Source organism: Pinus tabuliformis, chromosome 5_2, assembly GCF_031772625.1.
Source record: "Pinus tabuliformis cultivar Carrire ecotype Pingquan chromosome 5_2, CPIR1, whole genome shotgun sequence".
In the NCBI taxonomy this organism is placed as follows: domain Eukaryota; kingdom Viridiplantae; phylum Streptophyta; class Pinopsida; order Pinales; family Pinaceae; genus Pinus; species Pinus tabuliformis.
In genome coordinates this window covers 42,969,860-43,114,038 of record NC_142306.1, presented here as the reverse complement: position 1 = coordinate 43,114,038, position 144,179 = coordinate 42,969,860, and positions in this window count along the sequence as shown.

The following is a 144,179-nucleotide window of genomic DNA, read 5'->3' as shown; positions in this document are numbered from 1 at the left end:
ATCCCCTGCAGACATCCTGTAGGAGGCCACTCACTCGGTTGCTGAGCTTCTGGATGTGAGGAACCTCTGTGGATGGATGCTAAGGATCCCTAGGGACCTCTCCTAGCCTCCCCAACTTGTCCCACGCTTTCCTTCCTTCTCCATCCCATCTGCACAACCAAACCCTAATTAGCACAAAATCACAATCATTCCATACACTTAAAGGAAAAATACAAAAACATGTCTTTTATGATGCAAGTAGCGTAGATCCATGCATTTCCACTTATTAGAGGTAACAGCAGCATTGGTAGAGGTTTCATTCACATTCTTTGCATTATAGAGGTTAGACTAGTTAAATTAGGGTTTCCTAGGTTTACATGCTTTGATTTGCTTTCAGTCCATTTTGTCTAGTAGAGTAGCTTTCCTTTGAGAATAGCTTTCGTCCATCAATTAGCAAGCTTCTTCTGAGAGCCTATAGAAGTTGGCTTGAGCCCTAGCGGACTTGTGCCAGCTGACCAAGTGACAGCTGCGACAAGAGCTAGTACTTGTGCATATAGCACCGTCGCTTCCAAGTTTGTACGAACTACCGGGTTGATAAAATTAAGAGACAGGAAGCCCCAGGAGTTGTAGCATTATTGCTACAATACTGGAGCTCACCATCTTTTTGGCGCCGTTGCCGGGGAAGCGTCAGAGTATTAGTAATTGTTGCTTTTCTTCTACTTTCTTACTCTTACTTCTGCTCAGTAGTTTATTTCATTTCCATTCTGCAAAAGTAGCTTAGCATTTCCTGCTTTCATAGATTAGCATTTCCTGCTTTCATAGATTAGCATTTCCTGCTTTCATAGATTAGTATTTCTTGCTTTCCTAGATTAACATTTCTTGCTTTCCTAGATTAGCTTTCCAATTCCGCAATTTCATTTGAGCAAGATAGTTAGTTGTAGATCACTCTGTTTCAGTTTTGCAGGTACCAAAGAAAAAAACAAAAGCAATCAAAAAAGAAAAGTCCTTTCCATTTCATGCCTCGTAGGAACCGAGATAAATCAGGCAAATTCCTACCCAACACCCCCACCACATCACTAAGTCACCCTTCTCTCTTCTTTGGTGACAGTGACCCAGAGGAACCCATAGGTGAACATCCTGAGATATACCAAGACCCTATAGAAGAAGAAGAGTTAGAGACCACTCCATCTGAAGCCATGGCTGATAGTAGAAGAGAAGATGAGAGAATAGAAGGAGCTTTCCCCATCCGAGAGACCAATGGAGAGATGAAAATGAAGAACATTAGCCCCTCCGCCTTGCCTCACTTCCATGGACTGACCACTGAGGATCCTGATACCTTCTTGTTTGAGTTTGCTGTACTTTGTAGAACCTATGACTATACTGAAGATGAGCAAAAGCTGAAGCTTTTCCCTTCAACTCTTAAGGATACAACACTACGCTGGTTCATGGGATTACCTGGGAATAGCATCGCTACTTGGGCTCAGATGCAGCAAGCCTTCAATACCAAGTATCGGGATTACTGTAGGTCTAAGGAAACCAAGGGAGAGATATTTCGGATGACCATGGGGAATGATGAGTCTTTAGAGGATTATGAGGAGAGGTTCCAACTTAGCTATAAGCGGGCCAGGTGCACACTTGACCCTGAATCCCTCAAGTTGGTTCTACTCCGAGGAGTCCCTGAAGATCTCTTAGACACCCTTCACATGTTAGCTGGGGGGGACATTTACCAACTGCCTTATGAGGACATCAAGACTGTGTTTAGAAATCATTCCAGGGCAGCTAGGAAACGAGGTAGAGGAAATCTCCTCTCCACTGGTGTCCCTTTCTCCAAACATGAGTTTACAAACCAATTAGAAGATCTTAAGAGTGAGGTGAGACAGACCATTGCCATGCAGCTGGACACATTCAGGATCCAGCAGAAGAAAGAAGAAGATGAGAGAGCCTTGGCTGTCTTCTGTCCTAGGTGCACCAGAAGACACCCTAAGAACGAATGCCCATTGCATTCGGTTGAAGTGTGTTTCGTTTGTGAGGAGGACCACCCAACAAATCAGTGTCCAACCTTACCTGGGTTTAAAGCCATGTACCAAGGAACCGAAGCCCCCACTGAACCTCTCTACTTCATCAACCAAAGGAGGCCACAAGGATCTAGACCTTATCAGCAGGGAATGCAAGGGGCACCACAAGCTTATTATAACCCCAACCAATCGACTCCCATGCCTTCTTGGGGTCCCCCTGCTCATCATTCTTGGTCCATGCCTCCTCCATGGTCCTATCCACCTCAGTACCCTACTCAACCTACTTCTCATCCATATCATTCACATGCCCAGTCACAGCCTCAATGGAGTGCTCCTCAGTCGGGGTGGAGGCCCCAATACAACACTCCTCCTGCCATTTTGCCTCCACCACCAGTTCAACCTCAACCTTTACCTCTTGCTCCTCCATGGCAACCTCAAATGCCTGCTCAACCGAACCCGAACCCCAACAATAGACAGGCTCAGCAGGTATACACTGGGGAAACATCATGTCCTACCTATGCTGTGGAGATCCAGGAGATCAATCTTCGATCTGGGAAGATCCTTCCAGATCGCCAACCTCCTCCCCCAGAGGATGAGGAAGATCTACAGGAAAGTGAACCAAAAGCTATTCCACCCTTTTCTGAGAGACTAAATGCCACCACACAACTCAACCCTGAGGAAGATGAGCTTCTGGGTGAGCTCAAGCAGTTGTGTGTAAAAATACCACTTCTCCAAGCCATCAAGGATGTGCCCATATACAACAAACTGGTTAAGGAAAAGTGCTTTAAACACCCAGGCAGGAGAAAGAAAGATGCCTCAACTATTAATGTCATAGGACAACTGTCTGACCTTATGCTAGGACAAGTCATCTGCCCAAAGTACCTAGATCCTGGAAGTCCTGTAGTAGATGTTCACATCAATGGCACCATTATCCCCCACACCTTGATTGATCTGGGGGCGGCCATCAATGTGATGACCAGGGATACCATGCTTAAACTCAATCTTCAGGGTTCCTTGAGGAAGACCTCGACAGTACTGCAATTAGCAGATCGCTCCACCGTGACTCCCGAAGGGATTGTGGAGGATGTCATGGTCTCCATTGACTCTTGGGAATACCCTGCAGACTTCTTGGTTCTGCAACCAAAGGCAAAGCTTACTGGATATCCTCTCATTTTGGGAAGGCCTTGGTTAGCTACTGCAGATGCTTACATAAGTTGTCGTGCAGGAAATATGACCATCAAAAATGGTCCCATGTCCAAGCAGTTAGTCCTATACCCTCCTGCCCAACCTTCTTTAGAGCATGATTTACCACTCTGGTTGGAAGAAGGAGAAGAAGATGAGGTGTACTCAGCACCTCTGTGCACCCTAGATACCACTAGAAAAGACCCTCCTACCGAGGATGACTTGATTGAGACTCTGATCCAGAATCCACCTTCCAATGCACTATCCTTAGAGAAGTTGGTGGAGGATGCCCAAGCTAGCACCTTAGTGGACCTTTGTACAGCCAACCCTGTCACTCCCAGAGTCAAAAATGTGGAGTTCGGCCCTGAGAGAGCATTAAAGATCAGCTCCTCCCTATCTCCTTCCCAGGAGAAGGAGTTGTGTAGCCTGTTGGCCAGCCACCTAGATGCTTTTGCTTGGAGCTATAAGGAGATGAAAGGAGTCCATCCCTCGGTCTGTACCCATCATATATACATCAAAGAGGATTGTAAACCGGTTAGACAACCCCAGAGGAGGATGAATCCAGCCCTTAAGGACATTGTCAAGGAAGAATTGCAGAAACTGTTGGATGCCGGATTCATCTACCCCATCTCAGATAGTGAATGGGTGTCCCCTCTGGTCTTGGTTCCCAAGAAAAATGGGAAATGGAGAATCTGTGTGGACTACCGAGAGCTGAACAAAGCTACCAAGAAAGACCGTTTCCCTCTGCCTTTCATAGATCAAGTGTTGGATGGACTGGCAGGAAAGAAGTTCTTCTCTTTCCTGGATGGGTTTAGCCGGTACAACCAGATTCAAATCAGCCCGGAAGACCAAGATAAGACCACCTTCACTTGTCCTTAGGGTACCTTTGCCTACCGTGTCCTTCCCTTTGGGCTATGCAATGCTCCTGCTACCTTCCAGAGAACTGTCTTGAGCATCTTCTCGGAGTTGGTCCATGATGCAGTAGAAATCTATATGGATGACTTTACTCCTTATGGGGCTAACTTCCAGGAAGCATTGTCCAACTTGGAAAAAGTCCTAACCAAGTGCATCGAGATGAACTTGTCCCTTAGCCCTGAAAAATGTGAATTCCTAATGACTGAAGGGACAGTGCTAGGCCATACCATCTCTCGCCAAGGATTGCAGGTGGATCCTAACAAAATTGCTCTCATCAAGAGGGTTCCACCTCCACAAAAGGTAAGGGATGTTAGGAGTTTCTTGGGATTAGCAGGATATTACCGAAGATTCATTAAAGATTTCAGCAAGCTAGCCTCGCCATTGTTTGGTCTGTTGGCAAAAGATGTGGAATTTAATTGGACTGACGATTGTCAGAAGAGTTTGAATGAATTAAAAGACAAGTTAGTGTCGGCTCCAATCCTGAGAGGTCCAAACTGGGCCCTACCTTTCCACATCCACACTGATGCCTCGAACAAAGCCATAGGTGCAGCCTTAGGACAAGTTGAGCAAAAGCTTCCATATGCCATTTACTTCGTTAGCAAAAACTTGTCCAAAGCAGAGCTGAATTACACTGTAACCGAGAAAGAATTCTTAGCTGTGGTCCATGCATTGAACAAGTTCCGACATTACATCACTGGCTATCAAACATTTGTACATACTGACCATGCTGCAATCCGATATTTGATGAATAAACCAGATGTGAATGCTCGTATTATTAGATGGTTACTTTTATTGCAGCAGTTTGATCTAACCATTGTTGACAAACCAGGTAGAGAAAATGTTGTTGCTGACTTTTTATCTAGATTGGATTTATCTGCAGGTGAGGATGGAACAGTGGATGACCAGATGCCCGATGAACATCTGTTTGCTATCTCAGTACTCTCTCCATGGTTTGCTGATATAGAAAACTACCTTGTTTCAGCACAGTTCCCTCCGCATCTCTCTTCGAGAGAAAAGAGCAGAATCATCAGAAAGAGTGCCTCATTTACATGGATCGGGGGCAATCTGTTCAAGCTTGGCCCCGATCAGATCTTAAGGCGTTGTGTAAGGGAAGAGGAAGTCTTTGACATCCTCCTCACCTGTCATGATGGGCCTTGTGGAGGACATTTTGCAGCAAAGAGAACTGCCTTCAAGATCCTGCAGGCAGGCTACTATTGGCCCACACTTCATCAAGATGTCAGAAGATATGTCAGCCAGTGTGACCAATGCCAAAGAATGGGGAAACCGACCCAAAGGGATGAGATGCCTCTCCAACCTCAAGTGACTCTTGAGCCATTTGAGAAGTGGGGTATGGACTTTGTGGGCCCAATCAACCCTCCTTCAAGGCAAAGGTCTTACATCATTGTGTGCACTGACTACCTGACGAAGTGGGCAGAGACCAAAGCCATCAAAGCAGCAACAGAAGAGAAAGTGGCCGAGTTCCTAAGAGAAAACATCTTCTATAAGTTTGGCTATCCAAGAGAGCTGGTCACCGATCAAGGGAGCCAGTTCACCTCCAACATGGTCGAAGATCTACTAGCTCATCACAAGATCAAGCATAAGACTTCCACCCCCTATCATCCTCAAGCAAATGGGCAGGTGGAAGTCACTAATAGAGCATTAGAAGGGATCTTGACCAAGGTGGTGAGCAGCAGCAGAAAGGACTGGGCAGATCGCCTGGTTGAAGCCACATGGGCTTACAACACCACTTGGAAGACCACCACCGGCTTCACACCTTATGAGATGGTCTATGGGAAGAAGGCTTTGCTGTCCATTGAGTTCGAATACAACACCTTGAGGATGGCAGCTCAGCTGGATCTAGATCTCAGCCATGCACAACAAGAAAGGCTATTGCAGCTGAATGGACTGGATGAGCACCGCATGCAGGCCCTCCTTCACTCAGAAGTGGTCCAACTTCAGAGAAAGGTGTGGCATGACCAACATCTCCATGACAAGCAATTTCAGCCGGGAGATTGGGCTTTGTTGTATGATTCCAGATACAAAGACTTCAAGGGGAAGCTGAGAACCAGATGGCTAGGGCCATATTCAGTGGAAAAATGTCATGACAATGGATCTGTTCTCATTCGGACCATTGATGAGGAAGCCATCCCCATGCTTGTCAATGGGCATCGATTGAAGATCTACAGGAAGCCTCCCTCCAGACAAGAGTTCATCAAAACTATGGAGAAGGCAGTATTGGTCATAGAGAAGGGTTCTGCCCCTGCTTTGGGCACACCCTGAAGAATCTAAAAAAAAAAATAAAAAAAAAAAAAAAAAAAATAAATAATAAAGATCCTTGGGTGAAAACCTTTCTGAGGCGCCCAAGGCAGGTGGTAGGGGTGAAAACCTCATTTGAGGCGCCCCTGCTATCTTTCAAAAAAAAAAAAAAAAAAAAGAAGAAAAAAGAGATAAAGATCCTTGAGTGAAAACCTCTCTGAGGCGCTTAAGGCAGGTGGTAGGGGTGAAAACCTCATTGAGGCGCCCCTGCTATCTTTCAAAAAAAAAGAAGAAAAAAAGAGAAAAAAAACAAAAGGAAAAAAACAAGATCCATAAGTTATTTGCATGCAGATTGCAGGTGTTCTATGGAGGAGAGGAAGCCTCTCAACTCAAGGTCAAAGGTCCTTATCATGCAGCCAGGACACCTCACCAGCACCTCCTCCAAGAATGCTTATGTTCTTCAAGGTATATGCACTTTCATTATAGATTGAGTCTCCTACAGGAAGACACAGATTTTCTACAGGAAGGTGCGATTTTCTACAGGAAGGTGCCAGTTTCTACAGGAAGGTGCCAGTTTCTACAGGAAGGTGCCAGTTTCTACAGAAAGAGCTGCCTGTCTACAGGAAGCTCTGTATTTCTACAGGAAACTTCCTGTAGAAGCTCAGAACGGGCCAGAATGCATTTCATGAGCAGATCTGATGACTACGGGTTGGTGTGGACGCATGCAAGCCTCTTTTGGGCCCATGCCCGACGCTGTTACCTTGCTCCACCATCCTCGTCAACATGCATCCAAGTCCCCTGCACCAGCAAAACAGATCAATGAGTTCTCGCGGAAAAATTCATTTTCAAAGATAAACAAGCGCGGAGATCTTATACCACAGGCATCAGAAGCTCCGGAAGCGGGATTGAAAGACCAGATCCTCCGCCGTGCAGCATACACCCAAGGAAGAAGAACTGGTACGAGAAACCCGCGGGAATCCTGTAACAGTTCAACCTGCTGGAGTGGATACCGCCATCTCCAAGGTAATGCGAGCGCATGCAACCACAACATTCCCTCCATCGTCAGCAACCTGTAACCATGAGCCTCCGGGTCTGTGTGGGTGCGCATGCAGCAGGTATATCCGCTCACCATCATCGAAAAACTAGAAAAATCGTGTGCAGCCACGCAGGTAAGCGTCTAACCCCTTCCTTCCATCAAATCGCATGAATATTACTTTGATTTGTTTGCATGGCGTAAAGGTGAATGGTTGAGCAGCCGTATGGCCAAGTAGACTGGCCACGTCGGCTAGTTATGGTATAGTTGAATGTTCGGGTGGCGGCCACGAAAAAAATCAGCAGCACGCATGTGAGAATCTGTGGGAATGAGTTCAGCAGAAAAAGGCGGCGGCAGATCTGTGGGAATGAATGCGGCAGCAAGTGAATACGCCGGTGAGTGGTTGATGACGTCGCTCAATGGTCCGGCGGGGGATGAGCTGTCCCCCGCGCCACGGATCGCGTCGATTCAAAATCTAATCGGTTAGATTTTGACATGCATTCAATCAACCACCACTTCGAACTCGAGTGGCTATTCCGATCGTCTCTGCACCTTGATACGCCAAGCTGTTGGCTACCAGAACACCGGTGAAGCGCACCTCAACCGCGGTCCAATTGCAGTCCTCCCGGAAATTTGCGCACTGCTCCTACAGGAACACAGTTCTACAGGAACGCAGTCTACAGGAACGCAGTCTTCTACAAGAACGCGGGTGTTCACGTAAAAAAAGGTGGCCGAGTAACGAGGTAACCCTGGACTTCTCATGAAAATGGTCATGTAAGGTGGTAGAATTGTCAGTTACTGTCTGGGTATAGAGAAAGTGGTGAAATTGCTGTCTGTAGGCCTATACTGTCATTCTACAGGATTGTTGAAGTAGTTAGACTGTGTTGTAAAATTTTGTGGATTATACGCATTGTTCTGCACTCTGTCACCGAAACTTCACACTCCTCCACCATCACCACCTCCGGTTAAGAAAATATTGCATCATGCCGGGTGGATTTATCAGGCGAGAACCCACAGATTCAGAAAAATTGAGGAGAAATCAGGCCGTGGTAGAGCTTTTTACACGAGCATAGTGGATGTATTTTTGTGATAAGTTGCAAGGGTACGATGAGGAAGTGGCCGAGGAATTCTTGCAGGCCCTGAGGCCAAAATCCAAGGTGCTGGCCACAGTCAATTTCAGAGGCCTAAGCTTCAAGATCACCTCGGAGTCTATCAGCAGAATCACTGAGCTTCCTATGGGTCTCCCGTGGGATAAAGAAGAACGAAAGCTAAGCCAGCAAGCCAAGAAAGAGTTCTTCCCACCTGAAGAATCATTCACAGAGGACAAAAATGGGGTGAGAAGGACAAGCCTGTTGCCACCATGGAACGAAGTCAGTTTGCAAATCATGAAATATATCACCTGTGAGGGTCGTTACAGCATCGTATATGCATATCACTTCCGGCTGCTCAGTGAACTAAGACACCGGATTGATCTTCCTGCAGAACAGAGACTGAGCATTCCTTACTTTTTACTACAGTCCTTGATGGAGTGCGCTACAAAGCTTAAGGACGGCATTCCGGATCAGATAGCCCACCATGGGTTAATCAAGCTTTTGGTGGAGGATGCTCTCCACTCATATAAGGTCCCCCTCGCATGGGAATCATTTAGGAATTTAACAAGAGAAGGGGACATAAAGATGTTGCTTGAAGAAACGGGGTCCTCTAGCGGTGAGGAAGAAGAGCCAGTAGCCAAGAGTAAGAAAGGGAAAAGCCAAAAGATCCCGACTCCAACACAGAAGAAAGAACGAAAGGAGAAGGAGGAGGGAAAGGATGACAGAGCAAAAGAGGACACCCCCATCCTTTCAGCAAGAGAAAAGAGGTTGAAAAGTAGGATGGTCAAAACTGAGGTGGTCCCTGCCAGCCCAAGCACCTCGTCAGCTCCTGCAGTCAAAGCCAAAAGCAAAATCCATGCAGCCAAGCAAGAAAAGGTGGTGAGAGTTGCATCTGCAGGAACGCAAAAACAGGCTTCTACAGGAAGCCCGGAAGCAGCCTCTACAGGAAAACAAACGCAGGCTTCTACAGGAAGCCCAAGAACTACGCCTACAGGAAAGCAGACGAAGGATTCTACAGGAAGCCCAAAAACAGAGAAGGGGTCTTCTACAGGAAGCCCACAGCTCGTAAAGAAAGGGTCTTCTACAGGAGGGCCGAAAGTGGATAAAGAGGGGTCTTCTACAGGAAGCCCGAAAATAGAAAGGGAAGGGCCTTCCACAAGGAGCACCGGGAAAGTAAAAAGCAAGGGAGAGAAGGTTGATCCTCTCGAGAAGGAGGCGGCAGCTGCGCTGGCTACCCTCAGCACACCTGCGAAACCAACAGAAAAGAGGGAGAGGGAGATCCCTCTACCTTCCGAAACCAAGAGGAGTCAGAGGATGAAAATAGACATGTCGCGGCCTCCTCCCAGCAGCCAAACCACTTTAGGGAGTGTTCCTACTTCACCCAGTGAGAAAACTCCCTCTAAGACACCGGCCACCCCCGAGAAAGGAAGCCCGAAGGTCACCTCCTGGACACGAAAGATAGGCCAATCGCCTTCCGAAGCCCGGCTCAAAGAAACAGGAAAGAGGGAAGAAGTTCCAACCTCGTCACCACCAGGGGCAGAGAAGGCAGGGCCATCAAAAGCGGAAAAGAAAGAGCCTGTTCCGGTCCCGAGTCCTCGGCCAAGGACAAGGAGCAGGAGCAAGGTTGCTCAAGGATGAGCAAATGGTTCAGCTGGGGGGTGATGATGAGCCCCAATTTTGGTACAATTTGGGCTCATTTTGGCCTATTCTACTTGCTCAAACCATTAATATTTTATTGCTTATGCATGCATTTCTTAGTTTGTTCGTGTTGTTTGTAGGAAGAAGGGTAGACATATTATCTACGTGACTAATGCATGATGCTTTCAGGTTTTTTGCATTTAAAGGGAGAAAAGACACGAAAAAAGGAGACAAGGAGACAATGAGGTGGCACTGCTGGTTTTTAGGAGAGGATGTCCACAGTCTTGGGACCTTCCTCGTGATTCCCACCGTAGCTTCGAGCTCCAACCAATCTCCCCACCGAGCATAGAGCACCGAGCATAGAGGCAGCCAACTGTTCTACAGGAACAACAGTCATAACTGTTCTACAGGATCACCAAGTTAAACTTCAGTTGGACAGCCGAGTTCCTAAAATCAAGGAGACCTGTTGGATGATCGTTTTTGCATAAGTATAGAGGCCGTAGCCTTTGATAGGTTGTTGAAACTTTCGCATTACTATTGTAATTTTTGAGCACAGCTCGGTGTTAGTTCTTGTTGTAAGCCAGTTTTGGCATAACATCAGATTATGAATAAAGAAGGCAGATTCTGATCTAGTTCTGAGTTTTCTTAGCTCTATAGCTCTCAGGTTAGGGCCCAACCTGAGAGCCATAGATCCCCTCTGCTGTAGTGTTTTTTGCATTTCGTTTCAGCACTTTGAGTTTTCATTTTCACATGCAATTTGAATTACAGGTTGTTGAATTAGTCTTTTTCATGAGTTTAGATAGGATTTGCTTATGGTAAATTTGTTTCCAGTTGCTTAGGTTAGCAGAGGATAGATATAATCTATTGGAGCTCCAGCAAAAAGGTTGTTAAGGCTCACTGCCATCTCATTTGGGATTGGGGTGCAGTCCATAACTAACCACCAAAAATACGCATTTCTTTACTTGATGATTGCTGTAACACAGTCACGGTTATGTTAGATGCTTCCATGTCATTCACACCTGCACCACACACCTCCATCACCGCTTCATACACATTTCTCTTCACGTTTTGGATTGTTGTTCATTGAATTTACAAGCACAGGTAGTCTAGGTTAATGCATTTTCGGTTTGGTGACAGTCACAAGCATTTGTTTCATTTACACTGCTCTCTCTCGTTCCATTACCTTCTCCTCCATCTTGATCACGCATGAAACTTCATCCTTAACCTCTGCTCCGCTCTGTTATCTCCCAAAGTCTTTCACTCCTCACATAGCTTCATTCTTTAGCCCTTTCGTTGACCTAGCCCTCTATCTTCCAACCTACTCCCTACACTCACTCCCTATCCTATTCCTCCACTTCTGAGCCATCACCAGCCTTATTCCTACCTTACACATCTCCCCCTACCATTCCATCACTCCTCCATCACTTCAAACACCCACGGTAGGTCATCCTGTAGCAGTTTGTAGACATCCTGTAGAAACCTCTGGGTTTCCTGTAGGATCCCCTGTAGACATCCTGTAGGAGGCCACTCACTCGGTTGCTGAGCTTCTGGATGTGAGGAACCTCTGTGGATGAATGCTAAGGATCCCTAGGGACCTCTCCTAGCCTCCCCAACCTGTCCCACGCTTTCCTTCCTTCTCCATCCCATCTGCACAACCAAACCCTAATTAGCACAAAATCACAATCATTCCATACACTTAAAGGAAAAATACAAAAACATGTCTTTTATGATGCAAGTAGCGTAGATCCATGCATTTCCACTTATTAGAGGTAACAGCAGCATTGGTAGAGGTTTCATTCACATTCTTTGCATTATAGAGGTTAGACTAGTTAAATTAGGGTTTCCTAGGTTTACATGCTTTGATTTGCTTTTAGTCCATTTTGTCAAGTAGAGTAGCTTTCCTTTGAGAATAGCTTTCGTCCATCAATTAGCAAGCTTCTTCTGAGAGCCTATAGAAGTTGGCTTGAGCCCTAGCGGACTTGTGCCAGTTGACCAAGTGACAGCTGCGACAAGAGCTAGTACTTGTGCATATAGCACCGTCGCTTCCAAGTTTGTACGAACTACCGGGTTGATAAAATTAAGAGACAGGAAGCCCCAGGAGTTGTAGCATTATTGCTACAATACTGGAGCTCACCAAAGAGTTCATTTCGAAGCAAACACAAACCAAGACAAGCAAATGCAAGCACTAAGACACAATGCATCAATACACTTATCCAACAACTACGAATGAAAGATTTAGACTTTTGCTTCCCAATTTCTCAATCATGAAAATTCAGTAATGCAAATGTGCTTTCACTTTCGTATGCTGTATGAATGCAACATTTTTTTTTTTGGAATTTTAATGACAAACAAGCAAGTGTAAACCTGACTAATCCAAACAAATGTAATCTATGTTTGATAGTGTGGAAATCAAATCAATGTAAGGAACTAGTTCAATTACCAAACACTAAAGACCAATCAAAAAGAAAACAAGCAGTAAAATAGCCTCAAGCAAATCAATCAGAGGGTTGTGGATGAAACTTGGACAAACGGGTAACTCAACAAACGACTTCTTGACGAAACCTTTAACAGAGTTGGGTCACACGGTCTAAAAACATAGGACTCACTCAATGAAACTAAAGAGAAAGTACCTCAACCAAACATAGCCAAAACAAGTTGATGAGAGACAAGAAACAGCAGGGGGCTGACAGTACTGGTTGACTCAGGAGGTAAAGTTGTAAAAAACAACTTGTAAAGGAATCGTCGTGGGGCTATAACTAGCAACTTGGGACAAAAAGCCAATTGTCACAAGCACAGAGCTAGCAACTGGGCAACGTCGTCGCAGGTGTACACCTGTCTTCTGCGACGGTCCGATTTCAGGAATCGTCGCAACTGTACAACGGGATATTTGCGACGTGCAGGTTTACTAAAGAGGACAAGTGCGATGTCGTCGCAGCTGTTAAGCTATAAACAACGACGATCTCAATTAAGAGAAAAAGCAAAGTAAGAACACCTAAAGGACACCAGACTGATCTTTCAGACAGTAAGAGGGACTCCTAGATTGACCCAGGTAACCCAGAATATTGATGGTTCAGCCCCAAAATCAAGAGACACTATATCAAAAATAAATCAAGAGCAAACAAGAGAAAACATACAAAGGACTCCCCAGTATGGTCACCAACTTGTGATGTAGGAAATGTTCCCTTTATGGACAAAGGCAACCCCTCTAGCCCTAGAGTGGGTCTAGTCACAACAGAACAAAAAAACAACTAATTTCCTTAAACAATCATTGTTGAAAGAGCCTACCTCAAACTGGTGTTCAATGGAGCTTTCGTTGCGCCGCTTCAGCTATCGTTTCCTTCTCCTCAATGAGCAATCAACCTGAAACAACACAAGAGAACAACATAACACATAACCGAGAACAACAATGATCTATTTACTTACAGAGTCAAGGAACCATAAGCTATCAAGTATATTTTACACAAGACATAGGAAATCATCATTGATTGTATTAAAATGAATCAAAAGCAAAGCTTACAACCAAGCCTTGATGTCGCAAGCCTTCTCGAAGGGTCTAGCCGGTATGTTTCTTCAAGCATTCACTCTCAAAAGGGTCTCCCAAATGGATGATGACTCTCTCTCTCACTCACAAGCTCTATTACAAGGCTAAGGCAATCCACAACCAATTGCTAAACTATTAGCAATTCACACTACAAACTATCAAACTCACACCAAAGCTAGCTAATCTGCTCAAATCCAAAAACTAAGAACTAGATGATCATAGTAATGGGGAGTGCTTTTATAGGAGGAGGAGCCTCCATAAAATGAGGGAGAGGGATCTTATCCTCAAGGGAGGTTTCTCAAAGGGTGGAACCACCATCCTAGAGGAGGAAAGGTGAACCAACTTGACCCAACAACAAGTTGTAGAATCACCCAGAAGGCCAACTGTTTGAACTAATTCGTCATATCTAGATCATCGCAAGTCATACACTAAGGCTCAACGACGACGTCGCAAGGAAGCAATGTATGCAGAGCAATCGTCGCAAGAAATATTTTGAGGACTTGCGTCGAGCTCTAAATTTCGACTGTCACAGGAAACACGTGTACCCTTGCGACAACGTCGCGACGGTATAGTTCAACACAGAGAATCATCGCAGGCGGGATGGGGTTCACTTACGACGATGCAGAAACATAGGTAAAAAGGGTCAATCCTCAGTATTAGAGAGCATTTGTTTAATCTTACTGAATGAGTGGGAAGATATGGACATATTTATTTGATGTATGACACAACGGAGATGTTGCTCAGACTCTGACTTTATCCGAAATCAGGGGATATGAGGCCAGTGACAAATTATTGTGTAACAGGTAGTACTTAGTTGGAGTTGGGTGCCTTGTAGCTTGAAAAGTTCTTGCCAAAATTTGCTCGTGAAAGTCGGGTCACAATCAGGCACAATGGAAGTTGGCATGCCATGCAGTTTAAAGATCTGGTCCACGAAAGCTTGAGCCACCAAAGTGGGGGTAAATGGGTGGGTTAGAGTGCAAAAATGAGAATATTTAGAAAGTATGTCCACAACCACCATGATGACGGATTTGTTGCCCTTCTTTAGGAGACCAATAATGAAATTCATGGAAACATCCATCCAGACAGGGGCAAGAGTGGCAATGGCTGTAAGGTTCCTGGTAACCTGACTATTTCTCCTTTGTGGCGTTGACACACATCACATTCAACAACAAAAATAAGAATGTCATTTTTCATGCCAGTCCAAAAGAAATAACGACGAGTGTGAGCATAATTCTTCTGAAAGCCTAAATGCCCTGCAGTGGGAGATGAGTGCAACTCTTCCAAAATGTGGGTTTTGAGGGAGGATGTCGATCATATAACTACTTGATCCTTGTAGTGAAGAATATCATCCTTCCAAGAGTAGTCGACTGAGGAATTAGGATCTTCTCTCAAGTTATTAATAAGTTGGGAGAGAGAGGGGTGTGAAAACCATTATGTGTGGGCTTCTTCAATCCAATCTGGTATTGGAAGAGAGATTGATAGCAGGGTGCTTTCATCCTCAAATTGGCACGATAAAGCATCAATTACTACATTTTCACTCCCTTTCTTGTAAATTATCTCATAATCATATCCCAACATTTTGGCCAGGCATTTATTTTGTTGTGGCGAGGATAGATGTTGCTCCAAAAAATATTTGAGGCTTTGATGGTCTACGCGGATTTGGAAACTTCTCCCCAATAAGTATGGTCGCCAGGTATCTACTACATGTATGATGGCCATCATCCCTTTCTCATAGGTAGATTGACCCAAATGTTTCCCACTTAGTTGTTGGCTGGTGAAAGCCAAGGGTCTACCTTCCTGCATTAATACAACACCAATACCAGTACCAAAAGCATCACATTCAATCACAAAAGATTTGGTGAAGTATGGTGGTGCCAATACTGGAGTGGAACACATGGCCTGTTTGAGAGCCAAAAACGCCTGTTGTGCTGCATCATTCTGTTGAAGCCTCCAAAATCACTGCATCAACATTGGGGAAAACCACCAGGTCCGGACCTTAAAAGCAACTCCTTTTCCAGTTTGGTGTGGTGGCTCTGACTGGATATAATGGGACCAATTTCCCAATGATTTATAAATGGGATGGATAAGTAATTGATTTTCTAATATCTAATGGGAATGATGGATGATTTATTCTAATATGCAACAATATAAATAACTAATCTATCTCGGGAAGTCTTTCTCTTAGTGCAATTTTTGATGGTTCTTATTGACAAGTAGGCATATAGATGACTCTACTTATAAACAAAAATATTCATTCATATGATAATTACTTTGTTCAAGTAGTTGAACAAAGTAATAATTAAATTATTATCACACTAATATTTATATATCATTGACATACATACGTATGAAAAATAACAACTCTTAAACATTCAATAATGATAAGTCAAAGAATTGTTGTGAAAACATATACATATATCAATAATAGCAAAATGAATAAATGATAATTCACATAAAAGCATGAAGCAAAAACATAGATAGTAGTACCATATGTATTTGAGTTTTCTCCAATATGAATTGCATTCAAATCCTACCTTTCAACTTGGAAATTCTTTTACAGGAAGTAATAGTGCATATCACATAAAAGTATTCTTCATCAAAACTCAGAATTCAGGTCCAGTTTTTATAAAAATAAATATATCGGAAGTACAGTAGTGCAACTTCCGATCCAAGTCTTAATACAAAAATTTGAGGACCCTTTCTAAAAACATGAAAGGGTCTATAAATACTATTTAAACTAACAAACTATGAAATAAAAATGCTATGTGCTGGTATAACCAAATCACAAAAATTGTGACAATCTTCTCAAAATAAGCATGTTGCAGTCGGTCAGGATGGTTCACTGTATTGGCTTATTATTTTGTGACTTGAGCTGGAAAATGGCAAGCATCACTTGCAGTTTTGGCGGATGACTCATGTGTGAATGTAACTGGGAAATGTATGTGGTATCAGTAATTTCGGGAATCATATAACTGATTGCATCGGTGAGGCATTTCATCATTGTTCTCTGACTATGTGGTTTAACAAGGAAGAACCAAAAGGTTTCCCATGTTAAAGTTTGAATGCCTGCAATTAATCTTTCCCTCTGCTCCAGCTCCTGTTTCCATGTCTGTTCTAATGCTTTCACCGATGGAAGTTTCCCTGGAGAACACTCTGAGATTAAATTTGATAAATAAAGAGTATCATTAATCAATTCAACCAGATTACTTGTTGCCGATTTGCATCTTGATGTCGCCCTTTCTGCTTTCATTAGTTGAGATTGACATTCAAGGAATATGATTTCTTTATGCGATTCCAGAATTTGGGGTAGATTTGCAGCTTTTCCTTCTTTGGTTTCTTGCTAAGAAGGAAACTCTATTAATCTTTCATCTTTTTGCTCCAATTTCTGTCTCGCATCAACTGACTTATCAATCATAGATGACGAAATTTCACATAGGGGAAGAACGAGAGAGATATTATGACATAATAAGCTCAACTGATTAGACAATGCTTTGGTAATTTGGAGAGCTTCCGATCTGAATTCTCCCACTTGGGGATATTCTTTGAACCTTTGTATTTGCAGTGATAGTTGAGCGATCCGTTCTACTTTTGATTTGCTCAACTGTTCATTTAATGATCGCAGCTTGCTTAATGCTTGGGATAGCTCTTGTTGCTTTTGAATTGCATATTGATCAATTCTTTGTTTTTCTTTGAGCAATTGCTCGTTCAATTGATCATTTGACTATTTCTGGGCTGCTAATTGCGGTTCCAACTACTCTATCTTCTGCTGCTTCTCTTGTACCTGCGCTTCCAGTAAAATGATTGCTTGGTCCTTTTCCTTGAGCAAGTTACTTACCTCCGATGCTTTGTCCATTGTAGCTGTTGTGTATGCTCTAACATGCTGAGAGAGTTTAGTGAGATTTTCAGAAGGGTTGACCTCCTCTCTCCATACCACGTTTTTATCTCCATTTGTGAAGTTAAAAGAGGAGATTGATCAATTTTCCTCTTTTTCCTTTGTCTCTTGATTACAACCCTATGCTTAGGGCTGTAGAAGACATCCAAGGGTGGTATTTCTTCTACATGTAACACAATTTCATCGGATGGATTCTCGGGGATTATTTCTACATCCTTTTGAGTTATGGGTGGGCCGCTAGTTCCCTCAGTCAGAACTGTATTGATTGTTGATTTCTGACCAGTTGTCACCTCAGGTGTGCTGAATCCTTGTAGACTTTCAGTATTACTGATGATAGAATCAAATTGTTTCCATTCTTTGAGCAGTTTGGGATCAACATAAATGTTTGAATCAATGAGTTCACTACTTTTTCCTTGTCCTTGCTCCTGCTCTGGCAAATTTTCTTTTTCGGGGATCTTCTCCACTACAGGAGTCTTGTCGGCTGCTTTCTGTTCAATTTGACTTGATGGTTGAACTGTAGGGGTTGTAGCTAATAGGTCCAAAGGCAGAGTTTGCAACCTCTGGGCTCTGAGCCTATTGAACGTTTCTAACCCTTCTTCTTCATACCTTATTCTAGCCAATCCTTTAACCTGAAAAAATGTATTGGCCGAAGCAAATAAATCATTAAAGTCATCCGCTTCATGATCGAATTTCGCAAGTTTAGCTTGAGCGGTGACATTATGAACAACCTTGTTTGGGTCATATTGCCTGTTAGGAATGGTGGCAAGATTCAACATCTAAATCTTTTCTGCCTCTTTTTCTACATGCTTGTAGTCATGTAAGGTGAAAATGCCACATCGTAGGGGGAATATAGGCCACATCTGTTTCTTAGAATCCCTAAGGGTTCTTGATGTCCCTTCAATAGTTATCTGATATGCCAATTCCCGTGCTAACAATTTATCAGGCACATACAGAGGGAGAACATGGGGTTTAGTGAGACTACCAAAAAGCCTCACATAGGTAAATTTATCCTCTCCGAACCAGCTGCCTACTGTTGTCAGGTCAATTTCTGCTTCCTGGGATATCTTGGGAGCAGGCTTATTGAAAATAGAATAATATACAAGTAAAACAAAACCATTGCAAATTCTATACAGGTGATTTTTATAGTGTGCCTTCCACAACTGCTTATGATAAATATGAATCGGGTTCGGATCTTGGGAAGTCCACTTCCATCTGAGTACCAGGTATTCAGAATTAAAACAAATAATATCCAGAATATATGCACTGTAGTAGAAAGGAGGAATGGTTCGGGAAGTTGTATATGCATTCCTTTTATATGCTAATATCTTTATGGCTAGTCTATCAGACAAAATATTTGCCTAATCCATAACATAACCATTAATTGCTGCTTCCATTAACGAGACTCTCTCTATAGTGAATTTGGCAGAATCATGTTGTCCCCACAATCTACAAATCATAGCTCCAGCATAGCAGTAAGGAGAAGCTAATGAGTCAACAAAGTACTTACCCGATGACTCGTGCTTGTGTTTCTCCATAAAATGCCTCCATTCTTGATCGGGTCTGACTCTAAGTCGTTTTCCTTTGCAAATGCTTCCAGGAATGCCTTGTTGTAGTGCTTCTCTAGCTCCGGTAGATGGTACATTTTCCTGAGATATTCAGGTTTGAATGACCCGAATATCCTTTCATTTACTGTGGAAAATGTTCTATCTGAAGTTGGGATTTTCTCAACCACCCATCTAACCACATCAGTGTATGGTAAAACTTTGGCCCGCGCTACTATCCTGTGAAGATAAGAACAAGCCAATTCTTTGAGAGTTCCTTCTGACTTGTTGGTCGAATCAGCCGTGGCTTCCTCTGATAATTCTTTGGGCTCCTCTGTTTCTGTCAGATTATAATTGCTTTCCTAGCTAGTATTTCCTAGACCGAGGCATGTTGTATCTGATATTAGTCCTTTCTTGCTCGGTCCTGTTTCTTTGGCTGCAGGAGTTGCTGTGGGCTTCTTTGATTTCTTCCCCATTTTCTCTGGATTTATGGGTTCAAAGAGACTCTGCACAGATATTTGCAAACCGTAACACAGAGATTTCGCCGCTGCAAGCCAATATGACAATGAGCAGAATTACTGTGATTGACATACGATAAATCAAATGCAGTTAAGAATTAGCACGAATAAAATCTTTTAAAGGACTTATTCTTAACTGTCAAATTTAATAACCGTTCAAACTGCCAATCATGGTGAATTAAGACCATAAATACCCATATCGTCGATCGTATACCGAATGATTATTTCAAGCATGTTTCGGATTTCCTCGATCGGGGATCGGCGATAAATCGCAAATCGCAAATCGCAATTGGGAGTTTCAAAGGGAGAGGGTTAGTGACTTGCTATGAATGTCTCCAATTTCCGAAAAGTAATATTATAATGGAGCGGAGTATTATGCATGCAAGTTGTTTTAACGTATGTTTCCCTCTTTGAGATGCACGCCCAATTGATCGATCGCAATCGGGGTTTGGCTTGAGCTTTTATTCCTTTGTTAACGAACATCTCTGAATTTCGATTGCGATTTCCTTTATCGGATCAGAGTATTTGTTGGGGCCTTGTGTGAGTACCTTTGTGATATGATATTGCCAATTGCCGATTGCGATCGGATCGGAGGATTTGAGGATGGTTTGTTTTGTGTATGTTCCTTTGTCATTGCGATATGCGATCTCCAATTTCTTTATCGCAATGTAGGATTGTTATAATATTTTAAAGGAACACTTTGTTTTTTTATCAAAAGGCTTTATAAAATGATTTATTTATTTCGAGCCTTTTAATAAAGATTTTTCTTTTAATGAGATCAATACCAGTTTTATTCATCAACTCACAATTGTAACTAAGTTTATTTAAAAAGGGACCCATCTCTTGTTGAAAGTTTTGTGTAAAATTTTATAGAAATGGGGGGGGTTGTTGTACAGCACAACACATTCCAGAGAAAGGAATTTTTCTTGAGAAGGTTAGTGAGGGGTCTAGCAATGCAACCATAATTGCGGATAAATTTGCAATAGTAGCCAGTGAGACCCAAGAATCCCCTCAAACTCTTCAAGGTTTTTGGTTGGGGCCAATGTTGCATTCCCTGTATCTTTTTGGGATCAACCATGATACCTTCACGACCCACAATGTGTCCCAAATACTCGACTTCTTCCACGCCAAAAGAGAACTTAGACAATTTGACAAATAATTTGTGATTCCGAAGCAGTTGCAAGATCAAGTCTACATGCTGAAGATGTTTTTCCTAGGTTAGGCTGTAGATGAGAATGTCATCAAAGAAGACGAGGACAAATTTTTGGAGATATGGTTTCAACAGGTGATTCATGAGGCTTTGAAAAGTAGATGGAGCATTACAGAGACCAAATGGCATGACTAAGAATTCATAATGGCCTTCATGAGTTCAAAAAGTAGTCTTGGGAATGTCTACTTCTTTCATGCGTATTTGGTGATAGCTAGAGTGAAGATCTAGCTTGGTAAAGAATTGAGCACCATGTAGTTCATCAAGCAGATCATCAACAACCGAAATAGGGAATTTGTCTTTGACAGTGAGCTTGTTGAGGGTCTGAAATTCTGGACACATGCGCCATTCTCCATCTTTCTTTAGCACCATGACCATTGGTGATGAATAAGGATTGATGTTAGGACGAATAACACTGGCTTCAAGGAGTTCCTTGATGATTTTTTCAATTTCATTCTTTTGGGCGAAAGGATATCGATATGGGCGCACATTAGGCGGTTGGGCCCTTGGGACCAAAGGGATGCTATGATCATGTTCACCTCTAGAGGGTGGAAGCTCTTTAGGTTTGTCAAATACCTGCTGGTGGCGGTCTAAGACCTGTTGCATCTCAGGATGAATATGAAGAGTAGTGGATTCAATGGCCTGGATGGCATTAAACTGGGCGATGACTCCATGATGGCCCCTTTTCAACAACTTTTCCATTTTATGCGAGCTAAGTAGGGGCACCTGCCTGGAGTTTACGTAGTGTATGAATGTGGTCATTCTGCTTAAAGATCATATATAACTCCTGGAAATCCATTGTGATTGGGCCTAGTGTGCGAAGCCATTCAACACCCAAGACAATGTCACAACCACCCATATTAATCACAAACATGTGGGTCTTTAGGTGGTAGTCTCCCATCTGAAGTTTAATATTTTCACAACGGCCTTCACATTTCATTGTCCCCCCATCAGCAATAAGGACTTGGAAATTAGATATTGCCCAGACAAAACAATGAACAACTTTTGCAACTCATTTATGGATAAAGTTATGAGTGTTGCCACTATCAATCAATACCACTACCAGGCGATGTTTAAGAAAGCCTCTGATTTTGAGAGTTTGGGGCATAGAAATGCCCGCCAAAGCATGTAGCAAGATAACTGGTTCATCTGGCGTAGCTGTGAGATCATTGTCATGTTGGGTTTCCTCAACTTCTTTGATCTAGGTGGATATTGGTGGCCACATTCCAATTCCACTTGGACCCCCATCATTGTTTCTTTTAGTTTTTCAGTTTCCTTAATTGTAGCACAGTTTACTATTTTTAGCAGTTTTTTGGGTCCTGAACTTTTGGAGTCGTTTTGAGGCCCTAAATGACATTTTTTGGGAAATATGGGAGCAATATGCATACATGGACCAATGTTTCTCATCTTAAAGTTCTAGTTCTCAGATAGATCTTTCTAACAAGGTATTTTGCACGTCAAACGGAGATCGTATGTGAAAGTTACAACCCTGGGAAGTTGATGTACCAATTTACCCAAAACGGGGCCCATAGTTTGGCGCTTCATCTCCTAGGGTTAGGTTTTTAGATGTTTAGGGTTTTCCATTATTTCTCAACAATAAATAGGCCTTTGAGCCTCATTGTAAGACAATTCATAGGCATGTAGCCGCCACATCTCTTCTCAGAGATAAGCTACCATCGCCTTAGCTAGTTTATTTCCATTTCTGTTTGTAAGCATATTTTAGTATTTTACAGTAATGAAATGAAGTACTATTTCTACTGCATCTTTATATGTATGGTTATATCTATAATTTGTTGCGTTCCTATTTAAATCCAGATCATTCTTCCTCTAGCCCCCTAAGGGGTGGGGCTTCCTCAGATGAGTTGTTATCAGTAACATCAATTTGAAAGAATTTTGGTTCCTTGCATTTATGCCCCAGGGAGTATTTGTCATCACAAGAGTAGCACAATCCTTGTTTTCTTCGTTCAACCATTTCTACAGGAGACACCTTTTGAACCTTAGGTGTTTGGGTAGGGCCCTGAGCCTGGGTGGGACGCCCCTTGGCTATGAATTTTATACGAGTAGACTGGGCAGCTAAGGTAAGTTCTACCTCAACTGTTGGAAAAATTATATATGACAGAGAAATGAAAGACATATAATATGCGGAAAAACACAAACACGTAAAACCAGAGAGACACAGATATACGTGGTTCACCCAGTTTGGGCTACGTCCACCCCGAATAGCCAGTCCTTCCTTTCTATTATCCAGCAAAATGAAGAGACACAACCTACAGCAGATCCGCTGTAATATCCTCTGTTTTCTCTCACAGTCTCACCTCTCTGTTTCTCGCTCTGAGAATACACACATGTTCCACAACCTCAATAAAATACCCTCATACAAAGAGAGGGGTTGCCTTCTAGGGCAAAAACCCTAAACTAAACATAAATTCTATTGTCAGATCATCCGCCTAACGAACGGCCCAGATTGACTAGAAAAGTTACTATACTATTACAAGGCAATTTTACATCTGCTTTTAGCTTCGGGGGCCGCTTGGAGGGGTGTACAATCTTCCTGGGGTATACATCCGGCTGAAACAAAGACCTTTAAATAATCATGCTCCACATCCAACATCGACAGCCTTTTTGCAAGCATCCATCCATGTAGGTGGGTGGTGCATCATGACATGTGCTTGGATGGCTTATTTGAGACCACTGATGAAACACTCCAAGTAGAAGTCATCTCCTAGACCTTCCATTCTGATGGCCAATGTCTCAAAGGCTACAATGTAGTCTTTTACTGTGCTTGTCTGTCGGAGCTTAGTGAGACGAGCCAAAAAATTAGATTCCCTGTCAAAGCGGTCAAAAAGGGATTTTGAGAACATGTGCCAAGTTATGTTCCCGGGATAAGATTTCAGATGCCACTACCACCATTGCCTTCTCTCTTTGTCCAAGTAAAGGGATCTCACACGTAATTTAGTTTGATCTTCGCAGATATCATTAAGGGTGAAATATTGTTCCATTTGTGCTACCCATACTGTCAGATTAGAGCCATCAAATTTATACATGTCCAGCTTGGGTGGCTGAGGGTGGGAATGCTGGTGATTTCCATGGAAGTGAATATGATGGCTAGAATCTCCTTCGAGGTGTTCATCAATACTATGCTCCTCCTGATGAGACCCTGACATCCTATTGGTGAATTGTGAAAGAACTTTTGCAATTTTGTCTAGTTGGTCCTTGAACTTATCCAACCTTGTTTCAAGGTGCTTGATCTTCTCATTGGCCATGACTTGAGCTTTGGTTTCTACCATACATAGATCTCAGTCACTTGAAGTCACTCCGAAAATTTTTGGGATCGCTAGAAAATTGAGGCTGACAAGTGAATGGTACCACTGTGATCAGCTCGTCGTCCTGAATCTTATGGACTAAGTATTATTCTTTTTTGTTCGATGAAAGGAGTTTTACTCCCCGCTGATCAATATTACAGTGGCCGAATTCTAGAAAACTTTATCCTGCCCAATCTCCTGTGAAAATCGGGCCTGGACTATAGCAACAGCAAGCCTCATTGCGCAGAGAGTTGGATCTGCGTGCGAAGCCCCAATTGCTAAATGTGAGTTGCACTGTGGCGACAAAACCCCAACTATGGGCTCTGATTGGTGCGGCAACGGCAAAACCCCAACTGCTAGATCTGAATTGTACTGCGGCGGTATAACCCCAACTACGGGATCTGGTCTGGAAGATAAGATAATGGGTGATCTTCAAAGAGCAGAGGGAACTATGGTCACAAAGGAGTGTCAGGTGCTACATATCGCAATATATACATAAGGGTCCAATAATAGTACTAGACCCAATCTTTTAGGGCGCTAACTAATGAGGATCAACTATAACCTTAGTCGTACTACCCAACTACCCTATCGTACATGTGAGTGATCTCCCCGAGTGTTGTTCTCAGTGTACTATAGCAACAAGATGGCCGACGACTTATCTAAGGCAAGGTTTCAGGTGCTCCTAGGGGGATTCCGATATACCTAAAGGCTATGTGGAAGTAAAGTCCGTGCACGGCTCTATCTAATGCGCTACTACTCAAAGGGGTACCGATAGGGGTTACAAAGGATTCCAACAAGTGTGACCACCTCTTGTATTTCCTGCGTGCATGCCTCCCCAAATCCGCAGGTTTATGTGCTCAACAGCACATCCCGGGGTTTAGAGACGTCAGAACACGTCTCTAGCCTAAAAAAAAATCTGCAAAAATTGGAGGTACAGCCGGCCCTAGAAAGTGTTATGATACCACTTGTTATGCTCTTAATCTGCGAGGAATTCCAGAATACCATATATGCAAAGAAATACAACCCTGAACACAAAATAAAATGAGAAAAAACAACAAGTATTTTATTATTCAGAGATAGGTGCAATGTTCACTTGTCTCTTCGAGGGGGCAACCTCCAGTAGAGCATAGCTCGATTACAAATAAGACTCGTTGATCTTTCCCTTCTAACTACGACTATTTATAGCTAAATGACCTCTAACAACCTAACGACTAGTGGTCCTTTGCATAACATGGGTTAACCACTTCAATAATTTATTATGGTCATTTTGAAACTAACCGTGGTCCCTTTCTAAAATGCGGGTCAACTACTTACAATTATTAATTGGGCTTTATTGACTCTTTAACTAAATATGACTATGACTCAGCCCCATTGGGTTTATTACATAAATAAAGGGGTTAGGGTTGGACCCTTACAACTCTTCCCTCTGTGTTGTCTCTCGAATGCCTTGTGTCACCTCCTCCTCAGTCACTGACAGCTGATGATGCCATCCTCTTCCTCCACCTTGCAACTCTCCCTTTGAAATTGAACTCCTCCTTGAGAATCGATTTCCCTCGGGGTACTGAGTATTTGCCCGATGTATCTCCAACTGACTCTCAAGTATTCTCTTATACTTTTCATGTTGATGAATCAATGGTCGAAATTAAGTCTCTAATCAACGGCTAAGATTAAAACATACTTGATCCTCGTCTCTTAGAAGCTTCTCACCCATATCTTTATTAATACCCATTTTTATTTTCCTAAGTTTAGACTTAGGAACCCATTAAAAATAATAATTATTTTAATAACTCGTCATCTTGGTGGAATTTCTCCAAACGATTTCTGGGTCTTGGAGAGCTCATGTGTTCTAGCCCCTCCACAAAATTTAGGAGCTAGAGCACATTCAATGCTACCCAAAATCAACAAAGATGAGGGTAAGGGAAAATTGTAGTGTTGGATATGTGGCAAGGAGCATCTCAAGAAGGATTGTTCATCGTATCTGGGTGGTAGGCCTTAGATATACATTACACAAGAAGCGCAGATAGTCGGGGATGTTAGACAAAGCATTCCTCGGATCTATACAACATTGAATAATAAGTAGGCAGATCACGAAACATTTATTATCGAGATGGAGGGTAAGCTTTGTGTCAAGTTGTTTTTATTTTGATTCACCCTGAATCTAATTATAGTTATGTTAACCTTGACATGGTGGATAAGTGTGGTTTGAGAAAAGAAGTTCATGCAGTTTCTTAGTTAGTGTAGTTGGCTACAGGTACTAAGAAAAGAGTTCATCACTGGGGGAGAACTTGTGCATTTGAGTTGAATGGTATGCCTACATCAACACATCTAAATGTACTTCCATTGGGATCATACAATATGTTTCTGGGTATGTATTGGTTGTATCTTCACAGGACCAAAGTAGATTTTTATGACAAGGCTATTGAGTGCCTGAATGAAAATGGAGAACACTGGGAATCTTGGGGGCCCAACCCAGGTTCAACATTAATTAGCCAAACAAATCCCTACACTACTATCCCTTTCGGCATCAGCCCGTGGAGCGCAGACCGAAGTCTCACCCGAAGCAGTATGGGGGGAATGCTGGAACCAAGCTTCCGCACCCTTGAGATGGTTGCTATGTCATTTGATCTGTCCTATCCCTGCCTTCGCGCAAGTGATCTCACTCTAGGGCTTGTAAGACAAACCTTTTGTTCCAGCCTTTAATACCTTTGCGAAAGTATACGATCAACCTTCGCGCAGCTATGGCAGCGTGTCATGCAGATCCCTCAATTATCCTAAGTGTTTTGCTTATCTTGTCAAATACTTAAAGTTATCACCGCGTAAGCAGATATTCGTGATCGCGTGCAATTATTCAAGGTAACTGCATTCAATTATTCAATGTAATTGCATTCATTCGCACACCATAGATGCACAATAAAGGATCTTCATACACAAAAATATCCAAACCCATAAACAGAATAAATGCACATAAATTGTAGAATAACTCCTTTTATTAATATCTTTCAAGTATTACAGACTCGGTTCACACTGTGCACACAGCTGCAGGGGTCTGCGAACTTAGCCGCGGACTTCTACCCTAGGCCTCTGCACACTCAGCTGCAAAGCCTCTACCTACGCTACAACCCAAGACTTGTCCTTCTTTCTCTAAAGCTATGACTCTGTTCCTCGTGTTATTCCTCTAACTACTTAGAGCTTAGCTCTTTTTATACAATCCCATGGTCCGATCTCTTACAGTCGAATTTACTTTAGAAAACTAAGGGCGAACTACCCTTTGTGACACATAATACCTTCGCGCTCCACGACCACAAAATGCGGATTATTTACAATAATATTACAAAATCTTGACTTAAGCATGGGCTTTTAGCCCCAAAACTGCCCTTGGGGATCCCGCTCCCAACAGGCCCCCAAGACAAACATCGTGACTCGTCCTCGAGTCACTCGGTAGGAGCGGAGATCTTTGCGCGAAGCTCATCCAGCTCGAACCTGATGACCGCAACTTCGGTTGTGCACTGAGCTGCTGCCTGCTTCGCATCTTCGACTGTCTTCTCAGTTACTTCCCCTGTGCTGTCAGCCTGAAGCTGTTGTTGCATGGCTTGCAAAGTCACAAGCTTATCTTCAATCCTTCCTATAACTTCATAAGCTTCCTCCAGCCAAGGCCTGAGTCGCGCCTTCAGCACTGCTTCCTTGTACAGCGTTGTGTCCACCTATTCCTTCTGCTGCTGGGCTTCCTGCAACTTGGCTAACCTCTGGGTCAACGCGACAGTTCGCGTTGTGCCCTTCACTTCGTCATAGTGTTGTTTAAGTTCGCGTGCTTCCATCTCGAGCCTTTGGAGGTTTGGGTCCTCTTGCAAGCTGGTCATGACCTCAAATGATTGTTCAAACAACTGGGTGCAGTCTGCTACTGCACTCTCCACTGCCGCGATTGCTTCTGAGACAGCGACCACTCGCTGTTCCTAGACCTCTGGTGGTGTTGAAGGCTGAGCCCTCAGCTGAAGCTTTGTAATATGCAAGTTCGGCTCCAATTGAACCTGCGCCATCTCTGTCTAAGTGTTGCACACCGCTGTGGCCAATTTACGGATGCGGACCTCGGTTGGCTCCTCCTCCGTAATGGCCAATTCTGGGACCATTCTGTAGGCCTCCTGCATGACCTGTATGATCTTCTTATTCTGGCTGTTCGCCTCAGCTTCGGCGGTGATGGCAGCATCCCTCTGTAAGGCCATCTTCTCATTGTTTATTCTCTACTCGCTGATCACTTGAAGGGCACGGTGCTTGCGGGACCTTAGATCTGCAATTACTCCATCCTGTAAGGAGTGGAGTGCTTCACATGGGAGTGCTACCAGGTTCAATCCTACTCCCTTCAAGGTGCTGACAGTGGGCCTGTCAGCCTCATTCCTTGTTTTCAGTGCTCCATTCGGTAGCACTAGCGCACTGGAAGACTTCGTGCACAATATATCGACAACCTTTGATGTGTCGATAGTGAAGTTGGTAGACGCCATACCAACTGGTGACACGTGGGCCTGAAACTCCTGCAGTCCAGTCTGGATGGGCCCTAGGACGATCTGCTGCTGCTTTTCAAATTGCTGCAGGGCCTCTGCAGTGTCGTCTTTGACTGTGTCACTGATGTCGTATAAGTCTCCCTCCGATAGTGTGATGGGGTCTAGCGAGGTCTTGGTCGCCTTGGACTTCTTTTTGGACCCTCCCTTTTTTGGCTCTCTTGGGTGCTTAATACGGCTGGACATCTCCTAGGGGTCCGCGCCATGCTACTCTGTGTCCTCTTCTTCAGTTGCAAGTGAAGGCGATCGCACCCCTTTGTCAGAGCCCCACTATATGCCTCCTATTTATTTTCTTGTCTGCTCTACCTTGGCCTTCTTAGCAGCCTCCTTCTTCCTCTTCTTGACCAGCTGCGCCATCTTCATCTTGGCCTCATCCTTCTTCTTTTGTGTGGCAGACTTGCTTCTACCCACCGCCAAGTCCATGGAGGTGTGCCACTCCGTCGACCATTTATCCAATACCACATCGATGGCATCATCTGTGGCCAGGTACAGTAAATCATACCACTTCTTCGCAGGGTCCTTCCACGCCTTGATTGAGATATGATGGAAATCGGCTTTGAATTCGGCATAGCTCTGCAGGTTAGCATATACCGTGGGATACTAGCGTGGCTTGCAATTGATAGCCATTGTGATATTCATTTCCATCGGGATCCAGAAGATTTTGTTGTCTAGAACGCGCTCTGCATCCTTGGTTGCCCACAACGAAGCGTACTTCGCTGCTTCAGGGAGGTCCGGCGCGATCGAAGGGATTTGGCTCTCTTTTGTTTGCTCCCACACTACAAGAACAATTGAGAGCAAGAACCACGCGTAGTGGAACGTCTTGCTCAGCTCCTGCGCTTCGCAGCAGCTTTCCAGGAACTTGCTGCGAATGTAGTCTAACCAGTTAAACTGGACTCCTTCCGTGCACTACTGTGCGAACGCAACGACAGGCACCAACACCTTGTCAGCACGGAATTTCCGCAAGACCTTCCTTGCAATGACCTGCGTTGCCACCTTCACAGTGGCATCACAGATGCTGGAGATTGCGTACCCGCGCGACTTCTTTACCAATTTAAACTTCTCTTTCATCGATTCTGCGAGCGCTAGCTCACCACCCTTGCCACCAAAAATCATCGTAGGATTTTCGCCTGTATACGGCAGGCGTGTGATGTGGTGAATCAACATATCGGTGATGGGTATCGGCTCCTCCAACCATAGACACCTATCATGCACTAAGCACAACAACTGCTTGATGAGTAAAACCGTCACAAGGGTGAGGTTATAGTGCGGCACCCAGAGCAGGTTGAGTAATCTTGCCTTCTCTACTCCTCTGAGCCACTTTCGTGGCTCTAGTGTAGTCATCCACATATTTGTGTCTATGATCTGATGCATCAACTATTCAGTTCCTAGGTGCTGGAACTTCTCGTGGTTCGCTAAGTCCCGATATTCAAGCTTCAAAATCGGCATCCGTGCCAAACGCGGACCGTCAAAAGTGATCTCATTTGGTAGAAATGGGGTTTACGGGGGAGTCTTACTTTCATCAATGTCCTTTGGGATACCAAATGTAGGTTTTAACCCTGTACAGAAATTACCTGCATATGAATTCTAAAACATAGAAACTAAACAATGCGAGAGCATAACACATAAAACACATATACACAGAGATTTTCCCCTGGATCCCAAAACTAGGACTACCAGCTTGATTTTTCATTATGTTCCTTTCAATGTTATAATACATATTTATACATGCTGAAGCATCCAATACCATGGACCGAAAACCTTTGCGTCTAATACCATGGATCGAAAACCATTGTGTCCAAAAAACATGTGCGAAAATCATGCACAAAACCATAGGTGGGTCCGCCTAACCTAACATAGGGTCCAAAACCAAATTTTTTCGAGGTGTTGCCCTGGACCCCATAAAGTGGGGTTACGGGTATGCCTCAAACCCCCTTTGACCCCCCCTCCCCCGCTACACAGTCGACGCAATGAAGGGTGGCTCCGCTCCCCCTCTAACCCCCCGGTTAACTACGTGGGCTTGTCGTGGAAAGAATATAACACAACCCAACATTCTCCCACCTGTTGTTTTCTTTCCACAAGGGGCCACAAGAGAGCTTAGTCATTTTTCTAGCCCTGAAATGCCCATCGTCTCTATACACTAAGAGAACTTCTCAGAGCTCACAGATTTTGTCAATGCATCTGCAGTATTTTTCAAAGTGTCCACCTTTACCAACAACACCTTTTTGTCTTCTATCATATCCCTCACAAAGTGATACTGAACATCAATGTGCTTTGTCTTTGAATGATATGCAAGGTTCTTTGCGAAGAAAATTGCACTTTGGCTGTCACAGTCTATCCTTATGGCTTCCTGTACTAACCCCATACTTGAACACAGTCTCTGCAACCAAACTGTTTCCTTGCTTGCATGAGTGGCTACCATGTATTCTGCCTCTGTAGTTGATAGTGCCACTACAGATTGTTTCTTACCCATCCAACTGACTACACCTCCAAATAGGTTAAACACATACCCACTTCTAGATCTTCTTTGATCCAAATCTCCAGCCCAGTCAGCATCAACAAAGCCACGAATATCCAACACTCTGTCCAATCCTGGTCTTCCTTGGTAGCACAAACCATAATCACTAGTGCCACGCAAATACCTAAAAACCTGCTTCACTGCTATCCAATTCTCCTTCCTCGGTTTTGACATAAACCTGCTCAATACTCCCACTGCATGTGCAATGTCTGGTCTAGTACAGACCATCGCATACATCAGGCTATCGACTGCACTTGCATATGGAACACGGGACATGTCCTCTTCCTCTTCTTGTGTCTTGGGACACTGTTCAATAGATAACCTCACACCTATAGGAATAGGAACCTTCACCAGTTTACTATCCTGCATATTAAATCTCTACAGTATTATCTCGACATACTTCCTCTGGTTTAACCAGAGCTTCCTCTTTGCCCGATCTCTTTTAATTTCCATGCCAAAATATAGTTTGTAGCACCAAGATCTTTTACGTCGAATTTGGAGGACAATTGGGCCTTCAAATCTTGGCTAATTTCTTTGTCATTTCCAACAAACAACATATCATCCACATACAAGACTAGATAAATAACACGGTCACCAATTAATTTAAAATACACACAGTGATCTGCTTTGCTTCTGGTGAAGCCAAGTCCCTGTATAAATGTATCAAATTTTTTATACCACATCCTTGGTGACTATTTTAACCCATACAGAGACTTCTTTAACTTGCATACCAGTTCTTTCTTACCCTTCACTGCAAAGCCTTCAGATTGCTTCATGTATATTTCCTCTTCCAGATCCCCGTGAAGAAATGTTGTCTTCACATCCATATATTCTACCTCAAAATCAAAAGTAGCAGCAAAAGATAAAAGTAATCTAATAGAAGTTACCTTGGCAACAGGAGAAAAAATATCACCAAGATCAATTCCCGGCACCTGGGAATAACCTTTTGCTACCAACCGAGCTTGGTATTTCTCCACTTTTCCTTATGCATTTGTCTTCTTTTTGAACACCCATTTGCTGCTAATGGGTTTCCTTCGAGCCGGCAACTCCACCATATCCCAAGCCTCATTTTTGTGCAAAGATGCCATTTCATCAACCATGGCCTCTTTCCAGAGTTTTCTATCGTCTGAATCCACTGCTTCCTTCACAATTCTGGGATCATCATCAGTAATGGACAAAGAAAAATTTGAACAGAAAGCAAATGGACTATACCTTTCTAGCTGCCTTCTTTCTCGAACTGATCTTCTCACAGCCGGAGTTTGTGGCTCTTCATCTTCTGATTCCTCCTCTGCTGTAGAGTCTGATTCTTCCTCCTTTAGCTCAAACTCTATCTTCTCAGGTTCCTTTGGTTGGACTTCATGTTTAATAACATCTTTTACCTCTTTGAACACCACATCTCGATTGTACACAACCTTCCGTGTGACTGGGTTCCAAAGCTTATAACCCTTTAAACCATCCTTATACCCAATAAAGATGCACTTTTCAAATTTAGTATCCAACTCGGTTCATTTCTCCTTTGGAACATGTACATATGCATCACATCCAAATACCCTTAGATGTGAAAGAGAGGGTTTCTTACCAGTCCATACCTCTTGTGGAGTCTTATCCTCCAACGCTGATGAAGGTGACCTATTGACCATGTAACATGCAATATCCACCACCTCTACCCAGAATTCCTGTCCTAAACCGACACCACTGAGCATGCTTCTTGCCCTTTCCATCAATGTCTTATTCATTCTTTCTGCAACTCCATTTTGCTGAGGTGTATATGGAGTAGTCTTTTGTCGTGATATACCACACTTCTTACAGAATTCTTCAAATTCCTTACTGCAAAACTCTCCACCATTATCTGTCCTCATCACCTTTATCTTCTTCTCTATATGATTTTCCACGAGAGCCTTAAATTCTTTAAACCTGTCAAAGGCTTCAGATTTTTCCTTAAGGAAATATATCCATGTATTCCTTGAGAAGTCATCTAAAAATGATACATAGTACACAGACTTACCCAGTGATTGAACCTTCACAGGTCCAAACACATCATTGTGCACAAGTTCTAATATCTGTTTCACCCTCTTACTACCAAAGGGGAAACTCACTCGATTTTGCTTTCCATATACACAATTTTCACAGAACTCAAAATCTAGAGAACTATTACTCATACCTTCTACCCTACCTTTACCATGAAGTATTCGAAGGCCCTTCTCTCCAATATGTCCAAGCCTTTGATGCCACAACATGGTCTTCTCTCCAGAGACCACTAGATTTTCTCCTCCACTTTCAGGAACCATAGAACTGTTGCATCCATCAACAACAGTGTTGCCTTGTAGCTTGTACAGAGTTCCAATCAAAACTCCACGCATCAATACCAATGCTCCTCGAACCATCTTGCAGGAATATGTAGAACACCCAAAAGTGTTCTAACACTTCCACCTTGCAACTTCAACTTTACATTTCCGCAACCAACAATTCTAGCCTTCCTATCATCCCCTAAGAAGACATCACCACCATCGATTTCTCATACTCGCAGAACCACTCTCTATGGGGAGTGAAGTTAAAGGATGCACCTGAGTCAATCAACCATGCCTCATATTCTACATGTGTACTTGAAGAAGCCAAGTACACATCCCCACCTTCATCTGAGGTGGTTTTCACCTCTGCAGAAGGAGCATCATCAGATCCCTTTCCTTTATCAGGAGCTTTAGATTTACATTCCCTTTTGTAGTGCCCTTCCTTTCCGTATTTCTAGCAAACCACCTTTACAGGTTTTCCTGGAGATTTAGATCTCCCACTCGATGACTTATTTTTGTTTCTGTTCTGGGACTGTCCTCGTACAGACAAGGCATCACCATTCTGGCTCTCCATATTTTTCCGTCTCATCTCCTCTGTCAGCAAGGATGAGACTATTTCATCAAACTGCAAGGTAGTTGCATTGCTACCTATTGTAATAACCAAACTATCCCACGAATCTGGTAGAGAACACAACAAAATGATGCACTTATCTTCATCTGAAATTTTAATATCAACCGACGCTAACTGACTTGCCACAGTATTAAATGCGTTCAGATGCTCTGTTACCGAGTCTCCATCTTTCATCCTCAGGTTATACAACTTTTTCTGCAGGAAGAGTTTATTCACCAAAGACTTAGATTGGTACAAAGTCCGTAACTTGTCCCACAAAGCCTTCGCCGTAGCTTCCCCTGATACATTCAGCAGTACTGAATCTGAGACACACAATCATATTGTGCTCTTTGCCTTCTGGTGGGCTCCAGTATTGTAGCAATAATGCTACAACTCCTGGAACTCCCTTCTTTAGTTTTATCAACCCGGTAGTTCGTAACAAACTTGGAAGCGACGGTGCTGTATGCACAAGTACTAGCTCTTGCCGTAACTGTCACTTGGTCAGCTGGCACAAGTCCACTAGGGGCTTAGGCCAACTTCTATGAGCTCTTAGAAGAAGCTTTCTAACTGATGGATGAAAGCTAACTCAAAGGAAGCTAATCTACTTGCGGAAAGAAACTGAAAGCCAAAATGAAACGCAAACCCTAATTTTACCAGCTAGTCCTACTGACGCAAAGGAGAGCATGCAAACTACTGAAAGAGATGCCATTACTTATATGAAGGTAAAATACATGTGTCTAGACTACCTCTATCTGAAGAAAACATCTTTTTGTATTTTTGAATAAGTTATTAGAATTATCATGCATGTGCTTTTAACTGGCTTTTTACTGTGCAGAGGTGGATCAAGGAGGAGAAATGCTTGGAAGAGGTCAGGAAGGTTCAGAGAGGGTCTAAGGAGTCCCTAACACCCTTCCAGAGAGTTTCACAAAGTTTGGTTGCCAAGAAACCGCGTTTATGAGCTTCTACAGGAAGTCTGCAGGGGTTCTACAGGATGTTTAGGATTTCTACAGGATGTTCTGTGATTTTTCTACAGGATGTTCAGAAATGGGGTTTTGAAGCATGGATGGAGGAAAAAAGGTGGAGGAATGAGTATGGAGGTGAAGTAGGGGTGTAGGGGAGTTCAAGACTTGGAGGATGGAGTCGAGGAGTGGCGTAGATGGTGAGATCTGTTCAAGGAGGGATGAAACGATGTTGCACAAGAATATGAGAATCATGGCAAAGTAAGTGGATGAGGAAAATGTAAGGTAAGGGTTCTAAGTGAAGGGTGAAGCAGGTAGGTTGGATGGAGTATGGGCAGGTAAGGAAGGATAACAGGTACTCTGCAAGTGGTTTTTCAAACTGACCAAACAAACACTTATAAAACCTATGACCTAGTTACTTTACTCTAATCTGACCTAACAGCAAAAGGAAATGAACAGAAGTTTATTCGAAATGAAATACGTGAAATGACTATGCAACTAAGCAATCATAAACTGAAGCATGCAATCAAAACTGATATCAAGTTCGACAACTAAGAATCCAACACTATTAATTGCATGGTGAAGCAAAGAATGTGTTTTTGTGGGCAGCAAGGTTACATTGGTCCCAGCTCATGATTCCACTGAAGGGGAGGTGAGATCCAAAGTACTTGGTAGCCTTTTTCTGAATATATTCCCTGTGATTAACCTATCAAGTAAATCTGAACATGAAGAACCTTTTTAATCATCAAAAGCAACCTAAATAACAACACAATATTTAAATCTAAATAGCAGATTTTATTCTAAGAATGCAGCAAAGACACATGAAAGTAAACAAAGGAGGTACTGGGCGCTTGAGATGGGCCCAACCCCAAGAGCTACAGCCTCCTAAGAGAGATTTAGAGCTGGTGCAAAGCTGGATTCATCTTTATTGAGCAAGAAAAGAAGAGTTACATCAAAACTGTCCACAAGGGAAACTTGAAAATGAGCTGAAAGCAAAGCTAATCTATTGCCTAAAAATCGAACTACAAAATGACAAACTACTGGCTAACTACTAGCTAACCAAAATGAGGCCCTAAGCCTTCTTATTTATACAAATTGAGGATCCAACAGTCCTCCTAAACTTTAGGGACTCGGCTGCCCAAAACTTGTAGTTAACAGCAGTCCTACTTGACTTGCTTGGCTGCCCTTGTGCTAATTGATTTGGTGGCCTTTGAACTCCGAGCTGATGGTGGAGAATTCGAGGTAAGTGCCCATAAATGAAGGGAACACCTTCCTAAAAATACTCTCCACGAATTTGGCTGCCAAGTGCTCATTTCAACCATTGACTTTGTCTCTAAATTGACCAAAAAGGCTACACAAAGCACACATTAGACTTATTGGCATAATGACTAACCCAATTCACTCTATTAGCATAAATATAATAAAAAACATGCAATAAACTAATGAGAATGGTGGATTAAGTCGAATTAGGAGGTTGAATGAGCCCAAATAATTATCCATTTTTGGGGCTCATCACCTTCCGATCCAACTTCTTCCATTCTTTATCGGACACTCCCGTTGGTTTAGTACCTGGATCTACCGCAATCCATTGATCTTTATCCACAATTAGATCCTCCATCTTGAGTTTCCACAACTCAAAACTCTGACCATTAAATTTCTCGATCTCTATCTTTCCATTGCTCTCCATCTTATTTCACCACCAAAATCGATCTCGCAAATCTCCCACTGAACAGGGTCTACCACAGGCCCAAGCAAAACCCCTTAGCAATAAAGTCGTCCCCTTGAAGCCAAAACTGCTCTGATACCAAATGTAGGTTTTAACCTCGTACAAAAATTACCTGCATACGAATTCTATAACACAAAAAATAAACAATGCGAGAGCATAACACATAAAACACATATACACAGATATTTTCCCCTGGATCCCACAACCGGGATTACCAGCTTGATTTTTCATTATGTTCCTTTCAATGTTATAATACATATTTATACATGCCAAAGCATCCAATAGCATGGACCAAAAATCATCACGTCTAATACCATGGACCGAAAACCATCGCGTCCAAAAAACATGTGCGAAAATCATGCACAAAACCATAGGTGGGTCCGCCCAACCTAACATAGGGTCCAAAACCAAAATTTTACTCCTCAAACCCCCTGTGACCCCCCCCGCTACACAGTCGGTGCAACGAAGGGGGCGCTCCGCCCCCCCCTCTAACCCCCCAATTAACTACGTGGGCTAGTCGTGGAAAGAATATAACACAACCCAACAAACTATTCGGTCCCTAGGTGCGGGAACTTCTCATGGTTCGCCAAGTCCCAATATTCGAGCTACAAAATCGGCACCTGTGCTAAACACGGACCGTCAAAAGTGATCTCGTCTGGTAGCAATGGGGTTTACGGGGGAGTCTTACTTTCATCAATGTCCTTTGGGACCTTGGACTTAGGTTTCCACGGAGGGACATACTCCGGCAACTGTGTAATAGGGTCCGCACCCTGGGCTTCAACCTCCTCTATTTCCATTCCCACATCTTCATCATCCATGGGGATGTCTTCGATATCCTCCACTTCTGCCTCTAGGTTTATAGCCTTTCCTTTCTCCTGGGCAATGGGCTTTGTTGGGTTTCATCTTGGCGACGTGCGCACCAGGATGGCAGGTTGCTTTCCCTTCTTATCTTTCATGGTCTCCTTGGTTGGGGTTAGCTTTGGTCTCGGCGTTCTCAAAGGTTTAGGGACCTCTGCCAGTACTTCGACTACTTCAGTGCTAGCATCTTCGGCCTGTTTCTCCATTTCTTGTGCTGGCTCTTCTACCACTTGCTGTGTATTTATAACTTATGGGGGTGATGACATAACACTCTCTATCAGTACTCGCGACATCTCATTCAAGTTCACAAATGGAGGGGTATGTTTGAGGGCTTTGAAAAACTCGAGGTCCATAGGCATCTAAGAGATCAACAACTGTATACTAAAAATGCCAAGTGTTTCTTGCTGCAAAACCACTTGTATTTTATAGGGCAATTTGAATTCAAATCTGACCGTTCCCCTCGAAATCGGTTCATTAATGCTGGATTAACGACATATTTTCAAGGATCTAAGCCATAAATTTCGTCTTAAATTCCGGCCGCCCACTCCATTTGACCTTACTTCTGCTGTCTTTTCATGAACAGTGACTTTAATGGTCACTTTCCAGCCGACCTGCACGATTTCTTCCTGGGTAGCACAACTCCCTCTGCACTGTCACGGACCCAGTGACACGTCCTTGCTTCGCACCTTCTTCCAATCGCGCAGCTCCCCAACTTGGAAAATGTAGCTTATAGTCCCATGCCTCCTTTCAGCCCCCTGGAGCGCTAACATTGTGCTACTTTCATTTAGTCACATGGCTGGACCGCCAGTGTATGGCTTCAAGCGACTGCCATTCAACTTTCTTAGGAAGGGTCCTTCATTTAACTTAACCAGTTGTACCGCTCCTTTGTTAGTAATCTCCTTAATAACATAAGGCCCTAACCAATGCATCCTGAATTTTCCGGGCAATTTATCAAACTTACTATCATACAACAAAACCAGATCATTTACCTTAAATGTGCGCAGCTTAATGTGTCGATCATGCCATCCCTTCTCAAGCTACTTTTGGACCTATTGGTGAAACCCAACCAGAAATCTTTCCCCTTCGAGCTCATCCAGTTGTGTGAGCCTCTCTTCCAGGGCTCCGCAATCTATCATACTTGTGAGCACTGCTATGCGTAGACTAGGCACGATGTATTTCATAGGCATTACAGCTTCCACACCATAGACAAGCCTAAAAGGGGTTTGTCCTGTTAGCTTCTTGCATGTTGTTCGATAAGCCCACAATACTATAGGTATGCGTAGGTCCTAATCACTTCGCTGAGCATTGCAAACCTTGGTGAGTGCGTTTTCAAGCACTATGTTGAACGCCTCCACCGTCTCGTTAGCCTATGGGTGATAAAGTGTGCTCTTCTGGTGATATACCTGAAATTCCTCCGTTAGTGCGCTGATCGTCTCATTCAAGAAGTGCGTACCATGATCACTCATCAAGATCCCTGGACATCCAAATCACATCAATACATGCTCAAATAGGAACTCCGCAGTCGTTGCGCCCGTGCAATCCTTCACCGGCTGCGCTTCTGCCCAACGAGTCAAATACTCCGTCATAGTGATAATGTACCTCGCCCCTGTCTTCCCTTGTGGCTGAATGGGTCCTACAAAATCTATTGCCCACTTCTCAAAAGGTTGCAACATCATTTGTGGATTCAAAGGCATTTCATCCCTTCACGATGGCCTACCTGTTCTTTGACATACATCACACGCCTTACAATATGCTTTTGAATCCTGATGAAGGGTTGGCCACCACAACCCTGTACATAGAATCTTTTGCACGGTTGCTCTCCCTGCATAATGTCCTCCTGCGACACCCCCATGAGCATCCACAGTATACTGCTTCGTTCGGACTCATGTACATACCGTCACAATATCTCATCAGTCCCCATCTTGTATAGATGCCTAGCAATGACAGAGAAACCTGCCGCGCACACCACTAGTTCCTTCTTTTGTTGGACAGAGTATCCCTCCAGTGCAATTCCTGTTGTTAGGAAGTGTATTATATCTTCAAAATGGCCATCCGTGACATGTACTCCAAATAGTTACGCGTTAGGCATCCTTCTTCCATGTTAGTATGTTCCTCCCTTGTTTTAATGCGTGACAGATGGTCTGGTCCCGCGTTCAATCGTCCAGGCTTCATAACAACTTCAAAATCGTACTCTTGGAGCAATAAGAGCCATCTGCAGATTCGCCCCCCCAACACAGGCTTATTGACCAGGTACTTCAGTGCGGAGTGATCCGTATACATTTTAAAATGGCCTCCTAGCAAGTAGTGCCGGTACTTCTGGAGTGCATACACCATAGCTATCCCCTCGCGTTTAGTGGTAGAATAGTTCTTCTTTGCCTTGGATAATCGGCGGCTTGCGAACACGATAGGATGGTCCAATCCTTCGCCTCCATCCCGTGTTAGTACTGCCCCTAGCGCTATACATGATGAGTCAACATGTACATGAAACTCTTTCTCCCAGTCCGGGAAGATTAGAATTGGCGCGGTAACCATCTTTTCTTTCAATATATCCAAGATTTTCTCACAGTCATCGTTCCAGTAGAACATGACATCCTTTTTCAACAATTTTTCCATCGACGTGGTGATCTAGGCATAACCTTTGATAAACTTTCTGTAATATCCCGTATGTCCCAGAGTAGCGTGCAATTGTTTCACACTCCTCGGTGCTTCCAAGTTCAGTATCACCGTGATCTTCATGGGGTCTACCATCAGTCCTTGTCTACAAACCACATGCCCCAATAGGTTCCCAAAAGGAACGCAAAATAGACACTTCTTGAGATTGAGCGTGATCTGGTATCTTCGACAGGTATCCAACATCAAGCGCAAGCTTGCTACGTGGCGCTTAACCAGCCCAAATATAGTCCAGTCATCAAAATATACCTCCAAGAACTTATGAATAAATTCCTTGAATGTCACAACAACCACGTGCGAAAATATGGCAGGCGCATTCTTCAATCCAAACGGCATTACAGTGTATTGAAAACAACCCCACTCAGTTGCGAAGGTTGTCTTGCTCCTATCCTCCAGTGCGATTTTGATTTGGTGGTACCCAGAGAACCCATCAGTGAAGGAATATGCTTCCTGGCCACCTACATTGTCCAACACTTCATCCGTGAATGGAGTCGAGAAAGGATCATGCACACAAGTGTCATTCAGTTTTCTAAGATCCACACATATCCTTATCTCATCCTTCTGCTTTTTCTCTTGCACCACCATAGGGCTTACCGAATCAGATTCTTCCACAGGATCAATGATGCTTGTTACTAGCATCTTGTCTAGCTCTAAGCGGACCTTCTCCTTGTTGTTATAGACAATTTTGTGCCTTGCAGTATCAGGCATGAATTGTCAATAATCCAAGGGATCCAAAGTCCCTAAACATGATGTTCCTACCCCTAGAGGAACAAGGTCAGCAAACCAACAGCTCTCAGATCAGTTCTCCACCTGAAAACACTAAAAAACAAGCAATCCTGAAATCAAAGCAGGTGCTCCACTAGGCTTCTGCGCTAAAACTCAACTCCTCCATGGTGTACCTGCGTTGCAAAGCAGGTAGGAAAAAGGCCACCTGCGCTGAGTGAGATGGGACAAGTGGCACACTGAGTCATTGCTCTGGAATCTTCCAAAAATGACACTTGGATCAGGGATTTCGCCTTGTGATGAGTCAGAGGCTCTGTTTCTCCAAGTGGAAGCAAGGTTCTCCAAGTGGACTCAAGAACTGAAGATCAACTGAAGAGAGAGAGGACACAAGGCAGCTACACATCAGTTGCAAGCTGACTCATCCTTTCTCAATTCATCTATATATTGAGCTCTCTCCTATGAGCTCAGCAGGCTGGAATTTTATGCAAAGTAATGATATGCTGTTGGTTTCACTATAGAACTATTGGGTGATTGCTTGAAGGAGGTGAAGAGGAGAAATTCTTTCTGCTGGGAGGTGTTGTTGGATTGGGGCCTTCAATGGTTGTAACACTCTCAGAACTTTACTTCTTCTATTAATAAAAGCTATTGAGGTTCTTCTATATGCACTTGTTTCAATGATATGTTGTGATGATTGTATATTTGATTTATGCTAATCCTTGAATCAGTTATGATTGCATGCTTCTTGTAGTTTCCTTCTTTGTTATTTTGTAGGATCTCATTGTAGCTGGGCCAGCAAAAGAGCAAGGAGCTGGGAGCAAGCAAGCAAAGAGAAGAGTTTGGATTCGACATTAAGCGCAAGGCAACGGTTAGTGCACTTCTTCATTCTCTCTTGCTTTCATAAAGAAGTAAACCTTAAGTAGTTTTCTTTACAGTTGTTGCTAAGGTACTATCACCCTTAGAGTGGGATAGGGTCATCCGAGTCGGATACTTTTCCCTACAACAAACTGGCGACTCCGCTGGGGATCGTATCTGTTTGATTGTTTGTAGTATTTTGATATTCATTTCCTGAACAAAAGAGTACCAAATCGAAAAGCTTTTGACTATATCAAAAGCGAAGTAGAGGGCAGCTACTCTAGCTCATTTCTGAGCATGTTCATGATTTGAAGAGCTGATCTACAAGGATCCTTGTAAGCTCTTAGTGATAGCTTTTCACCTTCCTTGTCATCCCTTAGTGTGTGCTTGACTGATAGCTTCTGATTTGAGCAAAAACTGTGAATTTTTGAGAAAATTGTGACCCGGAAACTGTGAAAACGAAACTTTCGTTTTCCAAAGCAGGTAGTACACAAGCTACCTGCTTTGCAACGCAGGTCCCGAAGGGGCTACCTGCGCTGAGAGCCAGATTGGCTGTGCAGCACCTGCGTTGGCCCAATTTTGCCTTGTGCAGTTGGGGTTTCCTCCCTTTTTCCTACCTGTTTTCACTATAGTTTTGCAGTCAGTTTTCAGTCTTAGTACCTATCTGAAACCAACCTTACTTGCCATCATTCCGCCTCTGTTATATAACGAAATTGTACTTGTTCTTTTGTATTTCTTACGTCATTTACAATTTCCCATAACGAAAGTGAACTAGTCTTGCTTTGGCCTCTTAGATCTGAACCTGTGTTAGGCATTTTGCTGGTCTAAAGAGTTAGCTTGTTTGCTGTCCATAGCTGATTAGTCTTTTTACTTTCGTCATTATGGTTTGATTTCCTGTATTTCCAGTGATTAAACAAGTAAATCTTAAGGTGTCTTTTGATTTTGGACTAGCTTGTTTACTTTCGCTTTAAATCGAAATCAAGGTTATATAACAACTTTCTTTTTGTAATACATCAACATTAAGAAAGGGGAAAAGAAAATACATGCATTGTGCATTTTGCATTTGACTGCTTGCATGACGATTTAGGAAATTTTGCATTAGTGTGTGCTCTATGATCTGTGTGAAAAGATTTGCCTTTCTTCTCCCTCAGTAGTTAAGATTTTCAAAGTTGAAAGATTGAAAAGTTTGCTTCTCATCTTAGACTACATTCAGGAATTTGTTACATACATCTCGTGGTGATCCTAAAAGGCAAACTGTTAAGCAAGATCAACATTAAAATAAATTCAATTTACATAACAACGCTTTGTAACATAACGCAAACACATAGAGGTCTAGGTAGAGACGTGTTCCGGCGTCGTTAAACTTAGTGACTGTCGATCTCTACGAAGGTGGGTGATTCCTCCTGAGAGTCGGTGGCACTAATACGGACTTGTGCTCCCACGTACCGTCGCGTATATATTGGGAGACCCCTATAGGAACAAAGCCTTTATCCATAGGAAGCCGTGTCGGCCGCCCTACTGATCGCAATGCAGTGAACACAGCATTCACGAAGATTGACCACACGTACCGTAAAACGTATTCCGTGGTTTTGCGAAAAGTTTGGCACACCCTCTGCCTAGAACTCCAGAGCAGTTTCTTTTGGCCTTTTTCAAACTCTATAACTGAAAAAGTCCAACCGAGCATTTGTCACTTCGGGCTCGTTAAAACATCGAAGGAGACTAGAGTCATCTTTAGCTTTTTCTCAACTCTTAAAACATGAAAAAGCAAAGTTGTGTCTAAAGCGTCGTTAATAAAATTTATTTTAATCGGAACATAATCACTTGTTATTCCCACGTTGATCTTTCAATTGAAAAGTATGGAGCCCACCAACCAAGGAAATCACCTTGGCGGAAGTCCCAATCCCTTCTCCTCTTGGGGAGATGTTGGTGCGCCTCATATGGCCACATTGTCACTTCCAGGATTGACAATTGGCCTACCTGTATGGCTCTTTTCAACTAATGTAGTTCAAATCGCCACTAATCCTGAGCAGTCGAATCAACAGTCAGACCAGTCTAGAGCTACCCACCAGCCTTCCACCTCTTACAATTCTTCCTCTGATCCTTCATCTTCGCAGGGTAGAGCCGGCAAAAGTCAGCCTCCCAAGGAGAAGAAGGAAAAGAAGAAGAAAGAAAAGAAGCAGAAGGGGCCTATGGCGAAGGCGACTGGGGGCAAGCAAAAGACATCTGACAAAAATCCACACACTGCACCGACCGGGCCTAAATCGCCATGTGTCATTTGCAAAGGGACCCATTTCCATCGTGATTGTCCTTGTATTCCCCGGATACTAAGGGACTGGTCCCCCAGGTTGCACAATTCGGTAGCATCAACCTCTGGTAGTCATGTTGATTGCAGTCCGTCAACTAGCGAGAGTGAAGGACGAAAAGGGAGACCAAGATCACCCTGTATGCTGTGTGAAGGCGATCACGCCATCCACTGATGTCCATTCTTAGATGAGGCGAAGAGAGTTTTGGAAGATCGTCCGGTATCACCGTTACGACTTCCTCCTGGATACCAAAAACTCGTGCCTAATCCCTCGATAGTTGAAAATCCAGCTGGCCCACTCAAGTGGTCAGCTGAAGTGTCGGTCATTGAGAATGAACCAACTGAATTTAGACCAGACGAAAGTCTAAAGGTCGATACGGCAGTTGACCCAGTTCTTCCTTCAGAGGTTTCATCCTCAAATGACTCCGTCGTTGAAGATCCATCTTCAAATGACACCCTCACTGAAGAGGATAAGGATGACACCGTCCATATTCTTTTCATCAACACAGACTCTGATGAGCATCAGGGCAATGCGCCCATTCCTTTATCGCAGGAAGGAACATCGTCAGGGCCGTATCCAGCCGTGTATTCGGTCCCGCCACCAAGCAACCTAGTTGTATCCTTTGATTGGAATCAACTAGGCAGACCCCGGTTACCAGCCAGTATACCATTCAGAATCATTGTCCAGATCTATAGAATGGTAATGGCTGGAACTATCATTGATGAAGGGGCGTCTGTGAGTATCCTTTCCTCTATTGCTTGGAAAGCACTGGGTTCCCCGACGCTTTTACCTGAGATGAGAAATCTATCAGGTTTTGATAAAGGAACCAGTCGCCCGTTAGGGATTCTCCCCAATGTTCCCATTACATTGAAGGGGAAGACAGTTCATATGAACGTCATGGTCGTCCAGGGACCCTTGGTTTATAACTTACTCCTTGGACGAGACTATATATATTGCATGGAGGCAATAGTGTCCTCACTCTTCAGAGTTATGTGTTTTCCGCACGAAGGAAGAATGGTCAAGCTCGTAGACCAACTTTCATTTCCAGGATCACGCATCGCAAATAGTCAAATACCATCCCTTAACGGTTTATTCACTCAAGGAATGCCTCCACCCCCGGTTCTACTTCCCGATGAATGCGAGTGATTCGAAAGAAAGAACTGGGACCCAGGGGTCATGCACCCTGGCCTGCCTTGGGCAGAGGAAACCTTGGGTATAAAGTTGATTTCCGCAGAAGAATATGACTAGTCCGTACCCCGTCCGAAAGAAGGAAGAGAGGGTTGTTCTAGAATAAGATTCTTTTGTCAAAGTTATGTGAGTGAGATAATCAGCTTCTCGCTCCCCTTGTCTAGATAATCAGGATACCGAGGAAGGGGACCATTTGCGGTAGCAAGTAGTAACCATCTTTGAAGACAAGCCTCACCCATTAAAACATATGTTTTGAAGGATAAGTAGGGGCAACCTCCAAAGAAAGAGATTCTATTGCTGCAACAAGTGGTCGCCATCTTTAGTAACCTAATGTTAGACATCGCCGGGAAAAAGAGTTTAGTTTGCGGCAGCAAATAAAACCATTTTTCGGATAATAAGTAAGAGGCAAACCTCCCTCCGTAACGCCAATGTTTTATCTCTTGCGATCTTGCGAAAATATAAAAGTGAACTGACGAGAAGACAAGTACCGTCGGCACCGAAAAATAACGAGAAGACAAGTATCGTTAAAAATATAGCAAGACGACAAGTAGAAAAACAGAGGTGGGACAGAGGAGGGGTAGCCTTGAAATTATACTTTATACCTGGGGGCATGCGAACCTTTTGGAGTGCAAGCACGGGACGACTATTTATTTTTTTAAATTTTTAGGTCCTCCCTTTAAACCTGTAGGTCTAACCCTTTAAACTCGTAGGATTAGCCGTTTCCAGCTTGCACAAAGAAAGGATGTGGGGCAAAAGTCAAAACTTGCCAAATAGGAGCATAGCTTCGTGAGATAAAGCTCCTTAAAAAATAGCTATCTCACTTGAGGCGTTTCTTGTATTATGACTGGTATAATCGAGCAGTTTTAGCAATGTTCATGCTCGTTAAAAAATAAACGCAAGATCCGAGCAGTTTTAGCACATAGTTCATGCTCGTTAAAAAATAAACATAAGTTGTGAGCAATCTTCCCCTAGAGTTCAAGCTCACCCAGAAAAAATGAACCGGTAAATAACCTTGGTAAATGTAACCTTTGACTGCCATATTAAAAAGCCCTTGGTCGTGTTTATATGCCATCACCTCCATCCGTTCATTTGGCCAATCGTTCATCTCCATATGATTGTTTACCTTCTTTTGAGGAACAACTGCGAAGAGTGATTTCACTAAGCCATCCTTGTGACACTGCCGTGATTGGAATATTCCAACCTGTACCTGGAATCTGCTGCTATCCCTGTTTATCACTCGTTCCTCAAAAGACGAGTCTTCTTTGAGCTCTTTTCACTGACTCGTAAAATATGAAAAGTTTGCCGAGTTTTGGCCTTCCAGCTCGTTAAAGCGACCGGAAAGCTATCCCTCCTCTAGATTTTAATCTTTTTGGACCTGAGGGATTATTGCATAAAAAGATCGAGCGCTTGTTTTGTTCGGCTCGTTAAAAGTACCGAAAACTCATCCCTTCTGTATTGTTTTATACTTTTTCGGACTTAAGGGATTAGATGACGAAAAAGGAATTTTGGAGTTGACTTTATGTACCTTTTCAGACTCTCTAAAAATGAAAAGGACCGAGTTATCCTTGTCGTTAGACTAGTTAAATTCATTAAAAAGCGACAAACTTGTCTTTAGACGAGAACGAGTTTCCCTATCGCTAGGCTCGTTAAAACATAGCGATGGGCTTGCCCGAAGGGCAGGTTATAGAACAAGCATATGTTATCCTCCTCAAGCTTGACAAAAATAAAGAGGTACTGGTCAGTAATGACTGGGGAAAAATTGGGAGAACCTCACAGCTTTAATGGTAGCAAGTCACTCTTGAACATGACACTTTGTCCTCCGTATCACATCGGGTTGGGTTGTTTCATTCACCGGTCTCATCACCATGGTCCTCGCCACACCATCCACAGTTGGGGTAATGCTACCGATCCATCACATCAGTGTCGTTATATGTTCAAGAGATGTTGTTCTGCAAAGAGTCAACCGTGTCCCATCCACTACCATACATTGTCCTTCATCCATTTCATGACCGCCACCCTGAATCATACATCACAATTTGTTTTCACCTCATCACAATCACTAGCTCCGTTCCATGTCACTGATGTGGGATTCATTAAGGCCCTCCTTTGACGGATCGCTCCTTGTCGACATCAGCTCATTATCCAAGGAGTTGATCTAGGAACAACCCCTTCAGTACTTTGAAGCTTGCATGCCTCAATGGCAAGTTTCTCACTTCCGGCGACAGGTATACATCAATGACCTTCGACCAGAAGATTTTGCATGGTGGTCGACGCCAAGTCCTTTATTCCCACCATGTGAATTGTACTGCTGTACCTTGAGGGTCATCATCCTTATCGGTGATTCCTCTCGCGCTTGTTAACGGTTTACATCATTGACCGGTAATCAAGTGATGTCTTTCCATGTTCGACTTCAAGAAATTCTCACATGGATCGACTTGTACATCGAGTGAAGATCGGAAGAGATTGAAGACCCCGGATCTAGTTTCATCCATCCGGGCTGCGATATATATTCAGGATATAAAGACATTTGATGTGTACATCATTGCAGCAGATGGTCATCCTTCTCAAAGGATGATAATTTCAGCAGAGAATTATCAGTCTAACATCAGACGATCGTCTGTTCTATGTACCAAAATGAATTTATAAAGCTGAGCATGGGAATGCCCGCCTCAGCTAGATCATGAAAAAATATGAAAAATAATGTATTGTATTGTATCTTATTACAGGACACTTCTCAGCAGATTGAATGAACTTCGGATCCTCCTAATAAAGCATTTCACCCGATAAACGACCTCATACTTTAGGGGGCATCTGTTATAGACAATTTTGTGCCTTGCAGTATCAGGCATGAATTGTCAATAATCCAAGGGATCCAAAGTCCCTAAACATGATGTTCCTACCCCTAGAGGAACAAGGTCAGCAAACCAACAGCTCTCAGATCAGTTCTCCACCTGAAAACACTCAAAAACAAGCAATCCTGAAATCAAAGCAAGTGCTCCACTAGGCTTCTGCGCTGAAACTCAACTCCTCCATGGTGTACCTGCGTTGCAAAGCAGGTAGGACAAAGGCCACCTGCGCTAAGCGAGATGGGACAAGTGGCACACTGAGTCATTGCTCTGGAATCTTCCAAAAATGACACTTGGATCAGGGATTTTGCCTTGTGATGAGTCAGAGGCTCTGTTTCTCCAAGTGGAAGCAAGGTTCTCCAAGTGGACTCAAGAACTGAAGATCAACTGAAGAGAGAGAGGACACAAGGCAGCTACACATCAGTTGCAAGCTGACTCATCCTTTCTCAATTCATCTATATATTGAGCTCTCTCCTATGAGCTCAGCAGGCTGGAATTTTGTGCAAAGTAATGATATGCTGTTGGTTTCACTATAGAACTATTGGGTGATTGCTTGAAGGAGGTGAAGAGGAGAAATTCTTTCTGCTGGGAGGTGTTGCTGGATTGGGGCCTTCAATGGTTGTAACACTCTCAGAACTTTACTTCTTCTATTAATAAAAGCTATTGAGGTTCTTCTATATGCACTTGTTTCAATGATATGTTGTGATGATTGTATATTTGATTTATGCTAATCCTTGAATCAGTTATGATTGCATGCTTCTTGTAGTTTCCTTCTTTGTTATTTTGCAGGATCTCATTGTAGCTGGTCCAACAAAAGAGCAAGGAGCTGGGAGCAAGCAAGCAAAGAGAAGAGTTTGGATTCGACATTAAGCGCAAGGCAACGGTTAGTGCACTTCTTCATTCTCTCTTGCTTTCATAAAGAAGTAAACCTTAAGTAGTTTTCTTTACAGTTGTTGCTGAGGTACTATCACCCTTAGAGTGGGATAGGGTCATCCGAGTCGGATACTTTTCCCTACAACACTTGTATTTCGGATTGAGGCGGTAAGACCTCTGCTTAACTGGCTTCGCGTTGGGCTTTAACGTGATCTTCATCACTCCTAGGTCTTCGATTATTCCTTTTAGATCCGTAAACTTGGTAGGGAATAAGTCTTGGTATTTACGGAGCAATTCAGCGACCTTATCCACCGTCATGTCATCCCAGTAGTCTCCAATATTCACGAATTTGGGTTCTGCCTCCGTACCAATGTTCACTTGTTTTGTTTTCATCGGCATGGTTATATCAGGGTTCTCAATTTGCGGTCCTTGAACCTCACGGTGGCCTTCTGTTTCTGGAATGTTAATCTTCCACGGATCCTCATCCTCATCTTCAACAATTACATTATAACATTCAAGCGCGTGACACAGTTGAGTAGCTCATTCAGGCTGAATTAGGTCTAAAGGATCCTGTGGTATCTTAAAGATGGTTGCTTTCACTTCTTGTAGTGCCTCATCAATATTGTCAAACCCGTCTTCAAAACTGAATGTCATCATGAATCCTTCGTGTAGGATATCCCAATCACCTATCCCATGGAGGAGCTTTGTTTCTATATACCATTGGGATAACATCTAGGGTATGACAGAACAGGTGCACCCACTCAGGTTGGGGCTTTTCTCCATAAGCCTGCGTCCATTTGGCCAGATGTGCACATGGATCTTTCTACCCATTGTACTTGTCTCTCAATCTCATCTTAGGCTTCCCAAATCATGTTATCATCATCCTCCTACATTCGTGCCAATCATCAAAACTTCCCTTGTGCGTACCCCGCCATCTTGCAGGCATAGCGCGCAGTGCCAAGTCCAAGGCCTAGAAGGGCTGCTTTTCTGGTACAAGAAGATGAGATGCCATTTCTTCTTGTACCGCTGCAACCTAGTGACCGTCTGAAATCATTTTCAAGTGTAAGAATACTTCCAATGGAGCCATGTGCACATCGAGATTAGAGACAAGATGATGTGAAGGCTCAAAATGCATGCTTTGACAGGTACCCGGATTTCAGAGACCAAATGATCTGACTTTGAAGGGATCAAACATAGCTGAAGAAGATAGTACCGCTGCAACTTAGTGACTGTCTGAAACCATATCTCAATATAGCTCTGATATCCTTGGTCCTTTTGCTGATCTGGATCATTCTTCATGTCACCTTCTATCATGACCTTCTCATCTTCCTCTTTTTGCTGATCTTTCTCTTGAGTACATGGAGGATTTGATGGTAACCATGAGGGAACTCTCTCGATCTCTAATTCTGATCTCTTCTCTTCATCAAGTGCAGCCCATGGTTCTTTGATCTCCTCTTTTGAATCTTCTTTTGCCGGATGTGGTCCTTCAATGCTTTCAATATAGTCTCCGCTTTGCAACACTCTACCTGAGCTATGGTGAAGATCGTTGAGCTCAAGAGGAGTCATTTAGACATGTTGTGCCTCAGCATTGTAATGGAGTTGAGCTACTCTAATGTGTGGATTTGGAAATGGTGGTATGGGTAGCTGAGTGGGGGTGTATATTTGAGATGGATGTGGATGGGGTTGTGGTTGGGTAGGCATTTGGGGTTGCCTTGGTGGAGGAGGAGGTGATGGTTGCAGTTGAGCAGGTGGTGGAGGAAAAGAAGTGGGAGGAGTGTTGTACTGGGGCCTCCACCCCTGATGAGGTGCATTCCACTGAGGCTGTGGCTGAGCATAAGAGTGAAACGAATGAGCAGCTGGTTGGGCATAATATGGATCTATGAAGGAACAAGGAGGAGGTGTGAACCAAGAAGGATGAGCAGGGGGACCCCAAGAAGGCATGAAAGTGGCTTGATAGGGGTCATAATAGGTCTCAGATGTCCCTTGCAGTTCCTGCTGATAAGATCTAGGTTCATGTGGCCTCCTTTGGTTCATATAATAGAGTGATTCAGTGGCTCCTTTGGCTCTCTGATATGCAGCTTTGATTCTGGGTAAGGAAGGGCACTGATCTGTAGGATGGTATTCTTCACATACAAAACACACTTCTATGGAGTACAATGGACATTCGTTCCTAGGATGCTTTCTAGTGCACCTAGGACAAAAAATGGCCAAAGCCCTCTTGGCTTCTTCTTGCTTCTTTTGGATCCGCAAGGTATCCAGTTGCATGGCAAGAAACTGCCTCATATCACTCTTGAAATCTTCGATCTGATTTTCAAATTCGTCTTTGGACAAGGTGCTGCTCCCAACATTTCTGCTTGTAGCCATTTGCTCCAGAGGAATGGTTTCTTCTTCTTCTTCCCTTGAGGTTCTTCAAATATGTCTTGTTGTCCACCTAAGGGTTCTTTAACCACAGCCATCGAAGAAGAGAGAATGTTGGCTGTGTGAAGCAGTGGGGGTGTTGTGCAATCATTTTTCTAACTTATCTCTACTCCTACAAGGCATGAAATGAAATCTTTTTGGTTGATTTTTGTATTTTTCTTCTTGTACCTGCAAAAACTAAAATAGATTGAACTGCAACTAACTATCTTGCTGAAATGAAAATGCGGAATTGAAATGAAAGCAGGAAAGGACTAATCTATTTTGCTCAAATGAAATTACAAGAATGAAATGCTAATCTACGCTTGCAGAATTGAAATGCTAATCTACGCTTGCAGAAATGAAATTGCGGAATTGAAATGCTAATCTATGAAAGCGGGAAATGCTAATCTACTTTTGCATAAACGAAATTGCATAATGGAAATGAAATAAACTACTTAGCAGAAGATTGTAGTGGAAAATAGAAGAAAAGCGACAATCACCAATACTATGACGCTTCCCCGGCAACGCCGCCAAAAAGATGGTGGGCTCCAGTATTGTAGCAATAATGCTACAACTCCTGGAACTCCCTTCTTTAATTTTATCAACCCGGTAGTTCGTAACAAACTTGGAAGCGACGGTGCTGTATGCACAAGTACTAGCTCTTGCCGCAGCTGTCACTTTGTCAGCTGGCACAAGTCCACTAGGGGCTTAGGCCAACTTCTATGAGCTCTTAGAAGAAGCTTTCTAACTGATGGATGAAAGCTAACTCAAAGGAAGCTAATCTACTTGCGGAAAGAAACTGAAAGCCAAAAAGAAACGCAAACCCTAGCAAACCCTAATTTTACCAGCTAGTCCTACTGATGCAAAGGAGAGCATGCAAACTACTGAAAGAGATGCCATTACTTATATGAAGGTAAAATACATGTGTCTAGACTACCTCTATCTGAAGAAAACATCTTTTTGTATTTTTGAATAAGTTATTAGAATTATCATGCATGTGCTTTTAACTGGCTTTTTACTGTGCAGAGGTGGATCAAGGAGGAGAAATGCTTGGAATAGGTCGGGAAGGTTCATAGAGGGTCTAAGGAGTCCCTAACACCCTTCCAGAGAGTTTCACAAAGTTTGGTTGCCAAGAAACCGCGTTTATGAGCTTCTACAGGAAGTCTGCAGGGGTTCTACAGGATGTTTAGGATTTCTACAGGTTGTTCTGTGATTTTTCTACAGGATGTTCAAAAATGGGGTTTTGAAGCATGGATGGAGGAAAAAAGGTGGAGGAATGAGTATGGAGGTGAAGTAGGGGTGTAGGGGAGTTCAAGACTTGGAGGATGGAGTCGAGGAGTGGCGTAGATGGTGAGATCTGTTCAAGGAGGGACGAAACGATGTTGCACAAGAATATGAGAATCATGGCAAAGTAAGCGGATGAGGAAAATGTAAGGTAAGGGTTCTAAGTGAAGGGTGAAGCAGGTAGGTTGGATGGAGTATGGGCAGGTAAGGAAGGATAACAGGTACTCTGCAAGTGGTTTTTCAAACTGACCAAACAAACACTTATAAAACCTATGACCTAGTTACTTTACTCTAATATGACCTAACAGCGAAAGGAAATGAACAGAAGTTTATTCGAAATGAAATACGTGAAATGACTATGCAACTAAGCAATCATAAACTGAAGCATGCAATCAAAACTGATATCAAGTTCGACAACTAAGAATCCAACACTATTAATTGCATGGTGAAGCAAAGAATGTGTTTTTGTGGGCAGCAAGGTTACATTGGTCCCAACTCATGATTTCACTGAAGGGGAGGTGAGATCCAAAGTACTTGGTAGCCTTTTTTTGAATATATTCCCTGTGATTAACCTATCAAGTAAATTTGAACATGAAGAACCTTTTTAATCATCAAAATCAACCTAAATAACAACACAATATTTAAATCTAAATAGCAGATTTTATTCTAAGAATGCAACAAAGACACATGAAAGTAAACAAAGGAGGTACTGGGCGCTTGAGATGGGCCCAACCCCAAGAGCTACAGCCTCCTAAGAGAGATTTAGAGCTGGGGCAAAGCTGGATTCATCTTTATTGAGCAAGAAAAGAAGAGTTACATCAAAACTGTCCACAAGGGAAACTTGAAAATGAGCTGAAAGCAAAGCTAATCTATTGCCTAAAAATCGAACTACAAAATGACTAACTACTGGCTAACTACTAGCTAACCAAAATGAGGCCCTAAGCCTTCTTATTTATACAAATTGAGGACCCAACAATCCTCCTAAACTTTAGGGACTCGGCTGCCCAAAACTTGTAGTTAACAGCAGTCCTACTTGACTTGCTTGGCTGCCCTTGTGCTAATTGATTTGGTGGCCTTTGAACTCCGAGCTGATGGTGGAGAATTCGAGGTAAGGGCCCATAAATGAAGGGAACACCTTCCTAAAAATACTCTCCACGAATTTGGCTGCCAAGTGCTCATTTCAACCATTGACTTTGTCTCCAAATTGACCAAAAAAGCTACACAAAGCACACATTAGACTTATTGGCATAATGACTAACCCAATTCACTCTATTAACATAAATATAATCAAAAACATGCAATAAACTAATGAGAATGGTGGATTAAGTCGAATTAGGAGGTTGAATGAGCCCAAATAATTATCCATTTTTGGGGCTCATCACCTTCCGATCCAACTTCTTCCATTCTTTATCGGACACTCCCGTTGGTTTAGTACCCGGATCTACCGCGATACATTGATCTTTATCCACCAACAGATCCTCCATCTTGAGTTTCCACAACTCAAAACTCTGACCATTAAATTTCTCGATCTCTATCTTTCCACTGCTCACCATCTTCTTTCAGCACCAAAATCGATCTCGCAGATCTCCCACTGAACAAGGCCTACCACAGGCCCAAGAAAAACCCCTCAGCAATAAAGTCATCCCCTTGAAGCCAAAACTGCTCTGATACCAAATGTAGGTTTTAACATCATACAGAATTTACCTGCATACGAATTCTATAACACAAAAAATAAACAATGCAAGAGCATAACACATAAAACACATATACACAGAGATTTTCCCCTGGATCCCACAACCGGGATTACTAGCTTGATTTTTCATTATGTTCCTTTCAATGTTATAATACATATTTATACATGCCAAAGCATACAATAGCATGGACCAAAAATCATCACGTCTAATACCATGGACCAAAAACCATCGCGTCCAAAATACATGTGCGAAAATCATGCACAAAACCATAGGTGGGTCCGCCCAACCTAACATAGGGTCCAAAACCAAAATTTTACTCCTCAAACCCCCTGTGACCCCCCCCCCCCCGCTACACAGTCGGTGCAACGAAGGGGGCGCTTCGCCCCCCCCTCTAACCCCCGAATTAACTATGTGGGCTAGTCGTGGAAAGAATATAACACAACCCAACAAACTATTCGGTCCCCAGGTGCGGGAACTTCTCATGGTTCGCCAAGTCCCAATATTCGAGCTACAAAATCGGCACTTGTGCTAAACACGGACCGTCAAAAGTGATCTCATCTGGTAGCAATGGGGTTTACGGGGGAGTCTTACTTTCATCAATGTCCTTTGGGACCTTGGACATAGGTTTCCACGGAGGGACATACTCCGGCAACTGTGTAATAGGGTCCGCACCCTGGGCTTCAACCTCCTCTATTTCCATTCCCACAGCTTCATCATCCATGGGGATGTCTTCGATATCCTCCACTTCTGCCTCTAGGTTTATAGCCTTTCCTTTCTCCTGGGCAATGGGCTTTGTTGGGTTTCATCTTGGCGACGTGTGCACTAGGATGGCAGGTTGCTTTCCCTTCTTATCTTTCATGGTCTACTTGGTTGGGGTTAGCTTTGGTCTCGGCGTTCTCAAAGGTTTAGGGACCTCTGCCAGTACTTCGACTACTTCAGTGCTAGCATCTTCGGCCTGTTTCTCCATTTCTTGTGCTGGCTCTTCTACCACTTGCTGTGTATTTATAACTTATGGGGGTGATGACATAACACTCTCTATCAGTACTCGCGACGTCTCAGGCAAGTTCGCAAATGGAGGGGTATGTTTGAGGGCTTTGAAAAACTCGGGGTCCATAGGCATCTAAGAGCTCAACAACTGTATACTAAAAATGCCAAGTGTTTCTTGCTGGAAAACCACTTGTATTTTATAGGGCAATTTGAATTCAAATTTGACCGTTCCCCCCGAAATCGGTTCATTAATGCTGGATTGACGACATATTTTCAAGGATCTAAGCCATAAATTTCGTCTTAAATTCCGGCCGCCCACTCCATTTGGCCTTACTTCTGCTGTCTTTTCATGAACAGTGACTTTAATGGTCACTTTCCAGCCGACCTGCACGATTTCTTCCTGGGTAGCACAACTCCCTCCGCACTGTCACAGACCCAGTGACACGTCCTTGCTTTGCACCTTCTTCCAATCGCGCAGCTCCCCAACTCGGCAAATGTAGCTTATAGTCGCATGCCTCCTTTCAGCCCCCTGGAGCGCTAAACTGTGCTACTTTCATTTAGTCACATGGCTGGACCGCCAGTGTATGGCTTCAAGCGACTGCCATTCAACTTTCTTAGGAAGGGTCCTTCATTTAACTTAACCAGTTGTACCGCTCCTTCGTTAGTAATCTCCTTAATAACATAAGGCCCTAACCAATGCATCCTGAATTTTCCGGGGAATTTATCAAACTTACTATCATACAACAAAACCAGATCATTTACCTTAAATGTGCGCAGCTTAATGTGTCGATCATGCCATCCCTTCTCACGCTGCTTTTGGACCTATTGGTGAAACCCAACCAGAAATATTTCCTCTTCGAGCTCATCCAGTTGTGTGAGCCTCTCTTCCAGGGCTCCGCAATCTATCATACTTGTGAGCACTGCTATGCGTAGACTAGGCACGATGTATTTCATAGGCATTACAGCTTCCACACCATAGACAAGCCTAAAAGGGGTTTGTCCTGTTAGCTTCTTGCATGTTGTTCGATAAGCCCAAAATAGTATAGGTATGTGTAGGTCCCAATCACTTCGTTGAGCATTGCAAACCTTGGTGAGTGCATTTTCAAGCACTATGTTGAACGCCTCCACCGTCTCGTTAGCCTATGGGTGATAAAGTGTGCTCTTCTAGTGATATACCTGAAATTCCTCCGTTAGTGCGTTGATCGTCTCATTCAAGAAGTGAGTACCATGATCACTCATCAAGATCCTTGGACATCCAAATCACATCAATGCATGCTCAAATAGGAACTCCGCAGTCGTTGCGCCCGTGCAATCCTTCACTGGCTGCGCTTCTGCCCAACGAGTCAAATACTCCGTCGCAGTGATAATGTACCTCGCCCCTGTCTTCCCTTGTGGCTTAATGGGTCCTACAAAATCTATTGCCCACTTCTCAAAAGGTTGCAACATCATTTGTGGTTTCAAAGGCATTTCATCCCTTCACGATGGCCTACCTGTTCTTTGACATACATCACACGCCTTACAATATGCTTTTGAATCCTGATGAAGGGTTGGCCACCACAACCCTGCGCATAGAATCTTTTGCACGGTTGCTCTCCCTGCATAATGTCCTCCTGCGACACCCCCATGAGCATCCACAGGATACTGCTTCGTTCGAACTCATGTACATACCGTCACAATATCTCATCAGTCCCCATCTTGTATAGATGCCTAGCAATGACAGAGAAACCTGCCACGCACACCACTAGTTCCTTCTTTTGTTGGACAGAGTATCCCTCCAGTGCAGTTCCTGTTGTTAGGAAGTGTATTATATCCTCAAAATGACCATCCGTGACATGTACTCCAAATAGTTACGCGTTAGGCATCCTTCTTCCATGTTAGTATGTTCCTCCCTTGTTTTAATGCGTGACAGATGGTCTGGTCCCGCGTTCAATCGTCCAGGCTTCATAACAACTTCAAAATCGTACTCTTTGAGCAATAAGAGCCATCTGCAGATTCGCCCCCCCAACACAGGCTTATTGACCAGGTACTTCAGTGCGGAGTGATCCGTATACATTTTAAAATGGCCTCCTAGCAAGTAGTGCTGGTACTTCTGGAGTGCATACACCATAGCTAGCCCCTTGCGTTTAGTGGTAGAATAATTCTTCTTTGCCTTGGATAATCGGTGGCTTGCGAACGCGATAGGATGGTCCAATCCTTCTCCTCCATCCCGTGTTAGTACTGCCCCTAGCGCTATACATGATGAGTCAACATGTACATGAAACTCTTTCTCCCAGTCCGAGAATATTAGAATTGGTGCGGTAACCATCTTTTCTTTCAATATATCCAAGATTTTCTCACAGTCATCGTTCCAGTAGAACATGACATCCTTTTTCAACAATTTTTCCATCAACGTGGTGATCTAGGCATAACCTTTGATAAACTTTTTGTAATGTCCCGTATGTCCCAGAGTAGCGTGTAATTGTTTCACACTCCTCGGTGCTTCCAAGTTCAGTATCACCGTGATCTTCATGGGGTCTACCATCAGTCCTTGTCTACAAACCACATGCCCCAATAGGTTCCCAAAAGGAACTCAAATCAGACACTTCTTGAGATTGAGCGTGATCTGGTATCTTCGACAGGTATCCAACATCAAGCGCAAGCTTGCTACGTGGCGCTTAACCAGCCCAAATATAGTCCAGTCTTCAAAATATACCTCCAAGAACTTATGAATAAATTCCTTGAATGTCGCAACAACCACGTGCGAAAATATGGCAGGCGCATTCTTCAATCCAAACGGCATTACAGTGTATTGAGAACAACCCCACTCAGTTGCGAAGGTTGTCTTGCTCTTATCCTCCAGTGCGATTTTGATTTGGTGGTACCTAGAGAACCGATCAGTGAAGGAATATGCTTCCTGGCCACCTACATTGTCCAACACTTCATCCGTGAATGGAGTCGAGAAAGGATCATGCACACGAGCGTCATTCAGTTTTCTAAGATCCACACATATCCTTATCTCATCCTTCTGCTTTTTCTCTTGCACCACCATAGGGCTTACCGAATCAGATTCTTCCACAGGATCAATGATGCTTGTTACTAGCATCTTGTCTAGCTCTAAGCGGACCTTCTCCTTGTATTTTGGATTGAGGTGGTAAGGCCTCTGCTTAACTGGCTTCGCGTTGGGCTTTAACGTGATCTTCATCACTCCTAGGTCTTCGATTATTCCTTTTAGATCCGTAAACTTGGTAGGGAATAAGTCTTGGTATTTACGGAGCAATTCAGCGACCTTATCCACCGTCATGTCATCCCAGTAGTCTCCAATCTTCGCGAATTTGGGTTCTACCTCCGTACCAATGTTCACTTGTTTTGTTTTCATCGGCATGGTTATATCAGGGTTCTCAATTTGCGGTCCTTGAACCTCACGGTGGCCTTCTGTTTCTGGAATGTTAATCTTCCACAGATCCTCATCCTCATCTTCAGCAATTACATTATAACATTCAAGCGCGTGACACAGTTGAGTAGCTCATTCAGGCTGAATTAGGTCTAAAGGATCCTGTGGTATCTTAAAGATGTTTGCTTTCACTTTTTGTAGTGCCTCATCAATATTGTCAAACCCGTCTTCAAAACTGAATGTCATCATGAATTCTTCGTGTAGGATATCCCAATCACCTATCCCATGGAGGAGCTTTGTTTCTATATACCAATTCATTGGGATAACATCTAGGGTATGACAGAACAGGTGCACCCACTCAGGTTGGGGCTTTTCTCCATAGGCCTGCGTCCATTTGGCCAGATGTGCACGTGGATATTTCTACATATTGTACTTGTCTCTCAATCTCATCTTAGGCTTCCCAAATCATGTTATCATCATCCTCCTACATTCGCGCCAATCATCAAAACTTCCCTTGTGCGTACCCCACCATCTTGCAGGCATAGTGCGCAGTGCCAAGTCCAAGGCCTAGAAGGGCTGCTTTTCTGGTAGCTCCCTTTCAAATGCATCCAAAAAGATATCTACCTCATTTATACCATCATAAATAGGCATATTTCTTGCCTCTAACGACAAAACATAGTGACCGGGTCATCATATTGCGATTCAACATAGTTACTTCATGTAACTGATTCTGCCAACATTCTATTTTTTCGCCGGAGTCCGAAACGCCGGAACTCTCACGATCCCATGTAATCCATCCATTTGCGGTGGGATTCACCTAGTCTTGGTCTCGCGTTGTTATCTTATAGATGCAATCCAGATCATCATCACTCTCATAATCGCGGACTGGTTCTATATAGCGCGATCCTTCAGCAGGATCCAAGGGTATTATTACGCGCAGTGATTTCTTCTCAAAGATCATCTTTCGCTTCTTCAGATTGATTACCCCATTCATATCAGTAGCCCAGTCAATTCCCAGGAGTGCAGGGTAGGGATTGCTATCATCCACTATCTCTATTACTTCAAAATCCGTCAGTGCATCCCCCTACATCTGCCCCATGGGGATGATTTTTTGTTGATTCGCCATCCTTAGCTAAATCAGAGACCATTGTAGCATAGGTCTTCCCATTCGCTCCCAAGTTTGCTTTAGCAGGACATTCGCATCTGACCCTAAGTCCAAAATGACCTGATCCATTTCATACTCTCCTATTTGTGCGGTCAGTCTCATCTCCCGTCCCGTCCTTGTTTTATGCTTGCCAATCTTTCGTACTATGTGTGGCTCACCTGGCGCGGTTCCAGCGCATCTATTGATGAGTTCTTGTAGCCCTTTCACAGCCTTACTGTCACGCAGTAACTTCATATAGGTTTCAAGGAAAGTTGTGAGCATAGAGGGGTCCATCTCCAGCTCAGGCTTATCCTTGCTTCCTGAGGTGGAGGCCTCAGCGAGGCTGTTCTTAGCTTCCATGAAGGCTTCACAAGCGTGCTCCAAATTGAACTCAACCTCTTTTGTCGGGGCTTTGTGAACCCACGTATTGTCTTCTAGTTGTTTCCCCTTGTCATCTCCCATCGTGAATCCACTTCTGAGTACTATATTTACGTTTGGATCTTCCTCGCGTGGATTAGATCTCATCATCTGCAGGTTTTGAGTCGGTGGAGGTGGTAGCGCCCCTTTGTCACATATCCTAGCTATTAGCGTAGGACAATCTTCCATTTCATGATCAAACAACATGCAATACTTACGTGACAGACGTGTTGGAAATCGTGGGCATAGTGTCTTGGTCCTCTGCAATTGTAGCAAATAAACTGTCCTCAACCTCTACTAGGTCCTCCTCGGCCTCAGCCTCATTCGCACCCTTGAAATCTCGTCTGCGTTGTTCCTGCATTCTGGTCAAGGGGCCACGTCTCGGCCTGAACCCTGTAGGCGAGAGTTCTATATATCATCAATTCATAGCTCCTGTAAGTACGCTCATCATGTCCTACTGACTTACAAAAATTGCAGAACAGCTGTTGCGGTGCTTGTACATACTTCTGTAGCAGGTGACAGTTATCTGTGGCATGTTTTTTGGCTACCTGACAGATAACGCACCATAATGCAGGCCCCATGCTAGGTCCTGTTTGAGCTTCTGGCCTTGAAGGCATCGGTCCTCCTCCTGTAATGTAATTTGCAAAGACCGGGCAATGGTCTTTGTCCTGACCCTGACTCTTGCATTTCAAGCACCATACCTCATCGCGTACCTCTGGCCAAATTGTCCTGTCCTGCTTTAGGCTTTGCATCTCAAGGCACAGATTCTTTAGCTGCGCATGAATCTGTTGAAATCTTAGGTTAGGATCCTGCATTGGAGTCTCATGTAGTCTCATGGCAATTTGCAAGGCCTCTGCCTGAGTTGTTATCTTCTGTTGCGACAACGCACTCCTTAAGTGTGGTAGTAGCGAAGCCACAAACCACTCACGATGTTGTCCATCTGCCAAATTCATGTTGGCTTCATGGATTGTACATTTCAACCTTTAATCTAGTTCCCAAGGTGTTTCGTCTAGTCGCATCATGATCTCTTTGAATACCACAATCGACTCCACCTCAGATTTAGGCCTGCTAAATTCCCTATTTAGTGTTGCCTGGATGTCTGCTACTCTAGCATTTCGGTTATCGTTAGAGTACTTAATATACCAGGTTAGTGCGCAATCTTGCAGAGACTAACCAGTGTCGCCTTGTTTATGTGATCATCTGTAACACCTTGAGATTCCCATACAGCCCTCACAATGAACCAGAATTGGTTCGAGTCCTCATTTCCCAAGCCTTTTGAACAAAGGCAACTTCACTGTATTTGCGATACTGAACCATGGTGGAGGTGGAGGTGGTACGGGTGAAGTTGGAGGTGATGGTGGTGAAGTCGGAGGTGGTATTCGTGGGAATCCTTGTCTTATTAATTGAATAGTGCTTCATGGAGAAACCTTTACTATCCCTTCTTCATCCCTTCGCGGAGGTGAAATCAAGGGGCTATACTCTGGACCCTTATTTCCTTCGTTTTTGTAAATTTTTCCACTTCGCGTAGTCCCGAACATCAAGGTAGCTGCATAACCTGTTTTTCACACAACAACATTTTAATCCAAGTATTCAAAGATTTTACATACTTACCTTGCGGTCCTTTGAAAAAGTGTCGCTCTGCCTCGCTATAGCTGACTGAGGTGTCGACCGCGAATTCAGTCACAAATCCTCCTATGACACAATTGGGCTAGTGATCGACAACGCGAGGGATCTTATCCTTCGATGCTTCCAACCTTCACACTAGCTCTGGGGTCCACACAATAGGACTGCCAAGTTCCTACCTTCCTTGGCTATCTGCTAGCTTCGCGATCCACTCGTATATCTCAATAGGGAAAGAGTAGAAAAAGATCTCGTGGATCCTGTATACAGGTACCGGTCAAACCATTGTTCCTTTGTCAGTCGTGGGTTTCTGTTCTCGTGTGTCGCGAATTCGTGGATTTTCCTATCCAACCAGTTTCCAATCTCCTTCTTAGTTGGATTCCAGTGATACGACATCACACATCTCTCATGCAGATTCTGGTCCTGACAACGGATCCATTTGTTGGCTTGAGGGGGCATAACCCAGGTTCAACTTAATTAGCCAAACAAATCCCTACACTATTGGCCCCTTCGGCATCAGCCCGCGGAGCGCGGACCGAAGTCTCAGCCGAAGCAATATGGGAGGATACTGGAACCAAGTTTCTACACCCTTGAGATGGTTGTGATGTCGTTTGATCTCTCTTATCCCTGTCTTCACGCAAGTGATCTCACTCTAGGGCTTGTAAGACAAACCCTTTGTTTCAGCCTTCAATACCTTCGCGAAAGTATCCGATCAACCTTCGCACAACCCTAACCTGGGGCTGAGGTACTTTTGTGCAGCTATGGCAGCGTGTCATGTAGATCCCTCAATTATCCTAAGTGTTTTGCTTATCTTGTCAAATACTTAAAGTTATCACCGCGTAAGCAGATATTCAATATTGCATTCAATTATTCAATGTAATTGCATTCATTTGCGCACCATATAAGCATAATAAAGGAACTTCATACACAAAAATATCCAAACCCATCAACAGAATAAATGCACAGAAATTGCAGAATAACTCCTTTTATTAATATCTTTCAAGTATTACACACTCGGTTCACCTTGCGCACACAACTACAGGGGTCCGCGCACTCAGCTATGGACTTCTACCCTAGGCCTCTGCGCACTCAGTTGTAGAGCCTCTACCTACGCTACAACCCAAGACTTAGAATTTTTCTCTAAAGCTATGACTCTCTTCCTCGTGTTATTCCTCTAACTACTTAGAGCTTAGCTCTTTTTATACAATCCCATGGTCCATGGACCATGGGTAGATCTCTTACAATCGACTTTACTTTACAAAACTAAGGGTGGACTACCCTTTGTGACACATAATACCTTCGCACTCCGCGACCACAAAATGCGGAGTCTTTACAATAATATTACAAAAACTTGACTTAAACATGGGCTTTTAGCCCCAAAACTGCCCTTGGGGGATCCCGCTCCCAACACAAGGTAAGAAGAAGGATACATCAGTTAGAATGGTTACAACTATGCAGGTGAAGCGTAGTCATGGGAAAGGGTGTGTGCTATTTGCAATGCATATTTCTAGTGATAAGGTTAAGGATGTTGAGAATGCAAGAGTCTTGAATAGGTACCCAATTTTACAGCAGTTTCAGGATGTATTTCTAGCAAAGATTTCAAAGTTGTCGCCTCACAAGGAAGTGGACTTTTCTATTGAGTTGGTACCAAGGGAAGCACCAACATCAAATGAACCTTACAAGACGAGCACACTATAGTTAGTGGAATTGAAGTTGCAGTTGAAGGAAATGCTTGATAAGGGATTCATAAGGCCAAGAGTATCTCCTTGGGGTGCACCAGTGTTGTTTGTGAAGAAGAAGGATGGTACTCTTAGGTTGTGCATTGATTACAGGTAGTTGAACAAGGTAACCATCAAGAATATGTATCCATTGTCGAGGATTGATGACTTGTTTCACCAGTTGAAGGGAGAAATAGTGTTCTTGAAGATATATTTTGAGATCAGGATACGATCAGCTACGCATTAAAGAAGAGGACATCTATAAGACTGTTTTCTGAACCATGTATGGGAACTATGAGTTTATTATAGTTCCTTCTAGTTTGACTAAAGCTCCAACTATTTTCATGTGTTTGATAAATAGTGCGTTGCGTCCTTATCTGGACAAGTTTGTGATTGTTTTCATTAATGGCATATTGATATATTTTAAGAATGAGGAAGAGCATGTCGAGATTGAGATTTCTAAGAGAGCATCACAATATTGAGATTTCTAAGAGAGCATCAGTTGTATGCAAAGTTTAGTAAATGCAGTTTCTTTCAGATAGAAGTACATTACTTGGGGCATGTTGTTTCCAAGGAAGGCATGACAGTAGATCCAAAAAGATTAGATCTATCATGGAATGGGAAACTCCTAGGCATACGTATGAGGTCATATCATTCATAGGGTTAGCAGGTTACTAAAGGAGGTTCATCAGGAACTTCTCATGGATTTCCTATCCTATCACATCATTCTAAATGAAAGGAAATAAATTTGAATGGAAAATGGAATGCGCAACAAGTTTTGAGTAGTTGAAGAAGTTGTTGACAAATGCTCTAGTTATGAAGATTGCAGATCCAGATAAAGAGTTGATGGTGTGTACAAATGTTTGCAAGGGAGGACTTGGTGGAGTCTTAATGCAGGAGGGACAGGTGGTATGCTACGAGTCAAGGAAATGGAATGGGCATGAGCAGAACTATCTGACGCATGATCTTGAGTTGGAAATGATCATCCATGCATTGAAGATGTGGAGGCATTATTTGCTTGGGAAGAGGTTTGCATTGATGAGTGATCACAGTGGGTTGAGATATTTATTTGACCAACCTAATCTAAATTCCATACAAGCTACATGGTTGGCCATAATCAGTGAGTTTGACTTCAAGATCAAGTACATTAAAGAAAAAGAGAACAAGGTTGTAGATGCTCTTAGCAGACGAGTACAAGAAAATCACATAACAACTATGAGTTCGTATGGGACAGATTTACAGGATCAGATCTTACAGGCAAGACGACATGATGACATGTATAGGGAGCTTAGGCATAGGTTACAACAATAGGGGTACATGTGATCATGATGTGGACTTTCATCTCACAGTGGATGGTTTGGTTATATTTAGGCACAAGATCTATGTGTCGGATAACAGTGAGCTCAAGAAGCTTATTTTATGGAAATTTCATGTTTAGTCATATTCAGGTCATCTGGGATATCATAAGACATTGACATCAGTGAAGAGTTTCTACTACTAGTTGAATCTGAAGAAGGAAGTGACAAATTTTGTGGCTAGATGTTTGGATTGTCAAAAAAGTAAAGACAGAGTGCAAGCATCCAAGTGGTTTACTATAACCAATATTGGTTCCATAATGGAAATGGGAGTTCATTTCTATCAATTTCATTACAATTTTTCCAAGGACATCTATAAAACATGATTATATTATGGTTGTAGTTCACAGGTTGACAATGGTAGCACACTTCATTCTAGTGAAGTCTACTTATTCAGCTAATGATGTAGCACGGGTCTTCATCAGGGAGATAGTGAGGTTGCATGGTGTTTCAAAGAAGATTGTGTCAAACAGAGATGCTAAGTTCACTTATAGGTTTTGGAAGGAGTTGTTTGCATGTTTTGGTACAAAGTTGGCCTTCAGTTCAACTTATCATCCGTAGAAAAATGGACGGACAGAGAGGGTCAATAGGATTTTGGAGGACATGTTGAGAATGTATGTTATGCATCAGCAGTGAAAGTGGGAAGAGTATTTTCCACTGGTAGAGTTTACTTACAACATTGGGTATTAGGAGTCACTGAGGATGAGTCTATTTGAGGTACTTTACGGGTGGAGTAGTAATACTCCTATCAGCTAGAGTGATCTTGTGAACAAGGTTTTGATAGGAACGGATTGGCAGATATGGAACAGGAAATGCAGGTAATCAAGAAGAATCTAAAGGCAAAATAGGATAGATAAAAGAGTTATGCATATCAACACAATTTGTTTAAGGAATTTTAGGTTGGGGAACATGTGTACTTGTGCATCAAGCCCAAGAAGAGCTCCTTGAGGATTGGGTCATGTGAAAAGTTGGCACCTCAGTATTGTGGGCCTTTCGAGATCCATGGGAGGATTGGACCAGTGGTCTACAGACTTGCATTGCCTCCTACAATGAAAGTCATGATTTTTTCCATGTTTCATTACTTAAGAGATATGTAATATATGTTGATCATGTGATTGATTGGTCTCTATTGCAGGTGGAACCAGAAGGAGAATTCTAGCTAGAACCTCAGTGCATTTTGCAGCGGAAATAACTCATGCTCCATAACTGAGAAAACGAGCAAGTTAAAGTGCAGAAGAAGCAGTTTGGGCCCAATGAAGCTACATGGGAGATGGTTGATCAGGTGTAGGTTGTGTATCCTTCCTTATTTGCTGGTGAAGGAAAATGATTTTTGGTATATATACATATTTATGTATGGTTGTTATTGTAAATACCATAACGAGTTGTGTTATAAAGCTCCAATAAGCGGTATGACTATCATGTATTCATGTTTTTGATGTTGGTTTTCTTTTAGCACTGCATCGAGCTAAGTTATAAAGCTCCATAAGCAATATGTTTTGTTTTTTTAGTGATATTGTTCGTTATAGCTATCATTGAACACCGAGGATGGCATTCCCCTATGGGGCAGGGGTCTGTAACAACCTCAGGTTAAAAGTTCATGTAATAAAGTTAATAAAGGAAAAATAAGACCAAGGTCATGGGACATGTATTCAAAGCTAAATGTTGGGTGAAACATCCTAGTGGGTGTTCATTTGGTGTATTATGGCTAATGAAATTAACAAAGGCAATGGAAAAGGCAAAGAGACATTAATTGGCATTTATTTATGAAAATAATGGAAAATAGGAGAAAAGGAAGGTGAAAGATCATAGTTTGCATGTGAGGAGGAAATTGAAGGAAAATAATGGAAATTGAAGAAAAAAGAGGCCTCATTGATAAAAAGGCTTCTAAGAATTAGTTCACAACTTTTGTGAGTGTTAGCTTTTGTCAGTTCAGTTTGGAGCTCTCTCTCTATTCTCTCTCTCTCATACTCTTACACACTTAGAGCATTCTTAGAGCACTCTGGCATTGGAGAAAGGAAGGCAAAGGAAGGACAAGGAAGCAAAGGGAAGCAAAGATCAAGCAAGGAAGAGTTGTATCAAGCGGCTACAGTGGGATTACTTGTAAGTATCGAGTTGCATGTATGATTTCCTTACCAGTTTTGGCATGCATGTGTGTATTTGGTTCTCTTGCTGTCATTGGCATGGGTTTTCCAAGTGTGACAATGGTTTTAGCCTTGCATTGTCATTTCCAGATAACCATGGTGTGATGGGATTCTTTCATTTGGTTGAGCTAGATTATCTGATGGTTTTGTAACCATGTGAGGTGTTGTTGACAGTGCTGGACCTGCCAACATTTCGGGGATCTCCCCGGTATGAAGTCCCAACTAGACTTTGTTATAGACATTTTTGTGCCTTACAGCATTGAGCATGAAATGTCCATAATCTAAGGGATCCAAAGTCCCTAAACATGTTGTTCTTACCCCTAGAGGAACAAGGCTAACTAACCACAGCAATTCACAGAAGTTCTCCACCTGAAACCACTAAAAAACAAGCCAATTGTGGATCATGTCAACTGCTCCACTGAGCATCTGCGCTGAATGTCAACTGCTCCACTGTCTACATGCGTTGAATGTCAACTCCAACAAAGGCTACCTGCGCTGAGCGGGTTTGGACAAGTGGCAGAGTCATTCCTCAAGGTGTCAATGCCCAGGAAGCTTCCAAAATGACACTTGGATCAGGGAATTCGACTGGTGATGAGTAAGAGGTTCCAAATCTCCAAGTGGAAGCAAGAACCTCCAAGTGGACTCAAGAACTGAGAGAGGGAGAGGACACTAGTCAGTTTCATACCAGCCTCAAGCTGACTCATCCTCTCTCCAAAAGATCTATATATAGATCTCTCCTCCATGGGAAGAGGAGGCTGGAATTTTGTGAATGCAAAGAATTGCTGTTGGTTTGAGACTGGATCATTGGGTGCTTAATGCTTTGAAGGGAGCTGAAGAAGGAATTCCATTCTGCTGGGAAGGAGATGCTGGATTGGAGCCCTATGGGTTGTATCTCTTCCTGAACCCTGTTACTTATCAATAAAGCTATCTTGATTCTTTCCTATATGCTGGTGTATTTTGTATGATTGCATTAGTGTATTTGATTTACTTCTAATCCTGAATCATTTATGAATATGTATATTTGCCTTTGCATTGTGTCCTTCTCTTGTCGCAAGTAGCTATTCTCTTGTCACAGGTAGCTGTTCTCTTATGATCTCGTGGGATTCAAGTAGCTGTTCTCTTGAGCAAGCGAGGAGACAAGTAGCTGTGGACACACAAAGAGAAGAGGATCTAGATCGAGGGACAACCGGAAGACAACGGTAAGTCTGCCAATCTCCCCTCTTTCACATTTCATAAAGGAAGAAATCATAATAGCTGTATTCGTTTGTTGCTAAGGCGCTGTCACACCTTAGGTGGATAGGATCGTCCTGCATAGGCATTTTTCCCCACAACAAATTGGCGACTCCACTGGGGAAGAACTTGTTTATTCATTTCATTTGTGTTTAAATCATTGTTTGCTTCATATGCTCAACAACATCGAACTGCTTATGCAAAGTAGACTGTTGCTGCCTTGATCCTTCACTGGATTTTGGCTATGATCTAACAATGGACTCACAAATGATGTGATGATCCTTTGTGATAGTCTTTAGTACCCTCTCAAAGCATCCCTCTGTTTATACCTTGCTTGTGTTTCTGATTTGGCCTGAAACAGTTGATTTTTGAGCATTTTATGACCCAGAACCCAGGGGAAACGAGAGTTTCTCCTTCAGCGCAGACACTGTGAAGGCAGTCTGCATTTCAACGCAGGTCCCGTGAAGGCTACCTGCGCTGAATGTCAACTCCACAGTGTTGGACTTGCGCTGAACCAGTTTAGCCTTGTGCAGCTGGGGTTCTCTGTCCTCTGTTGCCCTGTTTTGATCTCTGTTTTTTGCAGCCTTTAACCAGCATAGGTACCAGTCTGATAACCTCTTTTCTTTGCTTAGATTCCGCCTCCTTTTGTACAAAAAGACTGTGAATGTTTTTATGTGTTTGTGGCGTCATTTACAGTTTTCCTTTGCATGAGTAAAGTAGTCATCCTGTAGCCTTTGATTCAGATCTGATTGATTGTGATCTTAGAAGAGAGTTCATTGGCTGTTTGCAGATTGATTATAGATTTACTTTGCTTATTGGTTTGAATTTGTGTCTTCTAAGTGTCAAAACAAGTCTTTATTTCGAAAGTAGCAAAGTGATTGTAATCTCTTCTCTCTTCTCTGATTTCGAAAAAGTGAACTTGTTTGTATTGATCATTTTAAAAGCAAATTCAAAGTTGTGCAAAAAGCTTTCTTTGTAGGCATTTATACTAAGAAAGTTGAAAACAAACACCTGCATCGTGCATTTTTCATTTGATAGTTTGCATGTTTGGATTTAGGGAAAGTGCATTAGAGTGTGCTGATTGCTCTTTGAGAAAAGATAGTATCTTTCTTTTCCCTTAGTAGCTAGGATTTTCAAAGTTGAAAAGATTATAAAGATTGCTTATCATCTTAGACTGCATTTAGGAATTTGTATCATACATCTCGTGGTGAACCTTGAAAGGCAAACTTTAAAAAGATCAACCTAAAATAAACTGAATGAACCTAACAACGCTTTGTAACATAACTCACAACATAGAGGTCTAGGCTAGAGACGTGTTCCGGCGTCGTTAAGCCTAGTGACTGTCGATCTCGTGGAAGGTGGGTGATTCCTCCTGAGGGACGATAGCACTAGTATGGATTGTGCTCCCACGTACCGTCGCGTATATATTGGGAGACCCCTATAGGCATATATCCTTTATCCTTAGGAAGCCGTGTTGGCCGCCCCACTGATCGCAATGCACTGAAAACAGCATTCAGGAAGATCGACCGCCCGTACCTTAAAAAGTATTCTGCGGTTTTGCGAAAAGTTTGGCACACCCTCTTAGAACTCCAGAGCAGTTCCTTTTGGCCTTTTTCAGACTCTATAACAGAAAAAGTCCATCCGAGCATTTGTCACTTCGGGCTCGTTAAAACATCGAAGGAGACTAGAGTCATCTTTAGCTTTTTCTCGACTCTTTAAAAGTGAAAAAGCAAGTTGTGTCTAAAGCGTCGTTAAAATTTATTTTAAACGGAATAATCATCACCATTCCCTCGTTGGTCTTCGAAGTTAGTCTCTTTTCATCGCAAGTTCTTGTAGAATCGCTAGAAAATCTTTTGGATAGACTCAAAATGTCTGAACAACCGTCAACATCTAGGACTGTGTCAAATGACACAGCAACAGCAGAACCTCCTGCTGCTACTCCAACGATGTTCAATGGTATACCATCTGTCTCGACAAATTGTCAACAACAAGCTGGAGTCCCATCAGGAACTGCTTCGACGACATGGTTAGTTCCTATTTCTTCATCCGGATTATCATCTGGTATTTCTTATGTTGAAACTCAACAAATTGATCCAATGTGTCTTCAAAGGCCAATCTGCCCTTTAAGTTCTGGATTGCCACCATATGGAGGGCAGTATGCCTTTTCATTGTTCCCTCCCGGAGAACAACCATATGGGAGTTTACAACAAAGTTCAGGTCAAACTGGAATTACATCCAGTGGTTGGGTACCAATACTGCCTCAGCAATCAAGGGTTGCATATTCAATGCAACCAGTCCACCCTGTGTCGAATATTCCCACTATACCTGGTATGGTGATTGCATCGCAAGTACAAGCGCTACCTGTTGTATGTCAACCCCAAGTTTCTCAGGTTGCAATACAACAGCCTCTTGTCTCAACGACTCAATCACAACCTCAGGTTAGTGCCTCCTTATCTGGAGCGACTCAGGCTCAAACAAGTACTATGACTCCTCATCTTGGTCAATCATCCAATATTGGACAACAGCAAATGGTCCAACAACCAGGGCTGGTTCAATCAGAACAACCGCCATTCTAGCAATCATATCAAGGACCTGAGCAACAAATCTTTGTAAGTAATGGGCAACCATATTATAGTGGTTATGCCCATCAACCTTGTCAAAGTTGCCAGCATCAAATACATTATGCTGGTATGCAAAGACCCACTGCTCAGGCGATTCCATCTTATCCTGGGTATGCTTCGCCTAACCTGAATCAACAGTTTCCCTTTGTAGCAACTCTAGAATTACCAGATCTAAACCGGCTGACGAATGATCCAATTGCTTATGCCCCTTGGTGGCCAGCGATTCCGCATAAACTTCCGTCAGATATTCCTAAATTTAATGGAAATCCGGGTGAAGATCCGTCGAATCATGTGATGACATTTCATCTGTGGTGTTCATCAAACACCCTGAATGATGATTCGATAAGGCTTCGCCTTTTTCAGAGGACGTTAACGGGCCCAGCGGCAAAATGGTATATTGAATTGCCTAGAGCTTCGTTCGACAATTTTAGTACCTTAGCCACGACTTTCTTAACCCATTTTCAATTACCGATAAGGTATGAAACGGGAACGGAACTCCTAACCAACTTCAAACAGACAACGGCCACTCACATATCTGATCATATACATGAGTAGCGACGTCGTCGTAGGATGGTAAAAACGTACGTTCCCGATCAGCTATTAGCTGAATGGTTTATCAAATCCTTACTTCCTACAATCACGGAAGATGTGGCAAAGGGGGGAGTCGTAACGGAAGAGCAAGTCATCACTCGTGCGCAATATCTGGACTTGGTTTACACTCAGTCCGGCACACTCTACGACAAAATACCTGATGCCCCTAGACCGGAATTCTCAATTCCTCCTCCTCCTAAATCAAACAATGACTCTCATGCCGGTGATGGCGTGATTGGCGCAACAGACATGAAATCGACAAAGGCTATATCTAAAAAGGCCCGTAAGATTTCCGGTCAAAATGCAAATGAGGAACTTCTTGCCTCGGAAGTAAGTGCCGTGTTGGACGACAAGGGCAAACAACTGAAGCAACCAGGGGGCAAGAAGAAAAAGAAAGGGAGAAAAAGGAAACCCCCTACGGGGTGTCATATATGCGATGAGGATCATTGGACAACAGATTGTCCATACAAAGCTGAGCTTAAAAGATTCTTTAAGAGTTCGAAAACCTCAGCTGTGTTGACTGATCCGTTTCCAAGCCCGAGAACCGAACTGGTTGCTAATCAAAATGCTTCCCGATCCCAAGTGCTTATGTTGTCTGTATCAAAGCAGCAAAATGATGCTTTGACGAGGAATAAAGATTACAGGAATCCAAAGCTGTCGAACAACAAGGCTAATGAACAACCTAGTAGTTCGACAACAACTTGGACCGAAGTTGTGCCACCCATCGTTCCTGAGCCAATGATAAAGTCACAAAAGGGAGCAGTACACAAATTGACATTTAATCCTTGTGCGAAAATAGAACGGATAGAGGACCTAGCCCAATCGCCGTCCGCTATGTCGACACTTGAGGTACCACAAAATTGCTTCTCCCAAGAGCAAGCTTTATTATCAGCAATAGGTGGGATTGACCCAATGGATTCCAATCTTGTGGCCTTTGATCATAAAGGATATGACCCTCAGTTACCAGCTCGACTAGCTTTCCTTATTCAAGTGAAAGCCCTCAACAAAACTGTTCATCGAACAATTATTGATGAGGGGGCATCTACATGCATTATGTCGATGAGTTGCTGGAAAACTTTAGGATCTCCAACCTTGTCGCGATCTTCGACGACATTAAAAGCATTCGACGGAAGGACATATACCCCATATGGTATCCTAAGTAACTTGAAAGTTGAACTAGGAGGGAAAACAGTAGAAATAGATGTTGAAGTCATCGATGGGAATCTTGATTACAACATCCTACTAGGAAGACCGTGGATTTATGCCATGGCCGCAGTTGTGTCGATCTACTTCAGGAAGATTGCATTTCCCTTCCAAGGAGGAATTACAATCGTCGACCAACAAACTTTTCTCCCCAACAGTTCACAAGTTACGGGAAGCATTCCAATAATCCATGGAAGCAATCATTCGCTCCAAAATATCGGAGTAGGTCTCCTAAAAGACCCTGCTTTAATGGGTACTTTTGCCCTACCGCCTCCGAGTAATCTGGCGGAAGTGGCCACAGTGGAATATGAAACCTTCTACATCTAATGGATTTGGATTCCGAGGACGGTTCTAATCTTGTGTCAACCTCGTTAAAAAATGAAACAAGGAGTCATGAGGATAGTTCTTTTACTGAGTCAACCTCATTAAAAAATGAAACAATCCCCTTTCCAAATCTCAAAGGTAAACCTTCATTCCAACCACCAAATTGAATGCAATGAAGCTTGGGGGGCATGCACCTCGATTTGCGTTGTTATGCTAGGGGCATGCAAACTTATTAACGAGCAGTTTTAGCACAAAGTTCATGCTCGTTAAAAAATAAACGCAAGATCCGAGCAGTTTTAGCGCATAGTTCATGCTCGTTAAAAAATAAACATAAGTTTGAGCAGTGTTTTGGCGCATTCAAGCTCGTTAAAAAATGAACCTATTCCGGTAAATAACCGTTGTGTATGTAACCTCATCTGCCATAAAAGCCTTGGTCGTGTTCGCACCGTCACCTCCACTTCTCGTTTGGCCGATCGTTCACCCCCATATGATTGTTTACCCATTTTGAGGAACAGCTGCGAAGAGTGATTTCACCTAGCCATCCTTGTGACACTGCCGTGATTGGAAAATTCCATCATGTACCTGGAATCAGCTGCTAACCCTGTTCATCACTCGTTCCTCAAAAGACGAGTTTTTTTTAAGCTCTTTTTAACTGACTCGTAAAACATGAAAAGATTGCCGAGTTTTGGCCTTCCAGCTCGTTAAAGGACAAGAAGAGCTATCCATCCTCTAGATTTTAATCTTTTTGGACCTGAGGGATTATTGCACAAAAAGATCGAGCGCTTGTTTTGTTCGGCTCGTTAAAACTATCGAAAACTCATCCCTTCTGTATTGTTTTATACTTTTTCGGACTTAAGGGATTAGATGATGAAAAAGGAATTTTGGAGTTGACTTTATGTATCTTTTCAGACTCTCTAAAAATGAAAAGAACCGAGTTATCCTTGTCGTTAGACTCGTTAAAGTTATTAAATAGCGACAAAATTGTCTTTAGGCGAGAACGAGTTTCCCTATCGCTAGGCTCGTTAAAACATAGCGATGGGCTTGCCCGAAGGGCAGGTTATAGAACAAGCATATGTTATCCTCCTCAAGCTTGACAAAAATAAAGAGGTACTGGTCAGCATTGACTGGGGAAAAATTGGGAGAAAACTAAAGAGAACTTTGATGGTAATAGGTTGCTCTTGAACATGACACTTTTCCTCCATACCACAATCGGGTTGGGTTGTCTCATTCACCGATCACATCACCATGGTCTCGCCATACCATCCATATTTGGGGTAATGCTACCGATCCATCGCATCAGTGTCGCCATATGTTCAAGAGAAGTCGTTCAGAAAGAGTCAACCGGGTCCCATCCACTGCCATACGTTATCCTTCATCCATTCATGACCGCCACCCTGAATCATATGTCACAGATCGTTTTCACCTCCATTAAAATCATTAGCTCCGTTCCGTGTCACTGATGTGGGATTCATCAAGGCCCTCCTTTGACGGATCGCTTCTTGTCGACATCAGCTCATTATCCAAGAAGTTGATCTAGGAACAACCCCTTCAGTACTTTGAAGCTTGCATGCCTCAATGGCAAGTTTCTCACTTCCAGCGACAGGTATACATCAATGACCTTCGACCAGAAGATTTTGCGTGGTGTTCGATGACAAGTCCTTTATTCACACCACGTGAATTGTACTGCAGTACCTTGATGGTCATTATCATTATTGGTGATTCCTCTCGCGCTTGTTAACGGTTTACATCATTGACCGATAATCAAGCGATGTCTTTCCATGTTCGACTTCAGCGCAATTCTCACATGGATCGACTTGTACTTAGAGTGAAGATCGAACGAGTTTGAAGACCCCGGATCTAGTTTCATCCATCCGGGCTGCGATATATATTCAGGAAAAATAAAGACATTTGATATGTACATCATTGCAGCAGATGATCATCCTACTCAAAGGATGATAATTTCGCCAAAATTATCAGTCTACCATCAGACGATCGTTTGTTCTATGTACAAAAATGAATTTATAAAGCTGAGCATGGGAATGCCCGCCTCAGCTAGATCATGAAAGCATTATGAATCATAATGTATTGTATTGTATTTTATTACAGGTCTCTTCCCAGCAAATGGATGAACTTCGGACCCTCCTGGATAAAGCATTTCACCCGATAAACGGCCTCATACTTTAGGGGGCAACTGTTATAGACATTTTTGTGCCTTACAGCATTGAGCATGAAATGTCCATAATCTAAGGGATCCAAAGTCCCTAAACATGTTGTTCTTACCCCTAGAGGAACAAGGCTAACTAACCACAGCAATTCACAGAGGTTCTCCACCTGAAACCACTCAAAAACAAGCCAATTGTGGATCATGTCAACTGCTCCACTGAGCATCTGCGCTGAATGTCAACTGCTCCACTGTCTACCTGCGTTGAATGTCAACTCCAACAAAGGCTACCTGCGCTGAGCGAGTTTGGACAAGTGGCAGAGTCATTCCTCAAGGTGTCAATGCCCAGGAAGCTTCCAAAATGACACTTGGATCAGGGAATTCGATTGGTGATGAGTAAGAGGTTCCAAATCTCCAAGTGGAAGCAAGAACCTCCAAGTGGACTCAAGAACTGAGAGAGGGAGAGGACACTAGTCAGTTTCATACCAGCCTCAAGCTGACTCATCCTCTCTCCAAAAGATCTATATATAGATCTCTCCTCCATGGGAAGAGGAGGCTGGAATTTTGTGAATGCAAAGAATTGCTGTTGGTTTGAGACTGGATCATTGGGTGCTTAATGCTTTGAAGGGAGCTGAAGAAGGAATTCCATTCTGCTGGGAAGGAGATGCTGGATTGGAGCCCTATGGGTTGTATCTCTTCCTGAACCCTGTTACTTATCAATAAAGCTATCTTGATTCTTTCCTATATGCTGGTGTATTTTGTATGATTGCATTAGTGTATTTGATTTACTTCTAATCCTGAATCATTTATGAATATGTATATTTGCCTTTGCATTGTGTCCTTCTCTTGTCGCAAGTAGCTGTTCTCTTGTCACAGGTAGCTGTTCTCTTGTGATCTCGTGGGATTCAAGTAGCTGTTCTCTTGAGCAAGCGAGGAGACAAGTAGTTGTGGACACACAAAGAGAAGAGGATCTAGATCGAGGGACAACCGGAAGACAACGGTAAGTCTGCCAATCTCCCCTCTTTCACATTTCATAAAGGAAGAAATCATAATAGCTGTATTCGTTTGTTGCTAAGGTGCTGTCACACCTTAGGTGGATAGGATCGTCCTGCATAGGCATTTTTCCCCACAACAGACTTCATATTGTTTGGTGTATGAGTCCCATCCGGTATGATAGCCTGATTGCCAATATCTTAAATGTTTGGCTTAGCTCTTTCTTGTCAGCACATGAGAGTGGAATGCTTTGTCTTTGAACAACGAGGTTCACGTGCCTGGAGAGTGCTAGTGTTACTTGTGTCAAGGTTCTTTCACCGCAGAGAGAGAGGGTGGAAGTGAGTCTCTAGTCGAAAGGGAAGAGTCCCAACTCTGTTAGAGACACACAACACAATAGGACATGCACAACTTCCAGAGGAGTAGTCCACACAGATGCGGCAGTCACAAACACACAAGAAGGGATAGCACATACAACACTCAATGGAGTAGTCCGCATGAGTGTGATGGTCATTATAACAAGTTTATGGGAAAGGTTATGTTTGATGTCCAGTGAGGCAACCCACGCGGGTAAGACAATGTTAACAACTTATACAACACATTTTCATAAACATATGTATTAGAACAACTAAAAGAGTTCAACTATTTTAACACAGGTTAAAGCAACATGCATTACAAGTGTTCCAAGATTAGTCTTACAAACAATTACAATACATGTGTGAAAATGTGTTGGCCTGTTATCAGGCTTCTGAATTAAGTGAAAGTTCCAAGACACATCGGTACACCATACATCACTAACCCCGTGAGAGGGGTGTTGGAGCCACTGCTCGCTCCTCAAAGAAAAGACTACAGACTCTCAAGGCTATGTGGGAGGAGTCACGGTAGAGTATTTTGCATGTACAAATGAGGGGTATATATAGGCAAGGGTAAAACTGGCCCTTGTAAATGTTTGACTTCCCTCATGACTTTTTGACTTTACATGACTCTTCAGATTACAAGTGGGTCTCTTGGACTTCCACGTTACATTACATTGATTTACAACAATATGGCCCACAGTATTGATGTGGCTAACATGACTCATGACACAACTCGACATGACAGTGCTGGTATGTTCATGCTGCTAGTGGTTTCCATGTCGGGCTGTAGTGTTGTTGAGTAATGGATGTGCTCTTGGTGTATCATAGCTTCATCTCTGTATGGCAATGTGTGCAAAGTCTTTGATGGTCTTGGTGTTCGCTTGATGTTTGCACGTGCATGCTCCTCCTTTGCTTGTACTTTGGCATGCTTCAGATGTTCATCCGTTCACGAAAAAATCTCCTTGCATGCATCATCTGTTCGCGAAAAAATCTTATAGCATGCATTCTTCATTCGTCCGTTCGCGAACAAATCTTCTTGCATGTGCTCTCCTTGTTGATCCTGTTTGTCATCACATCATGTCTTATCCATGTACCTATACCTGCAATCACTCATGACAAGATGAAATAAAATCCATAAATCTCCTAGTCTACCATGATGCATTATCGTTCTCTTTTGGATGCAGGTGACCGGGAGAGAGGACAAGGCTATGAAATTTCGCAAGGTAGATTTCACACTGGGATGCGGGCTCTGGGTACTGCCGGTGAAAATTGCGCAGAAGTCACTAGGAGACTAATATGGACAATCCGGATCAGCAACGACTATTCGCGGGATCTGGCTAGGCTATAGGATAGATCTACACAATTTTTTTAGGGAAGCAGTGCAGGCAACAGAGGGGCTTGGCAGTAAAAACTATGCAATTCCTCTGGGGAGCTGGCAGCGGGCTGCGAGAGTGTTGCTAGCAAAAACTACTCAATTGTTGGGAGGCTGGCTTACCAAACATCCCATCACAGTTTCTGATCTGAGTGGGATACTGGGCAGCTAGGGTGATTTCTCATGAAAATTGTCTAGTTTTCCACGTGAGCAACAGGCCGGTTGACTGGGTGACTGGCTAGAAAAAATGCACAATATTTTGAGGGAGACAATGACGGACACAGGTTGTTTTTACGACATGCCAGCACAATTTCTTTAGTCAGCGGACAAGGGCAAGGTCTGCAGCTTTTGTGCCATTTGGTGGGGGAGTGAGTCTCGGGGTCACTGCTCGGTCAAACTCTCTTGTTGACCAGCTAGAGGGTTGGTTGATTCGTTTGCAGGCAATGCATATTGAGATGGCTTGTTGAGGAACTTCTGCATTGTTCTGGATGACAGTTGATCCAGTCAATTCCATGATTGCATAGTGCAGCCTACTTGGGAGACAGCCTCAAGCTTTGCGTAATTATAAACAACAGTACATGTTAACTAAGGGCTGAAACTGTGTAATGCAGCTCAACGAGGGTTCGGTTGTTGGGGGGTGATCCGATAGTTAGGACTTCAGCAAAATGGCTAAGTGTGTGAGTGAGTGACCTTGTGCATACACGACCTTGCGAACACACACTCAACATGACACGACGACAAGACGCCTCAAACCATCAAGATAACATATACTCAGTGTGACTAACTAACGGTGCAAGCGACAAGCGTGATGCTTGTGATAGATTGTTGAACGACCGCGGCGACGCTTGCGTGACAGTGTATACAACTTTGTGTGCAAGTGCAATGAATGTTTACATAGCGAATACAACTTGTACACACGAAGCGGGGACCTTATGCATGACCAAAACATGGATGCAAGCATGACATTGGTGCCCGAGTGCTTGCAAACATCAAGGAAAAACCTAAGGGAGGCTTCGAAATTGAATGCAGACTAAAATTTTGGAGGGTGTTGCAGTCGCTACAACACTTGGTGACACACTAGTTGAATTCCAGCTTCTTTGTTTTGGTTCATTGACAACACAGGGAATTGGTCTTTCAGGGAGTATTGAATAGTTGTGTGGGTTACTTCGGCTTCCCCACTTACCCCATGGATAGACATCGTTCACCTTTCGACAACTCAGTCAAACACAAAAAAATTTTTTAGCTTGATCACAGTGTTTCGAAATCAGGAAGGGTAGTTTGGCTCATGAGTTAAAAAAATTCAAAGTATAATTTTTCATCTTTGGTGTTGCTCCTCTACCAGCAGGCCTAAACAGTACCCTGGCGGAGTCACACAGGAACACACGCATTGCTTCACTGCCAGCGAGCCTGGTCAGTACCCCAATGGAGTTGCATGCTTTACCTCTCTGCGCGGGAAGCCTTTCTCTTCTTTCTCCTTTGTACTTTTTAAATAGAACTGTGCATAGGCACTTATTTATTTTTGGGGCATGAGATGGATCCTGACTTATTGAGAGAATAAGAGGATGTTCCTTCAGAGAAGCATGTAAGACCTCTAACACAGGTTTGCTCATTTAGATTTTCCCCTTCTCTGCTTCTACTAGTTGGATGAGCTTGAACACACAAAGCAGAAGGCTGAGTACATGCATGGGGTTTCCCAGTGTGGAAATAGGTTCATGGTTGGACCCAAGCTTTCCTTGAAAATGACTTGTATTTTCTGTCAAGACTTCATCGGCCGAAGGTTACAACCAAGCACATAGAAGACAGATGTAAGACTGGCCAAGTGTTGCAGTGTCACAAGACTCTTTAGATCTCATCCACGTGCTCATTCAAAATCCATAACTCAGTAGAGGGAAAAACTTATTTACAAACAAAAAATAACATGATACTAAACAAGAAAAAACAAAATAAAACAAAAATAGAGAGCAAATTGAAAAAACAACAAGCAGTACACAAACTACGTGCATGGCGTGGGACGCGACCTGACCTACTAAAAACAAAGTTTGAGATCTTGGCTGTTGACATGAAGGTTGTTAACCCTCCCGTCAAGTGATTGCAAATAGTACTTGTGTGGGCCAAGCTTCTCTTGAACTAGTATCAGAATATTAGGTTCCGCTACTGGAACCTGGTGGTATCCTGAAAGACCTTTAAGCAAAGATAAGATTCCTACTCCAGATACTACATGTAACATAGGTTCCGACGACGGCACGGGGTAGTTGTTTTTGTTCTCGGAATGGTTCAAGTTTCTGAAATAAAAACATAAGTAGATTTCCCTGGATTTCTTACATACATAGCTTAAATTAGAAACCCATGTAAAATAATGAACTTTGTAAGTGATCCGAGCACCCAACAACTTAGTCAGTTCTTTCTGTATAAGGGGTTCAAGCGACATATGTGTTTTACCCATTTTTTGCTATAATGGCTTGACTCCTTCTTTGATTGGAATCCTGTGTTGGATTATTCATGTGTCGTATGTACTCAAGCCATCATATGTCCACGCGAACTCATCTCGGTACTGTTTGAACAAGCATACAGAAACCTGCCGCTCCTGCAGTGTGCAACACGTACCGAGACTAACGAACTTCAGATCGTGGTCTGTTCCTAGGTTGATCTATTCGTTCATCATGGTGGAACTATGGGTTTTGTTGTTTCTTGACCCTTGAAATCGGTTCTGCAAGTCATACAACCGTTTGAGAGGAACCACACCCTTGGGGATGAGGTTGCCTTTATTGGCATTAGTTGTAGCTTACAGGGACTGCTTGTGCTCATCTTCATCAGTTGTTGCATCCTTGATGGAATTAGCGTTGTCCATGAAGTGTAGTATCTGTTGATCATTATAAAAAAAGTGTAGAATATTTATGTTATCAGGGATAGAAGGCTTGTACAAAATTTCAATGATAAATCTATCCCTAAGCGGTGACATGCTAGCAACTGCGTTTGCTAAGGTATCGGCAACTGCATTATGTGTTCTTGGCACAAAACTGATATTGAATGCTTGGAAGTTAGATATTAGTTGCCATACCTATTTCTGGTAACTTTTGAGATGAGGCGATAAACAGTGCATGGCATTACGTACCTATCGTACCACGATTTCTGCATCACCTACCACTTTGAGCATGACCACATTGAGGATAATGGCCTTTTGCAAGCCCAACACGAGTGCTTCGTATTCAACGATGTTGTTCGTGCAATTGAACTCCAAGTGACTCAAGTTCAAGTGTTTCCTGTGCTCTGGGTCAATCAATACATACTTGACTCCAGAGCCATCATGTCTCTTTGTTTCATCTAAATACATGGTCCATAACTCATCTGTAAATGGACCATTCGACGCGCCTGTAATACTACTACTGTTGCTACTGCTACTGCTACTAATGTTACAATGTAATGTACAGGTTCATTTCCATCAGGTGGGCAATAAAGGATACCACCCTGTGTGTCTGGTGGGGTTGTAGTTGTTTGTGCGAGATAACACCCCAACGTTTTTTCCAAGAGGTAGTTGCCAAACATGAGCTCTACGAAGGCCAACCGTTCATTCTCGCCATTGATGGGAGTGACATTGTGACTCATGTATCTCTTGAATAACACCCAGATTTGATTTCTTTTTCCCTTATACAAAAGCCACATGTGTGACCAGTGTGTAGCAAAATACCCATTCAACTTGCTAGACCAGTATCTACTAAGCAGTAAGCCATATGCTTTTGGTATGTCCACAACAATGATGTTTATGCACTAGTGAACTTGGTCATCATGAGATAGTTTGATAATCACATCATGAAGTTCACTAATGGATGGTACACATGTATGATCAAGTTGGATGATCTGTTTAGATGTCTTGCTCCATTAAGCGTTGATCTTCTTGGAAATGAAGAGTGGCATGACGTTATCTGACGTGCCAAAATCAACCAAACAGTTGTGAACATTGCAGTTAAAAATTTCAAATGAAAGAAAGAATGGAGGGCAAATAGAGTTTACATCTTCCATCTGCAGTGTGTTGAGCATAGTTGTAAGTGACCTGGGAGATGTGCTAGCTCCCTTTCTTGTAGAGGTTGCGTTGTCTGTAGATGTCTACTCGAGTGCGCGCAGCAGGATGTCCTGCTAACCTTGAATCTTGGCCAACTTGAACAAACTGATATTTGTGCGATTTTTCTTCATATCTTCCATAATGTTGTAATCAAGGGTGGGTCGACTCACCGAGATGTCCAAAGTTAGACTGGTGTTCGTATTGTTTAGCAGAGTGTTCTGCAGTTTGCTGCTCATGGACATACTCTTGTCCACCACTATCTTCCCTGACTTGCTTTGTGTTTTCTGCTTTGGGACAACTGGTGTATCAACCTTCCTCATCAGTTTAAGCCTTTCTCGCATTTCCCCAATTGTAGGGGGAGACCCTTGACTTTTGGGATTGTAATGACCATTTTGCTTTAGGGGTTGCTTCTCGGTGTTTATCTTCTGCACTGCTTGCGAGCACTGATATATGTTGATCACCTGCGCAAGGCTTGATGTCTCATCAGGCGCAACATCTTTGTCATCGTTTATATCTGCCGGTTGTCCCTGCGTACTGCTCACTATGTCTAGTGCACGGTTGCATACTGAGCCTGCAACTCGTTTCTAATCCGAGCAAGACACTTTTGGGTGATCGTCTTCATGGAATGAGTAAAATTTGTTGTTCTAGCACTGTTCTATTTGGAACACTGAGCTAGAGCTTTGTGCAGTTTTAGCTCGGAAATGATTGTTGCCTGTTGACATGCTTCCTTGCCTTTGTCTCGACGGCCGACTGCTCATAGATGTGTCAATTGTTCATTGTTTTAGCTCAGACACTTTCGTTGTCAAGTTCTTGACAAGATGAGTAAGGGTTTCAATATCGCTTGTTTCCTTGTCTTTACTCTTGCTTGTCGTAGCCTAGGCTTCTTGCTCGCATCTTTGGAATCCTTCGCTAGTTCATCATCCTTGATGAATCCAATCGCGCGTAGGTCTTTTTCAACAATGATTGCCTCTTCGCAGTTTTCTAGTAGTGTTGGTTTCGTAGCTTAATTGACGAACTGCGCAATGCTAGTTGGCAGTGCGGACGTGTAGTAGTCGATAGTGATGGAGTCATGAGGCTTGGTGTCCACTGCGAACTTATTCAACATGCGTAAAAACCTCTGATTGAAATCTTTACCTTTTCTTTCTCCTCTAACTTCAGGCTTCCCAACAATTTGAGCAACATGACTAGGGTCTTGTCATCAGGAAATTTTTCCAGAAACATGCGTTTGAATGTACCCCAGTTATGGATAGAGTTGACAAGAAGGTTTTGATACCATACTGCTACACGGCCATGGAAGGTACATGGAAATAATCTGTATGCGTCTTCATCCTACCGTACCTTGAGTGTCTGCAGTTGTAGGTAGAAGTTGTCCAAGTGATCTTCTTCCTTCATTGTGCTGTTAGGGTCAAAATTTGTGAGCATTCTCTCCGAGTGCTTTAGCATCCTATGCAAAGTACCCGGGTGAGCCAATGGTCCTTGAGTCATCCATTCCAAGTTTTGGTTAGCCATGTCTTCTACTTCTTTGTCCTCCTCCTCTTCTTTAGAATCTGATAGTTCCGGCTCTTAGTCTGTTGGTTCGTCTCCACCCCCGCCTCCTCTGCTAACTTCCGCTCTGCCTCCTATACTGAAATCTTTGCCCAAGATCATGAGGATGTCTCATTCTCCCCGTTGGAAGATCGAAGGTTCCTCTCCATTCTCAACAGCCTCTACCTGACCTTCGAGTGTGGAAAGAATTGCTTCTTCCACTGATGATACAACTCCTCCTCTGGGAGTGGTCTTTGGCTTTCTTAATGCGTATGGAAGATCTTGTATTCTTGGGATCATTCTGATTGCTTTCGCAAATTGACGGTAATGGGATGGAAGGAGCGGAGGTGCTAATCGGAAATTTCATGTTCACATCTGGGAGATGAGGAGTAACCAACTTCAGAGTCGCACATGGATGAGAGGGAGTGCGAGTTACTACCTTGACCAGATGATTGATGAGTGGGGGTGAGAGGACATTCAACCATAAATAATTGGTTTCCCTCCTTCTAGCACCAGAGATGTTGATGGTGCTAGACCTGCCAACATTCAGGGGATCTCCTCAGTATGAAGTCCCAACTAGACCTCACACTATTTGGTGTAGGAGTCCCATCTGGTATGATAACCCGATTACCATTATCTTAAATGTTTTCCTTAGCTCTTTCTTGTTAGCACATGAGAGTGGTATTCTTTGTCTTCGAACAATGAGGCTCGCGTGCCTGGTGAGTGCTAGTGTAACTTGTGTCAAGGTTCTTTCATCGCAGAGAGAGGGTGGAAGTGATTCTCCAGTCGAAAGGGAAGAGTCCCAACTCTGTCAGAGACACACAACAGAATAGGACATGCGCGGCTTCTAGAGGAGTAGTCCACACAGATGCAGAAGTCACAAACAGACAAGAAGGGATAGCACGTACAACACTCAACGGAGTAGTCCACGCGAGTGTGATGGTCGTTATAACAAGTTTATGGGAAATGTTATATCTGATGTCTAGTGAGGCAGCCCACGTGGGCAGGACAATGTTAACAACTTATACAACTGACGAGCCCCAATTTTTGGTAACAATTTGGGCTCATTTGGCCTACTTACCTTGCTCAACCCTTCATCTTTTATCACTTATGCATCATTTCTTAGTATATTCGTGTTATTTGTAGGAAGAAGGGCAGGCATTATTCCTATGTGACTAATACATGATGATTTCAGGTTTTTTGACATTAAATGGAGCAAAGACCACGCAAATGGAGACAAGGAGACAGTAAAGGTGGCATTGCGGGTTTATAGGGAGGTTGTCCACAGTCTTGAATGACCTCCCTCGTGATCTCCACCCCAACTCCGAGCTCCAACAGCTATCCCCACCGAGCTGAAAGGCAGCCAACAGATTCTACAGGAACAGCAGTTAACTTTCAGTTGGACAGCCAAGCTCCACTAATTGAGGAAGCCAGCTTGATCCTCATCATGTATAAATATTGAGGCCGTAGCCTTTGATAGGAGCTTTTTGAACTTTTGAACTACTGTTGCAATTTCTAAGCACGAGCTACAGCTCGGTTTTTAATTTTTGTAAGCCAGTTTTGGCATGATGTTAGACTCATGATTATGATCTTTTAATAAAGGCAGGCAGATTTGGATTCAATCCTGAGTTCTTAAGAGGAGCTATAGCTCTCAGGTTAGGGCCCAACCTGAGAGCAATAGACCTCCTTTTCTTTGTATTGTTACTTGTCTTTCCTTTCAGCACTTTGTTTCTTTGTTTTGACATGCATTTGGAAAACACAGTCTGCTGATTTAATTTCTTTAATGTGATTGAGTAGGATTAGTTTATGGTTAAAGTGCTGTCAGCAGTTTGGATTAGAGTAGGAGGATTAGAATTCATTAGAGCTCCAAGAAAAGGTTGATAGTGCACTCACTGCCATCTCTGTTTAGAGATTGGGGGTGTAGACCGTACCAACCACCAAAAAAACGCAGTCTTATATGTTCATGCAAGCTGCAACACAGTCATTTCCGTCATAGAACCGTCCATGCATTCTGATCTTGAGAAATACTTCTTCGTTCCAACACCATGCACGATTTCTCTCCACAATTTACATTGCTGTTCGTTGGTTAAATAACACAGTTAGAATAGGTTGATGGAATTCTCGGTTTTGTGCAAGACATAGAGGATTTGTTCCATTTACATTGCGCAACATTGTTCTATTATCTTCTTCTTCTTCTCAACCGCGCCTAAAGTCACCTACTCATCCTCTGTTCATCTCGTTTGCCTTCCAACCCTTCTACTTCTCACGTAGCTCCATCTTTTTGAATTTTCATTGCTTCCACCCTTCTATCCACCAACCAACTTTACCCACTCTTTCTCCATCTTATCTCTCTGTCCCTGAGCCATCACAAGCTCCCATTTCATCCTACCTATCCACCCATACAGCTCCTCGACTCCTCCATCACCCAAAACTCCAACTGTAGAACATCCTGTAGAAGTTAGCAGACTTCCTGTAGAAATCCCGAGCTTCCTGTAGGATCCCCTGCAGACATCCTGTAGAAGCCTGCAAACTCGGTTGCCAAGCACCTGAACGTTGTGGACTTTTGTGGAATGATGTTAGGAATCCCCTGGAACCTCTCCTAGCCCTCCTGACCTTTTCCAAGCCTTTCTTCCCTTCGAACTACCCCTACACAGTCAGAACCCAATAAGAAACAAAATCATAATAACTCAAACCACCTAAGCAAAAATATAAAAACAATGTTCTCTTCAATAGAAGTAGTTTAAATTCATGCATCTCATATCACTAGAAGTAATGGAATCATTTTTAGGAGTTACATTCCCATCGTTGCATTGTAAGGATTAAGCTAGTCAGATTAGGGTTTACTAGGGTTTCCATGTTTGGTTGGCTTTCAGTTCATTCTTGCAAAGTAGGTTAATTTCCTTTGAGATAGTCCTCATTCATCATTTAGAAAGATTCTTCTGAGAACATATAGAAGTTGGCTTGAGCCCTAGCGGACTTGTGCCAGCTGACCAAGTGACAGCTGCGACAAGAGCTAGTACTTGTGCATACAACACCGTCGCTTCCAAGTTTGTTACGAACTACCGGGTTGATAAAATTAGAGAAGGAAGCCCCAGGAGTTGTAGCATTATTGCTACAATACTGGAGCCCACCATCTTTTTGGCGCCGTTGCCGGGGAAGCGTCAGAGTATTAGTAATTGTTGCTTTTCTTCTATTTTCTTACTCTTGCCTTCTGCTAAGTAGTTTATTTCATTTCCATTCTGCAAAAGTAGCATAGACATTTCCTGCTTTCATAGATTAGCATTTCAATTCCGCAATTTCAATTTTGCAAGCGTAGATTAGTATTTCAATTCTGCAAGCGTAGACTAGAATTTCCATTCCTGCAATTTCATTTGAGCAAAGTAGATTAGTTCTTTCCTGCTTTCAATTTAATTCTGCATCTTTATTTCAGTAAGATAGTTAGTTGTAGATTAATCTGTTTCAGTTTTGCAGGTACCAAAGAAAAACAAAAGCAATCAAAAAAGTCTTTCCATTTCATGCCTCGTAGGAATCGAGATAAAACAGGCAAATTCTTACCCAACACCCCCACCACATCACTGAGTAACCCTTCTCTCTTCTTCGGTGACAGTGATCCAGAAGAACCTATAGGTGAACCTCCTGAGATATACGAAGATCCTATAGCAAAAGAAGAATTAGAGACCATCCCATCTGAAGCTATGGCTGAAAATAGAGGAGAAGATGAGAGAATAGAAGGCGCCTTCCCCATCCGAGAGACCAATGGAGAGATGAAAATGAAGAACATTAGCCCCTCCGTTTTACCTCACTTCCATGGACTGACTACTGAGGATCTTGATACCTTCCTGTTTGAGTTTGCTGTCCTTTGTAGAACCTATGATTATACTGAAGATGAGCAGAAGCTGAAACTCTTCCCTTCAACTCTTAAGGATGCAGCATTACGCTGGTTCATGGGCTTACCTGGGAATAGTATCACTACTTGGGCTCAGATGCAGCAAGCTTTCAATATCAAGTACCGGGACTACTGTAGGTCCAAGGAAACCAAGGGAGAAATCTTTCGGATGACCATGGGAAATGATGAGTCCTTAGAGGATTATGAGGAGAGGTTCCAACTTAGCTATAAGCGGGCCAGGTGCACATTTGACCCTGAATCCCTCAAGTTGGTCCTGCTCCGAGGAGTCCCTGAAGACCTCTTAGATACCCTTCACATGTTAGCTGGGGGGGCTATTTACCAACTGCCTTATGAGGACATCAAGACTGTGTTTAGAAACCACTCCAGGGCAGCTCGGAAACGAGGTAGAGGAAACCTTCTCTCAACTGGTGTCCCTTTCTCCAAACATGAGTTTGCAAATCAATTAGAAGATCTTAAGAGTGAGGTGAGACAGACCATTGCCATGCAACTGGACACATTCAGGATCCAGCAGAAGAAGGAAGAAGCTGAGAGAGCCTTGGCTATCTTTTGCCCTAGATGTACAAGGAGACACCCTAAGAACGAATGCCCATTGCATTCGGTTGAAGTGTGTTTCGTTTGTGAGGAGGACCATCCCACAAACCAATGTCCAACCTTACCTGGACTTAAAGCCATGTACCAAGGGACAGAAGCTCCCACTGAACCTCTCTATTTCCTCAACCAAAGGAGGCCACAAGGACCTAGACCTTACCAGCAGGGGATGCAAGGGGCACCCCAAGCTTATTACAACCCCAACCAATCGACTCTTATGCCTTCCTGGGGTCCCCCTGCTCATCCTTCTTGGTCTATGCCTCCTCCATGGTCTTACCCACCTCAGTACCCTACTCAACCCACTACTCATTCCTATCACTCACATGCCCAGCCACAGCCTCAGTGGAATGCACCTCAGTCGGGGTGGAGGCCCCAGTACAACACTCCTCCTGCCATTTTGCCTCCACCACTAGTTCAACCTCAACCATTACCTCCTGCTCCTCCGAGGCAACCTCAAATACCTGCTCAACCGAACCCGAACCCCAACAATAGACAGGCCCAGCAGGTATACACTGGGGAAACATCATGCCCTACTTATGCTGTGGAGATCCAGGAGATCAATCTTCGATCTGGAAAGACTCTTCCGGATCGCCAACCTCCTCCCCCAGAGGATGAGGAAGATAAACAGGAAAGTGAACCAAAGGCTATTCCACCCTTTCCTGAGAGACTAATAGCCACCACACAACCCAACCCAGAAGAGGATGAGCTTTTGGGAGAGCTCAAGCAGTTGTGTGTGAAAATACCACTTCTCCAAGCCATCAAGGATGTGCCTATATACAACAAACTAGTTAAGGAAAAGTGTTTTAAACACCCAGGCAGGCGAAAGAGAGATGCTTCAACCATCAATGTCTTAGGACAACTGTCTGACCTTATGTTAGGACAAGTCATCTACCTAAAGTACCTAGATCCTGGGAGTCCTGTAGTAGATGTCCACATCAATGGCACCATCATACCTCACACCTTGATTGATCTGGGGGCTGCCATTAATGTGATGACCATGGATACCATGCTCAAACTCAATCTTCAGGGTTCCTTGAGGAAGACCTCGACAGTACTGCAACTAGCAGATCGCTCCACTGTGACTTCCGAAGGGATTGTGGAGGATGTCTTGGTCTCTGTCAACTCTTGGGAATACCTTGCAGATTTCTTGGTTCTGCAACCCAAGGCAAAGCTTACTGGATATCCTCTTATTTTGGGAAGGCCTTGGTTAGCCACTGCAGATGCTTACATAAGTTGTCGTGCAGGAAATATGACCATCAAAAATGGTCCTATGTCCAAGCAGCTAGTCCTATACCCTCCTGCCCAACCTTCCTTAGAGCATGACTTACCACTTTGGTTGGAGGAAGGAGAAGAGGATGAAGTGTACTCAACACCTTTGTGCACCCTAGATACCACTAGAAGAGACCCCCCAACCGAGGATGACTTGATTGAGACCTTGATCCAGAATCCACCTTCCAGTGCACTATCCCTAGAGAAATTGGTGGAGGATGCCCAAGCCAGCACCTTAGTGGATCTTTGTACAACCAACCCTGTCACTCCCAGAGTCAAGAATGTGGAGTTCGACCCTGAGAGAACGTTAAAAATCAGCTCCTCCCTATCTCTTTCCCAGGAAAAGGAGCTGTGTAGCCTGTTGGCCAGCCATCTAGATGCTTTTGCTTGGAGCTATAAGGAGATGAAAGGAGTCCATCCTTCGGTCTGTACCCATCACATATACATCAAAGAGGATTGTAAGCCGGTTAGGAAACCTCAGAGGAGAATGAATCCAGCCCTTAAGGACATTGTCAAGGAGGAATTGCAAAAACTACTGGACGCCGGATTCATTTACCCCATCTCAGATAGTGAATGGGTGTCCCCTCTGGTGTTGGTTCCCAAGAAGAATGGGAAGTGGAGAATCTGTGTGGACTACCGAGAACTGAACAAAGCTACCAAGAAAGACCATTTCCCTCTACCTTTCATAGATCAAGTGTTGGATGAACTGGCAGGAAAGAAGTTCTTCTCTTTCCTAGACGGGTTTAGCGAGTACAACCAGATCCAAATCAGCCCGGAAGACCAAGATAAGACCACCTTCACTTGTCCTTGGGGTACCTTTGCCTACCGAGTTCTTCCCTTTGGGCTATGCAATGCTCCTGCTACCTTCCAGAGAGCTGTCTTGAGCATCTTCTCGGAGCTGGTCCATGATGCAGTGGAAATCTATATGGATGACTTCACTCCTTATGGGGCCAACTTCCAGGAAGCATTGTCCAATCTGGGAAAAGTCCTAACCAAATGCATTGAGATGAACCTGTCCCTTAGTCCTGAAAAATGTGAATTCCTGATGACTGAAGGGACTGTGCTAGGCCATACCATTTCTTGCCAAGGGTTACAGGTGGATCCTAACAAAATTGCTCTCATCAAGAAGGTTCCACCTCCTCAAAAGGTAAGGGATGTTCGGAGTTTCTTAGGATTAGCAGGGTATTACAGGAGATTCATTAAAGACTTCAGCAAGCTAGCCTCGCCATTGTTTGGCCTGTTGGCAAAAGATGTGGAGTTTAAATGGACTGACGATTTTCAGAGGGCTTTGAATGAATTGAAGGACAAGTTGGTGTCAGCCCCAATCTTGAGAGGTCCAAACTAGGCCCTACCTTTCCACATCCACACTGATGCCTCGAACAAAGCCATAGGTGCAGCCTTAGGACAAGTTGAACAAAAACTTCCATATGCCATTTACTTTGTTAGCAAAAACTTGTCCAAAGCTGAACTGAATTACACTGTAACTAAGAAAGAGTTTTTGGCTGTGGTCCATGCACTGAACAAGTTCCGACATTATATCACTGGCTACCAAACATTTGTACATACAGACCATGCTGCAATTAGATATTTAATGAATAAACCAGATGTGAATGCTCGGATTATTAGATGGTTACTTTTGTTGCAGCAGTTTGATTTGACCATTGTTGACAAACCAGGTAAAGAAAATGTTGTTGCTGACTTTTTATCTAGATTGGATTTGTATGCAGATGAGGATGGGACAGTGGATGACCAGATGCCCGATGAACATCTGTTTGCTATCTCAGCACTCTCTCCATGGTTTGCTGATATAGAAAACTACCTTGTTTCAGCACAGTTCCCTCCGCACCTATCTTCAAGAGAGAAGAGCAAAATCATCAGAAAAAGTGCCTCATTTACTTGGATCGGGGGCAATCTGTTCAAGCTTGGCCCCGATCAGATCTTAAGGCGTTGTGTAAGGGAGGAGGAAGTCTTTGATATCCTCCTCACCTGTCATGATGGGCCTTGTGGAGGACATTTTGCAGCAAAGAGGATTGCCTTCAAAATCCTGCAGGCAGGCTACTATTGGCCCACACTTCATCAAGATGTCAGAAGATATATCAGCCAATGTGACCAATGCCAAAGAATGGGGAAACCGACTCAAAGAGATGAGATGCCTCTCCAACCTCAAGTGACTCTTGAGCCATTTGAGAAGTGGGGTATGGACTTTGTGGGTCCAATCAACCCTCCTTCGAGGCAAAGGTCTTACATCATTGTGTGTACTGACTACCTGATGAAGTGGGCAGAGACTAAAGCAATCAAAGCAGCAACAGAAGAGAAGGTGGCCGAGTTCTTAAGAGAAAACATCTTCTACAAGTTTGGCTACCCAAGAGAGCTGGTCACCGATCAAGGGAGCCAGTTTACATCCAACCTAGTTGAAGACCTACTAGCTCATCATAGGATCAAGCATAGGACTTCCACCCCCTATCACCCTCAAGCAAATGGGCAGGTGGAAGTCACCAATAGAGCATTAGAAGGGATCTTGACTAAGGTGGTGAGCAGTAGCAGAAAGGACTGGGCAGATCGCCTGGTTGAGGCCACATGGGCTTACAACACAACCTGGAAGACCACCACCGGCTCACACCTTATGAGCTGGTCTATGGGAAGAAAGCTTTGCTGTCCATTGAGTTCGAGTACAACACTTTGAGGATGGCAGCTCAGCTAGATCTAGATCTCAGCCATGCACAACAAGAAAGGTTATTGCAGCTAAATGGACTGGACGAGCACCGGATGTAGGTGCTCCTTCACTCAGAAGTGGTTCAACTTCAGAGAAAGGTGTGGCATGACCAACATCTCCATGACAAGCAATTCTAGCCGGGAGATTGGGCTTTGTTGTATGACTCCAGATACAAAGATTTCAAGGGGAAGCTGAGAACCAGATGGTTGGGGCCATATGCAGTGGAAAAATGTCATGACAATGGATCTGTTCTTATTCGGACCATTGATGAGGAAGCCATCCCCATGCTTGTCAATGGGCATCGATTGAAGATCTACAGGAAGCCTCTCTCAAGACAAGAGTTCATCAAAACTATGGAGAAATCAGTGTTGGTCATAGAGAAGGGTTCTACCTCTGCTTTAGGCATACCCTGAAAGATCTAAAAAAAAAAGAAAAAAAAAAAGAGAATAAATAATAAAGATCCTTGGGTGAAAACCTCTCTGAGGCGCCCAAGGCAGGTGGTAGGGGTGAAAACCTCATTGAGGCGCCCCTATTGTCTTTCAAGAAAAAAAGGAAAGAGATTTGAAAAGATCCTTGAGTGAAAACCTCTCTGAGGCGCTCAGGGCAGATGGCAAGGGTGAAAACCTCATTGAGGCGCCCCTGTTATCTTTCAAAAAAAAAAGAGAAAAAAGAAAAAAAAGAAAAAAAAAACAATAAGCAAAAAAAAAAAAAGGACAAGGACAGCAAGTTCATAATGTAAAATTGCATGCAGGTTGCAGGTGTTCTATGGAGGAGAGGAGGCCTCTCAACTCAGAGCCAAGGTTCCTTATCATGCTGTCAGGAGACCTCACCAGCACCTCCTCCAAGAATACTCCTTTTCTCCAAGGTATGTGCACAATTTCATCACGGCTTGAGATTTCTATAGGAAGATGCAGATTTTCTACAGGAAGGTGCAGACTTTCTACAGGAAACACAAACTTTCTACAGGAAGCTCTGTATTTCTACAGGAAACTTCCTGTAGAAGTTCGGGACGACCCAAAATTCATTCTATGAGGAGATCTAATGACTAAGGATCGGTTTGGACGCATGCAAGCTACTGTTGTCACCCTTGCCACTGCTGTCACCTCGTCCTACCATCCTTGTCGACATGCAACGAAGTTACCTGCACCAGCAAAGCAGATCGTCGAGTTATCAAAGAGAAAGCAATTTTTAAGATAAAAAATGCTGAGATGTCATACCATATCCATCCCAGCCATCCATGAGCTCAGGGAGCGTGATCGTGAGGCCAAATCCTTCGTCGTGCAGCATGCACCCGAGGAGGAAGCACTGTTACAAGACATCCTGCGGGAGTCCTGTAACAGTTAGGCCCGCTAGAGTGTACACCAGTCACAGCGTTGGCCATATGCAATGAAAACGCGGGCGCATGCAGCCAAGCATCAAATCCATCGTCGGCAGCCTGTAAACATGAACCTCCGGGCCTGTGCAAATTCATCAGCGGCAAACGAATCCACTCATCATCGTCCGAAAGCCGAAAAATCGTGTTGCAGCTGCACAGGTAAGTGTCTCGACCCTTTCTTCCGTCAGATTGCATGAATTTTACTTTGAAATTGTTTGCAAAGTGTGAGGTGAATGGGTTGAGCAGCTGTATGGCCATTTGACTAGCCACGTCGACCAGTTAATGGTCTAGTCAGATGTTTGGGTGGCGGCCATGACAAAAGGAATGGGCAGCACACACGTGAGAGCAATCCCGTCGGGAAATACGAGTTTAACAGAAGAGACGGCGGCGGATCTGCGGGGGGATGATGCAGCAGTAAGGGAACTCGCAGGCAAATGATGGGATGACGTCGTCCAACGATCCAGCAGGGACAGCTCACCCCCGCGCCACGGATTCCGCCGATTCAAATCTAATCGGCTAGATTGCACCCCATGCATTTATCATTCACCGTTTGAAACTCGAGTGATCATCCGGATCCCTCTGCAGTTCGATACTCCGAGCCTTTGGCCATCAGAACGCCTGTGAAGCAACACCAAGAGCGCAGACCAACTGCAGTCTTTCCCAGAAATCACGCGCTGCTCCTACAGGAACGCTATTTCTACAGGAAGGCGGGTTCCTCACGTCAAAAGGTGGCGGATTAAAAAGGTAAACCTAAACTCTCCATGCAATTGGCTTTTGAAGGTGGAAGAATCGTCGTCTACAGTCTGGTCGTAGAAAATTGTTGCAGTTGTTGTCTGCTGTGCATAAACTGTCATTCTACAGGATGTCAGTGTAATTAAGCTGTGTTAAGGTCCTCAGAGATAAGCTTCGTGGATTTTGTGCATGACAGAAGCGTAATTCTACGCTCTGTCTCAGTAGACCAAACTTCTTCCGCGTTCGCCACCTCTAAGTAAAGCAACAGTTTTTATCATGCCGGGTGGGTTCATTAGAAGGGAACCCACTGATCCAACAAAGTTAATGGAAAACCTTGAGGTGGTGGAGCTCTTCACACGAGCACAATGGATATCCTTCTGTGACAAATTGCAGGGTTATGACGACGAAGTGGCAGAAGATTTTTTGCAGGCTCTGAGGCCGAAATCCAAAACATTGGCCACCGTGAACTTCAGGGGCCTAAGCCTCAAGCTCACCCCGCAATATATCAGTCGAATTACTGAACTTCCAATGGGTTTGCCATGGGATAAGGAAGAAAGGAAGTTGAGCCAACAGGCCAAGAAAGAATTCTTTCCCCCAGAGAAGGAATTCTCGGAAGACAAGAATGGGGTGCGTAGAACCAGTTTACTGCCACCATGGAATGAAGTTAGCCTGCAGATCATGAAGTATATAACCTGCGAAGGCCGTTTCAGCATTGTGTACGGGTATCACTTTAGGTTGCTCACTGAATTGAGGCACCAGATTGATCTTCCTGTAGAAAATAAACTGAGCATCCCCTATTTCCTGCTACAGTCTCTAATTGAGTGTGCCACAAAGTTGAAAGAAGGCATACCAGACCAGGTAGCACCATGGATTGATCAAACTTCTCGTGGAGGATGCGCTTCATTCATACAAGGTTCCCCTCTCATGGGAAGCATTTAGAAATTTGACAAGAGATGGAGACATAAGGATGTTGACCAAAGAAAGTGGTTCCTCCAGCAGTGAGGAGAAAGAATCAGTGGCCGTGGGAAAGAAAGAAGCAGGCCAGAAGACCCCGACCACAGTGCAGAAGAAAGAGCAAAAGAAGAAGCATGAGAAAAAGGATGACAAAGAAAAAGATGACACACCCATCTTGACAGCAAGAGAGAAAAGGTTGCAAGGCAGAGTGGACAAGGCTGAGAAGGTCCACATCAGCAAGAGTGCCTCGATAGCGACCGCAACTGAGTCAAAAAGCAAAACCCATGCAGCAAAGCAAACCTAGGCGGCAACACCTGTTTCTACAGGAAAGCCGAAACCGGCTTCTACAGGAAGCCCGAAAATTATTGAAAAAGGGTCTTCTACAGGAAGCCCGAAAATTACTAAAACAGGGTCTTCTACAGGAAGCCCGAAATTGACTAAAACAGGGTCTTCTATAGGAAGCCTTGAAAAAATGAAACCCAAGGAGAAGAAAGCTGATATTCGTGAAAGGGAGGTAGCAGCTGTGCTGGCCGCCCTCAGCACGCCACCTAAGCCAAAGGAGAAGAGAAAGAGGGAGACCCCTCTATACTTTGAAGCTCGAAGAAGTGCGAGAATAAAGACGGGCAAGCCACAGCCCCCATCCAGCAGCCAAATCACTACAGGGGATGCCCCTACTTCACCCATTGAGAGGTCCCCCTCGAAGACATCGGTCACCTACGAGAGGGGGAGCCCAAAAACAACTACTTGGAAAGGAAGGGTAGACCAATCGGCTTCAAAAGCCCGGCTCAAGGTCAAGGAAACAGAGAAGAGGGAAGGAGCGACACCCTCATCGCCACCAAGGGCAGAACAGGCAGAGCCACCAAGAGTAGGAAAGAAAGAGCATATTCCGGAGCCTAGTTCTCGGCCAAGGACAAGGAGCTGGAGCAAAATTGCTCAAGGATGAGCAAATATTTTAGCTGGGGGGTGATGATGAGCCCCAATTTTTGGTAACAATTTGGGCTCATTTGGCCTACTTACCTTGCTCAACCCTTCATCTTTTATCACTTATGCATCATTTCTTAGTATATTCGTGTTATTTGTAGGAAGAAGGGCAAGCATTATTCCTATGTGACTAATACATGATGATTTCGGGTTTTTTGACATTAAATGGAGCAAAGACCACGCAAATGGAGACAAGGAGACAGCAAAGGTGGCATTGCGGGTTTATAGGGAGGTTGTCCACAGTCTTGAATGACCTCCCTCGTGATCTCCACCCCAACTCCGAGCTCCAACAGCTATCCCCACGGAGCTGAAAGGCAGCCAACGGATTCTACAGGAACAACAGTTCACTTTCAGTTGGACAAGCAAGCTCCACTAATTGAGGAAGCCAGCTTGATCCTCATCATGTATAAATATTGAGGCCGTAGCCTTTGATAGGAGCTTTTTGAACTTTTGAACTACTGTTGCAATTTCTAAGCACGAGCTACAGCTCGATTTTTGCTTTTTGTAAGCCAGTTTTGGCATGATGTTAGACTCATGATTATGATCTTTTAATAAAGGCAGCCAGATTTGGATTCAATCCTGAGTTCTTAAGAGGAGCTATAGCTCTCAGGTTAGGGCCCAACCTGAGAGCAATAGACCTCCTTTTCTTTGTATTGTTACTTGTCTTTCCTTTCAGCACTTTGTTTCTTTGTTTTGACATGCATTTGGAAAACACAGTCTGCTGATTTAATTTCTTTAATGTGATTGAGTAGGATTAGTTTATGGTTAAAGTGCTGTCAGCAATTTGGATTAAAGTAGGAGGATTAGAATTCATTAGAGCTCCAAGAAAAGGTTGATAGTGCACTCACTGCCATCTCTGTTTAGAGATTGGGGGTGTAGACCGTACCAACCACCAAAAAAACGCAGTCTTATATGTTCATGCAAGCTGCAACACAGTCATTTCCGTCATAGAACCATCCATGCATTCTGATCTTGAGCAATACTTCTTCGTTCCAACACCATGCACGATTTCTCTCCACAATTTACATTGCTGTTCGTTGGTTAAATAACACAGTTAGAATAGGTTGATGGAATTCTCGGTTTTGTGCAAGACATAGAGGATTTGTTCCATTTACAATGCGCAGCATTGTTCTATTATCTTCTTCTTCTTCTCAACTGTGCCTAAAGTCACCTACTCATCCTCTGTTCAGCTCGTTTGCCTTCCAACCCTTCTACTTCTCACGTAGCTCCATCTTTTTGACTTTTCATTGCTTCCACCCTTCTATCCACCAACCAACTTTACCCACTCTTTCTCCATCTTATCTCTCTATCCCTGAGCCATCACAAGCTCCCTTTTCATCCTACCTATCCACCCATACAGCTCCTCGACTCCTCCATCACCCAAAACTCCAACTGTAGAAAATCCTGTAGAAGTTAGCAGACTTCCTGTAGAAATCCCGAGCTTCCTGTAGGATCCCCTGCAGACATCCTGTAGAAGCCTGCAAACTCGGTTGCCAAGCACCTGAACGTTGTGGACTTCTGTGGAATGATGTTAGGAATCCCCTGGAACCTCTCCTAGCCCTCCTGACCTTTTCCAAGCCTTCCTTCCCTTCGAACTACCCCTGCACAGTCAGAACCCAATAAGAAACAAAATCATAATAACTCAAACCACCTAAGCAAAAATATAAAAACAATGTTCTCTTCAACAGAAGTAGTTTAAATTCATGCATCTCATATCACTAGAAGTAATGGCATCATTTTTAGGAGTTACATTCCCATCGTTGCATTGTAAGGATTAAGCTAGTCAGATTAGGGTTTACTAGGGTTTCCATGTTTGGTTGGCTTTCAGTTCATTCTTGCAAAGTAGGTTAATTTCCTTTGAGATAGTCCTCGTTCATCATTTAGAAAGCTTCTTCTGAGAACATATAGAAGTTGGCTTGAGCCCTAGCGGACTTGTGCCAGCTGACCAAGTGACAGCTGCGACAAGAGCTAGTACTTGTGCATACAACACCGTCGCTTCCAAGTTTTTTACGAACTACCGGGTTGATAAAATTAGAGAAGGAAGCCCCAGGAGTTGTAGCATTATTGCTACAATACTGGAGCCCACCAACAACACATTTTCATAAACATATGTATTAGATCAAAGGAAAGATTTCAACTGTTTTAACACATGTTAAAGCGACATGCATTACAAGTGTTTGAATATTAGTCTTACAAACAATTACAATACATTTGTGAAAACGTGTTGGCCTGTTATCAGGCTTCTGAATTAAGCGAAAGTTCTAAGATACATTGGTGCACCATACGTCACTAACCCCATGAGAGGGGCATTGGAGCCACTGTTCGCTCCTCAAAGAAAAGACTAGAGACTCTCAAGGCTATGTGGAAGGATCCAAGGTGAAAAGTCTTTTGCATGTACAAATGAGGGGTATTTATAGCCAAGGGTAAAACTGGCCCGTGTGACTGTTCGACTTCCCTCATGACTATTTTACTTTAGATGACTCTTCAAATTACATGTGGGTCTCTTGGACTTTGATCTGGATTTAAACAAGGAAAGCAAAAATAATAGAGATAACCATAAACATAGAGATGCAATGGAAATAATACTTCATTTCATTAATGTAAAACACTGAAATATGCTTACAAATAGGTATGGAAATAAACCAGCTAGGGCGATGGTAGCTTATCTCTGAGAAGAGATGTGGCGGCTACATGCTTTTGAACTGTGTTAAAATGAGGCTCGAAGGCCTCTTTATTGTTGAGAAACAATGGAAAATGCTTAACATTCCAAAACCTAACCCTAGAAGATGAAACGCCAAATTGTGGGCCCCGTTTTGGGTAAGTTGGTACATCAACTTCCAGGGGTCGTAACTTTGGCACCCGATCTCCGTTTGATGCGTACAATAGCTCGTTAGAAAGATCTATTTGAGAACTATAACTTTAGAAAGAGCAACATCGGTCCATGGACCCATGTTGCTCCCAGATTTCCCAAAAAACATCGTTTAGGGCCTCAAAATGTCTTTGGAAGTACAAGACCTGAAAAACTGCTAAAAATAGTAAATTGTGCTACAATTACAAAAACTAAAAAACTGAAAGAGACAATTGTGGGGGTCCAAGTGGGATAGGTGGGTGGCCACCAACATCCACTTGGATCATTCCTCCCCCCTTAGGAAGAAATGGTCCCCATTGCGTTGAGTTCCTCCATCTGCTGAACTTGGTCCTTGGTGAGCTGTTCTGCAATCTTGGATGTGTCCAGTAATGGTAGGAAGCATGGTCAAGGGTGGTACATATTGAACACTTGGTGCAGGCGAAGGAATGGAGGAATGCTATGCTCGAAAGCATTATTTCCCACAGCCTTGGTAATGGTGTAAGGACCATGTCGGCGTGGTCGGAGGTTTTGATGGGCTCTTGTAAGGCATTCTTTCTGCAGATGCAACTAGACATTGTTGCCCACCTGAAGCTTGTGTGGTATCCCTATGGGTGAGGATAAGTTGTTCCTGTGTTCTGTCATGACCGTATCCCTTTGTTGCTGCTGCTGCGTGGAGGAACCCTTCACAGGGGTCATGGATGTGGTGACGATCTTCCCCCTACTTTGGGAGCGAACCAGACAGATGAATTTCCTAGTATGGGAGATGAGCTTGCTGCCTTTCTTAGCAGTGATCAAAGAGGTGGCGGTAGGTGGGGCTACCTCTGCTATCCTGTATAATGAATTATTCAAAGAAATAATGGCAGCGCGAGGCCTTGACTCATACACAGCATGTCGCCTCCATAAGTATGGCTGGCCTAATAGTACATCACAAACATCCAGAGGTGTAACGTCACACAATACCTCATTTGTGAAGGGCTTGATGCTGTAGGGAAGGCGACACTGTTGGCGAACTTTGAGATCTCGTCCTTCATGAAGCCACCTGATACTATACGGCTGCGGGTGTGGTGTAGTCGGTAGGCCCAACTGCTTCACGACCTCTGCTGAAATGAGGTTCTTTTGGCTGCCACTGTCGACAATGAATTGTAGCGGCGAACCCTTCACCCACATTTGTGAGTGGAAAAGACGTTCGCCCTCTTTTGGATCTTCGGGCTCATTCTTCTGGATCTTGGCGGTGGTAACAGTGGTGCTAGGCTCTGCATCAGTGATCTGCTTCCCTTTCCCATTCCCCTTGTCGGATTCTAACTCAGGTTCAGAACATGCATATGATTCTAAAGCCTTCAACTCATACACCAGCGACTGCTTGGTCCGACACTCACTTGTGTTATGAGTGGGACTCTTGTGGAAATCACACCACTTTCCTGTGTCCTTCTTCGACTTCATGGTGTTGTTCTTTTCTTGTGGCTTCAACGGGTTGTGTTGGGTCACCCTGCCTTGGCTTTGTCCTTTGGTCTTTAGATTTGCAGATCCAAAGTCTCGTTTCTTTTGTTTGAACTTTTGCATGATTTTGATAGGATTTCGGTACGCCGTGCCGAGCGAGGAGATGTTCAGGAACTCCATCTCTTCTTGGATGTATCTATGTAGGCAGCCACGGTATTTGAGTGCCAAATGCAGCTCAGAGTCCTTGATACCCAACTATGTGTGAAGGGTATGAAAAAGGTTTGTGAACTCCAGCACATCTTGGTCCCTTCCCTGCCGCAGTGTGGTACATTTGATGTATTTGTCCTCATAGCTTTTGACAGGGTAGTACTGCTCCTTAATGGCATCTCGAAATGAATTCCAAGTGGGTGCGGCTGAAAATAGTGAGCTCGTGCTTTCATCCTTCTGCTCGTAGTAGGTTTCCCACCAGTCCTTGACGTGGGGGGCTGCTTTGAGAAGAGCGAAAACAATATTTTCCCGACTCGAAAATTCATGAACAGGAAAATAACCCTCTAGCAGATTTAACCATTTATCTTTGGCATCTGCGTCTATCTAACCCTCGAATATGGGGATTTCAAAATTAACTTGTACCTTAAATGGTGTGGCATTTCGAGAGTAGCTTTTGGAAGCCGATGCATCGCTGCTGAAGGATTTGCGCAAAGCTATCCATCATCATGTTCCTTTGCCGCTCGAGGGCTTCTTCGAGCAAGATTTTGATAGGATCTCCTATCACCTCGTCTTCCTTCTCATCCGCCATGGGAGTCCATCAGGATTTGCGAGGTTGGTCTTGCAAAGGTTCGACCAGTTCAAGCCCTAACTCCTTATATATCGACGTCGTTGGGGACATGCAAAGAAAAACAGATAAAAAGCAGACTGCTCTGATACCACTGATCCAGATTTAAACAGGAATGCAACAAATTATAGAGATAACCGTAAACACAGAGATGCAGTGGAAATAATACTTCATTCCATTAATGTACAATACTGAAATATGCTTACAAATAGGAATGGAAATAAACTAGCCAGGGCGATGGTAGCTTATCTCTGAGAAGAGATGTGGTGGCTACATGCCTCTGAACTGTGTTACAATGAGGCTCATTCTTCTGGATCTTGGCGGTGGCAACAGTGACGCTGGGCTTCGCATCAGTGATCTGCTTCCCTTTTCCATTGCCCTTGTCGGGTTCTAACTTAGGGTCGGAACATGCATATGATTCTAAAGCCTTCAACTTGGCCACCAGCGACTGCTTGGTCCGACACTCACTTGTGCTATGAGTGGGACTCTTGTGGAACTCACACCACTTTCCTGTGTCCTTCTTCGACTTCGCGTTGTTGTTCTTCTCTTGTGGCTTCGACGGGTTGTCTTGGGTCACCCTGCCTTGGATTTTTCCTTTGGTATTTGGATTTGCACATCCAAAGTCTCGCTTCTTCTGTTTGAACTTTTGCTCGATTTTGACAGCATATCGGTACGCCGTGCCGAGTGATGAGATGTTCAGGAACTCCATCTCTTCCTGGATGTATCTGTGTAGGCAGCCACGGTATTTGAGTACCAAATGCAGCTCAGAGTCCTTGATACCCAACTGTGTGCGAAGGGTATGAAAAATGTTTGTGAACTCTGGCACATCTTGGTCCCTTCCTTGCCGTAGTGTGGTCCATTTGATGTATTTGTCCTCATAGCTTTTGACAGGGTAGTACTGCTCCTTAATGGCATCCCGAAATGAATTCCAAGTGGGTGTGGCTAAAAATATTGAGCTCGTGCTTTCATCCTTTTGCTCGTAGTAGGTTTCCCACCAGTCCTTGACGTGGGGGGCTGCTTTGAGAAGAGCGAAAACAATCTTTTCTCGACTCGAAAACTCATGAATCGAAAAATAACCCGGTAGCCGAATTAACCATTTATCTACAACATCTGCGTCTATCGAACCATCGAAGATGGGGATTCAAAATTAACTTGTACCTTAAATGGTGTGGCATTTCTAGAGTAGCTGTTGGAAGCCGATGATCGCCTCTGGGTAGCCACTGAAGGATATGCGCAAAGCTATCCATCATCACGTTCCTTTGCCACTCGAGGGCTTCTTCGAGCAAGATTTTGATAGGATCTCCTACCCCCTCGTCTTTCTTCCCATCCACCATGGGAGGCCGTCTGGATTTTAGAGGCTGGTCTTGCAAAGGTTCGACCAGTTCAAGCCCTAACTCCTTATATCCCGACCTCGTTGGGGACATGCAAAGAAAAACAGAGAAAAATGTAGACCGCTCTGATACCACTGATCTGTATTTAAACAGGAATGCAACAAATTATAGAGATAACTATAAAAACAGAGATGTAGCAGAAATAATACTTCATTTCATTAATGTAAAACACTGAAATATGCTTTCAAACAGGAATGGAAATAAACCAGCTAGGGCGATGGTAGCTTATCTCTGAGAAGAGATGTGGCGGCTATATGCCTCTGAACTGTGTTACAATGAGGCTCGAATTTCTCTTTATTGTTGAGAAACAATGGAAAACCCTTAACATTCCAAAACCTAACCCTAGAAGATGAAACGCCAAATTGTGGGCCCCGTTTTGGGTAAGTTGGTACATCAAATTCCTGGGGTCGTAACTTTGGCACCCGATCTCCATTTGATGCGTACAATAGCTTGTTAGAAAGATCTATCCGGGAACTATAACTTTGGGAAGAGCAACATCGGTCCACAGACCCATGTTGCTCCTAGATTTCCCAAAAAACATCGTTTAGGGCCTCAAAACGGCTACAGAAGTTCAGGACCTGAAAAACTACTAAAAATAGTAAATTTTGCTACAATTACGGAAACTGAAAAATTGAAAGAGACAATTGTGGGGGTCCAAGTGGGATAGGTGGGTGGCCACCAACATCCACTTGGATCATTCCTCCCCCCTTAGGATGCAATGGTCCCCATTGCGTTGAGTTCCTCCATCTACTGAACTTGGTCCCTGATGAGTTGTTCTGCAATCTCGGATGTGTCCAGTAATAGTAGGAAGCATGGTCGATGGTGGCACATATTGAACACTTGGTGCAGGCGAAAGAATGGAGGAATGCTGTGCTCCAAGCATTATTTCCCACAACATTGGTAATGGTGTAAGGACCATGTCGGCATGGTCGGAGCTTTTGATGGGCTCTTGTAAGGCGTGCTTTCTATAGATGCAACCAACATTTGTTGCCCACATGAAGCTTGTGTGGTACCCCTGTGGGTGAGGAGAAGTTGTTCCTATGTTCTGTCATGACCGTATCCCTTTGCTGCTGCTGTTGTGTGGAGAAACCCTTCGCGGGGGTCATGGATGTGGTGATGATCTTCCCCTTACTTTGGGAGCGAACCAAACAGATGAATTTCCTAGTCTGGGAGATGAGCTTGCTGCCTTTCTTAGCAATGATTAAAGAGGTGGTGGTAGGTGGGGCTACCTCCAGTGTCTTTTATAATGAATTATTCAAAGAAATAATGACAGTGTGAGGCCTTAACTCATACACAACATGTTGCCTCCACAAGTATGGCTGGCCTAATAGTACATCACAAACATCCAGAGGTGTAACATCACACAATACCTCGTCTGTGAAGGGCTTGATTATGTAGGGAAGGCGACACTGTTGGCAAACTTTGAGATCTCATCCTTCATGAAGCCACTTGATACTGTATGGTTGCGGGTGTGGTGTAGTCGGTAGGCCCAACCGCTTCACGACCTCTGCTGAAATGAGGTTCTTTTGGCTACCATTGTCGACAATGAATTGTAGCGGCGAACCCTTCACCCACATTTGTGAGTGGAAAAGACGTTCCCCCTCTTCTGGATCTTCGGGCTCATTCTTCTGGATCTTGGTGGTGGCAACAGTGACGCTGGGCTCCGCATCAATGATCTGCTTCCCTTTGCCATTCCCCTTGTCGGGTTCTGACTTAGGGTTGGAACATGCATATGATTCTGAAGCCTTCAACTAGGCCACCAACGATTGCTTGGTCCAACACTCACTTGTGTTATGAGTGGGACTCTTATGGAACTCACACCACTTTCTTGTGTCCTTCTTCGACTTCGTGGTGTTGTTCTTTTCTTGCGGCTTCGATGGTTTGTCTTGGGTCACCCCGCCTTAGCTTTGTCATTTGGTCTTCGGATTTGCAGATCCAAAGTCTCGCTTCTTTAGTTTGAACTTTTGCTCGATTTTGACAACATATCGGTAAGTCGTGCCGAGTGAGGAGATGTTAAGGAACTCCATATCTTCCTAGATGTATCTGTGTAGGCAGCCACGGTATTTGAGTACCAAATGCAACTCAGAGTCCTTGATACCCATCTGTGTGCGAAGGGTATGAAAAATGTTTGTGAACTCCGGAACATCTTGGTCCCTTCCCTGCCACAATGTGGTCCATTTGATGTATTTGTCCTCATAGCTTTTGACAGGGTAGTACTGCTCCTTAATGGCATCCCGGAATGAATTCCAAGTGGGTGCGGTTGATTATAGTGAGCTCGTGATTTCATCCTTGTTCTCGCAGTAGGTTTCCAACTAGTCCTTGACGTGGGGGGCTGCTTTGAGAAGAGCGAAAACAATCTTTTCCTGACTCGAAAATTCATGAACAGAAAAATAAACCTTTAGCAGATTTAACCATTTATCTACGGCATCTGCGTCTATCTGACCCTTGAAGATGGGGATTTCAAAATTAACTTGTACCTTAAATGGTGTGGCATTTCCAGAGTAGCTGTTGGAAGCCAATGCATCGCCTCTGGGTAGCCGGTGAAGGATTTGTGCAAAGCTATCCATCATCACGTTCCTTTGCCGCTCGAGGGCTTCTTCGAGCAAGATTTTAATAGGATCTCCTGCCCCGTTGTCTTTCTTCTCATCCGCCATGGGAGGCCGTTGGGATTTGCGAGGCTGGTCTTGCAAAGGTTCGACCAGTTCAAGCCCTAACTCCTTATAGCCCGACCTCGTTGGGGACATGCAAAGAAAAACAGAGAAAAAGCAGACCACTCTGATACCACTGATCCGCATTTAAACAAGAACGTAACAAATTATAGAGATAACCGTAAACACAGAGATGCAACAGAAATAATACTTCATTTCATTAATGTAAAATACTGAAATATGCTTACAAAGAGGAATGGAAATAAACCAGCTAGGGCGATGGTAGCTTATCTTTGAGAAGAGATGTGGCGGCTACATGCCTCTGAACTGTGTTACAATGATGCTTGAAGGCCTCTTTATTGTTGAGAAATAATGGAAAACCCTTAACATTCAAAAACCTAACCCAGAAGATGAAACGCCAAATTGTGGGCCCCGTTTGGATAAGTTGGTACATCAACTTCCCGGGGTCGTAACTTTGGCAACCGATCTCCGTTTGACGCGTACAATAGCTCGTTAGAAATATCTATCCGAGAACTATAACTTTGGGAAGAGAAGCATTTTGCTCCCAAATTTCCCAAAAAACGTTGTTTAGGGCCTCAAAACAGCTCCGAAAGTTCAGGACTCGAAAAACTGCTAAAAATAGTAAATTGTGCTACAATTACGGAAACTAAAAAACTGAAAGAGACAGTTGTGGGGGTCCAAGTGGGATACGTGGGTGGCCACCAACATCCACCTGGATTAGAATTCCATGTTACATTACATTTATTTACAATAGTATGGCCACAGTATTGATGTTGCCGACATGACTCCTGACGCAACTCGACATGACAGTGCTGGTATGTCCATGCTGTTGGTGGTGTCGATGTCGAGCTGCAGTGTTGCTGAGTGATGGATGTGCTCTTGGTGTATCATAGCTTCATCTTTGTATGGCAAGGTGTGTGTTGGCTTGAGGGGGCCTGGCCCAGGTTCAACGTTAATTATCCAAACAAATACCTACACTACTGTCCCTTTTGGCATTAGCTCGCGGAGTGCAGACGAAAGTCTCACCCGAAGTAGTATGGGGGGATGCTGGAACAAAGTTTCTGCACCCTGAGATGGTTGTGATGTCATTTGATTCCCTCTATCCCTACCTTCGCGTAGGTTGCTTCGCTCTAAGGCTTGCGAGACGAGCCCTCTATTCCAGCCTTCAGTACCTCCGCGAAGGGTTACGATCGACCTTTGCGCAGCCCTAGCCTGCTTCTCAGATACTTTCGCGCTGCTATGGAAACGTTTCATAGAAATTCCCCAATTAATCTAATGGACTTGCTTATCTTATCAAACAATTATAGTTAACACCGCATAAACATATATTCGTAAATGCGTCTAATTAGTCAATGTAATTGTAGTTATTTACGCATCATATAAGCATAATAAAGGAAATTCAATGATCTGCTTCCCTTTGCCATTCCCCTTGTCAGATTCTGAGTGAGGGTCGGAACATGCATATGATTCTGAAGCCTTCAACTCGGCCACCAACGACTGCTTGGTCTGACACTCACTTGTGTTATGAGTGGGACTCTTGTGGAACTCACACCACTTTCCTATGTCCTTCTTCGACTTCGTGGTGTGTTCTTTTCTTGCAGCTTTGACAGGTTGTCTTGGGTCACCCCGCCTTGGATCTGTCCTTGGTCTTTGGATTTGCAGATCCAAAGTGTCGCTTCTTCTGTTTGAACTTTTGCTCGATTTTGACAGCATATCGGTACGCCATGCTGAGCGAGGAGATGTTCAGGAACTCCATCTCTTCCTCGATGTATCTCTGTAGGAAGCTACGGTATTTGAGTACCAAATGCAGCTCAGAGTCCTTGATACCCATCTGTGTGCAAAGGGTATGAAAAATGTTTGTGAACTCCGGCACATCTTGGTCCCTTCCCTGCCGTAGTGTGGTCCATTTGATGTATTTGTCCTCATAGCTTTTGACAGGGTAGTACTGCTCCTTAATGGCATCTTGGAATGAATTCCAAGTGGGTGCAGCTGAAAATAGTGAGCTCATGCTTTCATCCTTTTGCTTGTAGTAGGTTTCCCATCAGTCCTTGATGTGGGGGGCTGGTTTGAGAAGAGCGAAAACAATCTTTTCCCGACTCGAAAATTCATGAATAGAAAAATAATCCTCTAGCAGATTTAAACATTTATCTACGACATCTGCATCTATCTGACCCTCGAAGATGGGGATTTCAAAATTAACTTGTACCTTAAATGGTCTGGCATTTCAGAAGTAGTTGTTGGAAGCCGATGCATCACCTCTGGGTAGCTGTTGAAGGATATGAGCAAAGCTATCCATCATCACGTTCCTTTTCTGCTCGAGGGCTTCTTCAGGCAAGATTTTGATAGGATCTCGTGCCCCCTCGTCTTTCTTCTCCTCCGCCATGGGAGGCCGTTAGGATTTGCGAGGCTGGTCTTGCAAAGGTTCGACCAGTTCAAGCCCTAACTCCTTATATCTCGACCTCATTGGGGACATGCAAAGAAAAATAGAGAAAAAGCAGACTGCTCTGATACCACTGATCCGGATTTAAACAGGAACGCAACAAATTATAGAGATAACTGTAAACACAGAGATGCAACAGAAATAATACTTCATTTAATTAATGTAAAATACTGAAATATGCTTACAAAGAGGAATGGAAATAAACCAGCTAGGGTGATAGTAGCTTATCTCTGAGAAGAGATGTGGCGGCTACATGCCTTTGAACTATGTGAAAATGAGGCTCAAATGCCTCTTTATTGTTGAGAAACAATGGAAAACCCTTAACATTCCAAAACGTAACCCTAGAAGATGAAACGCCAGATTGTGGGCCCCGTTTTGGGTAAGTTGTTACATGAACTTCTCTGGGTCGTAACTTTGGCACCCGATCTCTATTTGACGCGTACAATAGCTCCTTAAAAAGATCTATTCAAGAACTATAACTTTGGGAAGAGAAACATTGGTCCATGGATCCATGTTGCTCCTAGATTTCCCAAAAAACGTCGTTTAGTGCCTCAAAATGGTTCAGGAAGTTCAGGACTCGAAAAAATGCTAAAAATAGTAAATTATGCTACAATTACAGAAATTGAAAAACTGAAAGAAACAGTTGTGGGGGTCCAAATGGGATAGGTGGGTGGCCACCAACATCCACTTGGACCATTCCTCTCCCCTTAGGAAGCAATGGTCCCCATTGCGTTGAGTTCCTCCATTTGCTGAACTTGGTCCCTGGTGAGCTGTTCTGCAATCTCGGATGTGTCCAGTAATGGTAGGAAGCATGTTCGAGGGTGGTACATATTGAACACTTGGTGCAAGCGAAGGAATGGAGGAATGTTGTGCTCCAAAGCATTATTTCCCACAACCTTGGTAATGGTGTAAGGACCATGTTGGCATGGTCGGAGGTTTTGATGGGATCTTGTAAGGCGTTCTTTTTGTAGATGCAACCAGACTTTGTTGCCCACCTGAAGCTTTTATGGTACCCCTGTGGGTGAGGAGAAGTTGTTCCTGTGTTATGTCATGACCGTATCACTTTGCTGCTTCTGCTGCGTGGAGGAACCCTTCGTCGGGGTCATGGATGTGGTGACGATCTTCCCCTTACTTTGGGAGCGAACCAGACAGATGAATTTCCTAGTCTGGGAGATGAGCTTGCCGCCTTTGTTAGCAGTGATCAAAGAGGTGGCGGTAGGTGGGGCTAGCTCTGATATCCTGTATAATGAATTATTCAAAGAAATAATGATAGTGCAAGGCCTTGAATCATACACAGCATGTCGCCTCCACAAGTATGGCTGGCCTAATAGTACATCACAAACATCCAGAGGTGTAACATCACACAATACCTTGTCTATGAAGGCCTTGATGCTATAGGGAAGGCGGCACTGCTGGCGAACTTTGAGATCTTGTCCTTCATGAAGCCATCTGATACTGTATGGTTGCCAGTGTGGTGTAGTCGGTAGGCCGAACCGCTTCATGACCTCTACTGAAATGAGGTTCTTTTGGTTGCCATTGTCGACAATGAATTATAGCGGCGAACCCTTCACCCACATTTGTGTGTTGAAAAGACGTTCCCCCTCTTTTGGATCTTCGGACTCCTTCTTATGGATCTTTGCGGTGGCAACAGTGATGCTTGGCTCTGCATCAATGATCTGCTTCCCTTTGCTATTCCCCTTGTCGGGTTTTGACTCAGGGTCGGAACATGCATATGATTATGAAGCCTTCAACTCGGCCACCAACGACTGCTTGGTCCGACACTCACTTGTGTTATGAGTGAGACTCTTGTGGAACTCACGCCACTTTCCTGTGTCCTTCTTCGACTTCGCGGTGTTGTTCTTTTCTTGCGGCTTTGACGGGTTGTCTTGGGTCACCCCACCTTGGCTTTGTCCTTTGGTCTTCGGATTTGCAAATCCAAAGTCTCGCTTCTTCTATTTGAACTTTTGCTCGATTTTGATAGCATATTGGTAAGCTGTGACGAGCGAGGAGATGTTCAGGAACTCCATATCTTCCTGGATGTATCTGTGTAAGCAGCCGCGATATGTGAGTACCAAATGCAGCTCAGAGTCCTTGATACCCATTTGTGTGCGAAGGGTATGAAAAATGTTTGTGAACTCTGACACATCTTGGTCCCTTCCCTGCCGTAGTGTGGTCCATTTGATGTATTTGTCCTCATAGCTTTTGACAGGGTAGTACTGCTCCTTAGTGGCATCCCGAAATGAATTCCAAGTGGGTGCGGCTGAAAATAGTGAGCTCGTGCTTTCATCCTTCAGCTCACAGTAGGTTTTCAACCAGTGCTTGACGTGGGGGGCTACTTTGAGAAGAGCGAAAACAATCTTTTCTTGACTTGAAAATTCATGAACAGAAAAATAAACCTTTAGCAGATTTAACCATTTATCTATGGCATCTGCGTCTATTTGACCCTCGAAGATGGGGATTTCAAAATTAACTTGTACCTTAAATGGTGTGGCATTTCTAGAGTAGCTATTGGAAGCCAATGCATCACCTCTGGGTAGCCGCTGAAGGATCTGCACAAAGCTATCCATCATCACGTTCCTTTGCCACTCGAGGGCTTCTTAGGGCAAGATTTTGATAGGATCTCCTGCTCCCTCATCTTTCTTCTCATCCACCATGGGAGGCCGTCGGGATTTGCGAGGCTGGTCTTGCAAAGTTTTGACTAGTTCAAGCCCTAACTCATGTCCTGACCTCGTTGGGGACATGCAAAGAAAAACAGAGAAAAAGCAGACCGCTCTGATACCACTGATCCAGATTTAAACAGGAACGCAACAAATTATAGAGATAACTTTAAACACAGAGATGCAACGGAAATAATACTTCATTTCAATAATGTAAAATACTGAAATATGCTTACAAATAGGAATGGAAATAAACTAGCTAGGGTGATGGTAGCTTATCTCTGAGAAGAGATGTGGTGGCTACATGCCTCTGAACTATGTTACAATGAGGCTCGAAGGCCTCTTTATTGTTGAGAAACAATGGAAAACCCTTAACATTCCAAAACCTAACCCTAGAAGATGAAACGCCAAATTGCGGGCCTCGTTTTGGCTAAGTTGGTACATCAACTTCCCGGGGTCGTAACTTTGGCACCCGATCTCCATTTGACGTGTACAAGAGCTCCTTAGAAAAATCTATCCAAGAAATATAACTGTGGGAAGAACAACATGAGTCCATGGACACATGTTGCTCCCAGATTTCCCAAAAAACGTCTTTTAGGGCCTGAAAACGGCTCCGGAAGTTCAGGAGCCGAAAAAATTCTAAAAATAGTAAATTGTGCTACAATTACAAAAATTGAAAAACTCAAAGAGACAGTTGTGGGGGTCCAAGTGGGATAGGTGGGTGGCCACCAACATCCACATGGATCATTCCTCCCCCCTTAGGAAGCAATGGTCCCCATTGCGTTGAGTTCCTCCATCTGCTGAACTTGGTCCCTGGTGAGCTGTTTTGCATTCTCAGATGTGTCTATTAATGGTAGGAAGCATGGTCGAGGGTGGTACATATTGAACACTTGGTGCAGGCGAAGGAATGGAGGAATGCTATGCTCCAAAGCATTATTTCCCACAGCCTTGGTAATGGTGTAAGGACCATGTCAACTTGGTCGAATGTTTTGATGGGCTCTTGTAAGGTGTTATTTTTGCAGATGCAACCAGACTTTGTTGCCCACCTGAAGCTTGTGTGGTACCCTTGCGGGTGAGGAGAAGTTGTTCCTATGTTCTGTCATGACCGTATCCCTTTGTTGCTGCTGCTGCATGGAGGAACCCTTCGCGGGGGTCATGGATGTGGTTACGATCTTCCGCTTACTTTGGGAGTGAACCAGACAGATGAATTTCCTAGTCTGGGAGATGAGCTTGCTGCCTTTCTTAGCAGTGATCAAAGAGGTGGTGATAGGTGGGGCTACCTCTGGCATCCTGTATAATGAATTATTCAAAGAAATAATGACAGCGCAAGGCCTTGACTCATACACAGCATGTCTCCTCCACAAGTATGGCTGGCCTAATAGTACATCACAAACATTTAGAGGTGTAACTTCACACAATACCTCATTTGTGAAGGGCTTGATGCTGTAGAGAAGGCAACATTGCTAGCGAACTTTGAGATCTCGTCCTTCATGAAGCCACCCGATACTGTACGGCTGTGGGTGTGGTGTAGTCGGTAGGCCCAAGGGCTTCACGATCTCTGCTGAAATGAGTTTTTTTTGGATGCCACTGTCAACAATGAATTGTAGCGGCGAACCCTTCACCGACATTTGTGAGTGGAAAAGACGTTCCTCCTCCTTTTGATCTACGGGCTCATTCTTCTGGATCTTAGCGGTGGCAACAGTGACGCTGGGCTCCACATCAATGATCTGCTTCCCTTTGCCATTCCCCTTGTCGGGTTCTGACTCAGGGTCAGAACATGCATATGATTCTGAAGCCTTCAACTAGGCCACCAGCAACTGCTTGGTCCGCCACTCACTTGTGTTATGAGTGGGACTCTTATGGAACTCACACCACTTTCCTGTGTCCTTCTTCGACTTCGTGGTGTGTTCTTTTCTTGCGGCTTCGACGGGTTGTCTTGGGTCACCCCGCCTTGGCTTTGTCCTTTGGTCTTCAGATTTGCACATCCAAAGTCTCGCTTCTTCTATTTGAACTTTTTCTCGATTTTGACATCATATCGATACGCCGTGCCGAGTGAGGAGATGTTCAGGAACTCCATCTCTTCCCTGCCGCAGTGTGGTCCATTTGATGTATTTGTCCTCATAGCTTTTGATAGGGTAGTACTGCTCCTTAATGGAATCCAGTAATGAATTCCAAGTGGGTGCGGATGAAAATAGTGAGCTCGTGCTTTCATCCTTCTGCTCGCAGTAGGTTTCCCATCAGTCCTTGACGTGGGGGGATGCTTTGAGAAGAGCAAAAACAATCTTTTCCCGACTCAAAAATTCATGAATAGAAAAATGACCCTCTAGAAAACTTAACCATTTATCTACAACATCTGTGTCTATCTGACCCTCGAAGATGGCGATTTCAAAATTAACTTGTACCTTAAACGGTGTGGCATTTCCAGAGTAGCTGATGAAGCCGATGCATCGCTTCTGGGTAGCCGGTGAAGGATCTGCACAAAGCTATCCATCATCACGTTCCTTTGCCACTTGAGGGCTTCTTCGAGCAAGATTTTGATAGGATCTCCTGCCCCCTTGTCTTTCTTCTCATCCGCCATGGGAGGCCGTCGGGATTTGCGAGGCTGGTCTTGCAAAGGTTCAACCAGTTCAACCCTAACTCCTTATATCCTGACCTCGTTGGAGACATTCAAAGAAAAACAGAGAAAAAGCAGACCACTCTAATACCATTGATCTGGATTTAAATAGGAACACAACAAATTATGGAGATAACCGTAAACACAGAGATGCAATGGAAATAATACTTCATTTCATTAATGTAAAATACTGAAATATGCTTACAAACAGGAATGGAAATAAACTAGCTAGGGTGATGGTAGCTTATATCTGAAGAGATGTGGCGGCTACATGCCTTTGAACTGTGTTACAATGAGGCTTGAAGGCCTCTTTATTTTTGAGAAATAAAGGAAAACCCTTAACATTCCAAAACCTAACCCTAGAAGATGAAACGCCAAATTTTGGGCCCCGTTTTGGGTAAGTTGGTACATCAACTTCCCGGGGTCGTAACTTTGGCACCTGATCTCCATTTGACGCGTACAATAGCTCCTTAGAAAGATCTATCCGAGAACTATAACTTTGGGAAGAGCAACATCGGTCCATGGACCCATGTTGCCCCCAGATTTCCCAGAAAATGTCGTTTAGGGCCACAAAACGGCTCCGGAAATTCAGGACCCGAAAAACTGCTAAAAATAGTAAATTGTGCTAATTATGAAAGCAATGGTCACCAACATCAACTTGGATCATTCCTCCCCCCTTAGGAAGCAATGGTCCCCATTGCGTTGAGTTCCTCCATCTACTGAACTTGGTCCCTGATGAGCTGTTCTGCAAACTCGGATGTGTCCAGTAATAGTAGGAAGCATGGTCGAGGGTGGTACATATTGAACACTTGGTGCAGGCGAAGGAATGGAGGAATGTTGTGCTCCAAGCATTATTTCCCACAACCTTGGTAATGGTGTAAGGACCATGTCGGCATGGTCAGAGCTTTTGATGGGCTCTTGTAAGGCGTGCTTTCTGTAGATGCAACCAGCATTTGTTGCCCACATGAAGCTTGTGTGGTACCCCTGTGGGTGAGGAGAAGTTGTTCCTGTGTTCTGTCATGACCGTATCCCTTTGTTGTTGCTGTTGTGTGGAGAAACCCTTCGCGGGGGTCATGGATGTTGTGACGATATTCCCCTTACTTTGGGAGCGAACCAAACAGATGAATTTCCTAGTCTGGGAGATGAGCTTGCTGCATTTCTTAGCAATGATTAAAGAGGTGGCGGTAGGTGGGGCCACCTCCAGTGTCTTTTATAATGAATTATTCAAAGAAATAATGACAGTGTGAGGCCTTAAATCATACACAACATGTTGCCTCCACAAGTATGGCTGGCCTAATAGTACATCACAAACATCCAGAGGTGTAACATCACACAATACCTCGTCTGTGAAGGGCTTGATTCTGTAGGGAAGGCGACACTACTGGCGAACTTTGAGATCTCATCCTTCATGAAGCCACTTGATACTGTATGGTTGTGGGTGTGGTGTAGTCGGTAGGCCCAACCGCTTCATGACCTCTACTGAAATGAGGTTCTTTTGGCTACCATTGTCGACAATGAATTGTAGCGGCGAACCCTTCACCCACAATTGTGAGTGGAAAAGACGTTCCCCCTCTTCTGGATCTTCTGGCTCATTCTTCTAGATCTTGGCAGTGGAAACAATGACGCTGGGCTCCGCATCAATGATCTGCTTCCCTTTGCCATTCCCCTTGTTGGGTTCTGACTTAGGGTTGGAACATGCATATGATTCTGAAGCCTTCAACTAGGCCACCAACGACTGCTTGGTCCAACACTCACTTGTGTTATGAGTGGGACTCTTATGGAACTCACACCACTTTCTTGTGTCCTTCTTCGACTTCGTGGTGTTGTTCTTTTCTTGCGGCTTCGATGGGTTGTCTTGGGTCACCCCACCTTAGCTTTGTCCTTTGGTCTTCGGATTCGCAGATCCAAAGTCTCGCTTCTTCTGTTTGAACTTTTGCTCGATTTTGACAGCATATCAGTAAACCGTGCCAAGTGAGGAGATGTTAAGGAACTCCATATCTTCCTGGATGTATTTGTGTAGGCAGCCACAGTATTTGAGTACCAAATGAAACTCAGAGTCCTTGATACCCATCTGTGTGCGAAGGGTATGAAAAATGTTTGTGAACTCCGGAACATCTTGGTCCCTTCCCTGCCACAGTGTGGTCCATTTGATGTATTTGTCCTCATAGCTTTTGACAGGGTAGTACTGCTCCTTAATGGCATCCCGGAATGAATTCCAAGTGGGTGCGGTTGATTATAGTGAGCTCTGATTTCATCCTTGTTCTTGCAGTAGGTTTCCAACTAGTCCTTGACGTGGGGGGCTGCTTTGAGAAGAGCGAAAACAATCTTTTCCTGACTCGAAAATTCATGAACAGAAAAATAAACCTTTAGCAGATTTAACCATTTATCTACGCCATCTGCGTCTATCTGACCCTTGAAGATGGGGATTTCAAAATTAACTTGTACCTTAAATGGTGTGGCATTTCCAGAGTAGCTGTTGGAAGCCAATGCATCGCCTCTGAGTAGCCGGTGAAGGATATGCGCAAAGCTATCCATCATCACGTTCCTTTGCCGCTCGAGGGCTTCTTCGAGCAAGATTTTGATAGGATCTCCTGCCCCCTTGTCTTTCTTCTCATCCGCCACGGGAGGCCATCAGGATTTGCGAGGCTTGTCTTGCAAAGGTTCAACCAGTTCAAGCGCTAACTCCTTATAGCCCGACCTCATTGGGGACATGCAAAGAAAAACAGAGAAAAAGCAGACCACTCTGATACCACTGATCCGGATTTAAACAAGAACGTAACAAATTATAGAGATAACCGTAAACATAGAGATGCAACAGAAATAATACTTCATTTCATTAATGTAAAATACTGAAATATGCTTACAAAGAGGAATGGAAATAAACCAGCTAGGGCGATGGTAGCTTATCTTTGAGAAGAGATGTGGCGGCTACATGCCTCTGAACTGTGTTACAATGAGGCTTGAAGGCCTCTTTATTGTTGAGAAATAATGGAAAACCCTTAACATTCAAAAACCTAACCCCAGAAGATGAAACGCCAAATTGTGGGCCCCGTTTGGGTAAGTTGGTACATCAACTTCCCGGGGTCGTAACTTTGGCACCCGATCTCCATTTGACGCGTACAATAGCTCGTTAGAAATATCTATCCGAGAACTATAACTTTGGGAAGAGAAGCATTTTTCTCCCAAATTTCCCAAAAAACGTTGTTTAGGGCCTCAAAATGGCTCCGAAAGTTCAGGACCCGAAAAACGGCTAGAAATAGTAAATTGTGCTACAATTACAGAAACGGAAAAACTGAAAGAGACAGTTGTGGGGGTCCAAGTGGGATAGGTGGGTGGCCACCAACATCCACCTAGATTAGACTTCCACGTTACATTACATTTATTTACAATAGTATGGCCACAGTATTGATGTTGCCGACATGACTCCTGACGCAACTCGACATGACAGTGCTGGTATGTTCATGCTGTTGGTGGTGTCGATGTCGAGTTGCAGTGTTGCTGAGTGATGGATGTGCTCTTGGTGTATCATAGCTTCATCTCTGTATGGCAAGGTGTGTGTTGGCTTGAGGGGGCCTGGCCCAGGTTCAACGTTAATTATCCAAACAAATACCTACACTACTGTCCCTTTTGGCATTAGCTCGCGGAGTGCGGACGAAAGTCTCACCTGAAGTAGTATGGGGGGATGCTGGAACAAAGTTTCTGCACCCTGAGATGGTTGTGATGTCATTTGATTCCCTCTATCCCTACCTTCGCGTAGGTTGCTTCGCTCTAAGGCTTGCGAGACGAGCCCTCTATTGCAGCCTTTAGTACCTCCGCGAAGGGTTACGATCGACCTTTGCGCAGCCCTAGCCTGCTTCTCAGATACTTTCGCGCTGCTATGGCAACGTTTCGTAGAAATTCCCCAATTAATCTAATGGACTTGCTTATCTTATCAAACAATTATAGTTAACACCGCGTAAACATATATTCGTAAATGCGTCTAATTATTCAATGTAATTGTAGTTATTTACGCATCATATAAGCATAATAAAGGAAATTCATACATAAAATATCCATATGCATCAACAGAACAAAGACAAAGAAATTGCAGAATATCTCTCTTTATTAATATCTTCCAAGTGTTTACAGACTTTGTCCACCCTGTGCACACAGTTGCAGGGGTCTGCGCACTCAGCTGTGGACTTCTACCCTAGGCCTCTATGCACTCAGCTGCAGAGCCTCTACCTATGCTACAACCCAAGACTTAGACTTCTTGCTTCAAAGATATGACTCTCTTACATGGTGTGTCTCCCAAACTACTTAGAGCTTAGCTCTTTTTATATAATCTCATGGTCCGCAGACCATGGGTAGATCTCTTACAACCGACTTTACTTTACAAGACTAAGGGCGGACTACCCTTTATGACACATAACACCTTCGCGCTCTGCGACCACAAAATACGGAGTCTTTACAATTATATTACAAAATTTGACTTAAACATGGGCTTTTAGCCCCAAAACTGCCCTTGGGGGATCTTGCTACAACAGGCCCCCAACACAAACATCATCACTCACCCTCGAGGAACTTGGTAGGCACGAAGTTCTTTGCATGAAGCCCATCCAGATCGACTTTTATGACCGCTACCTTGGTCGTGCACTGAGCTACCGCCTGCTTCGCATCTTCCACTGTCTTCTTGGTCACTGCTCCTACACTATCAGCATGAAGCTTTTGTTGTGTCGCTTGCAGAGTTGCAAGCTTGCCTTCAATATTTCCTGTGACTGCATAAGCATCCTCCAACTAGGGCTTTAGTCACGCCTTCAACACTGCTTCTTTGTGCAGTGTCACATCCACCTGTTCCTTCAACTGCTTGGCCTCCTGCAGCTTGGCTAGCCTCTGTGTCAGCGTGACGGTGCACGCTGTGCCTTTAACTTCATCATAGCACTATTGTAGCTTGCGTGCTTTTGTCTCTAGCCTTTGTATATTTGGGTCCTCCTACAAGCTTTCCAGGGCCTTAAATGATTACTCGAACAACTGTGTGCAGTCTGCTACTGCACTCTCCACCGCTGCGACTACTTCTGTGACAACGGTCGCTTGTTGTTCCTTTACTTATAGTGGTGTTGAAGGTTGGGACCTCAACTGAATCTCTGTAATTTGTAGGTTCAACTCTAGCTGAACCCGTGCCATCTTAGTCTGAGTGCCGCGCACCCCTGTGGCCAACTTGCGGATGCAGACCTCAACTATCTCCTCCTCCTGAATGGCCAACTCTGGGACCATTCTACATGCCTCCTCAATGATCTGCATGATCTTCTTGCTTTGGTTGGTTGCCTTGATCTCAGTGGCGATGGTAGCATTTCCCTGTAGGGACATCTTTTCGTTGTTAATCCATTGTTCGTTGATTACTTGGAGGGCGTGGTGTTCACGGGCCCTCAGCTCTTTAATTACTCTATCCTACAAAAGGTGGAGTGCTTCGCATGGAAGCGCTACCAGGTTCAGCCCAACTCCCTTCAAGGCGTTAACAGTGGGCCCGTCAGCCTCATTTTCCCTGGTCAATGCTCCATCCAGCAGCACTATCACACTGGAAGTCTTCGTGTGCAACATATCGATAGCCTCTGAAGTGCTGATAGGCAAGCTGGTAGACATCGTTCCAGCTTGTGACGCATGGGTCTGCAACTCCTGTAGCCTGGTTTGGATGGCCCCTAGGATGATCTACTGCTGTTATTCAAAATGCTGCAGGGCCTCCATGGTGACATCTCTAATGGTGTCACCGATATCATGTATGTCACCCTCCATTAATGTGATAGGGTCCAGCGAGGTCTTGGTCGCCTTGGATTTCTTTCTGGACCCTCCCTTCTCCAACTCTATTGGGCACTTAATGCGGGTTGATGTCTCCTAAGGGTCCACGCCGTGCTACTCTGTTTCTTCCTCTTCGGCCTCAGGTGAAGGCGACTGTGCGCCTTTGTCAGAGCTCCGCTCTGCGCCACCTGCTTGTTTTCTTGCCTCCTTCCTTGCCTGCTCTACCTGGGCCTTTTCAGTGGCCTCCTTTTTCCTCTTCTTGACCAGCTGCGCCATCTTCAGCTTGGCCTCATCCTTCTTCTTCTGTATAGCGGACTTGCTTCCACCCACCGCCAAGTCCGTGGTAGTGCGCCACTCTGTCAGCCATTGATCAAGCACCGCATTGATTGCATCATCCGTGGCCAGATACGGTAAGTCGTACCACTTCTGCACAAGGTCCTTCCGTGCCCTGATTAATACTCGATGGAAATCAGCTTTAAACTTAGTGTAGCCCTGCAGGTTGGCATACACGGTGGGTGACAATCATGGCTTACGATTGATGGCCATTGTATATTCATTTCCATCAAGATCCAGAAGATCTTGCTGTCCCAAACTCGCTGCGCATCCTCACCCACATCGAAGCGTACTTCACTACTTCAGGAAGCTCTGGTGCGACCGAAGGGAACTGGTTATCCGCTGGTAGCTCCCACGTTACTGTTACAATCAACAGCAAGATCCACGCTTAGTGGAATGTCTTGTTGAGCTCTTGCGCTTTGCGACAGTTCACCAGGAACTCTCCGCGAAGGTAGTCCGACCAGTTAAACTGGACTCCTTTCGCACACTGCTGTGTGAGTGTGATGACAGGCGACGATACCTCATCGACCTGACACTTTCGCATCACCTTCCCTACAAGGATCTGCGTTGCTACCTTCACAGCGGGGTCACAGATGCTGGAGATAGCGTACCCGCGCGGTTTTGTCACTAGCTTGAATTTCTCCTTCATTGATTCTGCGAGAGCCTGCTCGCCACCCCTGCCGCCAAATATCATTGTTGGATTCTCACTTGTATACGACAGGCACGTTATTCTGTGAATCGACATATATGTGATGGGTATCGGCTCCTCCAACCACAGGCACCCATCATGCACCAAGCACAACAACTGCTTGATGACCAAAACTATCACCGGGGTGCGGTTATAGTGTGGCACCCAGAGCAGGTTGAGCAACCCTCCCTTCTCTTCTCCCCTGAGCCACTTCCGTGGCTCCAAGGCTGTCATTCCCATATTTGTATCCACGATGGGCTGCATCATCTGCTCGGTTGTCAGGTGTGGGAACTTTTCGTTGTCCGCTAAGTCCCAGTCTTCTAGCTTCAATATCAACACTTTTGCTAGGCACAGACCATTGAAAGTAATTTCATCTGGTAGCAGAGGGGTTTGCAGGGGAGTCTTACTCTCGTCAATGTCTTTTGGGACCTTAGACTTTGGCTTGCACGAAGGGACATACTTTGACAACCACATAATAAGGTCCGCACCCTTGGCTTCAACCTCCTCCACTTCCATTCCCACATCCTCATCGTCCATCGGGATGTCTTTGATATCTTCCTCCTCTGCCTCTAATTTTATAGCCTTGCCTTTCTCTTGTGCAGTGGGCTTTGGTGGGTTTCTTCGTGGTGATGCGTGCACTGGTATGGAAGGCTGCTTTCCTTTCTTATCCTTTCTGGTTTCCTTGGTTGGGGCTGGCTTCGGTCTCAACATTCTTGGTGACTTAGGGACCTCTATCAATACTTCGGATACTTCTGGAGCAACTACTTCGGGGCAGCTACTTCTTCCTGTTTTTCCATTTCTTGTGCCGACTCTTCTACTACTTGCTCTGTATTGATAACTTATCGGGGTGCTGACATAACACTCTCTATCAGTGCTCGCGACGTCTTAGGCAAGTTTGCAAATGTAGGAGTTTGTTTGAGAGCCTCAAAGAACTCAGGGTCCATAAGCATCTAAGAGCTTAACAACTGAATACTCAAACTGCCAAGTGTTTCTAGCTGGACAACCACTTGTAATTTATAGGGCGTTTTGAATTCAAATTTGACTGTTCCCCCCAAAATCGGTTCATTAATGTCGGTTGGTGGCAGATTTTCAAGGATCTGAGCCATAAAGTCTGTCTTAAATGCTGGTCGCCCACTCCATTTGGCATCGCTTCTGTCGTCCTTTCATGAATAGTGACCATAACGGTCACTTTTTGGCCGACCTGCGGAATTTGTCCCTGGGTAGCGCAACTCCCTCTACGCTGCCGTGAACCTAGTGACACTTCCTTGCTTTGCACCATCTTCCAATCGCGCAGCTCCATAACTCGGGCAATGTAGTTTTTAGTCCCGCGCCTCCTTTTAGCCGCTTGGAGCGCTACGACTGTGCCACCTTCATCTAGTCACATAGCTGGACCGTCGTTGTATGGCTTCAAGCGACTGCCATTCACCTTTCCTGGGAAGGGTTCTCCATTTAATTTGACCAGCTCTACCGCTCCTCCATCTGTAATTTCCTTAATGACATAGGTTCCTAACCAGTGCATCCTGAATTTCCCTGGAAATTTATCAAACTTACTATAATATAGAAAAACCAGGTCATTTACCTTAAATGTGCGTATTTTACTGTGTCGATCGTGCCATGCCTTCTGACGCTGTTGTTGGACCTATTGGTGAAATCCAGCTAAAAATCTCTCTTTCTCCAGTTCATCCAGCTGTGCGAGCCACTCCTCTAGGGCTTTACAATCTGTCATAGCTGTGAGCATTGCTGTGCACAGACTAGGCACAATATACTCCATAGGAATTACCGCTTCAACCCCATAGACAAGTCTAAAGGGGGTTTGTCCAGTCAACTTCTTGCATGTCGTTCGATAAGCTCATAACACTGCAGGTATGCGTTGGTCCCAATCACTTCCCTGAGCATTGCAAATCTTGGTTAGCGCATTTTCGAGCACTTTGTTGAATGCCTCCACTATCCCATTACCTGTGGGTGATAAGGTGTGCTCTTCTAGTGGTATACCTAAAATTCCTCTGTCAGTGCGCTGATCGTCTCATTTAGGAAGTGTGTACCGCGGTCACTCATCAAGATCTTCGGACATCCAAATAGCATCAATACATGCTCAAAGAGGAACTTTGCAGTGGTCACTCCTGTGCAATCCTTCACAGGCTATGCCTCTACCCAACGAGTCAAATACTCCGTCATGGTGATAATGTACCTTGCTCCTGTCTTTCCTTGTGGCTGAATGGGTCCTACAAAATCTATCGCCCACTTCTTAAAGGGTTGCAATGTCATCTGTGGATTTAAAGGCATCTCAATCCTTCGCGATGGCTTGCTAGTTCGTTGACACACATCACATGCCTTGTAATATGCTTTTGAGTCTTGATGAAGGGTAGGCCACCACAACCCTGTGCGTAGAATCTTTTGCGTGGTTTCTCTTCCTACATAATGGCCTCCCACGGTGCCCCCATGAGCGTCCGCAAGGATGCTTCTTCTTTCGAACTCAGGTACATACAGTCGCAATATCTCATCAGTCCCCATCTTGCACAGATGCCCAACAATGATAGAGAAATCTATCGCGCGCACCACACATTCCTTCTTTTGCTGGACAGTGTATCCTTATGGAGCAATTCCTGTCGTTATGATATCCTCAAAATGACCATCCACGATGCGCACTGCAAATAGCTGCGCGTCAGGCAATCCTTCTTCCAAGTTAGTGGGTTCCTCCCCTGTTTCGATGCGCGATAGATGGTCTGGTCCCGTGTTCAGTCGTCTAGGCTTCACAACAACTTCAAAATCATAATCCTGGAACAATAAGAGCCACCTGCAGATTCTCCCCCCAACATAGGCTTATTGACTAGGTACTTTAGCCGGAGTGATCTGTATACATCTTAAAATGGCCTCCCAACAAGTAGTGCCTATACTTCTAGAGCACATACACCATAGCTAGCCCTTCGCGCTCAGTGGTGGAATAGTTCTTTTCTTTGGATAAACTTTGGCTTGCGAACACGATAGGATGGTACAAGCCTTCTTCGCCAGCCTATGTCAGTACTGGTCCCAGTGCTATACATGACGTATCGACATGTACATGAAACTCTTTCTTCCAATCTTGGAAGACTAGAATTGGCGTGGTGACCATATTTTCTTTTAATATATCCAAGCTCTTCTTACAGTCATCGTTCCAACAGAATGTGACATCCTTCTTCAACAATTTCTCCATAGGCGTGATGATATGGGCATAACGTTTGATAAACTTTCTATAATATCCCATATGTCCTAGGGTAGCACGCAACTACTTCACACTCCTTGGTGCTTCCAAGTTCAATATCACCACTATATTTGCAGGATCTACCATCAGTCCCTGTCTACAAACCACATGCCCCAACAGGTTTCCAAAAGGAACACAAAATAGACACTTCTTGAGATTGAGCACGATCTGGTATCTTCGACAGGTATCCAGCATCAGGCGCAAGCTTGCTACATGGTGTTTAACTAGCCCAAACATAGTCCAATAATCAAAATATACCTCCATGAACTTATAAATAAATTCCTTGAACACAACAACAACTATGCACAAGAAGATCGCATGCGAATTCTTCAATCCAAACGACATGACAATGTACTAGAAACAACTCCACTTAGTCGCGAAGGTTGTCTTGCTCCTGTCCTCCAGTGCGATTTTGATCTGGTGGTACCCATAGAACTCATCAGTGAAGGAATATGCTTCCTGGCCACCTATATTTTCCAACACTTCATCAGTGAACGAAATCGAGAAAGGATCATGCACACAAGCGTCATTCAGTTTTCTGAGATCCACACATATCCTTATCTCATCCTTTTGCTTCTTCTCTTGTACCACAATTGGGCTTACCTAGTCAGATTCTTCCACAAGCTTAATGATGACTACCGCGAGCATCTTGTCTAGCTCTAAGTGGACCTTCTCCTTATATTTTGGATTGAGACGGTAAGGTCTTTGCTTAATCAGCTTCGCGTTGGGTTTCAATGTAATCTTCATCATACCTAGGTCTTCGATTATCCCCTTCATATTCGTAAACTTGGTAGGGAATAAATCCTAATATTCGTGGAGAAATTCATCGACCTTATCCACCGTCACGTCGTCCCAGTAGTTTCTAATCTTCGCGAATTTGGGTTCTACCTCCATACCAATGTTCACTTGTTTCGTTTTCAATGACACGGTTATATCAGGGTTCTAAATCTGTGGTCCTTTAACCTCATAGTGACCTTCTGTTTCTGGAATGTTAATTTTCTGCAGATTCTCATCTTCTTCTTCAATGGTCACGTTATAGAATTCCAGTGCATGACTTAGCTGAGTAGCCCACTCAGGCTGAACCAGGTCCAAAGGATCCATTGGTATCCGAAAGATAGGTGCTTTCACTTCTTGTAACGCCTCATCAATACAATCAAACCCACCTTCAAAACTGAATGTCATCACAAAGCCCTTGTGTAGAACATCCCATTCACCTGTACCATGGCGGAGCTATGTTTCTATGTACCAATTCATTGGGACAACATCTAGGGTATGACAGAACAAGTGCACCCACTCAAGTTGGGGCTTTTCTCCATAAGCCTGGGTCCATTTGGCCAAATGCGTGCGCGGATCATCCTGCCCATCATACTTGTCTGTCATTCGCATCTTAGGCTTCCCAAATCATGTTCTCATCATCCTCCTACATTCACGCCAATCATCCAAGTTTCCTTTATGCATACCCCACCATCTTGCGGCGTAGTGCACTGTGCCCAGTCCAACACCTAGAAGGGCTGCTTTTCTGGTACCTCCCTTTCAAATGCATCCAAAAATATATCTACCTCATTCAGGCCATCATAAGTAGGTTGATTTATTTCCTCTGAAGACACACTACACAACGATTGGGTCATCATGTTGCAATTCAACGTAGTTACTTCATGTAACTGATTCTGCCAGCGTTTTATCTCTTCATCGGAGTCCGAAGTACAGGAAATCTCACGATCCCAAGTAATCCATCCATTCATGGTGTTACCCAATCTTGGTCTCGGTTGTGATCTTATAGATACAACCCAGATCATCATCACTTTCATGATCGCGGAATGGTTTCGTATATCGCGATTCTTCAACCAGATCTAGGGATATTATTATGCGGAGTGATTTCTTCTCGAAGATCATCTTCTTCTTTAGATTGATTACCCCATTCATATCGATAGCCTAGTCAATTCCCAGGAGCGCAAGGTAGGGATTGATGTCATCCACTATCTCTATTACTTCAAAGTCAGCCATCACACTTGCACCTTTAATATCCATAGTAACCCCCTACAGCTGCCCCATGGGGATGATCTTCTACTGATTCGCCATCCTTAGCTGAATTGGAGATAAATGCAGCACAGGTCTTCCTATCCATTCCCAAGTCTGCTTTGGTAGGACATTTGCGTCTGACTCCAGGTCCAAAATAACCTGATCAATTTCATACTCTTCTATCTGCACGGTCAGTCTCATCTCCCGTCCCATCCTTATTTTATGCTTGCCAATTTTTCATACTACACGCAGCTCACCTATCACAGTTCGAACGCATCTATTGATGAGATCTTGTAACCCTTTCACAACCTTACTATCGCGTAGTAACTTCATACAGGTCTCTAGGACAGTTGTGAGCATAGAGGGGTCCATCTCCTGATCAGGCTTATCCTTGCTTCCTGAGATGGAGGCCTCAACGAAGCTCTTCTTAGCTTCCATGAAGGTTTCATGTGCATGCTCAAAATCGAACTCAACCTCCTTTGTTGGAGCTTTGCGGATCCATGCACTGTCTTCTGGCTGTTTCCATTTGTCATCTCCTCTCGTGATTCCACTGAGCACTATATTTACATTTGGATCTTCTATGCGTGGTTCAAACCTCATCATCTACAGGTTCTAAGTCGGCGGAGGTGGTACCACCCCTTTGTCACGTATCCTAGCTATCAACGTAGGAAAGTCTTCTGTTTCATGATGAAACATCATGCAATACTTACATGACAGACATGTTGGATTAGTGCAATCGTTGGCATAATGTCCTGGTCCTCCGCAGCTGTAGCAAATCAACTATCCTCAAGCTTTTCCAGGCCCTCCTCCGCCTCGGCCTCGTCCACACCCCTGAAATCCTTTCTGCGCCATCCCTGCGCTCTGGTCAGGGGGCCATGGTTCAGCCCGAACCCTATAGGCGGGAGTTCTATCGATCTTCAATTCATAACTCCTGCAATTACGCTCATCATGCCCTACAAACCTAAAAAAGTTGCAGAACAGTTGTTGCAGTGCCTGTACATACTTCTGCAGCAAATGACAGTTATCCATGGCATGTTTTCCTGCTACCTGATAGATAGCACACCACAATGTAGGCCTTGTGCTAGGTCCTTCTTAAGCTTCTAGCCTCAAAGGCATTAGTCCTCCTCCTGCAATATAGTTCACAAATACCGGGCAATGGTCCTTGTCATGCCCCTGAATCTTGCATTTCAAGCACCATACCTCCTCATGCACCTCTGGTTCAATCGTCTTGTCCTGCTTCAGACTTTGCATCTCAAGGCACAAATTCTTCAACTGCGCATGGATCTGCTGAACCCCCAGGTTTGGATCTTGCATCAGTGTTTCATGCAGTCTCATTGCAATCTCCAAGGCCTTCGCCTGCATCGTTATCTTCTGTTGCGACAGTGTGACCCTTAAATGTGGTAGGAGTGAAGCCACAAACCATTCACGATGTTTTCCGTCTGTCATATTCATGTTGGTTTCGCGGATTGTACACTTCAACCTTTGATCTAGTTCCCAAGGCATCTCGTCTGGTTGCATCACAATCTCCCTGAATCCCACAATCGACTACGCCTCATATTTAGGCCTACTGAATTCTCTATTCAGTGCTATCTCGATGTCTGCCACTCCATCATTTGGGTTATCATTCGAGTACTTGATATACCAGGTTAGCGCGTGATCTTGTAGGGCACTAACCAACATCGCCTTCTTTATATGATCATCTGTAACACCTTGAGCTTCCCATACATCTTTCACAACGAACCAGAATTGGTCTGGGTCCTCATTTCCCAAGACTTTGAACAAAGACAACTTCACTGCATTTGCCATACTGGACTGTGGTGGAGGTGGAGGTGGTACAGGTGAGGTTGGAGGTGATGGTGGTGAAGTTGGAGGTGATGGTGGTGGAGTTGGAGGTGGTGTGGGCGGAGGTGGTATTCGCGGGAATCTTGTCTTATTTACTGAATAACACTTCGCAGAGAAACCTTCACTATCCTTTCCTTGTCACCTCACAGAGGTGAAATCAATGGACTATACTCGGACCCTTTTGTCCTTCATTCCTGTAAGTTTTTCCACTTCGCGTAGTTTCGAACATCAAGGTAGCTGCATAACCCGTTTTTCACATAATAGAATTTTAATCCAAGTATTCAAAGATTTCACATACTTACCTCATTGTCCTTTGAAAAAGCAGTGCTTCGCCTCATTGTAGATGACTGAGGTGTCGACTGGGAATTTAGTCACAAATCCTCCTATGACGCGATTGAGCCAATGATCGACAGTGCAGGCGATCTTGTCCTCAGATGCTTCTAATTTCTGTATTAGCTCTGGGGTCCAAACAATAGGACCGTCAAGTTTCCACCTTCCTTGGCTGTCTGCTAGCTTCATGATCCACTCGTATAGCTCAATTGGGAAGGAGCAAAAAAAGATTTGGTGGATCTCTGTATATAGGTATCTGCCCAACCACTGCTCTTTTGTTAGTCGCAGGTTTCTATTCTCCTGTGTAGCGAATTCGTGGATCTTCCTATCCAACCAGTCTCTAATCTCCTTCTTAGTTGGATTCCAATGATACGACATCACACATCTCTTATGCAGATTTCGGTCCCGGCAACAGAACCATTTGTTGGATTGAGGGGGCATGACCCAGGTTCAACGTTAATTAGCCAAACAAATCCCTACACTATTGGCCCTTTCAACATCAGCCTGAGGAGCGTGGATCGAAGTCTCACTCGAAGCAATATGGGGGGATGTTGGAACCGAGTTTCCTTACCGTGAGATGGTTGTGATGTCGTTTGATTCCCTCTATCCCTGCCTTCGCACAAGTTGCTTCGCTCTAGGGCTTGCAAGACGAGCCCTCTGTTCCAGCCTTCAGTACCTCCGCGAAGGGGTACGATTGACCTTCGCACAACCCTAGCTTACTGCTCAGATACTTTCATGTTGTTATGGCAGCGTGCCGTACAAATTCCCCAATTAATCTAACATACTTGCTTATCTTATCAAATAATTATAGTTAACACCGCATAAACAGATATTCGTAAATGCATGTAATTATTCAATGTAATTGCAGTCATTCGCGCATCATATAAGCATAATAAAGGAAATTCATACATAAAATATCCAGATGCATCAATAGAACAAAGACAAATAAATTGTAGAATATCTCTCTTTATTAATGTCTTCCAAGTGTTTACAGACTCTGTCCACCCTGCGGACACAGTTGCAGCGGTCCCCACACTCAGTTGCGGACTTCTACCCTAGGCCTCTGTGCACTTAGCTGCAGAGCCTCTACCTACGCTACAAACCATGACTTAGACTTCTTGCTTCAAATCTATGACTCTCTTACATGGTGTGTCTCCCAAAATACTTAGAGCTTAGCTCTTTTTATACAATCTCATGGTCCGCAGACCATGGGTAGATCTCTTACAACCGACTTTACTTTACAAGACTAAGGGCGGATTACCCTTTATGAAACATAACACCTTCATGCTTTGTGACCACAAAATGCGGAGTATTTACAATTATATTACAAAATTTGACTTAAACATGGGCTTTTAGCCCCAAAACTGCCCTTGGGGGATCCCACTCCCAACAGTGTGTGAAGTCTTCAATGGTCTTGGTGTTCACTTAATGTTTGTACATGCATGTTCCTCCTTCGCTTGTACTTTGGCATGCTTCACATGTTCATCTGTTCACGAAAAAATCTCCTCGCATGCATTCTTCGTTTATCCGTTCACGAACAAAACTCCTTGCATTTGCTCTCCTTATTGATCTCATTTGTCGTCGCGTCATGTCTTATCCATGTACCTATACCTGCAATCACTCATGACGAGACGACATCAAATCCATAAATCTCCTATTCTACCATAATGCATTTTCGTTCCCTTTTGGATGCATGTGACTGAGAGAGAGGACAAGGCTATGAAACTGTGCAAGGCAGATTTCAAGTTGGGATGCGAGCTTCGGGAAAACCGGTGAAAATTTCACAAAAGTCACTGGGATATTAAGACGGATAATTCGAATCAGCAGCAACTATCTGTGGGATCTGGATGGCTGGAGGGAAGATCTGCGAAATTTTTTTAGGGAAGTAGTGCAGGCAATAGAGGGGCTTGGCAGCAAAAACTGTGCAATTCCTCTGGGGAGATGGGAGCGGGTTGCAGAAGGCTTGCAGGGAAAAAGTGTGCATTTTTTCAGAAGCTGGCAGCGAGATGCAGGAGTGTTTCTGGTAAAAACTTTGCAATTGCTGGGAGGCTGGCCTGCTAAACATCCCATCGCAGTTTTTGAGTTGAGGGGGATGTTGGGCAACTGGGGTGATTGCTCATGAAAACTATGTAGTTTTTTGGGTGAGCAGTAGGCCAATTGACTGGGTGAGTGTCTGGATTTTTTTTTGAGGGAGACAGTGACGGACACAGGTTGCCTGTCCGACATGTCAGTGCAATTTCTTCAGTTAGCGGAGCGGAAAAGGTGTGCAGCTTGTGCATAATTTTTTTGGGGGAGTGAGTCCCGGGGTCACTGCCCGATCAAACTCTCTTGTTGACCAACTAGAGGGTTGGTTAATTCGCTTGCGAGCAACACAAATTGAGATGGATTGCTGAGGAACTTATGCATTTTTCTGGATGACAGTCGGTACTGTCGATTCTAGGATTGTGCAGTGCAGGCTGCTTGGGAGACAGCCTCAAGCTCTGCGCAATTCTGGGTAGCAATACATGTTCACTAAGGGCTGAAACTATGCAATGTAGCTCAGTGAACGTCTGATTGTTGGTGGGTGATCTAGTCGTCAGGACTTCAAAAAAATGGCTAGTGTGTGAGTGAGTGAACTTGTGCATACGTGAATTTTCGAACACACACTCAACATGACTCAACGACAAGATGCCTCAAACCATCAAGATAACATATACTCAATGTGACTGACTGACAGTGCGAGCGACAAGCATGACGCTTGTGATAGATCGCTGAACGATCGCGATGACAGTGTATATAACTTTGTGTGCGAGTGTGACGAATGTTTACATAGCGAATACAACTTGTACACATGAATTAGGGACCTTGTGCATGATCATAACATGGCTGCAAGCGTGACATTGTGACCAACATGTAAAAAGATGTTTGGTTAATGGTCAAGCAAGGAGGGTGCAAAGACTCAACATGAGCTCATGGGGTGAGCTCGAGTGCTTGCAAAGATCAAAGAAAAACCCAAGGGACGCTCCAAAATTGGATGCAGGCCAAAATTTTGGAGGGTATTGTAGTCGCTACAATAGGTGTTCTCAGGAAAATTCCCAAGGGCCTAGGAATCCTTTGATCGTAAATGGTGGGATATACTAATCCAAAGATCAAAAATAGGCTTAAAATGAAATTTCTTAGAATCTCCCAAAAGCAGCGTCAAGTCGTAGCGTTCATCGTCCTAATTCCAATGATGATTGAATCGCCTCAATCTGACGTCGTATGAATAAGTTATGGTGTTCTGAAGTTTTTGACCAATAACTAAAAAGTCAACAACAAGGTTGACTAGGCTGCTGACTGGGTAGTCCATACAGTTGACTATTTAAGAATCTAGGGCAGTTAGCATTAATAAGATTCTTCAAGGCATGATAACTATTTGAGAGGCATTTTTAATTATCTTATTAGCACAATCTTCTCTTTCATGTTGTTAGAGTGTGTGTTTCTTATTTCATCAAATAGCTACCAATAACAAAGAAACAAGAACACAAGATATTGGCATTCTGCCAGGGCCAAAACCCTTCCCTCTTGGAAAGAAAATCCCACACAAAATTATTCTTATAGAGATTCCAATTAACAAATACCAAGACCATGACCCTTGATCTATTATGCGTCTCCAAGACCAAGACACCAATCCTCTTCTTTGTCACTCCTCAGATCATCACAACTGCTTCACTGAGGTCATCATTATTACAGTTGGACCATTGTTGCACCTTCACTTATATCCTAACCTTGTAACTTATGTCTCAATCAATATCTATGTGGAGAGCATAACTTTGTCTTGAATGTATGTTAAAATTGAATGTGTCACTGTTGGATCACCGAGATCAACATCATCACAATTGAGACCGTGACTGCGTTTTTCTTGCACCAAGATCTTCCCTGCCATAACTATGTTGAGACTGTAAGTGCTAGTGTGGGATCATCGTGATCCTTTTCATCATCATTAAACCGAGAGTATATTACTGAGATATTGCCGAGACGATGATTTCATTTAGTATGTCATGACTGCTTTCAATATGTCGAGACTGTGATTATGAAGAGGCCGAAGCACAAAGATACTTATCATTGTAATTTCCTTGCACTGAGATTTGTGCCACCAAGGAGGAGACCCTGTAATCATCACCGAGATCCTGTACCTTATTGTTCCATCCTAAATTTTAGAGCTTCTTGCACCCATATGAAATTTCAGAGGTGTATGAATATATATTTTCTGTGGTGACCCCAATGGGGTATATATAGTGGTATGTGTGTAGGTAAGCCTACTTGTATTCATAACTAGACATGTCACTTTAACTGAGCCAACATCATTGTTAATGAGAAGATTTTTGGAAAAAAATCACATTGAAAATATTTGGTTGACACGTTTCAAACCAGCGAGTGTGGTTCATCTTCAGGACAAGATGAAGAGACAGACCTCAGAATAAGGCTAAATAAGAAGATGGGCCATCCTAACGATTAGAAGAAAACAACTATATTTGATTAGGGAGGGAAAATTATGTCGTTTATATATATATTATAATTTAACCAGACAACTATATTTGACTAGGGAAGGGAAATATTTAAGTTTTTAAAATAATTAATAATTAATAATTGTTTATTTATTTTATTTACTTATTATTATTATTATTTATTTATATATATGTATATTATTATTATTATTCTACTTTAACTAAACGGCTATATTTGACTATATTTCCCTAGTCAATTATAGCTGTTTAGTTAAAGTATAATAATAATAATATACATATAGATAAATAAATAATAATAATAAGTAAATTAAATAAATAAATAATTATTAATTATTTAAACAATTTAAATATTTCCATCCCCTAGTCAAATATAGCCGTTTAGGTTAAATTATAATAATAATATAACGCATATACATCAAGGCAATTCCATAGCAGATCAAGCTGTCAGACATCTCCTCTGAACAGCAACAGCAGTATATTACTGAGAACAATTCATCTCAGCTGTCATATTACTCTCGACTCCCTCTCCCGCAATACAGATAAGCCGCTCCCAATCTGTCCCATCGTAATCTGTGTAAATCGCCTCCATTTTTCATCCCGACCTGCTCCAAAGATCCGATTATTCCATGATTCACGTGATCCTCTCCCTTGGAAATCTGGTAAGTGTCCCCTCTCTATCCTCATCGACTGCATCAAGGATATCATGAATGATCCGGAGCCCGACCAAATCCTTGAAAATATCTCGCATCCCCAGCCTGCCCAGCCTCCATTGATAATATATATCTCCCCTCCCCCCCTTGATCACCTCAGAAATAGCTCGCCCTCTCAGAAGCAGAGCAGAGAAGCAACGCCCGGTCCCCTGCATTCAGAAGTCCACATTTATAGAAGCAGTAAGCAACTCTGTTGTTTCAAGCATCCTCCACCATTCATCCGGATCCTGAGGTTCTATAGCAAGCGAGGCAGCCTCCAAAGCAGCATCGAAGCGCGCTTTTCTTCCAAAGCTCACATGTATATTTTGTGTTCTTTTCAGGCTCTTACTTCGCTGACTCTTCTCCTCTTTAAGACTGTATTCCAAGCCATGGCAGAGCCTTCTGAAAATAGAATGCAGAACGAGCCTCAGGAAGGCCAAGATCAGCCGGAGAATCCACTGGACCGCGTCCTAGGCAACAATTCCTGCACACTTTGCAAACAACACTGTTTCATGATCTCTAGGTTCATCAAACACTTTAATGATCTTAAAGAAGACTACCAGGCAGACAGCCGATCCAAGAGGAAAAAACTAGAAAAGCAGAGAGCCGAGATAGAAAGCCTCAAAGAAAGATGTAAACACATGGAGGAGGCTATATCCCACATTAAGCATCTCACTCAGAGCATGCAAGCTGAGGCTTCATCCAAAGCAAGTCTCAAAAAAGAACCTCAGGTTGAAGACTCGGTTAATCAGTTCTGGTAATCAGTCAAATGTCCAGTAAATTTTGCCTTCTCGCTGGTCTTTTTGTCAGGCAATATAGCCGTTACTTATTTCAAGTTATCTCCTTCAAGTTTAATCTCAAGAAGTTAGGGTCTGCGCACCCATTTTGGACTTCCTCTCTTTTACTTCTCTCACTCTATGTAACAGCAAATGCTTCTAGCAGTTTTTTTATAATATAAAAGTAACCGACCGTGTTAAAAAAAATAAATAATAATATAAATAAATAAATAAATAAACGATATAATTTTCCCTCCCTAATCAAATATAGTCGTTTTCTTCTAGCTATTAGGATGGCCCATCTTCTTATTTAGCCTTCTTCTGAGATCCGTCTCTTCATCTTGTCCTGAAGATGAACCACACTCGCTGGTTCGAAACGCGTTGACCAAATATTTCAATGTGATTTTTTTCGAAAATCTTCTTATTAACAAGTTATGGATCATAGAAGCTTGAATTCGGACATGACTATTCTTTAATATACATTTTGAGGCAAACTTAATTGTTTTCTTCATTGTTTTGTAGGCTAAGTTCTTCGTGCTTGTCTTGGAGGATTGTGCTTGTCTTGGAGGGTTGTTCATGACTAGTATACATTTTACATATATGCTCAAGAAGAGCTTTTGACACATGACATTAACTGCTTGAATTTCCTAGACCTATGGAATGAGCAAGAAACTCATTCATATAATTTATAAAAATAATATTTCTTTTTCTTGACAAGTACAGAGATTAAAGTTATATTGACAAATACCGAACCTAGTTACACTTATCTTCAACATTGACGTCATCAGCTAATTTTGCAGGGTACGGTCGGTGGTGGACCAATCAAGTCTTGACATGTGGCATCATGGTACGGGTACAGGTGGCATATTTCGATTGAGTAGTATGGTTTGAGGTGGCCTAATGTAAGGCTGTCACATGGCCCAATGAGAGGGCACCATGTGGCGTCCCGTGGTTGGCCAAATTTTTTATAACAAGCAGGAAGGCCTTGGCAGGGTTCGACCCCTAAACCTTTGGTAGACCAACCTAAGACCTTAACATCACACCATCGCGTTAGTTCTTAACATATAGCGGTCATGGGTTATATTTGATGTCGAATGTTTTGGCGTTTGGGAGGAGGGGTCGGGTAGTGGCCCTGGCCCCTGGTCAGGTAACCATCGTATGTCCATGGCGTAGGACGAAAGGGAGTAGGGTGAGGCACTTGGCCCTATCCCCCATAACTATCGACACCCATACGACCGAGTGGAGAGCTATGGTGGAGGGGTGGGGCACTTGGCCTTGGACCTTGCTTTTATGCGACAACCATACGACTGAGCAGAGAGCTATGGCAGAGGGGTAGGGTACTTGGCCCTAGACCTGGGTTTTATGTGACACCCACGCCATCGTAATCAGAGTTGATGACAGGGCTTAGCCGGTGGGGGTGGGAAGTTAGCCCCGACCCCTGGCCACATCAACAGAATGTGACCCTATCCTGGAGCAGCAAATGGGTTAGCCAATGGGGGAGGGCGGTTAGCCCCGACCCTTGCTCACATGGCTACACGTGACCCAATTTTTGCACTTAAGGGGTTATTGGTGAAATTAAAGAGGAAACAAATTGCACCTTTTCTAACAGGAATTTCATCGGTCCCAGGCGAAATTGTCGCTCAATGGACTGTGTAAAGGGAAAAATTGTTGCGTAGTTAGTAGGTTTTGCAAATTTGTAGGAAAAATAATAGTACTTGGCTTGGAGAAGCATATATTGCTCAATTTTTAACCTTTTGAGCTCAAGAAGTGCCTAGATGGGGGTTTTTGGAGCATCATGGACTCAATGGGAGCCTCAATTTTATGATTTGAGCAATTTATGATGGAATTTTTGCAGAATAAAGTCTTTTAGTGCTAGAGGTAGAGACAGATTTGAAGCAGTTTTGAGGCATATTTGAGCATGGAGAGAGCCTAGTTAGAGGTTTTCCAACCTTCTAGTTTCATTTGCAACAATTTTTACTTTAGTAGAGCAACTCTTTTCAGTCTTTTCTCAATGTGTTAAGGAGAGAATCCCTTTTTAAATCTTCATTGTGAAGGAGTTACATGTTTATGCTTTTGATTTCAGGTGGAGTACAAATACATATTGTGTGTGAGTCCTTTTTATGTTGACATTTTCATGACTTGTTGTAGGGAGTCATCTTTTTGAGTGAGAATTCTTTGTAGGATAATGTTTCTTTGTAGGAGAAACAAGCCACTCTATTGTCAACAAGTTGTAATGTACTCATTTGTTGCTGAAATCAATATAGCAATCTAGCTATTAGAGCACATTGTTATCAAATGTTGGTTTCTTCTCTTCATGTTTATCATCTTGAGTTGCATGTGAATTTGTTTCTCTTTTAAGTTCATGTGAAAACTTAACTCATCATCTTGAAGAGGTTGTGAAACTTATTTTACCTTTAAAGACCCATTTTGTTAACTTGCAAAGTGTCAAAGGACGATCGGTTTTTAATAGAAGGAGCTTTCCTCCATTTCCAGATTAGGTGGTATTAGAGCAGGCTCTGACCAAGTTGCAAGTATGGGAAAGAAACTAAAGAGTGAAAGCCTGCAAGAGTTGGAGGAGATTTATCTATCTCTTCAAATGGAGAATGTTGAGTTGAGGAGATTTCTTGAAATTGCAGGGGAGGAGAAAATGAAAATGCACCTATAGTTGCAACATGTACTGGAGAAACAAAGTGGGCAGAGTTCCATCCTAAAAGCAACAAAGAATCCCTCCAATATTAAGCCAATTTGTGGGCATGGTTCGTACATATGATATGGACCTTATGTTGAGAATGTTGCTTGTGAGTTTTGTTAGCATCTGAAATATTCTCCCTATGTGCCAGTTAATAAAAGTGGTTGGATAAAGTCATCATCCACTTCTTCATCAGCATCTGAAATAGAAAATATGGGTGATAGGCCAAAGGAGGTAATTAGCATTTATTGTTCTACTCCTTCAGCTAATGTTGATAACACATCTTTTGCAACCTTTGAAAAGCATATCAAAGGTATTGGTATGGAGATCTTAACTTAGAAGGGCTATGAAGGAAGAGGCCTCAGAGTCAATGGCCAAGGTATCACTAATCCTATCGAGGTGAAAGAATGACCACGATATGAAGGATTGGGTTATGGTCATGGAGAAATTGGAGAGTGCTCTAAAATTGTTGAGGAAAAGAAATCATCAAGTGATGATATGTCACACCATGATGGTAGTGATAATGACAAATTTCCTCCGAAGAGAGATGAACATTTCAAGGGATATGCCAAGTCCAGTTCTTCTCGTCAAAGTCACATCCAAAAGGATAGGTATAAGTGTCGTGGGAATTCCAGAAATGTTTTTGATTTTGATTATTTATGGGAAATGTTTCCTTACACATTTTGTGATGCAGCTGACCATTATGTCGCTGAGTGTGAAAACGTAAGGAGATGGTTAAGAAAATGGATCAAATCCTTGGTACAAGGCATGAGAAATCTCTCCTTGTTATGAATACTTCCTTGTCGATGGGAAAGCGAAGGCATTTTTGTACCCATTTTAGCATGAATGGGCACCAGATTGAAAAGTGTTGGAAACTTCATCAGAACTTCGTTGCAAGAAGGACAAAGAGATCATGCGATCCTTTGCAAAGAAGGAAAGAAGTGGAAAAGTGGAAATTGATGTAGTTCCTAAAGTAGCCTTCGAAGTAGAGTGGGTGCAGAAAGAGAACCCATAAGCTTAGTTAGGAAAAGAATGGGTAGACTATTTTGTACAATTTGCTTGCTTTGTAAAATTGTAAATACTTATTGTATATTCTCATTTGGGTACTTTGTAAAGTGAAGTCATGTACAATCACTTATTTGCAACAAGTGTGTTTTCTTTGGCATGTTATGTTATCTTGGCTTGATGATAAGTCAACTTGAATGGGACTTTTGGGATGAGCATTTGTATTTCATCCAATATGTCTATAGTTGTGTCAAGCACTCACTTATACAAGTATTTTGATGTGAAGCTTGTTTGTGAATTTGATCTTTGGTAAAGATTGTGCAAAAGATGACCATAGTAATGTGGAAAAAGCCAAGTATGTCATTGTACAAGTGTAGCTTGAGGACAACAAAGAAAAGTGTAAATCAATGCATGGAAAGCATTGAGTTGTTTCTGATTTCCAGGTGGAAAATCAAGTTTGTCTTCAGCAAAGAGGGACTTCAAGGTGAAGTTTTTTTGAGCCTAAGAAAGATGGTTTTGGAGAGAATGTTCAGATTCCATCCATCGAAGTTTTTATTCCTGCATGTTTAGAAGAATTGTAGCAAGCCACAATACTTAATAGGAAGATGAGGACTTCACATAGAGGCAAGGTGGAGTACCTTGATTGGAGCCTGAAGGTACCGATTCAGACAAAACAAGAAGGATTTAGATCGGGAAAGTTAATGATATTTTTCCTCACTATTTACTCATTGAAGATAGAATTTTGGAGGTCCAAAAGTTCCTAGTGGGGTGGTATGATCTGAGGATAAAAAATAGGCTCAAAATTTAAAGTGCTTAGAGTCTCCTGAAACTAGTGTCAATTCATAGCATTTGTTTTCCTAATTTCAACGACGCTTGAATTGCCTCAATCCGACGTCGTATGAAGAAGTTATCACGTTTTTAACTTTTTGACCAATAGCTAAAAAGTCAACAACAAGGTTGATTGGGTTGCTCATTGGAAAGTTCATATAGCTGAAGTCATCAACTAGCTGTGCAAAGTACAGCCAGAGGTGGACCAATTAGGTCTTGACATGTGGTATTGTGGTATGGGTGCATGTGGCATATTTCAATTGCTTAGTATGATTTGAGGTGGCCCAATCAGAGGTTTCCATGTGGCCCAATGAGAGTGCACTAGGTGGCACCCCATGGTTGGCCAAATTTTTTATAAGTGACCCAAAGGCCTCGTTGGGGTTTAACCTCTAGACCTCCAATAGACCAACCTCTGACCTTACCATCACACCACCGTGTTAGTCCTTAACATATAACTGTCATGGGTTATATTTGAAGTCAAATGTTTTGGCATTTGGGAGGAGGGGCTGGGGGATGGCCCTGGCTCTTGGTAACACTACCACCATATGTCCACGACGCAGGTTGGAAGGGAATGGGGTGGGGTGCTTGGCCCTACCCCCAGGACCAATCAACACCTATATGACTAGGCGGAGAGCTATGGCAGAGGGGCGACGCACTTGGCCATGGCCCCAGGTTTTATGCGACACCCACGTGACCATAACAAGAGTTGACGGCAGGGCTTAACCGGTGGGGGTGGGTAGTTAGCCACAACCCTCAACCACATCAACACAATGTGACCCTATCCTAGAGCAATGGATGGCTTAGCCGGCGAGGGTGGGCAGTTAGACTCGGGCCCTGGGCACATGATCCGAATTGGATCCATGAAGAATAATCAAAAGAACCATGATTGTATCAGGTCGGGACAAACATCAAAGAATTCAAAACAGCGATCAAAAACACCTCTAAACTAGTGGCAGTTGGCAGCCAGTGTGGAACGATGAGGACCTCGGTTAAAGTGCAATGACCAAGGCCCATGGAGATTGCGCGGGAGGTGAACTTAGCCCCTGGGAGGCCCAGATCGGGAAACAAAGGGAGTTTTTGATGCGCGATTAGTTCTTAGCACTAATCCCGCATCACTGGGTGAAAACCCTCGAAATGGAGAAGCCCCGAGCGCTTGGTCGAATGGAGAGCTGGGAGAACCGTGGGAAAAAAAGCTAAAGGACAAGGCGAGACCCGTGTTTCGAAAAACTGATGGTATGGATCGGGGGCACCCTCAAGCGGTAAGCGGAATTGGCGAAAACAGAGCGATCCCACTCAGCAGTCGACGCGTGGCAAGTGGAGGAGAGAGAAAACCGCCGCTAATCGCGCGCTAATGGTTGAGCAAGTCAACCGCGCGAAATGTGCGAATGGCGTCGGATCTGGAGGCCCCAGATCTAACGGCTGAGATCGCGCCCAATTGGAAAGTGGAATCGATGGGGGATTAAGCCACAATTTGTAAATATTTGACGTCCAATTTGACTGCCAAGGTGGCAGAAGACTCATTCCACGATGTACCAGAAGAACCGAACCGACGAAGCGAGTTGGCACAGCTGCAGGAGGACAAGTGGCTACTCTCTATGAGCCTGATGATGATGCCGAACAGGGAACTCCAAGCGAAGCTATAGTAGGCTATCCAACAGAAAGTGGAAGAGGAATTGAACAGCCATGAGAACGAATGGCCTTAAATCCATGCACACGTAAAGCAGAAGGACAAGGAGAACACTGAAGACCGGAACACAGAAAGGAAGAACAGAGGAAAGAAAGACAGTGAAGCAAAGCAGAATGGAAGACAAAGGGCCGAGCTGACCGAAGGCAGAATCGAGCACCAGAGAGCTTGAGAGGTTCAAGCCATCCCAGAGAGGATCTGTTCGGACTGAGCACCACATTGGGCTCTTTCCATTAAAGAACCGAAAGGTCACAGAGCTGGTAAGGAAGAGAGTCTGTGTACTCTAGTGGCTTGGGGCATCTAAGAACCACCCTGCCAAGCAAATTCCGTTTCAGGAGACTCACATTGAGCTCCTTCATTGTAATTCTTTGCTTAAGACACAATAAAATAAGGCCACCACTAAGAGCTGGACCGGAGATGTAGCCCTGGAGGATAGGGTGAACTCCTTATTAATTTCTTGTGTTCTTGTATTTTCTTATTGTATTTCTCTGTTGTCTTTCCATTTCAAGTGTCTATGTATTTGTAATTTGATCGATCCGTTGCCTAAATAACATAGACACATAGACCAACACATGAGTCTGTAATACCTTTATTCAATAAATCTTTAACTGAGGTCACTCATAGGGTGATTATCAGATCAAGTGGTATCAGAGCTTTAGGTTGTAAGGTTAGACAAGCTTGTGTTGGTTTAGCTGTTGAATGCTCACTAGATCAAAGCTCAAATTAGGAGAAGGAGATTTGGTCGAAACTAATCTTGAAATTGGGAGAGTCTATCCTCGGAAGACAATGTCAGAGGAAGGTTCTGTGGGGCCAGACCCTCAATTCATAGAATGTTTCCTAGCTATAAAGTCTATGGTAGAAGAAATGTATAGGGACTTTAGAAAGCATAAGGATGAAGATTCCTCAGGTTCTAAACAAGATAAAGAAGAAGATGAGTCCCATTTCCATGACCACTCCAAGGGAAAAGGGAAAGAGGAAAGCTTTCTCATACCTCCTAATAACCCTGTGCACAACAAGAAAGCATCTTTGATCAAGCTAGATGTTAAATTTGATTTTCCTATATATGATGGAGAGCTAAATGTTGAAAAGTTGGACAATTGGATTAGACAAATTGATGTGTATTGCAGAGTACAGAACATAGACTCAGACAAGAGCAAGATTCAGCTGGCAAGCCTACACCTAGGAGGCACTACCTTGGTTTGGTGGGAAGGAAGAACCCAAGCTGATATGAAAAGATATGGTAAGACTATCTCTGTCTGGAGTGACTTTGTTTCTGCAATCAAAAAGCAGTTCTATCCATTGGCCTACATGCAACAAGCCATGATGAGTTGGAAAACTCTTCGGCAGTTGAAAGGGAAAAGTGTGCAACGGTACACTCAAGAATTTAGAAAGAGAGCATTGATTCTAGGAATCTCACTAGACTCACCAGAAACTCTTTTGAAGTACATTAGTGGTTTACACAGCTACATGAGGCATACCATTGTCATGCTTAATCCCACTAGTATAGATGAGGTATCTGTACAAGCTACTCATCTAGAAGCTAGAGGAAAGAATGGAAATCCAGAAGTTGGGGGACCATCCCAACCCACTGCAAGTAAGAGCAAGGAGAAAATAAAGCAGAAGTGGAAAGCAAGGAAGTCTAACACTACACAGAAAAGCAAAGCTTCATGCACTCACTATAAAAAGGATGGGCATGATGATGAGCATTGTTGGATTCTGCATCTAGAGCTGAGACCTAAGAAGTTCGAGGGCAAGAAGAAGAAGACTGCTGCAGCTATTTAGAAAGATTTGGGGTCAGACTCAGGAGATGAAACAACTATTGCAACCACAAGTATAAAAGGTAAGAATTCTGAAGCATCTACCAGTAATTCTGCTCAATCTATTATTGATGAAGAAAATGAGAGAAAAAGACATGAGCTTTTCCATATTCGAGTTGTTTCCAAATATCAAAAGATTGATACTTCGTTTGATAGTGGCTCACAAGTAAATCTAATTTTTGAAGCATTTGTAAAGAAATTGGGATTAGCAACTACACCTCATAAGAAACCATACCCATTAGGATGGTTGAATGATAAATCACAACTACAAGTGACTAGACAGTGCAAACTCAAGTTTTCTTTTGGGTCAGCATTTGTAGATGAGGTTGAGTTAGACATAATTCCTTTGGATATATGTGGAATTGTTTTAGGAAGTCCTTACTTGTATGATAGGAAGGCTATCTTCTATAGAGCTGAGAACAAGTATCTACTTGTTAAATATGGAATCGAATACTTTGTAAGAGCTCATAAGCTCAAGAATAAATATACTCTCATAAACTCAGGGCAGATGAAAAGAATGATAAATTCATGCAAACAATTCTTACTGATGGTTGTAAAGGAAAAGAAACCTGATAAAACTAATGTATTTGAGGGCTGTAATGCTAAACAACAAGCTGATATATAAAAGGTTGTTTCAGAGTATGATGTATTATTTCAAGAACCTAAAGGTCTGCCACCCAAAAAGGGAATAGTACATGATATTATTTTGCAACAAGATGTTCCATTGCCTAACATTGGAATGTACAGGTTTTCTTCTTTAGAGAATGCTGAAATCAAGAAGCAGGTGCAGGAGTTGCTCGAGAAGCGGTTCATTAGACCTAGCACATCACCATGTGGGTCACCAATCGTTTTGGTGAGAAAGAAAGATGGCTCGTGGAGAATGTGCATTGATTACCGAGCATTGAATACGATAACAATAAAAAATCATTATCCCCTCCCTTGCATAGATGATATTTTAGATCAATTGAAGGAAGTTGTTTATTTCACCAAGCTAGACTTGCATAGTGGATACCATCAGGTCAGAGTTGCAGAACAAGATGCATGGAAGACTGCTTTAAAAAAAAAGTAGGGATTGTATGAGTGGCTGGTTATGCCTTTTGGCTTGACTAATGCTCCTGCTACTTTCATGAGATTAATGAATGATGTACTCAGACCTTTTCTTGATGATTTTGTTATTATGTACTTGGATGACATTCTGATTTTTATTAAAATGTGGGAAGAGCATTTAAATCATGTTAAGTAGACACTAGATGTTTTGAAAAGAGAAAAACTTTATGTTAAACTCTCAAAATGTGAATTTGGCAAAACATTTCTAAACTACTTGGGTCATATAGTAGGGGGTGGTGAATTGAAGATAGATCCCTCTAAAGTGGCAGTCATTGTAAACTAGCCTAAACCCAAGTCTGCTACAGAAGTGAGAAGCTTCTTAGGAGTAGCGCAATATTGGAGGAAGTTCATTTCTAACTTTTCCTCAATTGTAGCTCCCTTACATGCTTTAACAGGATTGACCAAGGTGTTTCAGTGGGGAGGCAAACATTAGAAAGCCTTCGACACCTTGAAAGAAAGATTAGTACAACACCTGTACTAGCACTACCTGATCTGCAAAGACCTTTTGAGATCCAAACAGATGCCAGTGACTATGCCATGGGAACAGTGTTGACACAACACGGTAAACCCATATGCTATCATTCTGAGACTTTTAATTCTGCAGTAGTTAACTATTCTACATATGATAAAGAATTGTATGCAATAGTTCAGAGTGTGAAAAAGTGGAAACATTACTTAATGGGCAAAGAGACAATAATACATACTAATCATCAACCTCTTCAATATCTGCACTCCCAAACTAAGTTGCAACAATCAAGACATTACAGATGGATGGGTTTTGCTACAATAGTTTCATTTAGTCATTAGATATAAAAAGGGCATACACAACAAAGTTGCAGACATGTTATCTAGACCCATTATAAATGCATCTACCATACTTAAGCATAATTCTGTACTACATGAAAGCTACATTGAACAATATGCTCAGGATATGGAATTTAAAGATGTATATGCAACTTTGAGTCAAGGCAAAAGAGTAGAAGAATTGGATTATCATGTGAAGGATCGACTCTTATACCATTGTGGGAAACTCTGCATTCCATAAACTGAGAGAGTAAAGATAATTAGGGAAGCACATACTTCTCTGATATCAGGTCACTTTGGGGTAAGTAAAATAGTAGCACAACCGCAAAGGTTTTGTTATTGGCCGAAAATGAATGAGATAGTTTCTAGGTATGTAAGAGGGTGTGCTATGTGTGCTAAAAGGAAGCCTAGTAACAGAAAACTAGGCTTGTACACTCCATTGCCAGTTCCTTCTCACACTTGGGAAAGTGTTTCCATGGATTTTGTTGGAGGACTAACTAAATCTAGGAAAGGTCATGATTATCTATATGTTGTTGTGGATAGGTTCAACAAAATGTGTATTTTGATACCTTGTAATAAACAGATTACCGCTGAACAGACTGCAATATTATTCTTTGAACATGTATGGATTCATTTTGGATTACCCACTTCTATTGTATCTGATTGAGACACCCGATTTGTGGGGAAGTTTTGGTCAAGTCTATGGGAACTGATGGACACCAAAATGAAGAAAAGCACATCTTTTCATCCACAAACTGATGGCCAGACAAAAGTAGTTAACAGGACAGTGATCCAGTTACTGAGAGGATATTGTAACAAACATCCTAAGCTTTGGGATGAACATTTGTGTTATGTGCAGCATGCTTACAACAGAGCAAAGCATTCTTCTACACAGAGATCTCCTTTTGAGACTTGTTTTGGTTTCACATCAAGGTCTCCTTTGGATTTTGACTTTGCTAAAGATACCATGGTTGATGGAAACAATGATGTGGACAGGGAAACTAGGTTCATTGAACATATCCAGGAGATCCACCAGG